The sequence below is a fragment of the Dipteris shenzhenensis genome, chromosome 31, assembly GCF_047967505.1.
Source record: "Dipteris shenzhenensis isolate YYH24624 ecotype China chromosome 31, Dip_SZ_1.0, whole genome shotgun sequence".
NCBI lineage: Eukaryota > Viridiplantae > Streptophyta > Polypodiopsida > Gleicheniales > Dipteridaceae > Dipteris > Dipteris shenzhenensis.
Window position 1 is genome coordinate 13,465,583 of NC_141626.1, and position 144,179 is coordinate 13,609,761.

The 144,179-nt window shown below is 44.0% G+C and overlaps 2 protein-coding genes across 3 annotated transcripts; one reads left to right on the forward strand and one right to left on the reverse strand.

Moving 5' to 3' along the window:
* Positions 1–16,219: 16,219 nt before the first annotated feature.
* LOC147881059 (uncharacterized) lies at positions 16,220–19,086 on the forward strand. Its single transcript, XM_087370290.1, has one exon. It carries the CDS (start codon positions 16,979–16,981, stop codon positions 18,308–18,310), a length of 1,332 nt encoding a protein of 443 aa, XP_087226416.1. The 5' UTR covers positions 16,220–16,978; the 3' UTR covers positions 18,311–19,086.
* Positions 19,087–42,950: 23,864 nt separating this feature from the next.
* Positions 42,951–118,679, reverse strand: LOC147881060 (uncharacterized). 2 transcript variants are annotated; one of them, XM_087369997.1, is made up of 7 exons: positions 117,802–118,679; positions 109,947–110,094; positions 71,952–72,041; positions 71,760–71,814; positions 43,726–43,848; positions 43,483–43,539; positions 42,951–43,382 (listed from the first exon to the last, which is right to left on the reverse strand). In XM_087369997.1, the coding sequence occupies exons 1-7, from the start codon at positions 118,584–118,586 to the stop codon at positions 43,240–43,242; spliced, it is 1,401 nt and encodes a 466-aa protein (XP_087226123.1). In that variant the 5' UTR covers positions 118,587–118,679; the 3' UTR covers positions 42,951–43,239. The 2 variants fall into 2 exon arrangements, with proteins under 2 accessions (XP_087226123.1, XP_087226125.1); XM_087369999.1 differs by lacking the exon at positions 43,726–43,848.
* Between the last annotated feature and the right edge of the window lie 25,500 nt (positions 118,680–144,179).

Here is a 144,179-nt window from a genome sequence, read left to right on the forward strand (position 1 = left end):
CAAAAGAGGGAGAGAGAGAGAGACAGAGAGCCACAAGACTTTTGGTGGGTGCAGAACACCCTAATCTTCTTTTTCATTCATTTATATATGTGTTTGAGTATTGTACATAACCGGGGTAAAGGCACAGTGACCTTTAACCCCCACAACCTCCCACTTAAAGGACAATGTGCCTTTAATGGAGAACAACTAGTGAGCATACTATCCAATGCCCATCAATACATGACAATACTCAAACCGCTGACTAGGTAGACTCTTCGTCAGCATATCTGTAGGGTTATCATCTGTATGAACCTTGACAAGCTCTGTGCGCTTGTCCTCAAGTACCTCCCTAATGAAATGGTACCTGACCTCAATGTGTTTTGTCTTTGCATGAAAGACCGGATTCCGTGCTAGCTGAATAGCACTCATGGAATCACTATGCAATGTTGGTACACTTGTATGAATCCCCAAATCTCCCACTAGCCGATCAAGCCATATAGCCTCCTTGCAACCCTCTGTGCACGAGACATCCACGACACTACACCACCTACAAAGGTGAACACATAACTAGAAGTGGATCTCCTACTGTCCACATGCCCTGCATAGTCTGAATCTATGTACCCAAGTACACGCATGTCTCCTTTACCAAAGCAGATGCACATCTCCTTGGTACCCTTCATGTACCTCATGATGCACTTAACTGCCTCCCAATGCCTCTTTCCTGGATTAGCCATATACTGGCTAACAACTCCCACTGCAAATGCAATGTCTGGTCTAGTAGCTATCATAGCATACATAAGACTCCCAACTGCTGATGCATAAGGAACCTTGGCCATCATGGCCTGTTCCTCATCTGATTTGGGACTATCTGTATGACTCATTTTCACATATGGAGGCAATGGACTACTCACTGCCTTCCCCATCTCCATATTGAAATGTTGCAATACTTTTGTAACATACTCTTTTTATGAAAGCCAAAGGAGTTTCCTACTCCAATCACGGGTGATGCGCATACCAAGAATATGACTTGAAAGTCCCAAATCCTTCATATCAAAGGCCTCATGCAACTTGGTGAGAGTGCTCAACAGAAGCAAGAATGAAAGAAGGAGAGAGAGAGAGAGAGAGAGAGAGAGCCACACAAGTTTTGGTGGGTGCAGAACACCCTAATCTTCTTTTTCATTCATTTATATATGTGTTTGAGTATTGTACATAACCAGGGTAAAGGCACAATGACTTTAACCCCCACACTTGGCCTTTAATGCATCTAGCTCATAAGTATTCTTGCTAGCCAATAGCATATCATCCACATATAGTGCCAAGATTATCAGGCTATTATCCTTAGCCCTTTTAGTGTAGAGGCAGTGATCAATTTCACTCCTGAAACCCTGGGACCGAATGAAAGCATTAAACTTATGATACCATTCTCTAGGTGCTTGCTTAAGACCATAGAGACTCTTCTTCAGCTTGCAAACTAAATGCTCTTTGCCCTTTTCTTCAAAGCCTTCCGGCTGCACCATGTAAATTTCCTCATGCAAATCCCCATGCAAGAAAGCTGTCTTGACATCCATCTGCATAAGCTCCATATCCTCTGATGCCACTAGTCCAAGCATGCATCTAAGTGTGGTCATCTTTACAACCGGAGAGAATATCTCATCAAAGTCCACACCCTTCTCTTGCTTGAACCCTTTAGCAACCAAACGGGCCTTATACCTAGGCACATCATCACCTGTGACCTTCATTTTGTAGACCCATTTACATGGCAACGCTTTCTTTCCATGTGGCAAAGAAACCAAGTCCCAAGTCTTATTCTTCATAAGTGAACTCATCTCTAATTGCATAGCATACTCCCACTTGCGTTGATCCTCGCACATCATAGCCTCTCTCTAGCAAGAAGGCTCCCTGCAATCAGTAAGCATCACATAGTCTACCCCTAGAACAAACCTCACAAGCAGTCTAGACACTCTAGATGATCTTCTCAAGGGCATTTCAGCTTGCTGTCCCACCTGCATATCAGCCACATTTGGCTCATCATTTCCACCAATAGACGATCCATCATCTACCCTTGATTGTATACCTGTGGGAGTACTTGGTGGTACCATTTCTTGCACATTTGGTGCATGGACAGCTTGCTATCTCTCAACATATGCAAGTGGATTCACATCCTGGAAAGTGATTCTCCTCATTTCCACATCCCTCATGGGTGTCTTATGCATCTTCTTCTCATTGAAGAATACATCATGGCTGCGTATGATCTTCTTTGCTTCTGGATCCCAGAGACGATAGCCCATCTCTCCACTTTCACCATAACCCAAAAAGATGCATTTCCTAGACTTACGATCTAGCTGAAGCTCTTTTGGCACATGTGCATATGCCTCACACCCAAATATATGCAAATGAGAGTAAGAGGGCTTCTTGCCACTCCATGCCTCTTCAGGAATACCACCATCCAAACTCTTACTAGGTGATCTATTGATCACATGCATTGCAGTCTTCATTACCTCAGCCCAAAAACCACCAGAAAGACTTGCATTGGAAAGCATGAATTGCAACCTTTCTTGAATGGTACGGTTCATCTTTTCTGCAACTGGATTTTGCTCTGGAGTATGAGGGGATGTGAGCTCCCTCTTAATCCCACGTATATAACAGAAATGTTGAAAGTCATGAGAGAGATACTCTCCACCATTGTCAGTCCATAGGCATTTAAGCGTTCTACCTAACTGATACTCAACCAACGCTAGCCATTTCTGAAATACTTGGAACACATCACTCTTCCGAGCTATAGCATAAGCCCACACTTTCCTAGTTGCATCATCAATGAATGTCACATAGTATTCAGCCCCGCCTAATGACCGTGTGGGCATGGGACCAGATACGTCTGAATGCACCAAATCAAGCTTTTCAAACTCTTTCTTTCCCCTTCTTTTATGGGCTGATTTAGTCTGCTTCCCATAGAGACAGTGCTCACAAAATTCAAAATCAGAGAAACTCAAATGCGGTACATAACCCAAACGGCATAAGAGTTTCATTCCATTTTGACTCATGTGCCCCAACCTGCAATGCCACAAAGAAGTGCTTGGCTGCTCGGTTATTGCAACAACATGATCAAATACCCCTGATACATGTAAGGGATATAAAGTCCCACACTTGGCACCCCTGGCCAAAAGCATAGAGCCCTTCTGAATTTTCCAACTCTGAAAGCCAAAAGTGGTGTGAAAACCAGCATCATCTAGTAGACCCACTGAAATAAGACTCTTGCTCAACTTAGGCACATGTCTCACATGTTTCAAAATAAATGCAGACCCATTTGCAAAAGAAAACTTTATGTCACCTACTCCCACTATGTCACATGCATAGTCATTTCCAAGATGCACACAACCTGTCTTTCCACTGTCATGAGTGGAGAACCATTCCCTATGGGGAGTAACATGGAATGAAGCACCAGAATCCAAAATCCAATCCTGGGAATATGCATCATCTGAAGTGGTAAGCAACTCTACAGATAAACTAGACATGAAGAGAACATCATTGTCACTATCATGTGTGACTGCATTGATCTCCTCGATCTTCACTTTTCCTTTGTCCTGTTGGGATATCTCAAGGTGTATGCCTCAAGCACACCTTATGTTTCTATGTGTGAGTGCTAGAGGCACAGTTAGGTGCCCACAAGCACAGTTAGGTGGTGGAAGAGCCACATAGGATGATTGAGAGAATCGAGGAGCAGATTGAGGAGATGATTGTGGAGCTGTAAAGTCATCAATGATGTCAGTGAGCATGTATGAGGTGCCTACTTAAGGACCTCACTCTTCTTCATTCCATAAGCAAGTATTCTGAGTTTGTGTCCACTCTTTGCTTTCCTTTCAGTATTCCAACATGGTATCAGAGCCATTTGATCCCCCTTGAGCCCATTTCTGCCACATCATCTTCTTCTTCTTCATCTTCTTCTTCTCCATTTTCCTCTTTCTTCCCAAAATCTTTGAGAGCTTGGTTCTCCACCTACAAACGACCATTGCCCAAACCCTCTGAGCTGGAAACTCCTCTAGTATGGGCAAACTTCCACCTACAAGCAATTGAAGAAAAAACGTCTGTGGTGGCTGCCATTCTACAAACAGCGAATTTCTTCTGTTGCTCAATACTCCCTGCCTGCTCTGCCATTGCCTGAGCCCTCTTAGGAGTAGATGGGCGACCTCAAGACGAAGATTTTGAGCCATTTTTCAGGTCATTTGGTTCAGTAACGAGGGAGAAATCGTCAAAAATCAGGTTCAGACTATAGCAACTCTCCCGGGCAAAAGTGCGCACCATTTCATCCAACCTCTGTGCTAGACCCTCTCTGGTATATGAGCTTTCTTTTGCTTCAGAAAGCCCTCTTTTCCTTGCTTTGAAGAGTGAACTACAAGCCCTCCAACTTCAGCCTTTTGGTTTTGACAGTTTTGGACAAGTTTTTGAAGATGATGCTACATAAAATGCTACTCTAGCATTTCTGGTTTTTTGAAACTTTCAATAACTTTAGTACAAGTGTGGCTTCAGTTTTGTTTTGAATTGCTAGACCTGGTTTTGATTGGAAAGTATTCATTTTAGCCACTTCTATGAAGCATGTAAGTGAAAGCATCATTGTTTGAAATTTGGTCACAAGACTTTGCTACATTAAATGCTTATATTTTGAAGCATTTCAGTTGTTATTCTAAGCCCTGTAAGAGAGAAGACACTACCCAATACCTGGGTTAGAGCCTCTCATGGCTTGCTTATGCAAAATATGTGAAATGCCAAAACATAAAGCAATGTCTTGTTATGCTACAAAGGATGAAAATGCCAACCTGACTTCCTTGTTGAAGATTGCGAAAACAATGGTTGCCAAAAAGGAAGCAACTACAGAGATCTACCCTCTCATGGCACTTTTATTTGACTCCAAGTACAAGAAAAATATGAAGGTCAGATACCTAAGATATGCTTCTCTACACAACTATGGAGATGACAAGATAATTGTTCTCTTGAAGGATATGACTTTCAGATCCACTTGTTCTATCATAGTACCATCTTATAAGGCACTAGACACTGCCCATGTGGTAAGACCTTGCCTTGACATGGATATTTTTCCTCCACAAGATGAGGCATCCCATGAAGATTATGCATTTTAAAACATCTCTATGTATGCTCCAAATCTCTCTTTTTATGTCAAGGTACTCAGCCTGGATAGTCCTCCAAAATGAATGAAATAAACTATTGTGTTTTGTAAACACCTCTTGTCACCTTATGATGTAGGCCATGTGTATGTTTTGCTCCATGGTACCTCCTGCAGACATTGTGTGCATGTACATGCAGGGGAGATAACCATTGGAAGGTCTTTTTGTATCCCTTTTGTTTACCTTACACCCATGGGAACCCTTGCTAGCATGAGAACCTAGCCATAGATTTATCCTTGACCACCATGAGATGGCATGAGAAACTATGAGACTAGATGTATCCTTGACATAGCCTGAGGCATTCCCTTGAGGGGGGGTTTGTTGGGATATCTCAAGGTGTATGCCTCAAGCACACCTTATGTTTCTATGTGTGAGTGCTAGAGGCACAGTTAGGTGCCCACAAGCACAGTTAGGTGGTGGAAGAGCCACATAGGATGATTGAGAGAATCGAGGAGCAGATTGAGGAGATGATTGTGGAGCTGTAAAGTCATCAATGATGTCAGTGAGCATGTATGAGGTGCCTACTTAAGGACCTCACTCTTCTTCATTCCATAAGCAAGTATTCTGAGTTTGTGTCCACTCTTTGCTTTCCTTTCAGCTTTCCAACATGTCCTCCCTTGGACTCTCTTCCTTTTGATTTGCACCCCAATTTGCATTCTTTTTCTTATCCTTTTGCTCTCTTTTCAGCTTGTAGCAATCCTTTTTCATATGGCCCTTATTGCCATAGTGGTAACACTCAATGTTCCATGCCTTGGATTTGCTACGAGACTTCCCTCTTTCTTGGGACTTCCCCCTGAACTGTGATATGCCCCTTTGCACATTTAGGGCTGCATCCTGCTTGTTGTCGTCCATAGACTTCCGTCTAATCTCCTCGGCCAACAAGCTACCCACAACATCATCAAATTTCAGTACTCCACCAGGTGCAGAGTTACTGATAGCTGTACGGAAGGTATCCCATGAGGATGGCAATGAACATAAGAGAAATATTGCCTTAGTCTCTGCATCAAAATTCATCTTCTGAGCCTGAAACTGGCTGAAAATAATATTGAATTCATTCAAGTGAGAAGCAATGGAGACCCCTTCCTTCATCTGCAGCTCAAACAACCTCTTCATGAGGTAAGCTTTATTAGAGGCGGTTTCCTTTTCATAAGTGGCACACAGTTTCTTCCACAAGTCTTTCGTAGTCTGCTCATTTACTACTGTGAAATAAACTGACTCTGCAAGATGAAGTCTAATAGTAGATTTTGCTAATGCATCCAACTCATTCCAATCATCCTTAGACATATTTGCAGGCTTAGCTTCAATGCCTACCAAGGGTTTAATCTGCTTCTTTTGAATAAGCACATCCCTTATTTGTTTTTTCCACAAAGAAAAGTTTGTCCCATCAAACTTTTTAATGCTAAAAAACTCCTTTTCAGACATGGAAGAGGATGCCATGATGCAAATGAAGCAAAAATTCCCAAATGCTAGTGCCTACAAGAGAGAATCACACCAAATACCAGGTGCACCCAAATGTGTATGCCACAATAGAGTGAAATATCACCAAAACTCATGTCTCAAAGCATCTGAATCATGTGCATATACTATGCATCCATATGAGCAAATCTGGCCCAAAAGAAAATGCCAACTGCAATGGCAATCCAAAATGCCAATAAGTACCAAATGACTCAAGGATAAACACCGTCCACTGGCATATGCATTAATAATATCTCATCCAAGAGAGCATAGCACTATCAGTGCATCACCTGCAATGTGTCAAAGCTGTCCCTCAGCATAAAATAGCATCCATGTGCAAAGCGTCCATAAAAATAGCATCCCACAAGGCAATTTGGGCCTATCAGTGCATCCAATAAGGACCGCAATGCATCCAAATGGCCTATAAATCATTCACTGCAACCCAATGCACACCACGAATGAGCGCACACTACTCAAACTACAACCAGAGTGATCTGCATAAGGTATGCTCAAGAAATCATAGTCCCATGGTAATGACCGCTACTGAAAATAGAACCTGAGATGCCTCAAAACATGGGCGCCATTGCATAATCGGACTCAGCAAGAAAATCTTCAAATATTTCTCTTCTGTCGGAACTCCAAAATCCCAACCAATGAGTGAGAAATGGGAGTCAACACTTATCCACTGCCATGTGGCATAAATCTAAGGTTTCAAAACCTTAGAATGAAAAATGCATAATAGAGAGACGAAATCGAGTACACAGAGATCTATAACTCTGAAAATCCTCCACCAAATCACGTAAGAACTAACAGGTAGAGTTTCTATGTGTGAGTGCTAGAGGCACAGTTAGGTGCCCACAAGCACAGTTAGGTGGTGTTGGCGTCCAGAATGCAATGGGATAGACTGTGGTCTCAATCACTGGGTCCAACACACGGAATGAAAAACGTTTTTGGAAACAGAGCTATCTGTAAACTCCACCGGAGTGCAAATGATGAGCAACATAGAAGTTTTTGGACCTCCTGAGTCCACCGAAAATGACAGACAGTGCAAATGGTTGCTCCAAACTTGAGTTCCAACACCCGGGCAAAAAAACGCAGAAACTAACACAGTGAGTCAAAAATCCAATGAAATGATCCCAAATTCAAGAATGAAGGTGTTTCCAAGCTCCTGAAGTGAAGTGGACACCAAAAGCAAGTAATAGTTGCCTCTACAAGTCAATACGGAGTCTCTGTCATCGAACAAAATAGGGAAAAGCTCAAAAAACGACTTTTTCTTTGAAAACACTTAATAGGTTCTCAAAACCACTTCGCAAAACCAAAGTGACTTTTCCAAAGGTTCCTCCAAGGTCTCTACACACTCGGATGTAAGTAAAGTCACCCACAAAGCTTCCCACAGAGCTTCTCCTTCCTCCCAGAGAAGAGCTACTGAGCTTCAAGCATTCACGCACGCTCAGCTAGATCACCCGGGCTCTGATACCAGTTGAGAGTGCTCACAACGGAAGCAAGAACGGAAGAGGGAGAGAGAGAGAGACAGAGAGCCACACAAGTTTTGGTGGGTGTAGAACACCCTAATCTTCTTTTTCATTCATTTATATATGTGTTTGAGTATTGTACATAACCGGGGTAAAGGCACAGTGACATTTAAACCCCACATGCACTTGGTGGAGCCCCAGCTTACAAATTGGGCAGACTATTTCTGCACCAAGATGAGGGATGACCTCAAGACACATGGGGAAGTAATCAACAACCCTATGCTATATATGCCGGTTATCTACTACTTGGTGTAGCAGCATCCACCAGTCAGCGGCTTCGGGTTGGCCAAAAAATATGCTACAGGGCCAGCAATGACAGAGCCCGAATAGACAGAGGTCAAACCTAAGCGAGTGAGGACAACTCCCAGTGCCACTCTGGTTGATCATGTGCAATGGGACCTAAGCCAACTGCTCGCACAATATGAAGACTGCTAGTCTTCAGATGTAAGAATTCATCAGCTGACAATTGCGACTCTAGCAAGTGGATTCTCAGAACAAAGGCAAATGGGTTTAGGAGGAGCCCATCCTCATCGAAGACGTCCAAGGTGACCAAACAGTCACCATTGGCCTCCATCCAGGAGCCAAAGCCACGCCAACCACTACCGCTGCACCCTATGTCTCACTCTCCACAAGCCCCTAGGAGACCACATCCTTCGCCATCGGCACCTCTTCCTCTCCATGGGTAAGCCTAGCAGAGGCCCTATAGTTTTGCAACATGCCCCAATATAGGGCACCAGGTGGCTACATCCACATGTCGGCCGACCAATTATCAAGTGCGGACGTGATGGAACAACACCTATTTGAAGCCATGGCACAGCTCCCATAGATCGCATGCACAATTTTATAGAGCAAGTAAGAATAAGCCTCATAGCTCTCAACTAGTCTCCTTCAGGCACAACTCTCTGCGCATGACAGCCAATCTGTAATGGTTGCAGCCCCAAGCCACCAGTCAAGCAGCTGAACAACGAGCAGAGGAGTACCGTGTGAAAGTTGAAGAGCTCGAGCTAGCCCTCATGAAGCTCAAAGATGACCTCACCACAAGCGAATCCCTTGTCCAAACTCTCATGGACCAGGTTGACAAGGCGGAGTCTAGCCTGCGAACAACGCTAGAGCAAAAGGCGCAGGCAAAGGCATACTACGCCAGAATATAGGAGCACTAGGAACAACAGATCCAAACTCTACAGGATCTCCTCACACAAGAAAGGGAACTTACGGTGTCCCTCCAAGTAGAGAACGAATGACAATGCACCCTCGGCCAATCAGAGGCATCAAGTTTGGAAGACCGGGAGCAACAAGGTTTTGGATGTACAGGGAGGTCTCCACACAGTTCACCACATACACACTTGCACCACGCACCATCCTCCGAATCCTCGAAATGCACTTCGACGCACTCTACACACAAAACCTCATCTTCCACTTAGACCTCACAGCTTCACTTCCTCCTAATGCCCTCCAAACCATCCTCCATCATAACCCTGACCATTGCGCTCCATCCTAGCCATGTCATACTTCTCCTTAGATCTCCAACCCAATTCTCTCTCTCTCCTCTACCCCTCTGACCTCCAAACTCTAGCCGCCCATCCCATCCTCCTCAATTTTCAGGCCTGGTGCTGCATCATCATGGAGTCCCTTAAGTATCCTATGGACGATGAAGTGATGCAAATCGCAAAGCCCGAGGAACTCACACCACGGGTTTGCACCCCTGAAAGTCTGCAAGCATACATTAATTGGATGCAGTCCTACGGCCGAGCCTTTGCAATCCAATCTTAAGGGCACCTTGCGGCATTCCAATCCAGCACCTAGAGACCACCTACAACCCCGTTGGCATAATAATCCTCTTCAACAGAGTGCTACAATATCTCCAAGACTCACTAGAGTCCTTGGTGAGTAATTTTGAAATAATTCATGTAGCATACCTCGAGGAAGTCACCAAGGAAGACGACCAAGAAGCCATCGCCCTCTTTACTGCTACCGCCCCTCCTATCGAAATTCCACCACCACCTCCTCTAGATCTCGCCCAACCCACCCAACAAGCCACCCAACCTCCCCTCCCTCGAACAACATTGCCCGAGTATTCATGTAACGCCTCTAACACCACCACAGCATAGCACGGGACCTCCCCATGCATCTCGTCTATAGCTTCAGTTGACCTTCTTGGCACAACCTTCAACACGTTGCTCAAGGCAGCCAATTTTGTACAGGCAGCCAAAGCGACAACACCAATAGGAATTGAAGAGCTGAAGCCCATGCCCATTGCAAATGATGAGGCTCTGCCAACTCCTCTTGAGCTCCTCCTGCTTCCCCCCCTTGAGGATGTCCAATGGTGCCGCCCTGACTTGCAGTCATTTCAGGAGCTGCCAGACAGTGCACTTATGCATCATTGGAAGCGCCAACTTGGGGGCTCCCACCTCCATCTATACGAAATCCTAGAGGTGCGCCCCTCACACAATTCATCATGTAGTCCTTTGATGACTGGCAATGCATGCACCCAAAGTGCACACGAGGAGGATACAACCTCGCCCCCGATGCTCCAGTCCCAATGATCGATGCAGATGCCAATCTACAGCCATGATGGCGACTCCACAATTTGAACAGCCAGATTGTCTTCAATCCCGACATCGGTCCTATGCAATTCCAGGACCTCCGTCTCTACCTCTGCGTCTACAATCTCCATGACAAAACATGCATGCCTCAAGATCTATGGAGCACTCTAAGGTGGATGGAACCTGTGTGGAAACATGATGAAGAGAGTGCTGATGACATATACCTCAAGTCAATTAGGTTCCAAGATAGATAAGCTTGGACTCATAAAGAGAATCTTGAGACAGTGCAAAGTGCTTGATTGATATTACTTCAAATGAACCTCCCTTTTATAGGTGAGGGTACTTACATCCATTTGCTTGCTCACATGTGGGATATCTCCTCCATGCCATGTGGCAGCTTTCCCTTTACTCATACCTTTGCTCTACATGTGCTCATGGCACCACAACTCTCAACACTCCATGGAGATCACATCCGCACGTACGAGGATACACACACTACCCATTTTTAGAAGTATCGCACTCGCCTCACTCCATGGTAGCTGGACCGCTATGTAGTCCTATAAACAGTCCTCACCACCCACCTCCTCTAGCATGGTTGGACCCAAGGGCGGATCAGCAACAGGAAGGAGGGCATATTAACATCCACAGAGTATAGGACTTCACTGAATGTAGGTCACTGAATGTAGGGTAATCAGTGATTAGAGGTGATTAGGCTTCATGATCTACTTCAACGAACAAGCTCAGGGAGTTTGATCCCCAAATACCCCAAGGCCAATGATTGCAGGCAACATGCACATGGAAGGAGTATAGCATAAACTTAGGGAGTTTGATCCCCAAATATCCCAAGGCCAAAGCTTCTAAGCAATGTGCATAGATTGTAGGTTCTAGCTGACACCCCAAGGCTAATGATTGCAGGCAACATGCACATTCTTACCCACTTCAATGGAAACAGCCATGGAAAGAGTACAGGACAAGCTCAGGGAGTTTGAGCCCCAAATCGCTTAAGCCTCAGAGGTGTGAGGCTAACACAAGTGCTATTTGGAAACCAGTTAGGAACACCTCCTAATTTTAGGTTTGTCCCAAGCGCTTCAATATGGTTAAGTGCTATTTCCTCTAATAGGGAGAGATAGAAAGAATAGCAATATGCCTTGGCACCCTACGGGCCCAAGAGCCTTTTTATTGTAAAGAAAGGGAGAGTTCTGAAAGGAAAAGGGTTGGCCCTCCCTTCAAAAAGTGACATGTATAAAAGGCCAAAGTGTTGACTTTGGTCTTCATTGTTGTTTGCACAAGTTAGAATACAAGCTCCCTCTTCTCTTCCAAGAGTATTTTGGGTTTTCCCTCATTTCCATTGTAGTGCCCTTGTGTTTTCCACTCCATCCCCCTTTACTCTCCTCTTCCCTTCTCCTTCTCCCTCCCTTCTCCCTTCTCTTCTCCCCTCTCCCCCTTTCCTCTTTCTCTCATGGAAACACATTGCAACAATCTGGAGGCCGCTTGAGTGACACTTGCAGATGGCTCCTACCTTGCATTGCTCTCACAAGGAGTAGCTTGGAGTGGAGGCTGCATCGGCATCTCTTCAATATCCCCATGACACGTGAGTCATCACCGAGAGAAGGGCCATATTGACATGCATTATACAATATCCAAGATGCCATTTGACAGATATGGCATGTCGATATGGCCCTTGCCCCTAGAGGGGACCCCTCAAGGGCCATATCGTCAATTGCATTGTGCTTGGTTACACAAGGAATACATTTTCCTTGGTACACAAATATATAACTCTAAGAACCAACACGGTGGCTGTCGTGAATCTCTATCTATTTGCTAGCACGCTGGTCGTCATAGACCTTCTCCTATAATACATAAAATAGGTAATGGAGCTATAACTCCAAAAACCAACACGGTGGTTGCTCCAAGATAGCCTTGAATTCTAGGCGATGACAGGTCATCAGGCCAGAGACTACGCTGAGGCGATGCTCAGAATGATAGATTGCATCTTATTATTACACCAAAAACCAGTGCGGTGGTCTCTCCAAGCCAACCTATGATTGCATGGGCAAAGTTGCGGCAAAAGGCTACGTGATGCTACGGCGGTGTTCAGAATGATAGATTGTGCCTCATTATTATGCTAAGAACCAGCGCGATGGTCTCTCTAAGCCAACCTTGAATTTTAATGATCTACATGGGTGTAGTGCCCGTTGACAGGTGGCAAAGCTGCGATAAAAAGATGTGCATTGATAAGTGGTCAAGTCAAAGACTACGCTGCGTGAAGTGGTGCAAAGATGCACGATGTAGTATAGAGCTACCATGTGTCAGGGTGTGCAGTGTTCAAATTCAAAATAAATAGATTGTGTCTCATTATTACGCCAGTGCAGCATCATCACGTCAAAAAAATTTTCGACGAGAGCACAAGTCTGCACAAAATTTAAAATTTTACCCAGGACGCATCACATCGCAGCCCCAAAATGGCCCCCGTGAAAATAGTTCCGCAATTGGCTACACTCAAGCAAACATTGACCCTACGACCTTGGGATATTATTAGGTTTATTATGTGGATGTTACACATCTAGTATTCCAAAATACCCAATTTATGAGTCTACGAAGTGATACTGAACGGAGGTGACTAGTTCGGAAAAAAAGTCCAAACGAAGCGAGAAAGTCCAAAATTTTGAATAGTGTGTTTTTAGGTCTAATAGCATAAAATATGCCATAGTGGAGTTTGATTTTTTTAGATTTTTTATTGCTTATTTGAACCTAGAATAGGGAAGAATAACTTAAGGTATTGCCTCTATACTTGGGCTTATGCTAGTCTCCTACATAGGATATTTTATCACAAGGGTTGATAGATAGTGATTGATTCCACCAAGTGTACATAACATTAAACATTGCAATATAACATAGGTTCTAAAAATCAAATTAATTGTCTAAATTGTAGCCATTTGTAAGATATTCTAATGCTTTCTAATGACACTCATTATTTTAAGTCCATTCCATGTGGAATGCTATGTTATATCCATTACTCAAGGGCATTTTGATTACATGCTTTCATTTAAGTTTAAAATTTTAGTGCATCATAGTTGACATAGGTGAGGCCCTTTCTTTTTTTGATGAGAAGCTTTTGAATGCTATTAAGAAGCACAAAATCTACAAAGCCTTGTATATGTAATGAAGAAGGTGCATTGTAGTGTAGAAACTATTGGTAATAACTATATATCTAAATGAACTAAGGGGAGAATCTCCACATGGAACCACCCTACATTAAGTCCTTGGAGACAGTAAAGAAATTTGTACACATGGATAGTCAAGTGGAGCATATTCTTATAGAGTTTTAAGACTGTAACTATTGGAACATTGCTCATTAAGATGTGATGCTAGAATAAAAATGTTATTCATGAGAAGGCAAAGTTAGTTGTTGAAAGTGATTTGGTTTTGTTCATTAAAATGTGTCACTAGTGGATCTCAAAAGCGAAAGTACATGAGAATTAGCACAAAATAATGCAACGATACTAGTGGGGTTTTTTCTCGCAATTCAAAAGGGTTAGTTTTGTTAGCACTTCTAGACGTAATGGATTGTTTCTTAAATAATTATAGCATTTAATTGACCATTGATGGCAAGAGCCAACTACATTGTTTTATAGCATCATGTTTGACGCCCATTGGAGCCAACTGGATTGTTGTGTTATATAGCATTTTGTTTGACGGGATTGTTGTATTATATAGCTTTTTGTTGCCATCGTGCTCTTCTCAGCAAGAATAATCTAGCTTTCTTGCATGCAACGTTAGCGACTTGCTTAGCCAAACTTGAGAAAGTGGCGTGCCAGTGGTTTTCGTACGATTGATATAATTTAGAGCATGTGCCCCGTCATCTGTAGACGTACAAAGGACTCACAGCTAGATGGGCATGTTCGGCTCGGCGACACTCTGCGGTTTAAGAGATGGATCATGGATGGACCTGAGCATTATTCACAGTGGCGAGCTGCTTCTCAGCTGGTGCCGCTACATATAAAAGATGATGCTGGTACGCTAAATGTAGAGGTGAAAAATGCAAGATATCTACATGGATCATCATTTCCATACATCTGGGGCGTCAGGTTATCACAATTAGTAGCCAGATAGATGTAGACGGGGAACCTGCAAGCGCCGGTCCATCCATCAGACGCTCTGTGAGGATGGGGATTCGGAACTCATTGGTTTGGCGGTTCTGACTCCAGGGATTAAACAAAGGAGATGGCGATCGTGCTGGAGGAGCAACACAGAGAGCGGACTGCAAAAAGCTTTATAGCATCGTGCGAATCCGCCAGGAACCCCACGCCGTCCTTGCCTCAACTGAACACCTTCCGACAAACGACCCGTCCTTGGGTGCAGTGGTGAGCAAAAACAGAAATTAAATCTGAGCCGCGAAAAGCCACTGCCGGACAAGTCGGGTGTTAAATTTTTGCAGATGCTAACTTCTGTCTCTTCACCGACTCGGCGAGGCAAGGTTAAAAATATTGGTTGATAAAGCTGCCACCAGGCAAAGCTGCTGGCAGCTGGCTACTGGACAAGCTGATTGCAATTTGTTTGCAATATTGGTGAACCTTTGCTTTATATTATAGTTTGTCAATGACGAATTATATTGAGAGGATCACCCAAACGTTTCATGAATGGTGAATCTTTGGTTTACGTTTTATTTATAGTTCGTCAATGACGGATTCTATTGAGACCATCACCCAAACCTTGGAATCTGATGAAGGTTGCATGAATGCAAACCAAATAGTTTGATTTTCAAGTTGACGAATACGGCTTTGCGAGAGAGAGAAGCTCGACTAGTTGGAACAGGCTTGGTTAGGGTGCAGATGCAGGAACCAGAGATGGAAGTTGCATCTGTTATAGCATGGCCAGTGATGCAGAATTAGTAGGATCTACGCAAGGCCGAATGAGATCGCAAAGATTCGTTGGAGATTGGCAATTTGGAAATGCTGTTGCATTTTACTGATTTGCAGGATTACAATCTAGGCGAGGGCTCTTCAAGAGGAGAAAAAAAAGTGGATTGAAGATATTTTGTGCGATTTTTGCAAAGCTTGCTTGAATCAGACTCAGTAGATGAGACACGCAAGCGTGATTTTAACGGATTGGAGCTGGATGGCAGATGTAAAAATTGACGTAGACGGATGACGAAAGATCTACGTGGATTGATTTGAGATCTGAAGGCTACGATTAAAAATGGGTTCGCTAAAATGAAAAATGTGTGCGATGAGATACGGATACCAAAAGGTTATGGCAAAACGCGATGAATCTAGGGAAGCCAATGAGGAGCGAGGAGGGGTGATGATGAGGGGAAGGGATTAATGAAAGCCAGGAAATCGACGAACATTCGTGTGAGAGAGAGAGATGGATCGAGGATGAGGGTGGCGTGATGTATTATCGTGTGTGGTATGAACGACGAAAGATGATCAACTGTGAGAGAAGTTCGAAGCCGCCAGTTGTTTTTGGGTGATCGTAAAGTAAAATATAAGGTCGCAAAAGGCTTCCGAGCCTCCAAAACTGCAGTGTTTTCACGTGCAAATCTCGTGTTGTGGTCGCCAGCCTATCGCCCATTTGCTCAGAACCCCATGTTCCTTCCCTTCTTTTTGCTCCCCATGATCATCTTCATCGTCTCCATCTCGTCTCTCCTTCCCCTCAACACAAGCTCACAAGCATGCTTCTTTCTTCTTCAATCGCTCGACCATATGCCACCCTCGCCACCATTCTCATCTCCTTGCAGTCTCCACCTTTCCTTCTCCCGAATCACATCCCCATCCCTACCTTTCCCTTGTACTCTTCTTCCCTCACAGCTTTTCATTCTAGCCAGCTTGCACTTCGTTTCACGCTTGCAGCCTTTACACTCCGAGTCACGCTTTTAGTGAGCATCTCTCCCTCTTTCTCTGTACATTTCTTGCGTAATCCTATCACTTTTGCCAACAGCATCTCCTCCAGATTAGTCCATCTTTGCCTTCCTGTTCGCACACCTCGATCAACTTTGCCGCTCCCTGTTTTGCACGTAACGTCACTTGTTACCCAACCCATCTAGCTCCTGCTCTCCCTTATCTCCCTGTACCCTTCTGGCCTTCTTCGTGAGTGAGCTCTTGCTGCACTTACGGTAGGCCACTTAAGGACGTTAATTTTCTTGCTCCATTTCCTCATCCGAAGCAGGAGACCGCCCAACAAGGACTGTGGACTTCAAGATTTCCAGAGGAAGACGAAAGAGAGCTTCCTTCGTCGACACCCAAACGCAAACCAAAAAAGAGAGGCGAGGTTTACTCTTAACGAAGGCAAAATGCAGGAAACGATCACGTTTCCCACATTGGGCTCGCCCCGCAGATTCGCCTTCCCTCAAGCCTACTGTGACTACAGCGAGAAGTCAAGCGCGGCCTCTACTCCATTCGTTAGCGCACCGTCTAGTCCAGGTAGAATTGGGCATGCAGGTTTCTACTTCAGTGCTCCAGCCAGCCCAAATTTCGTTGACAGGATGAAGGTGGGGGGAGTTGCATCTTACGCAAGCAGGGATTACGCATCTGCGATTCCTTTCTCCTGGGAAGAGAAACCTGGAACTCCAAGAAGCTCCGACGCCAAGGCAAGGGAAGTCGAACCGAGCAGCTCTATCCTGCTGTCCGGCAGTTCGGACTTTGAGTTCAGCGCTCGGTTTTCAGAGCTTGAAGATCTTCCCATGTCTCCCACGCCCATGTCGTCTGCACATGAGCTCTTTCACAATGGGCAGATTCGGCCTCTCAGGCCACCTCCGCGATTCGAGCAACCATTTTCTGCCAGACAGCTTATGAACGAGGAAGTGTTTACCGAAGCACGATCATTCGGACTCAGAAGCCCCGTTAGTTGGAGCAGCTCTGTTTCTGCGGCTCAGTCTCCTCGTTCTCCTCTCAAATCAGCGAGGCATCGAGGGCGATTCAGAGGGACTCTCTGCGGGATCTCCGCTCCCTGCATCGACCAAGAATTTGATCCCTTCACCGCAGCCATGAAGGACATGGCAACGCATGACAGTGGTTCGGGGCATCGACGAACCCGCTCGCTCTCTCCTCTGAGAATTTTCCACTGCGATGAGTATCTATCAAAATCTTCTTCTCATGGAGAGGTCTTGTCTCGTGATTCATCCATCAACGACAAGGAACAGCGAGAGGACTTGCAGAAGCGTTCTTCATTGAAGACCTCAAAAAAGTGGACTCTCAGGGATCTACTTCACAGGAGGAGTACAGGAGAGCGCAAATCCTGCAGCCGGGGAAGCTCAAGGCGGTCGAGTAGCTCGATCGAAGCACCATCTTCTCGCGAGAAACTTTCTTTACGAGGCAGCGGGAGGAGCGAGGCTTCACAGTCTTCGACAGATCTGTCCCCGAAGGATGACAATGGGAAAACAAAGTCCTCTGCAGGGCCATTGAACGGGACAGCCTTAAAGACGAAGGTTGCCCAGAGGCCTACGAAGAGCACATTGTCTCCACACGCGCTACATTACATGATGCAAAGGGCGCACACAGAGGAACTTAGAAAGAAAACATTTCTGCCATACAGGCAGGGTCTTCTAGGATGTCTAGGATTCTCCTGGAGAAGCTGCAGGGCTGTATCAAGCATTTCCAAGACTTTGCAACCCGTGTCTGGTTAAATTCCGCCATGGCAGCTCAATTGGTCAGCCTGAATGTCTCCTTGTTTCTCAAGCTTTGTCAGCTTCATCATCTCCCTGACATGGAAAATCTTTGATAAGCTCTGCTACCCATCCGAAACGGATCGGAGCGGCCTGTGTGAAGTAGCTCGTCTCATGGGCAAGATTTGCAGAGATATGAACTATACAAAACGTCAATGGAAAAGATTTGTGGAGGATGGGTTTGTCGAGAGCTACATCCAAGTATATAAGTCTATGCACTTGGCATCAGGAATGCTCGATTCCGTCGCTTTACAAGCTGCTGCATCGAGAAAGTGGATAACAGATCTGTTAAAGACGGTGATTTGTTGATGATGCATTTATATTTTTGCTACCTGCATCTGGAAGGGGAATGAATATCTCTGCAATCGGATGAAAACAAGGCCATGATTTGTGGTTTAATTAGCCGCATTAGGAACGCTGCTTCTTCACAACTAATGTATGATGATTGAGCAACATGAGTAATGTCCTCCTGTTAACTCTCCTGGTGTTTATAAGAAGTGTCTTACACCTTTGGCTTTACAAATGCTTTAAGAATGGCTGCACTAAAGATGCGTCTCAGCAGAACTACTGAGATAAAATTTCATGGTAGGCTTGATGTTTAATAACGCCAAGCATTTGTTTGTGTAAACAAGACACCCTTTCATGCTGCAACACTCGTTAGGATCCTTGTGATTGCATGGCTTCCAATGAAAGGATTTCTTGGGATTACCAGGCGTTCGGTGACACCCAATGCGTACTCTCTTTTTTTAAAGCCTATTGCCTCTTGTGAAAGGGAAACTATTAGGATTTGTCACTTAAAGCCTATTGCCTCTTGTGAAAGGAAAACAATTAGGAATATATATCTTGTGGGCCTTTGCTTTTGGATCATATATTTTCTTTATTTTAGAACGAGTAGCCTGACCCATCTATGATGCGTAAGAGAACCGCTCTGTTGAGTCTCAAGATGCCTAAATGTCATTAATTCCAATAAATAGAATATCAAAAAAGGCATCGTGTGGGTTGATTGCAGGATATTAAAGGTGAAGCATAGATGCAAAATCTCCACATTAAGAAGATGTGATTTCCACATATGCATGCATTTTGTGTTTTAATTAATGGTAATTTTATATGACATGAATTTTTTATCTACACATCAAGGAGAAGGTGAACACACACACACACACACACATGCACACATACACAGTGACACGGAGTGTGTGAGAGAGAGGCATGAGGGAAAGGGTTGAAATTAGGCAACTAACATCACCAAATTTATTAAGTATGTTATGGTCAAAGCTAACACTATTGGCAAGGCTTGTATGGTGATGAGTGAAAGCATGGATAGGTGGTTCAAAAAGTAGTGTCATTGACATTCCTTTGTCATGTGCTAGTAAGTAGTAATCTAACTTGCTAGTAAGAGAGAATGGAAGGTAGTAACATGCAAGTAAAAAGAATGGGTAGCCGTGAAAATAATGAGTACTGGTCAAAAAAGAGTGGGGAGCCATTATTTATATTTCCTTATTGCACGTTGTGCATTGATCATGGGTCTGTGTGTGTGTGTGCTCATACTGCACGTTGTGGTGCAAGAATAGAGAAATGAAGTAAACTAAAATGCCACATGCAAATACTGAAATATATATGTATCAATGTGTAGGGGGACATAATCTCTTTCTATTTTCACACACACACACACACACACATATGTCGTTGGTCTTGGCATTGAAGTCCCATATGAGCAAGACCTCTCCTAGATACATGCAGCTCTAGATGTCCTCGTGGAGTGCTAAGGAAGGTAAGATATGTCCCTAGAGATTGTCCTAATATAATCCAATGTTTGTGGGGATACATAACATGTTGTAATCCCCTCTCTCCCAACTCGCTTTAGGGATGCACATTGATGAATGAGCAAAGGGTGATAGTGGAAGAAAGGGAGAATCAAGAAACCCCCTCTTCTACCATGTCTATATTAGCCCACCCACGTTCCCAACCCAATCCCATACCCACATTACCCATCCAGCCCCATGTGGGCATCATTTTGTCCTATCAAGATGCGTGCTCTCACTTTTTATTAGCCTTTCCCTCTTGATCTCTATATCTGTAATCTTCATGGAAATGTCACCCTTTTAACCCTTTGGATCATCGGTCATTTCTAATGCACCAATGCACATTATTTTTGCTAATGGGCAAGGAACTATGGGAGATATGCTCATTTTAGGGAGAACTACAAGGTGCTCTAGGATTTACCCATACAAAGTAGAAGGGAGGAACTATGGGAGATATGCATTGCAGCTTTGGATGGCGGTGCATTTGGAAGCAAGTGACAAAGCATACAGACCATTACTCTCTCCAACCTGCACATCATTCATGAAGATCATAGGAGAGGCGATGGCTAAGGGTGCTTCAAGACATTTGTGCCATCCCTTGTTAGCCATTCTGAGCTGACTGTCTCATCAAACTCATGTGAAAAGATAGGTTCCGGCACATATGGATTTGTCTACAAAGTATGACTCATAGGTGCTCTAGGATTATTATAGCATATGTGCTATGCTGGAATGCGATATAAGGGTGACATAGGGGATCGTACATGAGAGGCAAGGAAGGAGGGACAAATGCAAATTTGGCATCCTATGCTTATTCATGTTATTGTAGCAACTCTAGAAGAGCCCTTGTGGACTATCACACCATATTTTAACGGCAGTAGCATGATGCACTTCATGAGAACTTTACCATATGAGCAAGGCAGGTTTAGGCACTATGTTGACATAGTCCTAAAAAGAGACAAAGAAACAAAGGCAAGGGCACAAGGAACATTGGAAGATGTATGCACAAGGTAGAAAATAGAAAAATTAACTACTTTAGTTCAAATGTACACCACATTATACATCATTGTTGGATTAGCAAGGTTACATAAGGGTCAATGGATTCATACAGACTTACATCCTGGTAGCATTCTGTTAGATTTCATAGCAAATCGTGCATGTCGAGTTGGCATAATTGATTGGGGGATGGCACTAGTCTCTTCAGAGACTAGAAAAGATTTTAAGGATATGAAGAAGACATCTCTAGAAACTCTGACCAGAAATTACACAAAGTAAGCATAAGAAAGAGCAAGAGCATGCACTAAAGAAGTGGCTTGCACCTGAGCTTCAATGTTTTTCTAGGAGAGGCTATACAGTTTTAAGAAGATGCAGTTGGGTATTTGAGCTGTCTCGCCATGATAGTGCACTATGAAAGCATATTTAAAAACATGCCTTTGGAAAGATGATGACTGAGAGTTCTACAGAGAGAATAGCACTTATGGATACCTATAGTATCCTACCAACATTTGGATGTAATGCAAGTCTAACAATGCGACCCCTTGATGAGATGAATGTTGCTTTAAAGCTAGCAACATAGAAACTATGCTCTCTTACAAAAATATCTTGTTGTTGTACTCATGTGGTGGACTTGTATTCATTTTGCATTCATAAACTTGCCCTTTTGAATTTTTATGGCATAGACTGTGTCATTGCCTCTTCGGAGTTCCATGTGCCTTTCTTCTTCTTGAAGAGCAATAATAAGACCTTCAAGAGTAGGATTAGGAAGATTTTTCAAAGTGGTAACAACATGATCATAATCTTCAGGCATACTTTTGAGCAACACTGCCATGGCATCATCTGTAGTGATTGGAGAGTTGATAGAAGCAAGTTGAGTCATGAGAGTCCACATATGATTGACATGGGCAGCCAAAGGAGTGCCACTAGCCATCTTCAATTCAAAAAAAGCAATATTAAGTGACAATTTTGAGATGTGAGAGCTAGCACCAAAAATAATGTCACGCTTCTGCCAAGCTTCAGAAGGAGACTCTAAATCAGAGATGCGATGAATATAGTCATCTCCTAAGCTAAGAGCAATGATGCCATAGGCTTTCTCCTCTCTAGCAGGATCTCTTGTCGAGCGTGTTGGAGCTGAGGATTCTCCAGCATTAGAGGTTGTTGAAGAAGAAGTTGAAGCAGGTTTGACAAGCCCCTAGAGGTTTTTCCTCATCAATGCAAACTTAATCTTCATCTACCATGTGTGAAAGCCTTTACCATTGAACTTATCCATATTCAAGAAGGTAGCCATGAGACGGTCTAACCCAAAATGGGTAGTGTCTTCTCTCTTACAAGGCTAGAAAGAGTTGAAGAGCTTCAAAGTACAAGCATTTAGAGTAGCAAAGACTTGTAACCAAATTCCATACTACAAATCATAATGGAAATGATGCTTCCACTTGCATGCTTCATAGAGGTGGCTAAATGAAAGTATTCCAAGCAAATCCAGGTATAGCAACTCAAAGGAAAGCTGTAGCCATAGTTGTACTGATGCTATTCAACACTTTAAAACATCAGAAATGCTAAAGTAGCATCTAATGTAGCATCAAACTACAACATTGTCAAAACTATCCAAAACAGAGACCTGAACTTGGAGGGTGCAATTCTCACAGATCATAGCTCTATTCAAGGGGATTTTTATGCAGGAAGAAGGGCCTTATACCAGAGAAGGGCTACCAGCAAGGAGGGGCACAATGTTGCACCAGGTTGCCATAGCAAAGATTGAGAAGAATGACTGGTTTTCTCCTCCATCTCTTGTTCAAACGAGCTCAGATTTCAACAGTAGCTTGCCTCAGTGTTGTCCAGCATGGGCTCAGAGGAATTTTCAGATAGGTAAGTACAGAGGCAGCATTGCATGAAAGTTCGTCAAGGAGTGTGAGTGTTGGTGTTGCACGTACATTCAAAATTTCTCTGAATGCTTGCAGCTAGAAGTTTGCTCTACGTGAGGAGTTTGTAGCTCAAAGGGTTTGGGCAATGGTCACTTGAATGCAGAGAACAGAGCTCTCAAAGATTTGGGGAAGAAGGAGGAAAATGGAGAAGATGAAGAAGTTTTGAGAAACTAGTAGTTTTATGCTAGAGATATCATCTAATGCTAGACTAGGCTAGATCTAGAACCTAAAGCTCTGATACCATTTGTAGAATCCCGTAGGATAGAATAGATGCATCTTGCAAGAGGTGTGAGAGCATAATGAAAGAAAGGTGATAGTTCTCTATTATGATTGTGAGAGAGAGGACTCTCTCTTATAGAAAGGGGGAGAAGGTAATACCTTCCCTACATAAGTGGCAATCAGCCCCTACATAAGTGGGAATCAATCCCTACATCAGTGGGATTGCCTTTGTCTTACATCATCACTTAGGTCACACACTAGACACATCATAGCACTTGATGTGCCTTTACAACACACACATGTGACTCCCTTAGATGCACACATGCACCATAGAGCAAGCCTTTGATCATACTTACCCCAACAGTATTATACTTCTTATCTTTATAAAATCATGTGCACTTCAAGTCCATTGCAAATCAAGTATAACACATCTTCCAAGAGAAGAAATAGTTTAATTGCTTTTCATACAAATCGGTTATGTTGGGGTAAGTATGATCAAGGGCTTGCTCTATGGTGCATGTGTGCATCTAGGGGAGTCACATGTGTGTTTGTGTGTGTTGTAAAGGCACATCAAGTGCTATGATGTGTCTAGTGTGTGACCTAAGTGATGATGTAAGACAAAGGCAATCCCACTGATGTAGGGATTGATTCCCACTTATGTAGGGGCTGATTGCCACTTATGTAGGGAAGGTATTACCTTCTCCCCCTTTCTATAAGAGAGAGTCCTCTCTCTCACAATCATAATAGAGAACTATCATCTTTCTTTCATTGTGCTCTCACACCTCTTGCAAGATGCATCTCTTCTATCCTACGGGATTCTACATATACTATTTTTTCAGCATGTATTTAGAGAAAAGAAATTATGTTCTATTTTATGCTCAACTAATAAAGACATAATTTTTGAAATAGGTACTTATCATGGGAAGAAAGAAGAAAGTTCAAGATTTTGAGAAAAATACAAAAATGACATCTTTCTTATCACCTTCTACATCATTGGGCACTAATATAAACATGTCTACAACATCACACCAAAGAATTTACTCTCAAGTTCATCATCCATGAATTATGCAGCAAATTATGGGACTCTTGAACATGCTTAGGCACAATGCATCATGCTAGAAATCAATGTTCTAGATCACTACCTAATGATGATAGTTTTAATAGGGATTTGAGTTTTTAAGTCTAGGAAGCAAGGAAGACAGGCTCACAAAATTGTAATTAAGGGAGTGCAATTGAAATCAAAAATTCATCAGCCAACAAATCATTGACAAATAATGAGGTAGTGGATTTAACTCGATTGGAAAGTGGAAAAATGTCAGTAACAATATCATCACTGTCAACACCAACTGAAGAAGCCATTGAGAATGCATCACAAAATTGCAACTCTTCAAGTAAGCAAAAGAGAAAGAGAGCTTGAGATATTCGTAGGAATTTTCAAGAAGACTAGGTAGCCAAATATCCTTGGTTAGACATAGAACAAGTGCATCGAAGGATATTTATATCAATGAATATGTCAAGGCAGTAAAACTCACTAATTTGAGTATAACGACAACATATGATAAGAAGTCAAGTGAGACCAAAGGTTATAATCTTAACATCTCAAATTATTCTGATTGGGTCAAAGGTCCCTCCATTAGCTAATTTGATTATCATACCTATAGTCTCAAATCTGGATTTACCCCACTTCTCCCAGCATCTCTTGGTAATTACACTTACGTCTACTCCCCCATCTAAGATAGCTCAAGGTAATTACAATTACGCCTACTCCCCCATCTAAAATAGCATTGGCACTCTGCCCGTTCACAAGTTATTGGAAGCATGCATCCGTGTCTTCACTCTCAAAGTATTGGCCCATTCTATTAAATGGAACTTTTGGGAAGTCCTAGCCATCGAGATGTGGTGGTTTTGGGTTTGAGGGTTCTTGGGACACTATTTTCCCATTCATCCAATCCATAAGGTCTCTCCATAGGGTTTGATTACCTCTTAGTAGAGCCGTTATGGGCATCTTCACTTTCATGGAAAGGAAAGAGGCTAGGTCAGCAATGTCTTGAGGTCCATCAGAGGTTGTCAGCCTATTGATACTAGCTCTTTAAAGCCATAGAAGGATTGGTCATCTCTTCCTTCAAGCTTGGAATTGTGGGATCCTCTTCAAACATACATTGCATTAGCATAGGTCCTTTAGAAGGAGGTTGTGTTGCTATCTCCTCCTCTACCCTCTCAGGCAATTCAAGTTCCTTCGTATTTTAGGGGAGTCCTTGAAAACTCAAATATATTGTATTTGCCCTGTTGCTTGGCTTGAGTTGTTAGTCCTTTCCCCATCAGTCTACAGATGAGTTATTACAGAAGCAGTGGGTACAAAAGGGAGAAAGATTTTGAAGAATGTGGATACAAGATGGATATCTTTGGTTTAGCCAATGAAAAGATTATGGGATGAATACAAGACTTTGGTCTATTTAATGCAAATGGAGCTAGAAGAAGAGGTTGAAAAGGAAGATATTTTGTATCATAAATTGACCAGCATAGATTCAATATTGGGATTGTGTGTAATTATTCCACTTTTAGAGAAAATGAATATGTTGAGTAAAATGGCTTTAGGAATAATTGTTCACATGTGGAAAGGGCAATTCTTGTTAAATGGGAGTTCACACCACATATGTAGAAACATTCTATGTAAAAGACTTTGGAAATGCAATCAATCCTCCAATGTGCCTTTATGAGATTTTCACTTCGGTAATATCCACTTTGGAATGAAAATTTTATCTTTGTGCATCTACTTGTGCTCTATCTTTTAGTAATGTAGATGGATGGTTGTGCCTCCTATGTGTAAAAAAGCAAATGGATGGTTTGTAAGCACTTTCTAGGGGTCCACTTGTACATATAAATGGTTATTTAGTCCTTTAGTGGTCCAAAAGTTCTATTAAGTGGTTCTATAGTACTATTTAATGGTGCTGAAGTACTAATAAGTGGTCTAGAAGTACTATAAAGTGGTACAAAAGTACTATTAAGTACTGTTAAATGGTGCTGAAGTACTAATAAGTGGTCTAGAAGTACAATTAAGTGGTACAAAAGTACTTGTAAGTGGTCCTAAAGTGCTATTTAATATTCTTTTTTTCAGTGCCAAAAAAGTACTTTTAAGTGGTCCTAAAGCACTATTCAGTGTTCCTGAACCAATATTAAGTGATTTTGCAATACTTATAAATAATTCTAAAGTACTATTAGGTGGTCGAGAAGTACTATTTAGTGCTTCTAAGTGGTCTAGAAGTACTACAAAGTGCTTCTATGTGGTCCAAACGTATTGTTAAGTGGTACTGATTCACTATTAAATGGTCATGAAGAGCTCTTAAGTATACTCCATTTTGGAATGACATTTTTTTATCTTTCTGCATATACTTGTGCTCTATCTTTTAGTAATAAAAGGGTAGTTCTTATTGTAATAAAGTGCATTATTAAGCATTTTTATGTTCTAATACATTATTCGGTTAATTTATATACGGCCATGACAATGAAATAAAGTCTAGGTGCCAGAAACTATAGCAGAGATATGAGAGATTGATAGGGTGCTGCCGGCTTTCATGGCACCTCCAAAATTTCAAGAAGATTATTGGAAGGAAAAGCCAGCGCTTATCCTAGATCTTAACAATTTTCTATTGCTCACTTTTGACCCTAGAAGGGACCATTCCCTCCCTGATTGGAGCTTAGACGTTTTATAGTGTATTAGTGATGATGGGGTGAAGCACTTTCTGCGAAAAGATGTGGAGTAGTTTTTCTTTGTGTTAAGTCCATATGTGAATGTGTTTATTTGGAGCACTGCAACGCTTTCCAATCAAGAACACAAGTTGAAAATATGCTTTGCAATGACAAAAGGGCTGTTGGTTGGGTGGATGGCACAAGAGAGTTGCTTTGTGGCAAATTTTAAATTTCCAAATGGGAAACCCGTATTTTTTAAGCATATCAGGAAATTTTGGAAGATTTATCCATAGTTCGATGGTACAAACACCTTATTGGTAGATGACTCTGGGTACAAGTGCTGCAAGAATCTCCCAGGTACATATGTGATAGTCCCAAGGATGAAGGATCAATCTCCCAAAGAGATAAGAAGTTTCTTGACATGTGACCTCAGGCCATGGATGTAGAAGTAGTTGAAAGTAGGTTATCAGGTGGAATGGGCATCGCATGTGCATATTGTCCCATGAAGTCCGAATTGTTTCTACTGCATGTAATTGAATGATTGTTTCAAAAATATCATTTGCACATGTGAAACACAACAGCAAGTGTATCGATCATTCAATTTGCGCACAAAGAAGGGCTTCAGGACCTCAAAGCATTTTTGAGAAATCTTGATCTGTGGGTAGCAAGGCTTGAATCTTTTGAAGAACTCCACCTATCACAAAATAAAAATCAATTAATAGCATCTATGGACCAATAAGAACCACTTAATAGTACCTCATAACTATGTAATAGTACTACAAACCACTTAATAGTACTTTGGAACACATAGAAGCACTTAATACTACTTTTGGCTTATTTAATAGTATTCCAGAAGCAGTTAATAGTGCTTCAGGACCACTTAATAGTACTTTTGGACTATCAAGCTTGCGTATCCAATTCAAGCCTTATAGTTTATGGTCAAATCTTAAACATCAACAATGATTTTGTGCTTTGATTTTGCATTTCTAATTTCACACAAGAAGTAGGTTCTCCTTTGCTCTCTCTTTCAAAAAGATTTGGTCCAATTTGGGAAAAGAGAATTTTGGATACTTGAACATCATTTGTAGTCTAGTTTCCATGTTGATCTCATTCAATTTCTCATGTTAAACACATCCAATGGAATGAGATCCACATGAAAAGTGGATTACAAACAATGTTACATGTCCATTCAAATGAGCAAATCCTTTTAGAGAATGATGATATCTTTGGCCTGCTGAAAATCCCATGATTGCTTCTTTCATCATCTATAAAGGACGAACAAAAGGGTTAAGAAATGACCACTAATAGTACTTCTAGACCACCTAATAGTAGTTAATAACTATTTAATTTAGTACTACAAAACCATTTAATAGTGCTTCAAGTCTACTTAAGAACTTCAAGATCACTTAATAGTGCTTCAAGACCACTTAGAAGCACTAATTTGTACCTCTGGACCACTTAATAATGGTTTAGGACAACTGAATAGTGCTTCAAAACCACTTAGTAGTAATTTTGTAGCACTTACCAGTATTGCAGTCAGGGATGTTTTTATAGAAGGTATAGAAATATAGTATTATGATATATTGGAAAATTTTTTCATAAATTATTTTTAAAAGTTTCAAAGCATTAGCGAATTATATCTCAACCTCACAGCTAGATGTACAAACTGTTCTCTTTAAAATCATCCCATCCATTTGTAACATCAATAGCTTCTTTTCATGTCATAGTTAGCTAGGGCTCACCAAGTAGATAACTCTACAATAGTCAATCCTGCAAGTTTGGTCTCTAGGGTTGGGTTAAAGATAGGGTATTTCAAGTAGGACTGTGTAATTACCTCATATACATGTACTTTTGCAATGGGTGCCACACCTCATGTACTAAGTGATCCGATAAGCATCTGGATTAATGCCCAAGACCAGAAGCATCATTGTTACATCACCTTGGAATGAGCTCAAGTATTTGCTACTATTCTGCAATCACCCCCTCCAATCCTAAGTTGGATTTCTCTCTTACAGTCTCTCCCCTCCTTTCCACTCTAGCCTGGCTTTCCTTACAAAGGATATCAGAGTTCTTTCTTGAGGCAAGTTTCCTACTCTTTTTCTATCTACAAATCTTAAAGAGAAGTAGGAGTTCTACCAACATTTGTAGCATCCTAGCTACTCTATCCCTAAATTCTTATCCATTCTACTTTACACCTTGGTTTAGTTTTAAGCTATTCATTCCCTTTAGTTTCACAACCTCTCTTCAAAGCATGTAGTGTGCATTGGAGAATCTTGTAGCTCTAAAGCTTTTTGCATGCTCTAGGCTTGCCAAATGGTATGATAGCAATACTTTTGGATAGGAAGGGACTGCCCTTTTCTCCCTTCTCTACATGTCAAAAACTCCCTACAGTTTATTATGGGTCTCATCCTTGCTTCATTGCATCTACCTTTGCTTTCTTATGTTTGTCCATTTGAATTAAAAAAAGATCATTACACCCTTTCTGGCACATGTATGTCCACAAAGTTTTAAGACAAGATAATGCGACATACCTACTTTACCATCATTTTGTTTTCCCCTTCCCGCTCTCTTCTTAGAGAACTTATCTGCCAATTTCTGAATGGTCTCCACTTCAGCATCAAGGTTGGATTTGACATCAATTTGTATTTTGAAATCAGTGTCCACACCGGCTTCTTCTATGTCATCCAAATGGGTAGTCTCCTTCTTAGCAAGCTTCCCCTCTATCTCCTTGGTAACACTCTCTGTTGCATTCTCTATGGCATGCCCACCATCTCCTGTCGCATCATCCAAAAGAGCAGTCTCCTCCTCAGAAATCTTCTCTTCTTCCTTCTTGGTAACACTCTCTATTGCATTCTCTACCGCCTGGCCACCCACTCCACTCTCTTCTTGTACATCAAATGAAAATTCATCTGCAAGCTTGTCTCCCAAATGATAGTGATAAGCAAACATTGATGGTTTGGCAGACACCTAGCTACAGGCAAGCTCTGGGATTCTTTGGCTGTAACCAAGCTTCACACATATAGATGTGGTTGTACTTGCACTAGCGATGCACAAAGGGTGGTATTGGTATCTACAAGCAAGCATGTAGACACCAATTACATCCTCACCCTCAAAAGGTAAGACACAAGCCACACATTCTCCATTGAAATTAATGTTGTTGAGTCCATCTGGATCATGGGGTGTGGGTTGTATATAGGATGTCTCACCAAGCTTGACCTATTGCAGCAATGCCTCTGTAAAATAGACATTGTCTCTTTGCATCTACAATTGTGGTCTTAGTAGCTTCATATCTTTCTACATGGGCATATTCAATGGAAGAAATGGTCAGAGAGAAGGAACATATAAATGGTTTCACTATCCACATAGTATTGAGAAAATTAATCAAAGTGTTGATGAGACCTCCATAGTTCTTTGAATTATTTTCAAAGTATTTGAAGCACTTTCAAGTACTTTGAAGAACTTACTGTACATTGAAAGAACAATGATGCAATTTCAAGTACTATTGAGTAGCCTCCAGTACTTTAAAGTACTTTTCGGTACATTAAAGTACTTTCCAATACTTTAAAGTACTTTCCAATTCGTTAAAGTACTTTCCAACTATTTAAATGACTTTCAATACTTCTAAGAAGTTTTAAGTACCTCTAAGTGCTATTAAGTATTCCCTTGGGGGATGCACTAATAAGGAATCCTAGGTATCATGTGTGTTCAACGGGTATTAAAAAAACCCCTCAACTAGAACTTTTCTCCCAATAAAACCACCCCTCTTTACTTATGAACTGACAGATTTGTTTCTAAAGTTGAATCTAAAACCCCCTCCTTTTATTGTAAACCTGTTAAATTTTTTCCAAAAGTGGAATTAAAATAGCCCTCCTTTTGAATGCATGTGGTACACTAAAATTTTGGGAGGTGAACCCCTGAGAGTATTCCTAAGAACTTTTAAGTCCTTTTAAGTTCTTTTGAGCTTGAGAATGTTTTAAAGTTCTATAAAGTACTCAAGAAAACTTTTGACTACTGTGAAGTACTTAAAAGTACTTAAAGGAGATTAAAAGTACTATAAAATACTTTAAAAGTACTTTAAGTTTTTCTAAGTGCTTCTAAGTACTTTTAACTACTTCAATGCACTTTTAAGCACTTCTAAGCACTTTTAAGTACTTTGAAAGAGTTCTAAAATACTTAAAAGTACTTTTAAGTACTTTGAAAGAGTTCTAAAATACTTAAAAGTACTTTTAAGTACTTTGAAAGAGTTTTAAAATACTTAAAAGTACCTTTAAGTATTTTAAAATTCTTTGAAGTACTTTTAAGTCCTCAAAAGTTTTTAAGTAAGCTTTTATTGGCCCATTGGCCTTCCTCCAATTGCCCAGCTTCCTATTGAGGCCACCTGCTTAGGCCATAATCATCTTCAAGACATTTTTCCCAAAAACTTCCCATGCAATTTGGTGCCCTTCTCAATCATCCTTGGTTGCTTCACGTTTTTTAAATGTGAAGCACTTTGAAAACTTAGTGGTGGTGAGCTCATTGTTGGTGGAATCCCTTGGTATACTCTCTAAAAAAGTAGTTGACAATCATCTAAGAACTCAGGGCGAAACATGCTAGGAAAATTTTGCTCTCCTTTATGTGGTTGCTAGTGAACACCATCAACCACTAACTCTCTAGGAGATCAGTGCCACTTATATGTACCGGAAGCTTACCTGACAACCTCAAACCGTACTCTGCATTCAATTCCTTGTTTGTATAGCAAAATCCACTGAGACAAGGATATTCAAATCGCTTCCCACTTCCTAAAAAACCATACAACATAACTAAAAGTCATAATTGATTGTGGACTATTTGCCTTGATTAGAATAACACATAAATAATGAAGGAATAAGACATTTAAACTAATCTTGATAAAAGCACCTTACCTTGCGAAAAAGATTTTGATGCAATGACACTCTTGTTTTGGCATCATCAGGGCATACATTCTTCTTAGCATACTTTCTTGGAGGAGTTTTCATTCTACACAAATGAGGAAGGCATGGTTAGACAAATGAGTATGTGAAGAGAGAGAGAGAGAGACAGAGAGAGAGAGAGAGAGAGAGAGAGAGAGAGAGGGAGGGACCCGAACGCAAGGAGAGATTTTCATGCGAGAAGAACAACTACGCTGAGAGAGAGAGAGAGAGAGAGAGAGAGAGAGAGAGTAGTTGTCACAGTGTGTTTGCATTGAAGTGAGAGAGTGAAGTGGCACATCTAGGATGCCCCACACTACTTGTCATCATATCTTTTTTTGAACTGAGAGGCTGAAGTGGCACGTCTAGGACCTTTCTTATCATATCTTTTTTGAAATTCTAAATATCTTCTCCCCACATTGGAAATTCTAAAAATCTTCCAGCCATGTTGGAAAATGCATCTTTTACACCCCAAAAACCACCATGTGAAAGCCTTCAAAAAAGGAGAAAAGTGGTATCACCTATCCATGCTTTCGCCCTAATGTCTTATACCAACAATATAACAAAAGAACTTTTATAAGCACAACAAACATTTAGATGCAAGAAACATACTGCAACCAAAAATTTCTCTATAGCAGAGTACTTCAAAATATTATATCCAAAAGTAGAGTCACATGTCCAATCATTGAGGATATGCAATATCTACATCAAAGGACTGAGTGATGCCCTATTTGAGGGGGGGTTCCTATCCTTTCCAGAGGTGTTACCTGAGGCCAAAGGCCATTGGTGTGAGAAGCATGGGTGTTGTAAGCTTTGATACAGTGGATCATGCAGAGTGCATATGCAGTGATGTGCAGGTATCATAGGCTGTAATGCAGTGAATCGCATCGTATGAGTGCGACTATGCCAGGTGATGGTCACATCCAAATGAGAGTCCACAATATATAAGGAGAGATAGTCATCATGCACCGGAAAGTCATGAACAATGCCCATATACCAAGGAAACAGAAAGGATGAGAGAATGACCAGGTTGATAGAAGTACACATCACTGGAATAGCAACCACAAGCCACAAGCTCATAGCTCAAGCCCACATTTTAAGACAATGGTTTATGAAGGTCATACTCAATACCTTTTGCTTGACCATCCTACGAGTGAAGGTCAACTTAGTCATAAAGCACTATCTTTGAAGGCAAATGAATGGATTTAGGCTTGGAGAGCAAATACCAAGATGCTTCCACCTAGTATGAAGAGGCCATTGATCTTTGAAGAGATTCCTTATTGGGGTCAGTTACAAATCAATCATCTCTTGGATCCCATGCATAACTTCAAGAATTTGGGGGCTTCTATTTTGGCACATTTGGTTGGTGGCAAAGACACAAGGGGAGTACGACTAGACTTGAAAGTAATGAATAGATGTTTCACTTGTGACACAAAACCCATGATGGTCAGGTTGTTCTCCCAAAAGCACCATGGATCTTTACTAAGAGAAAGGAGGCAATGGTAAAGAAGGATATTGCCTCTTTTTGGAGAATTTACAAAAGATAATAAGCTTAGTCCCATGACTAGCACAAGTCCTTACAAGTATTCTACATGTTTCAAAAATTGATAATAATGCTTGCACACCCTTAGGCATTGCTATAACTTCTTTAACTTGTTTCTTGGTGGGCTCCATTGCATCTCTGTGCTTGCTTAAGAAGCACTTTTGCTCAAACATTATGACAAGTCAAGTGCACTTGCTTGGACACATAGTAGAGGATGTTGCCATTGCAATAAATGTTCATAGTCATTGGATGTTTTTCATTGAATGGTTTCTAAAAACTTTGAGGGATTTGTAAGGAAAAAGAAAGAGCCCATGGCAGAGGGTTGGCTTATGCAAGAGTCACTAGTATATATCACGGAGAGTTTCTTACATCCATGGATCTTGATTTGCCACTCTATTGGTATAGCAATGTTAATTATCATATTGTATCGAAGGTTGCTCAAGGAAAAGGGGTTCAAAAAAATATGGGCAAATTATTGAGGGGGAACATTACGAAGTTTTGTATCTTCAATAGCAATGACATGCAAAAGTGGAATCACCATCAACACATGCAAAACAAAAACATGCAAACCACCAAGACAAGATCATGGGATCCCTAGAGCATGTACTCCTAATAAAATGGAAATCCAAAGTACCATGAACTGATCAACAATCATAAGCAATGGACGGATCAATACTCCCAACATCCACAGACCAGAAGAAGCGCCTCACCACCCTAACTATATGTGATCGATAAGAAGTAGCACTAGTACTCAAATGATGCCTGCACCACTCAACTACCTGTTGTGCATCCCTAAATCGATCAACACCATACCTGGTGGTGTCATAAAGCATGCTTCACACATGCACCTACACCATCATGTTCTCCCTTCCCATGCGTAGTCTCGAAGTAGCTCCAAATCACTTGGATGCTAATGTCATGGTGCCATCTATAGAACCAAAAAAACTATCTATAGCAGATTTGAACTCTGCACCACATCCATCAGACCAAATCCAACGCTACTGCCATGTGACTCCCTAGTCTCTCAAGAAACTGTCTCACAAAGAGTGAAAGCAATGATGTGCAAAGTGTGCATCATGCAAACGGTCATCACTAATGTAGAAGTGATACTCTCTGATAATCACTCATGAATCAGGGGTGCTATCAACCCCATCCAATTGTGCCTATGCATGACGGGAGACGAGCATTTTTCGAGCAAAATCTTCTGAGCATCCGAGCGAAGGAGAAAGAAAGCTTCCAACTATGCAAAAATATGGCAAAAATGGATCAGAAGAAAACATAGTTTCACTTAGAAATATGCAAAGTATTATAGCAATGCCTATTTTATACAAAAATCTTTACGTGAATCTTTAGGAATGGTGAGAACATAATGGGATAGCTTTTGATGAAACCCACATGTAGAGTAGGCTTCTCTATGAAAATTCCCTTATGATCCTTCTTATAACTGCTACTTAATAGGGGGTGACATTGAAAAACCTCTCTCAACCTATCTTCATGAAAGGGTTTCTTCAAAGAAAACTCATTAAAGCAAGCCATCCATATAGTTTCGCCCAGTGAAACCCCTTTGAAGTAGATCTTCCAAGGTAGTTTCGCTGGTGAAACTACCTTTGATAGCACTTTTAAAAGTGACGTAACTTTCACATCCAATGTCCAAATATAGTCATTCAACCACTCAAATTGATTGGAACACCCCATTTGAACACATTTATGGGGTTATATTTTGGAAAATCTTGCATATATAGTATTAAATATTACATATATTTTATGAGAGTGATATATAAGACCAAGTTAATACTTATTTATAGTAATTTAAACTTCTTTAGAAACATGTCCATATATATCTTGTTATTTATGCTATAAAAACACTAGAAAGATATTGCCATATGATATAAATGTGTTCATAAGTAATTAAATATGTATAGTATTATTACATCAAGAGTGATTATGAGAAATGTTTCTTAAAGGAATTATTTTCCAACACATTTTTAAGGCAATAACAGGGGTACAAAGGGATGTCTCTATAAAAATAAGAAAATCATGTTGTGTAGAAATGAATGAGTGACTAGTCTGTATATTTTTATGAGATAAAGGGATCTACTTCTAGTGAAAATAAAAGTGTAAAAACCATGTTTCCTAAAGAAATACTTTTTTTTTAAATCTCTTGAAAAACACACTCGGATAAACGTGCTCATAGGTTTTTGCTCGTAAAATTGATGCATCCTGACGGGGGGTAGCTAATGCGCACGAATATAGCAACCTACATAAAAGACAACTATTTTTTTAACATGTACAATGTTAACATGCATGTACACACTTGGTTAGCAAGTCCTTACACCTAAAACCTCACTAATTCATCTACATTACTATACACACTAACATTTAAACACCAATAGGGGAGATCACAAACAAAAAAAATGTTACCTGCTCAAAAAAATAATACTCAGACTGAAGAAAGCATGCCCCATGCTCGATGTAAACGTCACGTGAGACCCTCTTTATCAATGCCTTCTTGAAAATTGGTGATGCCCTACAATGCTCCTCCCAAAACTGCTCTATGAAATCCTTATTGCTCTCATCGAGCAAATGATCACTTTGAGGTGCATGACCACTAGAATCCCATAGAGCATCAACATCATTGTGGCATCCAAACTCTCCCTCCTGATCATGCCCACTCTCAGTGTACGTGGTGGAATGTGGAGTAAGCGAGATGTAGCATGAACATGACCTACCATGCGAGGTCAAGTAATAGCACGACGTGCTTGCAAGTTATCTACAATGTTCCTCTTCTTGATAGATGCATAAGAATGACGAACACTACTAAGGACCTCACTACATGTTGTCTTGTCTCTACATGCACCAATCCCAGCAAGCTTTCTACACTCTACCAACTTAGGATGATCAATCAAGCAAGTGAGAAGAGTAGACTGAGAAGCAGGAGTAAGATCAACAAAGAAAGACTCTACAATCCTATTGACACGATGATGAATGGTTGTCATTGGTAAGACATGTGCTCTCGATCCATCACTAATGTGAGGTGGGCGAAGGGGATCAAATAGCATGAGTGGTGGAGGAGGAGGAGATGGGGGAGGAGGGGGGCAAGACGAGGGGGTTTGGCTCATTGGTAGCATGGATTCTAGCTTTCGATGCTCTCTTTTGCTCATGAGCCTTCCTCTTTCGCTCTTCCTCTGCAACATCAACGACAAGGGATCTCCTTTTCTTATTGGCTCTATTAGCTCTACAACTTTGAGAACCCACTCTCAATGAAGCTAGGAATTGGTAGGGGAAGGCAATAAGGGCAAGGCTTCAAAGTAGAAGGAGGTGTGAAGATTATGGAGAGAAAATAAGAGCAAGGCTTCAAACTAAGAAGGTAGAAGGAGGTGTCAATCTTAGGCAATAAGGGCAAGGCTTCAAACTAAGAATGAATGAAATGACCCTAAACAATGTGCCCTCTTATAGGAAAGTTAGACACCCCTACTTAGATTTGATTGAATTACATTTGGTTTGATTAGATTTGATTTTGATTAGATCAAATTTGATTTATTCTTGTAATATCAATGAAATAAGTGGTTGTCCTAATTTGACATAATCTAGTAATTTGAATGGATTGAATGGTTCCCTTAATTTTTGATGATTTGAATCAATTGAGTACATGATAGAATAAATGCTAATTTGATTACTTCTTACAATTTGGGGTGATTTTAATCTATACATACAACTATACAATAGATGATTAAATATAAGTTTAATTATTTGATTTTAATTTAATTAAACAAGCTTACCACGAGAGGAGAGAATCTGACTATATGACTATTCTAATGTAAATTAAGTGGGCATAATATTTTAATACGTGATAACATAATACATCATTTTTCATGTTACAACATCATGCATGCATGCATACCAGGTGCATCCCGCATGCATGCATATACACTACATCATGCATTAGACCCACCTTCCATGCCTTGCATGCATGAGAGCGCATGATGACATGGCAAGACGTTTTGTACATGCATGAAGGGAGATGCTGATGTGGCAAATTGTAGATGATGTGGCATCATGCATGCTCATGACGTGGAACCTACCAAGATGATGATGTGTGATTCTTGTATGATGTGGCAAGTATGAGGTGGCATAATGAGGTGGAATGTAGGGGATGATGTGGTATGATGAGGTGGCATGTGCCCCAAGTGGTACTAGGCGACCTGCTGATGTGTCCTCAATGCGAATGTAGCATGTTGAGGTGGCAAGACCACTCTTGAGGATGATGATGTGTCAGCCTTCCACATGGACAAGATACCCCACCAAAAATGTTGTCACTAGGCTTGGTAACTCCCCAAACTTACACTTCCACGCCTAACACCAATCCTATGTAGCCTTGGTGTTTGGCTAGTGTGACCCTTCAAATACATGAAGGGGTTTTCACTTGGGGAAGGCAAAATTGACCCTTCCCTTATGCAAATTTTACCAAATTTTTTTTAATAGCTTCATCAAGTTAAAGCCTAATATATGTGTGATTTAAAAAACTTCTACAAATTACTATATTTTAATTTCCTTTACCAATCCTCTAACAAATGTAGATCCCTAAAATCTAACCCTTGGATTTTAGATTTAACACTTGCTCCACATAGCCTTATGTGTCCATTAACCCCCTATCAAATAAAATGTCAAAAATAATTCAAACTTGGCCGAAAAATCTATGGTGCACCAAAAAATACATTTTTTTCTTAATTATTAATCATAAAAAATCTATTTTAATTAGATAAAGCTTTCAAACAAATCTCAAAAAATCAAGTTAAGATCTACAATATGTGATGTGTCTTCCTATCAATTTGTAGTACCATTTCATGTAGAATGAGTAAGATATTAATGGTTTCATGTCATACTATGTATTTGCTAAAAAGTGTGACCAACTCTATGACCTACAATGACACGAGTGGAAAAGTGGAGTTATATATCTCTGATTTTCGATCAGACCATGTCATTGTGTGCACAAATACATGTGTGATGTTGTGTTAGAAGACTTGAAAGAGTGAATCCTTAGGGAACTAGATGGCGTGGAACCTACCAAGATGGCCTATTTTTCACCCCTGAAAAGTTTGGGCAGTGGCCAAAAGGTGGACACCCTTAGCTTGCAACCACCCAAATGCGCCACATCATCTAAATACCATCAAAGAGCAGTACCTAGTACAGCCAAAAGAGGAAGAATTTTGTTATCTATAGCACTTTAAAATGTGCAACATCTCCACAATGATGTAGAAAGAAACAAGGACCTATTGCAAATGCCTTACCTTGTAACAAAGCAAAATGGGAGTTTCCTTGAACTGAGATGCTGCCCCATCTAACCAAACCCAATGTCATTTCAACTTCAGACCTTTGGACACTAGCCAGTGGTAGTGGAGCATAAAGCAATGTTGCACGAATAGTGTGTCATGTTATTTGTCATCTGAGATGTAGAATATGGATTGCTTTATAATCTCTCCCATCTCCCAATAATAGCAAATATGAACCATGAGGTGCCAATGCATTGATTGGATTTCATCTTGCACTTTACAAGTATAGTACTTTGCAAAATCAACTACTAACACCACCACATCCTCTCGAAAAAAATGTATACACTCTTTAAATTGAAAGTTCTGCCAGTAACTATAGAAGTTGTGCATGATAAAGACTTTTAAGTGGTGCTCAAATTATTGGATGATGGTGGTTGGAGCTGTTTCCTTGTATACAAGTTTGATTCTTTTCTTTTGATTCTCAGTGACATACTCATATGTCTCCCACCTTATCGATGCTCCTTTTGCATCATTCAGCTCACGTGGGCAAAAGAAAGGTTTTTGGGCGTTGTTCACATTTGCGACATAAGCAATCAAGATTATGCCATTCACCATCCTCTTTCTTTGGACATACTGATGACCTCCACATTTTAGATACAGAAGAGTAGGTGCTAGTGTAGGAAACACACATTTCTTCTTGCGTTGGCCTACAAACCTTACATAAGCAATCACACATAGGCCCATGCAAAGATGTCGTATCTTGTCTTAGGGCGTTCACTACTACTCTCAACAAATCTATCCTTGTATGATAAATGTAGCAGCAAGTATTCCTTTCCTTTAGTTTTTTAACATAGTATGGCTTAAGATTCAAAAATGGGCGAAAGCCAATGTTTACTTTAGATCAATCTCTCTGAAATTCATGAAGAATTGTACTTGTGCATTCAATCATCAAACGTTTGATCATCATCAAGAAAGGGTTATGCAGTGAAGAGAATAAGTATTTATGAGTCTTAAATATTATTATTTAGTACAGATATACCCATTTAGGCGTGACACTATGCAGCTATTTACAAGCAAAATTGCTTGGATTGCATTGGCCTTTCACAAAATTACAGATATCACCCCCAATATAGTTTGGAGACAAAAATTACATTTGAAATTCCTCTTTTGATCATGATCTTGTTGCAATAGAGTGAGTGCCACGTTTTATCCCATATACACTTGGTACATGTGTGTGTCTGTGCTCAGCCTATATAAGGCTTATACTTCACTTATATGATATACTTGATGAATGGATGAAAGCCTTCTTCATGTCTTCATTTGAGCATCATTTCCTGACCCCCTAACCTTCTCTCTCTCTCACCATGTTTCTAGCATGGTATCAGAGCCACAGGCCATAGCTTCCGCGTCATCCTAGACCTAATCCTAGTTGCCACGTCATCCTAGACCTAACCCTAATTCAAAACCGTGATCCAGTTCTAGCCTTCATTTCTATAGCCGCCTCATCCTACTCTATTTTGCCTCAACCCTACTCCATTCTACCTCTTTTTGCAGTCATTAGTTTTTTATTTTTGGCCTCCTCCATAGCCAGCCACATATTTATCTCCTACTGCCTTCTTTCAAGTCATATAGGTGCCCATATCCCTCTCCTTGCTTGCTAGTCGACAGCTCCTACAAACTGTGCGTGCACGAGTGGTGGTCTAGGTAGCTTTGGCGACCTAATAGCGAGCTGGTTGGCACTTTATTCAACACAGTTCTGCACGTGAGGACCCCAAAGTTGTTTCGAGGCTATTTCAAAGTTTTTCGACGTCCAAGACAACCTCATTTTGCTGATGTTGTGTATTCAACCACCTGTGAGCATTTTGTGCAACACTTCGAGGCCTTTGGAGACATTTTCGACGTGTTTTGAGCTTGTCGTTGCATAAACGCCTTCAATAGAGGCATTTTCGAGATGCTTTGAGGCATTCCACACCTCTTCATCAACTCTCTTCTACATCAGATTCGCACCCGAGGAAATTGTTGTCTTGTTTTGAAGACCGAGACTAGAGCATTTCTTTGCAAGGTCTTCATTTCAGCTTGTTGCCCGCCTTCAAGAAAGTCTTTGCCATCAGGACTTCGTTGTCTTCTAGTTCCTTGCTCATGGAGACGTTCAAGGGGAAGGTTTTCCTATATGGCAAACCGCTAATTATGCGTGAAGGAGTTTGGAATGTTGTTGAGGATGACCACGTTGAGTTACGTGATCAACAACATCAAAGGATTTGGAAGCAACACAATGCTAAGGCCATTACCCTCATCTATCTTTGCTTAGCCGACTCTCACATCCATCATCTAGACTTTAAGTTGACAACGAAGCGGATCTAGGATCGCCTCTAGACCTTGTTTGGTAATAAAATCACCCACTTTAAAGTCTTTCTGAAGCTCAAGTTTCGTGATTTGAAAATGGAAGAGTGATGAGTTGAGTGATCATCTAAGATTGAAAAGTGTGCCCAATGATAAAAGAGAAGATGATTGTCCTTATGAAGAGTATGCATGGACTCTCTCACTTTGAACAAACTCTTAAAGTTTCTCGCTTTGCCACTACAACGTTTGATGATATGGTGGTACTACTCATTGAGAAGGACAATCGCAATAAGAAAGCCTCTCTTGCATCTACTAGTGATCAAGCATTTGCTTCCACAAGCAAATGGAAGACCAACAAGAATATTATATGTAGGTTTTGCAAGAGAAAAGGACACATTGAAGCCCACTACTTCAAGAAGAAGGAACAAGAGCAAGAGAAGCACCATGCCAATCTCCTTGCTGAAGAACAAGCTGAACCTGAAGAGCCTCCAAAGGAGATACGTGCAACTACAATAAAGGTTCACAACCTCTCTCTTGAGAACGAGGGCCCCTATGACACGAATCGAGCTTTTTGGACCCCCGTATGCTCTATGTTTGTGTAGAGTCAATAAAGGTTCTCAACCTTGTGTTGTCCCTCTAAATTGAATGTTTTTGGAGTCAATAAGAGATACTCTGTCCTAGGTAGTCCCCCAAAAACGAATGTATTGTCTTTTACTTAAGGGAGTGACAAGTGATGGTATGCTCTTGCTGATCACAAGCTGACTGAGAAGTCACTAACACACCGAAGGTGTTGGATAGTTAGACTTGCTCTTCGAAGTAGGGAGGATCGGTCTACTCTTTGCGTGTTTGGCCTCACACTCTTTGCTCTAAAGGGGAGTGTTGGCTATATCATAGCCAACAAGTGGTGATGTGATGTGATGTGTTGGTGTATAATACTAGGTGGTGATCTATGGGAGTTATCCCATATACACTTCGTACATTTGTGTGCGTGCTTAGCCTATATAAGGCTTATACTTCACTTATCATGATATGCTTAATGAATGAATTAAGGCCTTCTTCATGTCTTTATTTGAGCATCTCTCTCTCTCTCTCTCTCTCCACACCATGTTTCTAACATTTTCCACTATTTGTCAAGCTTATGCATGTAGAGTCGTAGCTCCAAGATAGAGCACTAGATCCCTATCAACCCCAGAAGGATCTGGTATAGATAGAGAGCAATTAGAGAGGACAAAATGCATCTCGTGTGCACCTTAAGATTTCAAAAATCAAGTATCTTCAAAGCTCACGCTATGCACCAAATACTTGCACAACCCTAATGTAACCTTTTCACATTACCTGACATTAAGAAACGTCACAACCCTAATGTAACCTTTTCGCATAACCTGACATTAACAAACGTCACGCTAGGCACCAAATACTTGCACAACCCTAATGTAACCTTTTCACATAACCTGACATCAAGAAACGTCACATCCAAATGTGGTGCATTGTAAAAGTAACATTGCATGAACTACTTTCAATTGACGTTTGTGATGAAAAACACATCGATCGGAGCAATACTTGAAAAAGGATTGGAATTGCACTCGAGTAATAGAATTGCCATCCACAAAAATCGAATAGATGGCAAAAATCGAATAGAGTACATTATCAAACACCTACAAAATCAGGTCTTACAGGACAAACATCCGCTCCAAATAAAGTGCCATGAACCATCCTTTTACAATTTGCAGCAACTTCATAGAAACTCATACATGATGGCATTTTGTCATACATTCAAACAATGAAAATTTGCTGGACAACTAACAGATTCTCTGTTTTTCCATGGAGTGTTACATAGACTGCAGGTGATCTCTGATCAATTGCATAATAATGCAGGAGGGTCATGAAAAGAAACATCAATTGTATAATAATGCAGGAGGGTCATGAAAAGAAACATTGACCTCGGTTCAGCAGAAACACTAAAATACAACAGACCACAGCTTTACAAAGACTTTCAATTAACTCATATAATAGTGTATACACAAGACCCTTCAAAAGCTGTGCGTAGACCTGAAAGTGCATTGACGGCAAGCCTTGACCTCCATATCATGAAGACATGAAACACATGCCCTCTTCTTGAGAGAGCCTCAAACCACGAATTTTGTCATGCATATTGCAGCCCACCTAGAATAGAAACTAAAATTCAGAAACTAAGTTTCAGAATTCAACATTAGAGGGATGACCTGTCCTCTTTTCCATTTGGCAATTTGTTTAAAATACTTCCTTGGCACAATTCCATCAAACCCCTCTGTCAAGATCACTCCGTTGTCAGAAATATACAGCTTCATTCCATCTGCATCCATGTAAACCTCAAACTTCAGACTCATATGATAACTGAAAAGTTTAGCAGATTATCCACTGTCCAGAAGCATGATTGAATTTCTACGTCTTACCCTGCAAAGCCTTCTCCACATCCAGGTATATCAAAACCTCACAATGAGACTTCATCCCTGCAAAAAAGGACTTTCTTACGTTCTCATCCCAAATAGGTTACTTTTTATAGAGACCCTTAAGCCTACATTACTGATACAAAAGCAGCTAGATGTACTTTTTTAACCAAAATGTACAAGGCCACTATTCTGACGATTGATAGACATATTCCAAATGTATGGCTTCACGAAACAAATTCCACATACCACTAATGACACCATCCTCTCGTGGCAATCCAGAAGCAAAATGAATATGGTTTCGTGCCATTTTGCACAATCCTTTCTTTAGTATGGAATCAAGATTTTCCATAAGCGTGCCATGCACACAAACTGCAGTAATGGAACAGAAAATCAGCATTAATGGACCTCAACTCCGAGTTTCATGTCATACTGTTGACGTTAGGTGAGCTTCAGAAAAAAAGTGAAATCTGCTTGGGCTTACATTAAGGAAACCGCTAATTAGTAACAAGGCATAATCAGTAAGTCAAGCAGAATTACAAGAATTGTGCAGGGAGCTACTGGTGTTAGTTAGTCATCTCCTGTCTGCCAATTAGGGAGAGAGGGCTCCTATGTGGATGTGCCCACCCAGAGAGAGTAGTGTTAGTGTCCTTTATCAGTGTATTTCTGCAGGTTGGGAGGGAATTTAGTCAGGACACAATGCCCAGGATTAGAGGCTCAGTTAGAAGGCCTGGTTGAGGCTGATTTGCGGCCTGGTATAGGCCACAGTTTGGGCCTGGTTTGAGGCTAGTTTGAGACCAGTTTGGCACCCTAACCGGGGTCAGGTCCACCGACCTGACCAGGTCTGGTTAACCAGACCAGCCTGGCCTGGTCAGCAGGTCTGGTCAACCACTTGTCCCACCGCACGTTCTCCTAGCTGAGCACGCCTATGGCGCGGGTGTTCTCCAGCTAGACCTGGCAGGTTTCAGCCAGGTACTTGGTCCCTCATATTCGCACCTGGTCAACCGTTTGTTCAAAGCTTGCAGAGCTCCTTGGTGGTGCACGTTTTGGCAGCAGCAGGGCAGCTCCGGCTTCTTTGAAGTTTGCAGCAGCTGTGCTGGTGGTTGGTCCCAATCGCAACCAGCCTAAGAAGAGCTGGTTTGCCCCCATTTGTTCGTGGAGTTTTTCCCCATGGGCTAGAGCTCAGTTACGGTTTTCTCATGTCGCCTTTTTGATGCCCCTCTACTTGGAGAGCAGCCTTAGCTGCCTAGTGCTCCCCAGAGCCTAGTTGCAGATCCCTTTTCAGCCTAAGGATGAAGGCGTATGCCCTCTTCTCCTCTGTTTTTTTAATTTTTAATTTTTCTTTCTTTCTTTCGTTTTTTTCCCCTATGCCTTCTTCTCATTACCTGTGAGCCCCTTCCTTTTCCTTTTCTCCTTTTCTTTTTCAGCCCTCCCCTCTTTTCGTGGCGCACCAATTTGCTTGTACGTTCTTGAAGAAAGAATCATGGTGGTGACCCTTGGTCTGGTAAGGGTAGCTCAAACAGCAGCACCCTTGACTCCACAAGCCGTTGAGGTTCTCCTTTCTACAAAAGACAACCAACATGTGAAGAATGCAGTTCAAGCACTCCAGGACAGAGCCTTGCTGGGTAGGAGTGTGGGACTCAGTCCCACAAGAAGCTAGATATGAGATTGGATTCATGTAAATTTAGCACTAGAGGGTGACCACATCCACGAGTTTACCACCTGTGGGAGAGGAGTCTTTCTTCTTCAGCTGAGTTCTCCTGAGACCACCTTAGCCCTAGAGGAGAAGAGCCTCGTGTATAGACCACCACCCTGGCTGTTAGCCTCTGTACCAGAGATTACCTAGGCACTGAGCTGGGTTCTCTGGCAACAAGCTAGTTTCTTTTCTGACAGCCAAATTCTCTTCGTATTTCCCATGATCAGTGCCTTTTCCAAATTGGTGATTTGTATGGTCCCTTTTTCAAGCATTAATAGAAAGCCCTTTTCTCTTGAAAGAAAAAGGCACAAAGTTTAGTAACTTTCCTAACCCCAAAGCATAAAGGCTTAACATTTTTAGGCAGCACAGCACGCTTGAGATTCTGAAGCCCTCTAAATCTTTCTTAGCCTATATTTTCATTATCTTGGCATGCTTGGTAAAAGTGAAGGCTAATTTGCGACGTATGGTGGTGAGTGACAATTGGATAGGATGAGATCATTGTTAGAAACATGGTCGAGAGAGAGGGAGACAAGGTTAGGGTGTAAGGAAATGATACATGAATGAACATAACGAAAGGTTATCTTATTCATAATCATGAGAAGTACAAGCCTTTAAAGGCTTAGCATACGTGCACACATGTACCAAGTGTATATGGGATAACTCCCAAGGTGACACGTGGCACTCACATGACTCACACAAATGAACTAGTACTAGAACTCCTAGTACTACACACCAACACATCACATCACCACACACTCTTTGGCTATGATATCTCCAACACCCCCTTCAGAGCAAAGAGTGTGAGACCTAACACGCAAAGAGTAGACCGATCCCCCTTCCATCACAACATTGCAAAGAGCGAGTCCAACTATCCAACACCTCCTGTGTGATAGTGACTTCTCAGTCAACTTACAACTTGCAAGGGCAAACCATCACTCGTCACCCCCCCTTACTCTAAGTTGGGTGGTCAATACCATCAAACCAAAGTAAAAGACAATACAGTCTTTTTTGGGGACAAGCCAAGGCAAAGTCCAAGGCAAAGTACCTCTTATTAACTCCAAATACACTCAGCTTAGAGGGACACCTCAAGGCTGAGAAGCTTTCTTGACTCAACACACACATAGCATAGGAGGCCTAGAAAGCCCAATCCGTGTCGTAGGGGTTCTCGTCCTCAAGAGAACCGCTGTGAACCTTTGTTGTAGCTACCATCTTTGGTTGGTATTCGCACACAATTTACCATGCCAAGATCAATCCACATTAGCATATTCATAAGATGATGACATTTATATACCATATCCTCCTAGAAACGTGACCTGCATTGGCTAGACTATACCCAAAGTATGATGAATCACCTTATGAATGGTGCATGCTTTTATGTGGCAACTAAGAACTCATGTCATATATTATCTCCAAGGGTAGTCTTCACATACATGTGACAAATGCATCATCATTATAGCCTTGCAATTGGTTTGTAACATCCCATTGCAAGATTCTTTGTTAGAAATTTACTAAGGAAGCAAGTTGTATGAAAAGATCCCTCATGCATTGATTGGAATCTGCATGGATCTCCTCAAGGGGCTCTTCAGGTTCAGCTTGTTCTTCAACAAGGAGACTAGCATGGTGCTTCTCTTGTTAATGTTCCTTCTTCAAGCAATGAGCTTCAATATGTCCTTTCCTCTTGCAAAACCTGCGAATAATGTTCTTGTTGGTCTTCCATTTGCTTGTGGAAGCAAAGGCTTGATCACCAAGAGAGACAAGAAGAGAGGCTTCTTTATTGCAACAGTCCTTCTCAATGAGTAGTGCCACCATATCATCAAACATGGTAGTGGCAAGACGAAGGACTTCAAGAGTTTGCTCAAAGCGAGAAATTCCATGCATACTCTTCATAAGGATAGCCATCTTATCTTCATCATTTGGCATGCTTTTCAAACGTGAGAGTTGTTCAACAAGAGATTGAAACCGTGCTAGATGATCACTCAACTCATCACTCTCTTCCATTTTCAAATCATAAAACTTGAGCTTCTCTCTCTCTCTCTCTCTCTCTCTCTCTCTCTCTCTCTCTCTCTCTAATTGCTATCCCTCTCTCTCACACAAACAATGTCTCGACGAGGCGATCCCAAATCTCCTTAGCTGTTGACTTGAATTCCACGTGAGGGATAAGAGTGTTGACCAAGCAAAGACCAATGAGGGCAATGGCCTTAGCATTCTGCTGCCTCCAAATCCTTTGGTGTTGCTAGTCAAGTAATTCAACCCGATCATCCTCAACAACATCCCAAACACCTTCGTGGAAAAGAAGCAATTGCATCTTGGTTTGCCATGTGAGAAAGCCTTCCCCTTTGAACTTCTCCACGAGCAAAGAGTTAGAAGACAATGAAGTCATGATGCAAAGACCTTGATGAAGGCGGAAAGCAAGTCCTAGATGCAAGAAGAAAGCACAAGAAAGCCAAAGCAACGCTCCAAAATGCACAGCAGCTGCCTAGGGAAGGCCCGGGATGAATGAGAGGCAAGGAGCAGCCCTGAAAATGAGTGTCAAGGAGGCGGCTCTGCAACAGCAACTCCAAAACAGCTCGCAAATACAAGCAGCTTCTCCAAAAAAGGTCGAAGAGGCCTACAAATGACTCGTGAATCTGCAACCAATGTGTGTAAATGGACAGTTCTGCTGCAGCGCCCTGGAAACCCTAAAAACGGGAATGTAAATGCTCGGAAATGGATCGAATCTCCACACGTGCAAGGGGCTCTTGGAAGGCGGTTGAAGAAATGTTGCTGCAGCAGAGATTCAATGCTAGGCCTAGTATGCTCCGAAATGCACACATCCCTTGGAGAATGCTCCAAAATGCAGAGGGTGGCCTCTACACAGCACTTGCAGGGGCTGGTAATACTCGGACGTGAAGGTTAAGGCAATGCAGCTGCTTGGGTGTGGCCGACATTCCTGCAGAGACCCAAACAGAGGCAAAAAATAGCTCCTGAATAGTCCGGTTGGAAGCGGCTATAAAGAGGCAAGCTATGGTGAAGCTAAGTGGGCACAAAGGAGGGCAAATGGGCTGCAGGAAATGAAGCTGGGCTGAAGCAAAAATAAGCAGGGCCGAGGCGGCTGTAGAAAGAAAGGCTAGAGCAAAATTAGGGTTTCGGGTTAGGGTTATTGTAGGCCATCATCTCCCGGTCGTATTGATGCCCTCTAAGCCCTAGTATGTGCCATGTAGCTTTAGTTATTGGCACTTAGGTCACCTAGTACTTTTAGTGTCTTATGGCACCTACTACTAGTGGTACCACTAGGACACTGTCCTAGGGTTCCCCTTTATTTTGTACTTTGTACTTTCATTTGTTAGTTGTTGATGTGACGGCTTTCAACGTTCTGCTCCACGTTTGTATCTCCTTCTGCTTCCTTCAGCCTACAATGGTTCTTGCTCTTGTGCTTCTTCCCCTCCTCTGCTTGCCCACCCTTGCACAGCTCCATGGAGGCATCATATGTCTTCTACGTTTTGCATCGCCAACTGTGAGAACGTTTGTACGATTCCTGCAGATCTTCTATACAGCCCAACACCAATCTTCCGTACAGCCCTACGCTAATCTTCCTTACAAGCCTGCGCAAATTTTCATTCAACTTGCGTCAGATTTGAGCGTTCATCCACACAGCTTGTGTGGCACCATACAACTTGCAAAATTCTTCGTACACCTTTGCACCTCATTGGCTTATATTTGCAGTATTTGCCATTTGTCCGCTCAATTTCATCCCCAAAATTGGGGCTTTTGAGTGCTTTGACGTCAGATTGCCAATTTGCAGCAATTTTTGGGGCCTTTTCCTTAATTTGGCTTATTTTGCTGCAATTTGCCCTTCAGAAAATGGGGCTTTTTACATTGAGCTTCAATTTTGCAAAGGACAAGGCCTTTGGCAGATTTGCAGATATTTTTATCCTCAATTTGAATGAGAGAATCTGAAATTTGCTATCTCTAGCAGTCAGATTGGTCTATTTTGGCATTTTTGCAAGACATTGCAGTCAAATTGCAGGATATTCTCAGATTTGCAGGTTGTTTTGCCACATGTGCTCAAATAGCAATGATATTTACCTGCTTTGATCTGAAATTGGCAGTTTTCAGTGAAATTGACAAGTAATTGCAGGACATTTGGTCACATTTGCAAAGTTGCAGCTTAATTTGGGGCTTTTCCACATTTGCCCTTTTTTTTTGTCATTTTGCCCTTTCAGATTGTGGGGCTTTTGCCTTAGCTTCTATTTGCACTGATCATCCTTTGATTCAGCTCTCATCTGGTCACATTTGTAGTTGAAAGCCTTGAGGCTATTTTCGCAACACTTGGTCGATGCACTTTTACCTGTACTATTTACAATGGCTGGCAACAACAATGATTTGTTTGGCGTTCTCCGTAAAGATGATAAGTTGGATGGCACCAATGATCCTATGTGGTCCTACCTTATGAAGCATATTCTAGTTGCAAGAGACTTCTGGAATATTGTTTCAGGTATTGATTTGAGGCCAGCCAATGCTCAAGTGGCTGCCCCTGCTACTAGCACCCCTCCAGGGGGGAATCTTCCCGACTCTTCTTCCTCTAGTATTCCTGTCACTACTACTCCTACTCAAGATCAGATCACATGGGGCTCTAGAGATGCAAATGCACACTCATGTATTGCTTTATCATGCAAAAGAATCATTATTCCACACATCCGGTCATGCAGTACAGCAAAGGATGCTTCAGATAAGCTAGCTTCTCTTTATCAAGTTCGCAATGAGGCACGGATTGCATATTTGAGAAGACAATTGCAGGAACTCAGCATGCAGAAAAGTGACTCAATGGATACATATTTAACAAAGGTCAAGGACCTCATGGAGCAATATCGATGAAGTGATGCCTAATTCTCAGCTTGTTAGCACAACATTGAATTGACTGCCAGACACGTATCAAGGGTTTGCTACAACCCTTAAACTTGTGGCCAATGGAAATCTTAATCACTACTTGTTACGCTCAAGTTGAGGTAACATGACCTCGGAAGGGTCAGTCGACATTTTCCTTTAAAGGATCAATGTCTGTATTATATTTCTTTGGGCTTCATGTAAATGATCAAAAAAGGAATCAAGGTCAAGGTCCTAGGTGAGGGTGATATGGCACTAGACTAGGTGGATCCAAGGCTAAAGGGACCTAAATGCATTAAATATGCCTAGGCGCAAGTGGTTTCAATGATATCCCAAGAGAGGGGTAAATGATGCATTAAGGAGGGACCCTAGAATGAAGACATGTGGCATACTAGATCCATCTAGGGAATTTTGGGGCTTGGTGGAATTTTGTAAGCAAGAGCTTCACGTAACAGTTGATTTTTTTGGAGAGCTTAAAACCACCGAGATTGGCAGGGGGGACAATCAATGTGCCTATGCCCGTGATTGGAGAAAGAACAGAGGCGCAACATATTTGCGTGTATCATTTTGGTATCAGAGCCAGGCAGGCGATTGGGAAAAGGGAGAGGTGGACAACGTTGTGTTATATGTCCATGATATCTGGATTGTGTACAGTCGCAGGTTAATAATTTGGTTAGTACTGAACGCTGTGGGGGGGCGTTCGAATCGTGGGTCAATTGCTGTGGGAAGTCCGTGAGTTACAAAAGTTACGTAGATCAGTCTTCTTCGTCATCAGATTGACCACACTGGTATTACTTTTAATTACGTTTATCGCGGAGCAATTTTGGAGAGTAGTTAAGCCCAGGTCTTGTGCCTTCATCGTGAACGTGAGCGTTGAAACGGTGACTTGAAGCGAGATAAAGCATAGCAATCGTCATAATTTAGAAGGCGAACAGATCTTCTCTATCAGTTTATGATCAGTAATTAAAGAACGACGTCTTGTCTATTTAAAAGACCATCGTTGATTGCGTTGAGTATACTGTCGAAAGGGAGTCACAGTTCAGATTCGACGATTTTCAAGCCTACTAGTAACTGGTTGGCAAAGTTTTGATTTTTTTTTTTTTTTAATGGAGCGTAACGGTTGCTTTGCAAAACTTGGGCTTGCGACAGTATATATGGTTTGTTTAGTCGTGGACTCAACTATTGAACTTTGTAGCCCGCAGAGCTAGGCTTTCGTTGGTTGCGCTTGATCGTGAGCTCGTGTGAAGGGGTAGATACTACAGTATGTTTGTGGTCACAAGGCAGGTCATAAATGCAAATTTGGAGTGGACTACACGGACTAGTTGATCTCTTCATGCAGCAAGAATTATAACCAGGGAGCTCTCTATGCATTCTAAGCTTTGTTGGAGCATATGCTTGTTTATTTGCCTCCATGTTTGAGTCAATTTGGATTGCAGGAGCTTTCCCTAGTACAGGGAAAAGTGGTTTTGGTTACATTGTGATATATGCTTGGTTAGCTGTAAATTTGGAAGTTGGACTTTCGAATTGTAATTACAGTTTCAAGCGGTCTTTTATTTTTTTTTTTAACACCCAGACCTAAATGGAAGTAGAAGAAGAAGCTTCTAGGATGGATCCCGTAGAGTCGGGAGTCCGACCAACCCCGCAGGTGTCGCGCCTAGCAGGTCATACACTATCTGGCAAAATTGCAATGTTAGAGGATGCCTTGCAACAAATTTTAGCACAACAGTTACAAGCAAAAAAAGAGCAATATGAGCTCAGGAAAATGGTGCATAGTATCTCTGCTAGACCATCTCGTGAGCAGAAAGATAAATCTCCAATGGAACTGGAGTCCAGTGTTCGTACGGTCGAGCCTAGGAGGGCTAAGGTGCCTAATATTGCCAATTATAGGCTAGAAAAGTATTCTGGTCGGATGTCTGACCGTAGTTCCGATATCATTGAAACCTAGTTACACAAATGGGATGAGGCCTTCGCCATTTGTGAAATCAGGAATGATATGAAGAAAATCCACGAGGCTACCCATATGTTTAATGAGGCAGCGGATAGGTGGTGGATAAAACAGCAGAAAGATGAAGTAGCATCCACTACTTGGGAGGGGTTTAGAAAGGAATTTAGAAAACACTTTCTACCTCCTAACGAAGAATCCGTTTATTAGACATATATTTCGTTTGCATGGATTACCCAAATCCATAGTGTCAGACAGAGATGTCAAATTTACCGATCATTTTTGGACAGCGGTGTTTAAGACACTAAGGACTGAGTTGGAAATTAGTGGGGATCATCCAGAAACGGATGGTCAGACGGAAAGAATCAACCAAATTTTACAGGATATGCTTAGAGCATATGTGTCATTGAGGCAACATACATGGGACAAGTGGTTGCCGCTGTTAGAATTTGCCTACAATGATAGAAAACATTCCTCTACAGGGTTCAGTCCTTTTGAGCTGAACTATGGTTATAGACCTCCGAATCCAACTATAGTTGCAATACCTCAGAAAGTGCCTAGTGCCGCGGGAGATGCTAGCACTTGCGAGAGCTAACATCCGCCAAGCTATGGATAGAACTAAGGCGTACGCGGATGAAAACCGATCCGCTAGAGAATTTAAGGAAGGAGAAAAAGTTTTTCTCAGAGTTCCTTCGCACTCTAAGTCTTTGACTGCTAGAGTGTGCGCTAAGTTATCACCTCGATATTGTGGGCCATGGTTAATTCTAAAAAGAATAGGCAAGGTAGCCTATAAATCAGAATTGCCACAGGGTTGTAAGGTACACCCAGTGTTTCATGTTTCTCGTTTAAAGAAATTTTTGCATACAGGTGACTCACTTATCGAGGGTGTTGTTTTGTTTTAGGAGATAGAGGATAATGCAAGACGCAAACCAACAGGAATCCTGGACCGAGGAACAATGCAAGTACGCAATCGGAAGATACCCACGATGTTGGTTGCATGGCATGGTCTACCTCTATCAGAAGCTACCTGGGACTTCGTATACCAGTTACAGAGAGTGTTCCCAGACTTTATCATCGAGGATGCTGATGCTTGAAGTGGGAAGGAATGTTACGCTCAAGTTGAGGTAACATGACCTCGGAAAGGTCCCAGTCGACATTTTCCTTTAAAGGATCAATGTTTGTGTTATATTTCTTTGGGCTTCATGTAAATGATCAAAAAAGAAATCAAGGTCAAGGTCCTGGGTGAGGGTGATATGGCACTAGACTAGATGAATCTAAGGCTAAAGAGACCTAAATGCATTAAATGTACCTAGGGGCAAATGGTTTCAATGATATCCCAAGAGAGGGGTAAATGATGCATTAAGGAGGAACCCTAGAATAAAGACATGTGGCATACTAGATCCATCTAGGGAATTTTGGGGCTTGGTGGAATTTTGTAAGCAGGAGCTTCATGTAACAGTTGATTTTTTTGGAGAGCTTGCAACCAGCGAGGTTGGCTGGGAGGACAATCAATGTGCCTATGCCCGTGATTGGAGAAAGAACAGAGGCACAATAGATTTACGCGTATCACTACTCATTTGATCAGCTAGTCACTTTGCTTTTGCAGAAAGAGCAAAGTCGTGCTAATAGGCAAGCTACTATTCCTAATCATGCATTTGCTTCACAGCAGAAAGGAAAGGCAAGGCTTCCAAGCCTATGGGCAAGCCTAAGTATGTACCTAACAGTGGCAATTCCTCCAATGTATCTCAAAATACACCAGATAAGTCCATGAAGAAAAGATGCAACTATTGTCGCAAGCCAGGGCATGAAATTTCTGAATGCAGGAAGCGCATTGCTTCGGAGAAAAAGAAAGCAAGATTGACAGTCCATTGCTCTTTTGATCCCTCCAAAGTTGATGCATTCTTTTCTGCTAATGTGCTCAATCTTGGTATTTTGATAGTGGTGCTTCCAAGCACATAACCTCTTGCAGACAATTGTTTCATTCCTTGGCTAATGCACCTCGAGGTGGGACTATCACATGTGCTAATAATGCTTCCTATGCTGTAAAAGGAATTGGAGACGTGCAGCTCACATCCATTTCAAGCCATCCTGTCACTTTCACAAATGTTCTTTTTGTGTCTGTCAACTTGATTTCAATTTCAACAATTGCCACTTCAGGTTTCAGAGTGATATTTGATGGATATAGATGCCTAGTATATGATCTTCGTGATGACAAAGACATAGTTCTCACTGGCACTTTGAAAAAGGGGATTTATCACCTTGATTATCACTCCGCTGCACTTTCTATTGAAGCATTTGCTATTTCAAATTCATAGCTTGCTGAAACTCATCTTTGGCATGAGAGAATGGGTCGTCTAAATTATAGAGCTCTTGCCAAGTTACATTCACAAGGCATGGCAAAAGATGTACCTCAAACTCACACAGTTTCCAAACATGCGTGCGAGGGTTGTCTTTTGGGTAAGATGCATCAGTTTCCTTTTCAAAAAGATTGTCCAAAATTCTCACAAAGGAAATTGCAGCTAGTGCATAGTGATGTCTGTGGCCCGATGAGGACAAATGCCATTGGAGGGTACAAATATTTCATTACTATAATTGATGACTTCACAAGATATTGCTAGGTATATGCTTTAAAGCCAAATCTGAAGTGTTCTCATGCTTTCAGAGATGGCTGAATATGGTTGAGAATGAATCAGGATGCAAGCTTGTCACCCTCAACACAGATAGGGGAGGAGAGTACATGTCAAAGGAGTTTGATGCATTTTTGTCTTCACGGGGCATTGTTCACTCATGCACTACTCCTTACACTCCTCAGCATAATCATGCTCCTGAAAGAAAGAACAGGTCCCCTATGGAGATGGCCAGATGAAAGCTTAAGGCCAAGTCCTCGCCCAATAAATTTTGGCTTGATGCAGTGAAGTGTGCCAACTATGTGCTGAACATGTCACCTACAAGGGCATTGAGGACTGTTACACCTTATGAAGCATGGAAAGGCAGGAAGCCTTCACTTTCACACAAGAGAGTTTTTGGGTCACTTGTATATGTACATGTACCATCTCAGCTGAGACATAAGCTTGATGATAAGGCAATCAAATGCATATTTATTGGTTACATCCAAGAGAGCAGAGGGTATCAGTCGTACCAACCAAATACTGGGAAGATTATTGTCAGCAGAGATGTAATCTTTGCTGAACATTCAGCTTCTCCTCTTGTGGACTATAAAGCTAAGCTAGAAGTTGACATGTTTGATGCCTTTGACTTTTGGTTACCTCTTCTTCGCTTAGGAGGGGACTTTGACTAGCAACATGAGCCTCCTGTAGGCCCTCCAACAAGCAATGATCAGGCAGTAACCCATGCTGATTTGCAGGTTCCTCTTCTAGCACAAATGATCCCAATATTCATGACGCAGTGATTGAAGAAAGAGTTGTCAATAGACAGCAAAGCCAAGTTCCCAGAGGCTTCTTGACACATTGAGGGACAGCAAACAAGATAAACCTCTTGTTGCCCAGACAAGATCAGGGAATAGACAGATGCATGGTCACTTTCTTGATTTTGCACTCCTTGCTACAGCTTGCAATGAAGAGCCTTTGTGCCATAAAGATGCTTTTGACAGCAAAGAGTGGATGGATGCAATGAGAGCTGAGCTAAAATCTATTGCCAAACATGACACATGGGAATTAGTAGATCTACCACCTGGCAAGCATGCCATTGGTACCCGGTGGGTCTACAAATTAAAAAGCAAATCTGATGGCATCATAGATCGAGCATAAAGCCCGTCTTGTTGCAAAAGGTTATGCCCAACAACAAGGCATTGACTTTGAGCAGACCTTTGCTCCCACTTCCAGGATTACTACTAATGTGTCATTGCCATTACAGCCCATCACCATTGGCAAGTGCACCAACTTGACATCAAGACTGCCTTTCTTCATGGGGATCTGCAGGAAGAAGTTTATGTGACACAACCTCCTGGCTTTGAGGTTGTTGGCTCTGAAAACAAGGTATGCCGCTGAGAAAAGCCCTCTATGGTTTGAAGCAGGCCCCCAGGGCATGGTATGCTAAAATTCATGCACACTTACTATCCCTTGGTTTTCAGAATAGCCCAACAGAGCCCGCTCTTTATGTCCATGGGAGTGGATCTAATTTTTTAGTGCTGATTTTATATGTGGATGGCATGCTAATCACTCACTGATACTCAGCATATTGCAGCTTTCAAGGCTGATTTGCAGCAAGCTTTTGAAATGTCAAACATGGGACAGCTGTACTATTATTGGCATTCAATTTGCTCATGTTGAGGGGAGTATTATGATGTCACACACTCACACATGAACCAATACTAGAACTCCTAGTACTACACACCAACACATCACATCACCACACACTCTTTGGATATGATATCTCCAACAATAAGTCCATGAAACCAAATGTAAGGGCCTTTGAGGACATCATCTTAGATGGAGAATTTTGGAGTACAGCACAGCATGTCATTACAACCCCTCGTTATTACCCTTTGCCTCACCAACAAGGAGGGTTGCACTACAAGATTGGTATATGAGTTCATGGAGCAGGTTGAAGAGGCAATGAAAGGCTACACTTGGCCTCTTTGAGACAGATAATTTCAAATTTTAAATTTCGAATGCTCAAATGCCTTTTTCATTTCCGATTCAATTTTGAAATTGATAAGGCTAGTTTTAATTTAGTATTTGTTGTGACAGGCAACAAATGTTATAGCATAGAGAGCTAGATGGAATAAGTTTCATGGGCCAATCCATGTAGTGGCCCATATCCATGAGACAAGTTGGGGCCTGTTTCTTGGGGGGACAAGTATGGCAGAAGCAAGCCGGCCCTAAGGCAGCTTGTTCTTAAAAGTCCTCTCACAAGACAGCATGCGAGAAAAAAGACAGTATATTATACACACCAAGAAATAGAATAGATTATCCATTGCTCAGCTCAAAGACATAGAAATTTCCAACAATAATATTGAAATTTAAGTTGAATCTTAAGTCAAAAAATCTATGGGGTATTTTAAATTTGATTGTTTTAAATTTTGGTGGTACACTTATGTATGTCTATGCAAACTTGCACCTCCTTCGGCAAATGAACAAGACACAAGGTCTGCAGCAAACCCAATACATAAGGACAATGATGTGTATGCCTTCCTTGCTAAGGAGTGAGAATTGTTATGGCATGCCACGCGATCACAGATCCACAAGCGACGAGGAGCTACAAGAGGACAAGGGGATTGCATCTGCATCAGCTGCACCTACACGTACCTCTTATGCTTCTTCAGATTGCTCTCGCAATCAAAGAGAGATATGTACAAGAGTGTGTAAAAGAGACACACCAGACAAGTTTATCTCTATGTACTTCATTTTTAGGATTCGTAGGACTCCCGACAACGTGGTACTGCCATGTGGCATGCCAAAAAAAATTATTGACCCATTGTATCCACAAGCTGCTTCCTAGTTGAGCTTCACTGATATCTGATTTTTTAAGACCACCACTCACTCGTCTAACAGCATACCAAGTACAGAAACTTAAGCATTAATTTCTAACTCTCTCCCTTAATGCTTATACTATATCCTGCAGGCTGCAGCCCAAGCATAGTCTTGCACCACTCAACTTCTTGCCTCCTAATGGCTTTGTGAAGATATCAGCTACCTGCTGATCTGTAGTGCAAAAAATGAGACAGTGGTGCATCATTGGCAAGATTATCTGGCTGATTTTCAGCCTGTATACCCTCTTGAACAGGGTTATCTGCAGCAGCCTGCTGCTGCATATAAAAGGGCATTCTTTGCTGTCCGACATCATCATAAATAACCCTCCTATAATCCACAGGTTGCACGGGTTCTTTGTGTACACTATCCTCTTTAAAGATGACATCATTGCTGCGTATAATCTTCCGTTTAACGGGATCCCATAACCTGTACCCCATTTCACCTTCATCACCATACCCCATAAAGATGCATCTGGAAGACTTTGGCTCCAGTTTGGTGCGCAGTTCTTTGCGTATATGAGCAAAGCACTCGCAGCCAAACACACGTAAGTGCTTATATGAAGGTGGCTTGCCAGACCACACCTCTTCTGGCACTTTCAACTCCAAAGCCTTGTTAGGCAACCTGTTGATTATGTGAACTGCTGTGTTTGCACGGCTTCTGCCCAAAAGCCTTGGGGCAATGCAGCATAAGACAACATACATCGAACCTTCTCCTGAATAGTTCGATTCATCCGCTCACTTACACCATTTTGAGATGCATTATGAGGGGCTGTGAGTTCCTGTTTAATGCCCTTAGCTTCGCAAAACTACACAAAAGCATGAGACACATACTCACCCCCATTATCGGATCTGAGGCATTTCAGCCTGCGACTTGTCCGATTCTCAACCAGAGCGACAAACTTCTTGAAAGCATCTAAGGCATCGCTCTTATGCTTCAAGAAATAGACCCACACTTTGCGTGTGGCATCATCAATAAAAGTAATGAAATACTTTGCACCCCCTAGTGATAACTGTGGCATCTCACACAAATCAGTGTGCACTAGATCAAGCGGTGCTCTATTTTGGGGAGTTCTCCTCTTATGAGGAGTCATAGAATGCTTGCCAAATATGCAATGATCACAAGTAGGCAAATCTGAAAATGAAAAAGACGGCAGATAACCCAAACGTGACAGTTCTTGCATTCCTTTAACGGACATGTGTCCCAACCGGCTATGCCACAATGAAACCTTTGGCAGCTCGGTTATGGCAACAACATGATTACCTACACTGGAAACATAAAGAGGGTACAAGGTATCACTCTTAAAACCCTCAGCCACTACAACCTGGCCATCAGTAATCACCCATTTGGAATCCCCAAATGTGGTGTGGTAACCACTGTCATCCAACAAGCCAGTGCTAATCAGATTTTTCTTGATTTGCGGCACATGGCGAACACCATCAAGCATAAATATGCGTCCATCAGGGAATACTATCTGTATACTGCCAATCCCTGCAATCTGACATGCATAGTTGTTCCCAAGGTGAACAACTCCATGAGTACCTGTGTAGGAAGTAAACCACTCCCTATGAGGAGTAACATGAAAAGAAGCACCTGAATCCAAGAGCCAGGTGTGCATGTCATGGCCATCAATAACCAAAGTATGTGCAATTACAGCAGAAGAGCATAGAACATCATGTCTGTCACTGTCACTGTCCTCTGCTGCAACATTCACTGCATCCAAGTCATCTACCTTGGCCTTGCCTTTGCCTTTGCTTCCACTGCCTGCATCCTTTGCCTCAGCCTTCTTGGCTTTCTGATCCCGTATAAACTTGAAGCACTTAGACTTCACATGTCCCTTCTTGCCACAATAAAAGCATTCAATATCCTTTTTGCCACGGGACTGACTGCGGGATTTGGACTTACTAGCAGATCTCCCCTTCTGCTGAGTCCTGCCTCTTTCCTGTACCTGCAAAGCATTTGAAGACTTGCTGCCCGCATTATTCTTCCTGCTCATCTCCTCCATGAGGAGAGAGCTCTCTACATCAGCATATATAAGAGTGACATTTCAATTAGACAGGGTGGTCTTGAAAGTGTCCCAACTCTCAAGGAGGGTACACAACAAGAAAGTAGCCTTGAACTCCTCATCAAGGTTCAACCCCTGTGCAATCAGCTGTGTAAAGATGGCATTGAACTCACTCAAGTGTGAGGTCATAGCTGTACCTTCCTTCATGCGAAGATCAACCAGCTTCTTCAACCAATACACCTTACTGGCTGAACTCTTTTGGGCATACAACTCTGCTAGCCTCTGCCATACGCCATAAGAGGTCTTTTCAGCCTGAACATTATACACAAGAGAATCACTGAGAGTAAGCATGATAGCAGCCCTCGCGGACAAATCTAGCTCCTCCCACTCATCATCTGACATCCCATATGGCTTGACACCCTTCACCCTTATGGGCTTAGAAATCTTCTTAAGCAGAAGTACATTCAAACACTGTTCTGCCCATAATGCATAATTGTGTGCCCCTTCCAATTTCTTTATGTTCAGAATTGATGATTCACTTCCCCCTGATGCCATATCAGATAAGGAAAGTACCTGACTCCCTGTAAGTCAAAAAAGACTGAATAAAATTCTGATTTCTCAGAAAAAAAACTGCTCTATCAAGAGCCAGGAGCACTCACAATAGTGCTGTTTTTACTGTCAAAAAATCTGCAGCAAAACAGAAAAAAATTTCCCTCCAATTACTGTACCTTCTGACACACTGTACCGTGCTCAAATAGGCATAAAACAGTAATTTCAGAATGCTGCAGCTGTTCCACAAGTGCTTTAACAGTGCATCATCAGCTGACGAAGCACCAAACACTGCTGTCCTGATCACTTCTCCCACCTCAGATGAGGTATTGCACTGATTTTATATGCATAAACCACTTGTCATACACTGTTTTGTTCACTGAAAAAGAGGCTCCAGACACTTCAGCCTGTCACAAATCTGCAACAGAAAATGGGACAAATCCCAAGCAATCACCCTTCTGCCAAGGGGATAAAAGGCATCTAAAGGTCTCAAACAGTAACCCAAGTGCTCTCAAGCAAAATCTGGGCAAAAGCCCCTTGATTTGACACCTGTACCAAGTGAAAAACACCTCAACACTGAGGTAGCATACAAAATGCAGCGCTTTCCTGGCACTTTCACCTGACAATGCAATGCATAAACAGCCCTGTGTACACAATAACAACACAGATCCCAACGTACAAACACTGAAGAGAAAATCTTTTGAGCACTGTCAACGATGGACAGTTAGGGACCAAGTAAACTCGATGCGCCCTGGCCAAGCGTGGCTCAACTGAGATTTTCCAAGGTGTCGTACACAAAATGTGACCTGCAGAAATGTCACTGAATACACTGCGGAAACAAGACCAATGTGGGCTCCCTGGCTCCACACTGCCTCAAGGCATACACTGCATAAGCTTCCAGGCAAAAGCCCTTTGAAAATGTCACCCAAAAGCTGAGATTTGCACTCAGCAAAAGCATAAAAGTCCTCTGCAAAATCAAGGCATTACCTTCCCGAAACAAGATAACTGTGCAACCACCACACACTGTGGTACTAGTCACCTCAAGCACGAGGGACAAGAGTGTACTTGCTGTACCTCAAAAAACACAGTTTGAAGAACTGAACAGCCGGGAATGCTCTCTCTTTTCCTTCTTTCCCTAAAGAAAAAGTGTTGTACTTGCTGTACCTGTGTACTTGTGCAGGGTACCACTGTACCTGCTCTACCTGTGTACTTGTGCAGGGTACGAAATCCCAGAACAGAGAGAAAAAAAAATTTTCGAAATGCTCTTCCCTGACGCAGCTCCCTGACAAAAAAGTTTCTGACGCAACTCCCTGTACGTACGGCGGCGTTTGTACAGTACGGACGCCTGTACGGTGTCCGTACGACGGTAGGACGGCCGTACGTCCGTACACGCGCGCCTGCGCGCCGCCCTGTTCGAGGCCCCGAGACTGCGTAGGTGCGCGCCGGTGCTGCGCACAGCTAGTAGCTGCAACAGCAGCTGCTGGCGCTGTTCCGCGCCGCCCTGCCCTGCTCGCACACACGCTGCCCCGCGTTGCTGTCCCGCGCTGCCCCGCTGCAGCCCGCACTGCTGCCCTCGCTATCCCGCTGTAGCCCGAGCTGCCTGCGCAATGCTGAGGGCACAAGTCCCGAGGGGGTAGAGGGAGAGGTAGGCAGGGGTAGGAAGGGAGTGATGAAGGCTCTGATACCAGTTGAGAGGGAAGGAAAGGGGGAGAAGTACAATGGGGAGAGAGTGAGAGAGAGGAGTGACACAATAGATGCGGGTGTGAAGTGATGAGCCACACCACAAAACTCATAGGTTTTATTAGGATTAGGTTTTTCACCCTATGACTGTCTTAAGACAGTCATAGGTGTCATATCTTTAATAAAGGGGTGGCAATGTGCCTTTACCCCAACAACAGGCAGCCGCCCCAGGGTCCTGGGAGAGCTTCTTCTTCGATGGTAGCCCGCCCTCCACAGCCTCAGGTCCCCCTCTCTTCCGCTCCCCAGCCCCTTTCCACTCAGTCCCAGCCCCTTCCCCAGTCGCACCCCCCTCTTCCCGACCCGCAGCTTCAGCCCCCGCCTCTTCCTCTTCAGTCTCCTCCTCCTCCTTCTCAGCCCCAGTCCCAGGTGCAGCCCCATCCCCCCCCCCGCCTCTCTCAGCTCTCCTGCAGTGTCAGCTGTACCGATGGTTCCTCAGCCGAGGGCAGCCCCCACTCCCCCTCCTCCACCCCCCCCGCTAGTCGCCTCCGTGGAGTCTGAGTTGCCTACCCCCCAGCCACCTCCCCCTTCCCCTCCACAGGCAAGACACCCTGAGTCTACACCACCACTGGAGCAGGCTTCCCTGTCCGCTAGCCCCTCAGTTGCTGACTCTGGTGGGCCTCAGCTTCAGGAGAGAGAGCTTCCTCGCGACTTTTACAGATCTGGCCCCTGGGACTACTTGGATGTGGCCGACCTTGGGACCTTCCCTGCTTGTCTCGACATCAGTATCTTCCTGCTCCGCAAAGGGGCGGATGGGAAGATCGCAACCTTGGCCCCGAGGGATGGCCCTAGCTTTGCTTTCACGTTCCTCAGCGACGGCACCGAGACTTGGACAGACGACTCGGTCTGGGAGGCTCTCAGAGAGCAAACGCACGCTCAGGTTTGCTCCTGGATAGGCCTGTCCGGTGGGCAGCTTCTCGAGACTCTGTGGTCCGAGGGTGACGTGCCCCTGCGGTGGCGTTGCGCCGCCAAACGCTTCAGATTGATTGTGATCCTCAGGCCCCCTCTGTCATGGCCCCTCCCCCAGGATGTCAGAGCCTAGACCCCTCAGAAACTCCGAGCATTCTACGGGATGACTACTTCAGAGATCTCGAGCTGGCTCGAGAAAGCATTTGCTCATGGCACCAAAGGCCTCTCGCCTTTGCTAAAGGTGTTGAAGAACGGGCAGGACGACCCCGCCTCCCCCTCCAAACCTTCTCATAAGCGTCAGCGCCTCCACTCCGAAATGTCAGCTTCTTCATCGACATCTGCCACGAGCAGACAGTTGTTCGCAGCCTCCCAGTCCTCACCATGAGCCTACACCTTGTCTCCTCGAATGTGAACGGGTTTCATTCTTCTGGCACCCGTGGTCCTAGGAAGCTCATTTTGAGACAGGAACTTCAGCCAGCAGTGATTGGTCGTTTGGATATACTTCTGCTCCAGGAGCACAAGCTTTCTGTGGCTCATTCCCGTAGCTGCGGGAAGATTCTCCCTGGACGTTCTCACACTTATTGGGAGCCCTCGATCGGCGCACAGGGGAGGAGTGGAGGTGTCTGTACTTCCGTGTGCGAGCAGTTAGCCCAGGGAGTTTTTGGTCATGGCACGTTGATCCCAGGCCGTGCCCTTTGGGTAGGCCTGGAGTTGGAGGGTTCCAGAATAGGAATCCTCAACATTTATGCTCCCACAGACCTCCGGTGCAGAGCCACCTTCTGGAGGACACTCACAGGGATTCTCCCAGACATGGATTCTTGGATTGTTGGAGGTGACTTCAACAATCAGGAGACCTTGGAGGACCAGCAGGGCAGAGGACCAGAGTTTACAGGCATGTCTCAGGCAGAGCAGTCCGCTTGGGACTCATTTATCTTCGCGACAGGAGGTAGGGACAGCTGGAGAGACCCGTCCTTCCGTCGTCGGCGCGGGAGCCTGGCCTTCTCGTGGGGCTTCCGCAGGGAAGGAGGCAGACTCCTGGAGAGGCTGGATAGATTTTATGTAAGTGATTGGGCCATCAGCAGATGCGGTCAGGCGAGAATAGTTCCAGGGACGACACTTTCCGACCATGCGCCTGTGCTCTTATCATTAGACTCGACAGTTCAGGCCCTTCCCCCCCGTTCGTGCCGGATTCCCGACTCCATCTTCTCGAGGGAGGACGTGCGCAGCAGTATCGGTAGCCTATGGGACAGAGATTGGGGCCAGTGCGCGGATCTGGTTGATTCGGTGGCGCAGGCTTTGCAGGAGTCCAGCCAGATTTGCCAGCTCGCAGCCCTACAGGTTCGACAGGAGTGGTGGGGCAGAGAGAGAGCTCTTCGGAGGGACCTCGCTTCCATTCAACAACTCCAGCAGGCAGCCCCGGGCTCGGAGGAGCTTCGGATCCAAGCCCTTCGAGCCAGAGCCCTTCTTGAGGAGACTCTCCAGCACCGTTCAGAGTTTTCCTATCACGCCTCTCTCTTTCTGGGCTCGGAAGGGCGACCGGATGTGCAGGGAGTTCTTCAGGACGCATGGCCAGAGAGCGGCAGGTGATCAGCTACGGAGTCTTAGGACAGCGGAGGGGCACATCGTTACTGATCCGGGTGAGGTCTTGGGGTTGGCTACCGACTTCTACAGGACTCTTTTCCAGCAGGAGCAGCTTGCCCCTCGCACTCGACACTCCCGTGAGGAGGTGTGGAGGCACATTCCATCCCTGGTCCAGCCCAGCATGCAGGCGACGTTGTTGACACCGTTCACTACGGACGAGATGTTGGAGGCCTTGATGGCCATCGACGGGCAGAAATGCCCTGGTGAGGATGGGCTATCCCGAGCTTTCTTCACCTCCTTCTGGGATCAGATCCACCAGCCCCTCCCAGCAGCTCTTCAGAGGATTTTCAGCAGCGGATATATGCCAGAGAGCCTCTCCTCGGGACTGATTTGCCTCATCCCGAAGGGAGGAGATCGACAGGAGATCCGTCAGTGGCGCCCGATCACCCTCCTCACCACTGCCTACAAAATCCTTGCCAAGATGATCAGCGCCAGAGTTCGGCCTCTACTTCCAGACCTCATTCATGACACTCAGACAGGCTTTGTCCAGGATCGCAGTATCCTGGATAATGTCTTCACCTTCTCAGAGGCGGCGGAGTGGGCTCAGCACAGTGGATCACATTTAGCCATCCTACTTCTCGACTTTGAGAAGGCCTATGATCGAGTGGACTGGTCCTTCCTGGAGGGGACTCTGAAGCGACTAGGTTTCCCAGCAGGATGGATTCAGGGTATTTCAGCGTTATACAGGACAGCTTCTAGCAGGGTCATCATTGGCGGCAGGATGGGAAAGCGTTTTCGTTTGGAGAGATCAGTGCGTCAGGGCTGCCCCCTTGCTCCCTACCTGTTTCTCTTCTTCGCCGAGGCTATGACATACTACCTTCGGGCGAGGTCTACCGGGATCCGGGGTGTTCGCCTTCCCCTCAAGGAGGACACGGAGCTCCTGGACTCGGAGTATGCAGATGACACAGCACTGTATGTCCAGGATGATGAGATGATGCTGGAGAGGGTGAGGATGGCCCTACAGGTCTTCTGTTCAGCAGCCGGTGCGAAAATCAACTGGAACAAATCAGTTGGTTTTCTCACAAACCCCGGGGCGTGCTCTCAGTGGGGGAGGTTTTTGGGTTTCAGGTGGATCCCGCGGGGACAGACAGCTAGATATCTCAGCTTTCAGGTCGGCCTGGATATCACGCCAGCTCAGCAGTTTCTCCCGGTGCTAGATTCCATTCGACGAAAGCTGGCTTTCTGGAGCACTACTAAGCTCTCCCTTGCAGGTCGTGCTCTGGTAGTCAACCAAGTCCTCCTAGCCACGGCTTGGTATGTGGCTTCCTGTTGGTGTTTCTCGAGATCCAGCGTGGCACAGCTTAGGAGGTTGGTTCGAAACTTCCTGTGGTCCGAGGGGGATGGTCTCAGAGATACCAGAGCTAGGGTTGCTTGGCAAACAGTCATTCTTCCGCAGGCTGAGGGTGGCCTGGGGGTCATCGATCCAGAGCTTCAGAGTCAGGCCCTGCTGGGCAAGCTAGTTATCTGCAGTTTGACCCCGGGGGGGCAAACGTGGAAGATGTTACTTCAGCAGGGGGTCGGTGCTTGTGTCCCGCGCCGAGGTGGAGAGTGGCTACCGTCCCTCAGGTGGATCTTCACTTCCGCCCCGCTCCCCACTCGTTCGTAGCCTCCTCATGGTTTGGAGGCGGCTCCGCCTCAGTCTCATACAGTCCCCTCCTAGCTGTCAGGAGGAGATCGATCGCCAGCCGCTTATCTGGAACGATCAGGTCAGAGATGCCGAGGGCCTTCAGCTGGGGGAGAGATCACACATCAGGTGGGACGGCTGGATGCGGGGGCCAGCCCGGTCCCTTCGAGTTTGGAGGGACACGTACAGACATTTGGAGACCGCTGATCCTGCAGACGCAGCTGGAGGTGCCCGTGGAGCTCAGGCGAGGCGCACGGAGATAGACGGAGCGATTCCAGCTGATTGATTGGTCCCACCCGAGTTTCAGATCCTCATGCCTGGTGATGACCGTTGGCTGGGACAGTTCACCCCCCGTGGCATCCCACTGGTGGTTGCAGGTCGGATGGACAACTCCTCTGTTTCCTTCTTCGCGGTGATGGGGGACGGCCGACTCAGGAGAGAGGATGTGCTCATCGACCCCATACTCCAATGGCAGAGGGTTCGGGTCGTAGGCCTCGTGGGGAAGGTTTGGCGGACCAATCCTAGCATAGAGCAGGATCAGCTGCAGCTTTGGCGACTCTGGCTCTGGGAGGGGCACGCCTTGTCAGAGATTGATTGGGACCCAGGAGAGTGGAGATGGCCAGAGATTGTGACAGGTCAGGGGCCGACCTCTTTCTTTGCCTACAGCACGACATTGGGCAGGCGAGTTCTCGGGAGGATGCAGAGCCGCCCTCCCACCCAGCGGCCCAGTTGGTATGCTCAGGGTATTTCCAGGTTATTTTTGCAGGCCTTCTGGAAGGCCTTGTGGGAGAGCTGGCGGCTGCGGAAGATCTCCTACTTCCTGTGGCTTCTCGCCCACAAAGGTCTTCCAGTGGGGAGCTGGTTGCGGCAGATAGGTCAGGACGGACGTTGTCAAATCTGTCATGAGGACGAGGAGTCACCAAAACACTGCCTATGGAGCTGCACTCGCGCCCAGGAAGTGTGGAGGTGGACCTTCGGGATCCTTACGCGCGCAGCACCGGAGCTAGGTTTGATCACTTGGGGCGCGTTCTGCTGGTGCAGCACCGCACCTAGTTTTCATCACTTGTTTGAGGCATGTCAGCAGGACCCCACATTCCTTATCACACAGGCATTCCGCCGCACCTGGCAGAGGCTGGCACAGGATCTCAGGAGAGGCAGCCAGTCTGGGAGATTATTAGCAGCATCGCAGGATGGCACATTTGGACCTCGCGCTGCGCGCAGATCCTCGGTGGCACCTCCTTATCGACTGCCCAGATCATGACTGACATCTGTAGTGAGATTATACACACCCTCAGAGGCTAGTGGGACCAGATACAGGGAGACTCCCGGGCCGGCCGGGAGAAGCGGAGACGTTTCCTCCGGGTTTGGGACACACAAGGCCTCTTCTTCGAGCATACTTCGCAGGGCCTTCAGTGGCGCTACTCACCACCTCTCTGGCTGTTCATTCACACTCGCCTGATCCCTCCGTGAGAGAGAGCTTTACTTTTTGTTACCTTTTGGGCTACGTCCGATTTGTGAACGCAGCCCGCCAGTTGCAATGTTGACCTCTTGTATCTTGTTTTCGAAGTCATATAATTAGCACTGTTTTTTCGGCAAAAAAAAAAAGGTGGACAGGAGCAAGAAGCTAAGAAAGATGACACAGATAAGAAAACTCGGTTCCGATTTTCCAAAATAGAGAAGGCCAATCGTCAAAAGGTTGCATTTGTTGCAGGGAGGCGACAAAGTAATAAAAAGGCATCCGAGTATTTGAGTAAAGAGGAGCGGAGAACTCTCTTTGAGGAAAATAAGTGTTTCAAATGCAAAGAACCTAGTCATATATCTTGGGATTGCCCATAGTGGAAAGAGGAGAAGGCTGAGGCAAGCAAAGGTGATCAGAAGGGGAAGAAACAGAAGACCATGGCTGGGTTGATGCCTGATGTGATTAGTGAGCAGCCCCAGGGTGAGGAAACTGAATTATGTACAGCTTGGGATAAGGTTTGGAATCAAACAGCCCTTATTTTCTTTAATCCACGTGCAAAGGCCAATTTTATTTATCCCAAGATGGCAGCGAGATTGGGCATTCAAGCTGAAAAGATGGGGCCGAGTTGTGAAGCTGGCATGGCTAACCCAGAGTTCACTACTCATGTCACACCTATTATAGGAAAGTTGCGCGTACATATCCAGTCTTTTGTGGACAGCAAAGATTTTTACATTATGCCACTTGCAGGTTGTGACATTTTGTTGGGTATGCTGTTGATGCATCATTGGGATGCGATGATCGAAGCCAAGAAGAGAAAAATTACAATTTTGCATAAGGGGAAGACCCATGTAATTGACGCGAAATTAAAAGGAGGGTCTGTCCCAGTTGTAACGGCTTCTGTCATTAATTCTGTAATGAAAAATCATATTTCTGCGTACATGGTTTTTGCTCGAGAGATACCCCCTGTAAATGAAGAGCATACTGTTTCCCGTTTAAAAAAGCAAAGGGCTGTTTTTCTAACTGAATTTTCAGATTGCTTTTCTAATGAGTTGCCTAGTGAGCTTCCACTAGAAAGGCCAGAGGACCATGGGATTGACATCATACCTGGCAGTAGTCCACCCAATAGACCACCTTACAAAGTTAGTGTGGCGCAGCAAGAGGAGATTATGAGTCATGTAAATGAACTTTTAGAGAAGGGGTTGATTCAGCCAAGTTCATCGTCTTATTGCTCTCCAATTCTGTTGGTTCAAAAGGATGGTTCTTGGCGTATGTGTATTGATTACTGCGCCCTGAATAAAATCACCATTAAGAATCGCTTCTCTATACCCAAGATCGATGATATTCTAGATAGGTTGAAGGGGGGAGCTGTTTTCAGCCGCATTGATTTGAAGAGTGGGTACCATCAGGTTCGCATACGTCCCGAGGATGTCCATAAGACGGCGTTCAAGACTTCTTTTGGGCTGTATGAGTTTTTGGTTATGCCTTTCGGACTCACTAATGCTCCTGCCACAATCGTATGGTGGACAGGATCTTTCGAGACCACAAAGCCTTTGTGGGTACTTTCTTTGACATGATTGTATTTTCAAAAGATGAGGACGAGCATCGAGAGCATCTCGCAATTGTGTTCGTTGAGCTCAGGAAGCAGAGGTTGCTCATAAACCCCAAGAAGAGTGAGTTTTTCATGGCTGAGATTTATTTTCTGGGGCATATTGTTTCTAAGGATGGGTTTCGTACGGATCCAGCTATAGTGGAAGCAATACGGAGTTGGCCACAACCAAAGAATTTGCACGAGGTTCGTAGTTTCTTGGGTTTGTGTTCCTTTCTACCGTCATTTTATCCGTCACTTTGCAGAAATTGCAGCCCCTATGCATGCGCTTTCCAAGAAGGAGAGACTTTTCCACTGGGCACAAGTGGAGAATGACTCGAGAAAGTACCTAGCAGAGAAGCCACCATGAAGGGCAGATCTGAGGCAAAGATGTCCAAAGGCTGTCCATCCTTGGAAGGGACAGATCTGTGCAGGATTTCCAGCAAGCAAGGGTTGCGTGGACAAGGCAATGATGTCAGCCAGGGAACGGGATCAGTACACACAGTAATAGAGACTGTTTGGAGCAGTTCCGGAGGTATGCAAAAGCCCGGCAGGAGGCGGGACAGTAGCAGGAAGAGGCACAGCAGGATTCGCGGATGTTTTGGGTCCATATGGGCCTGGTTTGGGGCAGAGAAGAGGACTGGATCACCCTAGGCCAGAGGCTTGGATGCCATGTGGCCAGGCAGGCCAGCAAAGGCCTCCAAATGGAACTGGTTTATAAAGCTTCCCCCCAGTCGGCTGGTAGGGGAGGATCCTAGGAAAACTTTTGGTAAGACCGAAGGACCACCGTTTGGTGGGAATCCACATCTCTTTTTTATTGTGTCCGGTTTTTGGACGAACAGAAAGTGCACACACGTTAAGAAGTTTGTTTCCGTTGTGAAACACTTCTGCGTGTAATTCCTGCGTCCATCTATCAGTCTTCCGCTGTGGGATACCTCTGGTGGTATTAAATTTTTAACGTAGAAGAACTTTTGGTAAGATCGGAGGACCACAATTTGGTGGGACACCGCATCCCTTTTGTATTGTGTCCGGTTTCTGGGCGGGCAGAAATATATCATTGTGGCTTCTATATTTGTCTTGGAGGCACTGCCTATTTTCTGGCTTGCACACACATCTATGGTTGTGAAGTACATACAAGTTAAGAAGTGTGAAACACTTCCACTTGGACTCATCTATCAGTCCTCCACTACGGGATACCCTCTGGTGGGATTCATTCCTAACATGGTATTAGAGCCACGACGGAAGTTCACGGGAAGTGGAGCTTGAAAGCAAGGATCTTGCTCAAGGACGACCTTGATTCATAGCTCGGGGGAATTAACTTTTACGTCCGAAGGATTGTAACCGGGCCACAAGTGTCTGAAGGATTGTACCCAGCAGGAGGCCTAGGTTCAGGTAAGTGTATGCCACTCTAAACTCTATTCCTTTCAAATCATTGTCATGGCCAACAGATATCGGATCCCTTATTTTGGTGAGCTGGGCAAGCTCGATGGGATCAATTACCCATTATGGAAAATGAACGTTCGGAGCTACTTAGTGTTAACGGAGCGGTGGGATTTTGCGAACGAGAGAGAGCTAATGCCTCAACCCACCATGACTACTCCAGCCACATTCACGAGAGCAGCGGTGCTAACACCAGCAAAACCTATTTTAGTGAGAGCATATAATGTGGAGGCATTGGCTATCAATGTGGGTACCACGGCAGATGCGGTGCTTTCTCATATGCATATGGCGAACACCTCTTTCGAGGCTTTGGACAACATTGAGGGACATGTATGAGCAAAATAACAAGGCGAGAATCTTGGACCTCGAGACTGAGTTGTATGGCATGAGCATGGATGAAGGGGCATCAGTACAAGAGTACATCACCAAGATTAAGGTGGCGTGGGATCAGCTGGCAGCAGTTGGTCAAAGGATGAGCTCGACCAAGATGGCAAGGTTGTTGCTGGGAATGCTCCTCTGGAGCTATAGTAGTTTTTTTACTACGATCATTGTAGAGCAAAGAGCGGTGCCAGTGACGTTTGAGGACCTGGTTCCATTGCTGTTGCAACAAGAAGCTTGAAAATGCCTTCTGCAAAATATTTGAGTGGTGGACAAACAAGGTCATTAACTGATTTTCTCCTAGTCATGGTAGACCTTACTAGTCCAACTGTTGTAGACTTTGGTAATGGGAAGAGAAACCATTGACATGGGTGCAGTGCGAGATCCTAGAACTTGCACCTCCACACAATCCCACTTTTTACTCCATGAGATTTTTGCTTTACGCAACTACTATCAAGCTCAATCATAGGCCTAGTAACCATAGCATTTCTCTCACTGGCTGCTTGTGGTATCATTGCTCACTTTGCTACCTCTTCCAATGAAAGTTGTAAGACAATAGACGGCCACATCACATGTCTTTATTTTCAAGTTTCATCCCAACAGCATGCTCTTGTTGGTTGTTTGCTGTGATTTGGGCAGCCAAGTATAATATTCCTTTTCTTCCACTTTATTGATTTTGAGTGCTTTGCCTTTCTTTCAAAGACGTGTGTAGCCAAGGCAGACACTTTTCTTGTGTTGTTTTATTTTCAACAAAAGCAAAGGATTTCTTCTTCATAAAACAAAGTTAGCTTATGAGAATGAGATAAGAACACGCACAATTCTTCCTAGAGTCGGATACAATCCACATGCCTTTTCTTGTCACAGTTTGTCAAAATGTGAAAATAAGTAAGTATTCTTGGGCTAAGAATGTGCTCTTCTTTTTGTTGGGGAGGGTTTAACATTCTAAAAACAGTAGAATTCACATACCAGGAACTTCATCCGTAGAAGAGAGAGGTTTCAGCAGCTTATCAGATTCAATAACCTAAAGATGATGAAAATAATCATTAACACAAGACATCTAGCACTTGTAGGAAAGATGAAACATTGAATATAATAGCATGGCAAGGTCGACAGCATTTCAACAACAATATCAATCAAACCTTCCAAATTGAGCTTCACCTTGATACTATGGCCTTGATTCGCCCTTATAAGATGAACACCATTTTCAGTTAGGAATCCAAATCGTTGCTTGTTGTCTCGCTCTACAGCCTAACACACAAGCATTGGCTTTAGTATTTGACACAAAATTACAATATACCTAAGTTTAGTTCATCCGAAATACCATTTCATGTTATCAAGCCTTTAAACATTCAAATCAATGTTCATGAATTTGAGTATCCAAAGAATTGTGTATTACGTGAGGACTTCGTAGTAAAAAGACTAGGAGAACATACTAAAAAACACCTACGAGTCAAAAAATCTATTGTTTGGCTTGATCAAACAATATATGGTTTTATATTTCTAAGATCTTTGGCATTTACTTGGAAAGAAGAATTCATTAAAAGGATAAGAAGCAAAAGGCCATTGCAAACAAAAAGAGCCATCTCAGCAGTATTAAGGCTTTTCTAAGGGGACTAGGGGGCTAGTTATGCGAGGTTTTGCTCATAAATCACAGCCCTTTGGCTGTAGGTAGGTCAGCCCCCTAGATGCCTACCCTTTTGTGACAGCTCTTCTAGTCCATGTCCATGATTTTTTAAGCATGGTAATGAAAACATTTTGCTACCTAGGATCCATCTTGGGGTATTTCCGAGCTTGTGGTGTGAACATGGTTTTAGATTGTGTGATACATAGTTGTGGTTCTATGTCTTGTGTGAACTTTAAGGGTCAAGTGACCTTCTAAGATCATATTTGATTTTTGTGGCATCATCTATGATGTCAGTGAGATTCTCCTCATTGACATCATCAGTTATGTGTGTGTGGGAAGATAAGGCATTCTCTTGCCTATAAAATGAGACTTGTATCTCTCAACCATATGAATCAAACTCAATAGTCTTGCCTCCATCTTGTCTACATCATGTAGTCACGTCCCACTATCTCCAATATGGTATCAGAGCTCCCAGGTTCAATGCCAACAAATCTCATCCTTGAAGCATTCACTGGTCGATGTCTCTACTGAGAGGAGCTTGCCATCATTCAGATATGCCACGAATCTGCTGGTCGCTTTTTTCTTAAGTGGGAGCTAAAAATTCAAATCTGCCACCTCCGTCTCCTACTGAACACATGTGCTAGAAGTGCCGTTGTTTTTGTTTTGAAATCTGAAATGAGAGATGTTTGATCAATTGCCAATGCATGTTTTTGAGTGGAATGAGTAAGCATTACGAATTGCAATACACACTCAAACCGATCCCAAAACCATAAGGCATTCTCTTGCCTATAAAATGAGACTTGTATCTCTCAACCATATGAATCAAACTCATTAGTCTTGCCTCCATCTTGTCTACATCATGTAGTCACGTCCCACTATCTCCAATATGGTATCAGAGCTCCCAGGTTCAATGCCAACAAATCTCATCCTTGAAGTATTCACTAGTCGATGTCTCTGCTGAGAGGAGCTTGCCATCATTCAGAGATGCCACGAATCTGCTGGTTGCTTTTTTCTTAAGTGGGAGCTCAAAATTCGAATCTACCACCTCCATCTCCTACTGAACACATGTGCTAGAAGTGCTGCTGTTTTTTCTTTTGAAATCTGAAATGAGAGATGTTTGATCATTTACCAATGCACGTTTTTGAGTGGAATGAGTACGCATTACGAATTGCAATGTCACACACTCAAACCGATCCCAAAACCATGGAGTTTAATTCAAAGGCTATGGCACTATGTAGTCAATTTGATTTTTGCGAGTTTGCTCAAAGGGAAAATGAGTTAGCTACTCTAGCCATTGCAACACGAGGTAAGATAGCAAAATTGGAAGATGCTCAGCAATACATGGAAGAATGCACATTTCCTCAAGGGTTAATCTACAACAGAAGCAAGTAGTTTTACCGCCTCAATCAATTTTGGATCATGCTTTGCCAAGTCTTATCTTCGCACTTGAATTGCTTCAAGCTATTTGATGGGGAAAATAATGAGAATTAAAAATTATCGCCATAATTCATGGCAGTGACCAATGTATGACTAATAAGTGGGTTAGGGGCACTTTTGCCTCACTAGAGGTTTTTTCCCCTAACCGTACTTAGGATACCCAACTACAGTTAGTAGTTAGTGGTTGGGTTAGTTAGGGTTTTTCCACTATGACAAAACCCCTAGTTTTGTGTATTGTTGACATCTCTTGCAATACAACTTACGTTGCTCTCCTTCCTGTTCTCATCTTTTTTGCTCACATTTGGTATCAGAGCAAGGACTAGTTCCCGGACCAACTCCTCCTCCTCCTGCCTAGCTCTTGCCTCAGCCTGGTATCCGTACACGCAGCCCACAGGTCACCTGCAGACGCTGCTCCCTCCGTACAGCTCCAACCTGCACGTCAGTTGTCCGTACAACTGTACTGTGCTGCTACGCAACACCTTGTCATACACCTATGTCCAACCTACACGTGACAACACCGTACATACACCGTCGTACATTGTACATTGCAGGTCCAATCCGTACGTGACAGCACCATACAGCCGTATGGCTCTGCAATCCTATCAGTGTTAACGCCGTAAAATCATATGGTCCTACAGCTCTTTTCTTACAGGTCATATAAGCCCGTACCTGATTTTCGTACAGGTCCACGTGTGACATGCATTCATTGTTCCATACAGCTGCATCATTCCGTACTGCACCAACAGTACAGCCTCTACAGTCTGTACTGTACGGACTCTTTCATTTCACTCTGTCTCATCATTTGCTTCGTCAAGGTCTCCTTGCAGAATTCCTTTTCAGGTGCATTTTGCATAGTGAGCCATTGTTTGGCCAATCTGTTGGAGCAAAAATTTGGGGCATTTTGTGTAAATGACAGATATTGCAATCAGTTGGAAGAATATGCTCCAAAATTTGGGGCTTTTGGAAAATTTGCCCTCTTTTGATTGCAATTTCCTTGTAGAAATTGAGGCTTCTGTAATTGGGTTGCAATTTCTCAATGTACGAGGCGTTTGGACACTTTGCAAGCAGTTTTGGACTCAGATTGAGTGACATTGCAAACATATGCCATTGTTTACAGTGTCATTTTGAGAATTTTTGACATTTGCGAGACATTTGGGTGCATTTTGAGCCTTTGATAGGCCGAGACAACAAGCTGTCCCTTGGTTTTGGACACCCATTTTCCTATATTTGGAGCTTTTGGATTTTTTTGCAGGTGTTTTGCAAAGAGATCTAGCAGAGATTCAAGTGAATTTATGCTTGTGGGCTGTTGCATTTTGAGCCATTGGTTGGCTGTTTTTTTTCATAAGTGGGTAGTTTGCATCAATATCCCAACAAGGATTTGTGTTGTGCACCTTCATTCCTGGAAGGTAATTTTTTGCTTGGTATTTGTGGCAATTGCTTTGGCAGTTATGGCCCAAAAAAATCCCAATGAATTGTTTGGAGTCCTCACACAGGAGGATAAGTTGGATGGTACCAACTACTCCCTATGGAGTTCTATGGTTCGCAATATCCTAGTTGGCAAACACTTATGGGACTATGTCAATGGGAATGAGCCTCGACCAAAGAAAGGGTGTTTGTCATTATTACAAGAAGCCGAGTCACTACATCGGGGAATGCAAGAAAAGAATTGCCAAGTAAAAGAAAAAGGATTCTGGTATGGTTGTCACAGATTCAGCTCCTCATGCACATGATGGTGGTAATGCTTCGACCAACTTAGTGGAAGAAGAGTATGCCTTTCTAACTTGCAGTCCTGATTTTCAAGTGGTTGCTCCTAATATTACAGCCACCTCTGAGGATGACTCTTGTGCTTTTCTGACTTGTAGTTATGATCCTTCTAAGGATTCGTGTGCTTTCAATGCCAATGAGACATTGAATAATTGGTACTTTGATAGTGGTGCCACCAAACATCACTTCCAAGTAGAATTTGTTTGATTCTTTGCATCCATCACCCACTAGAAAAAGAATGTCTTGTCCCAATAATTCTTCTTGTTCCGTTCGTGGCATTGGTGAGATTGTACTTACAGCCACAGATGGCACAAATTTCAAAATTCATGATGTGCTTTATGTACCTGGAATCAAGAATAATTTGCTTTCAATGTCCTCTCTCAATAGAAGAGGATTTCAGGTTGTCTTTAAAGATGAGAAGTGTGTAGTCCAAGATAGGGAAGATGACTATGCCTTGAGACTATTTGGCACGCTGTTTCATAGTTTCTTCTCTCACTGATGCTATGCAGAATGCAAAGTTATAGCATGCTAGATATGGGCAAACCAATGCTTACTAAATACGTCAAAATAAACAAAGAGAAAGGGGGAGAGGAGAGAAGATTTTTTAAAAAGAAATTTAAAAAGATAGGAGGAGAGGGAAGGGGTGCGTGACATAGGGGAGGGGAGAGAGAGGAGTAGGAAAGGGTAGGGAAGAAAGGTAGGGAGAGAGGACAGGAGAGAGAGAGAGAGAGAGAGAGAGAGAGAGAATGGAATTTGTATTGAGACTGCTCCTTATATCCCAAACAACCACCGTGCTGGTTTTACGGTAAAACCCATGCTTGTTTTTAGTATATCCCAACTACCACGGTGCTGGTTTCCCATAACGAATCCACACATCCTACAAATCCATTCATCTTGTAATAATAGAAGCAAACTACCGCGCTGGTGGCTATTCATATCCTAGTGCAAACCAACCACCACGGTGGCGATAACTTGTCATGCACTACTACCATGGTATCCCAAAATTTGTTGCATAGTGCTATACTAAAACAGTGCCATTTAGACTGTTTATCATTTCGTTAACCCTCAGATTTCATCCCATGCTTGCTTTTAGTATATTCCAACAACCACCGCATTGGTTTCCCATAACGAATCCATTCATCTTGTAATAATAGAAGCAAACCACCGCGTTGGTGGCTGTTCATATTCTACACTACTTGTAATAATAGAAGCAAACCACCGCGCTGGTGGCGATAACTTGTCCTGCACTGTATTGTAAGTAGCTAATAATAGGCCAGTTGATCTAACGGCTTAGAATGTGCCACAGGGCTTCGTAGGATTTTAGAGTTTCATAAAACGCTCTAGTGCTAGCCAAGTAAAGAAGAAAGGAAGAAAGTGACTAACCAAAAATAAGCAAGCAAAACAAAAAACAAAATCTTTCAAAAAATCTCTCTCTCTACCCCTTACACTAATGTACCACTTCCTACAAAGATGCAAAACTGCAATCCTAGCTTAGAAAGCATATGCACTACTGTAATATTGAAATAAGCTTTAATATCCAATCATTGTAGACATTGTTGAGCTCTCATGTTTTCCTCTTATGAATCAGTAGAGTGCTAATTCGATGGGGACCCTTGATAACTCAAAACCTGTTCTCCTACCTCGTCGTGACACCTCCAAAACACTTGGCTTGTGTTGCTCCCTTGGAGCTCATACGTGTGCCCTGCAATCACAAACTCAATTATATATCTGATTCCTCTATAAGTGGTGCTATTGTAAAAGTTTTCCTATAACTCATAAGAATTTGAAGGCAGCCCCTTGATGAAGACCTCCGATTGCTGCAAACAGCACCTCCCTTGCTGCACCAGATGGTCCCTTTTGGCTCCCTAAGGCAGGCTGCTCTGCCCAAAATCTGACTTCAAAATGAGCTAAACAATGAGCCTTGGAGGGGCTTCTTTTATAGACTGGAGGCTGGCCAAAAATACCTGACTGAACTGTCCCTACCAGCCGACCCAGTCTGTGAGCCCTACATACTGGCCGATCTGGTAGATGCCTACAAATAGGCTCTTGGACTGGTCCATTTCCTGTGCCCTCCTGCCACATGTCCCACATGGCACCTAACCTATGCTTTGGTGCACCTATTGGAATAGTGTTGGTCACCTCCTATCTGTGAGCCCCCAAATGAGGAGTGCATCAGGGGGTTTGCGGAGCAGTTTGCAAGGGCTCCAGGCCTGGACGAGGTCTGGACAAGTGCGGATCTGCAGCAGCATGTAGGAGCGGGAATCATGGCAGTTTTGGACAACCAGAGAACCCTGAAAGGGCTCGGGTTTGGGCCAGTAGAGCTGGCAGCCCACCACGTGGCCAAGCTGGGCCAGGCAACCCTCTATTCCTGTGCCCCCACCAGAGAGTTATAAAGACCAGAAAAGTCGGGGGGTGGTGGTGTGGACACGTGGGAGGGGGGGGGGGAGTGCTGGGTCGGCCAAATCCACCCTATTCAGTCGGCCAGTTCAAGGGGCTTCCAGTGCTATATAAGAGAGGCATGTGGGCCTCACTTAGCATCCAGCAAAGCAACCATTCCGGAGCAGAAAGGAGCAGCAGAACACCCTGCCTTGGGCCTACATCCAGGAGGTGGAGGAGGGATAGAGGAGCTGCACACTTAGCTCAGCAAAGGGCTGTACCCTAGGCTGTGTTCCAGGGTAGTAAGGTGCAGGGGTCACAGACGAAGAATCTACATAAGCTTAGAGAGGAGCACGCAGCCTCAGGGATCTAAAGGTGCCAAGGAGATAGTATGAGACTTTTGGTAAGGTCACAGGACCACGGTTGGGTGGGACTCTAAGCCTCTCTTTTGTATTGTGTCCTGCTATTGGACGGAAATATCCTTTTGTGGATTCTATATCTCTCTTGCGATTCACAGTCTATATACTCGCTTGCACACACTCATGGTTGTGAAGTACACATTAGTAAAGAAGTATTGATTCCGTAGTTAAATACTTCCGCGTGTAATTCTTGGGACGCAAAATATTCCAATGTAGGATACTCTCTGTAGGGATTCATTTCTAACATAGTATCAGAGCCCTGACAGAAGTTCACGGAGCTTGAAGGCAAGGACTTTGCTCAAGGACGACCTTGATTCATCTAGGGGGGGAATCTACATTGACGTCGGAAGGATTGTAGTATTATACCCAAGCGGGAGGCTCTAGTTCAAACAGGTATCTGAAGGATTGTATCCAAGTAGGAGGCTCAGGTTCAAGCAGGTGTACGACACTCTAACTTTATCCTTTTCAGTTCATTGTCATGGCCAATGGATATCAGATCCCTATATTAGTGACACAGGCAAGCTTGATGGGACCAATAACTCATTGTGGAAGATGAAGGTTCGAAGCCACTTAGTGTTGAGGGAGTCGTGGGAGATTGCAAACGGGAGAGAATTGATGCCTCAACCCACCGAGACTACTTTAGCCACAGCAACTCCAACAGCCGTGATAACACCACCGAACCCGGTGTTAGTGAGAGCACGGCAAATCCATGATGCACCTTTGTTAGAATTATTATTATAATTCAGCAGTGACCAATGTAATGTAATAAGTAGGTTAGGGACACTTTTCTCTCATTTAGAGGTTTTTCCCCTTAACCACAATTAGTGCACTAACTACCGTTAGTGAAGGATAAGGTTTTGTCACTTACACAAAACCCATCCCACTTCTTGTATTAGTCACTTCTTCTATTGCAAGTACTACGTTCAGCTCGCTTGCTCCTTCTGCAGACGTACATCTGTCTCCCTCGCTGCCCCCGACGACGCCCTCGCTGCCCCTCGACGCTGCCCTCACGATGCCCTCGCTGCCCCTCCCGCACGCCCTCGCTGCCCTCGCTGCCCCTCCCGCACGCCCTCGCTGCACGCCCTCGCTGCCCCTCGACGCCCCTTCCGCTGCCCCTCTGCTGCCCTCGACGGCCCCCCCGCTGCCCCTCGCCCCCCCCGCTGCCCTCGACGCCCCCCCCGCTGCCCCCTCTCGCTGCCCCTCGACGCCCTCCCCGCTGCCCTCGACACCCTCCCCGCATGCCCTCACTGCCCCTCGATGCCCCCCCGCCGCTGCCCCTCTCGCTGCCCTCGGTGCCCCCCGCTGCCCCTCTCGCCCCCCCGCTGCCCTCGACGCCCCCCCGCTGCCCCTCTCGCTGCCCTCGACGCCCCCCCCGCTGCCCTCGACGCCCCCCCGCTGCCCCTCTCGCTGCCCTCGACGCCCCCCCCGCTGCCCCTCTCGCCGCCCTCGACACCCCCCCCGCTGCCCCTCTCGCCCCCCTGCCCTCGACGCCCCCCCCCTTGCCCCTCTCGCTGCCCCTCGACACCCCCTCTGCCCCTCTCGCTGCCCCTCGACGCCCCCCCGCTGCCCCTCTCGCTGCCCCCTCGTCGCTCCGCCTCCCCCTCCCTCGTCGCTCGCCCCCTCCCTCGTCGCTCAGTCCCCCCCTCTCGTGTAGCTCTACTCTGCTCCCCTCCCGTAGCTCCACTCTGCCTCCCTCCTCCCGTAGCTCCACTCTACTCCCCCCCCCCCTCCCACAGCCTCTGCACCACCCCCCCTCCCGTAGCCTCTGCCCCACACCCTCCCGCAGCCTTCCCGTGGTTTGAGGGCCCTTGTCTGCTGCAAGCCTTGGCTTGCCACTGGCCTTGCGCAGGCCTGCGCACCCCTACAGCAATGCTGCACAAGATCTGCCTCCCCTGGAAATCGTGCACTTGAACAAGTCCTACAATGGCCCACAAACCCAAACAGTCTCCGAAGCCAATCGTGGGAGAGATCACAAAGCGCATCTCCAAGAGTGGATTAGCAATTGACAGCCAACCAGCCCTGAAAACATCGGGTGCAATGGACACCAATGCAGTTCTTTCTCCCATAGCCATCATCTCTACTCCAATCACTGCCCCCCCCACCACTGTACCACTCAGCCTGCCCCCCACAGGAGAGGGTCACAGTCCCTCACCCCCCACACAGCTTCCTTCTGTCTCCACCACTCTTATGTCCCCCCTTCCCCTCACCCAGCAGCCTTTCTCCACTCCTCTGCCATATACAGCTAGCCTATCGCCCACGCCTCCACAGCCATACACCATGTCCCAGTTCGCACCCCCCCGGTCCCACCTGAGACGATAGATTACATCTTTGCGGAGCTACATCGACTACCGGATCACACCGTAGCACAAGACCAACTTATTCACAGCATGCGCCAGGAGATCACTCACCTCCGTCAGGAGGTTGTCTCTCTCACTGCTACAGTCACAGCGGCTCCGCGCACTACACCAGAGGTAGAGGAGCGGATCGCTACTATCCAGACTGCTATTGCGGAGACTACCAGGTGGGTGGACGTTGCGAGACGGGCACCCAAAGCAGCAGTCTCAGCCACCATCGCCGAGCAAGAACAGAGGGCCAGTAAGGCTCTCAACATCCGAGTACGAGGTATCCCCCGCGCAGATTCACTCACCCCCTCAGCGGACGCGACTGCTTTTGTGACCTCTACCCTCGGCCTCGTCGAGCATGGGATCGAGCATGCATGGCGCACAGGACGGGATCCCACGCGCCCACAGCCACTCATCATCCGATTCAAGGATACTCAGGCTCGACTTGCAGCACTCAAGCAGCGTGCTACACTACGGGACCACCCTACTATCTTCATGGATGAGGATCTCACACCTATGCCGGTGGAAGAGCGGCGCACCCTGCTTCAGCAGTGAGATGTAGCCCGTCAGGAGGGGAAGTGGGCTGTCGTCCGAGATGGCCGCCTGTTAGTTGGCCCCCGCCGCCGAGCCCCACCAGGTACTCCAGACATGGTAGCAGACTCCCCCCCCAAATAGGGAGACATGGTCTATGAGACTCAGACTCAGCACACAGTACCCTTGGCATGCACTGTATGGAACTGTAATGGTACCCTCTGGTCTGACCCTGGGAACTTCTCAGAGTCATACACTGGACACGACATCGCTTTCTATACAGAGACACATGAGAGCCCCGAGCGCCCTCTCCCCTTGGTCAATGGCTATACCTGGGAGTCAGTATTCCGTGAGGAGACCAGATATACTGGGGGGGTCCGAGGGTCAGGCGGAGTTGCAGTACTCCTTCGCTCAGCGCTCACGAGCTTGACATCCGTGGTTAGACGGGATGCCCATGCCCGTTACCTATGGCTCCGATTCCGACGCCCCTCCACACGCGACCTCTTTATTGCAGTCTGCTATTTTCCTCCAGAGACGTCACATTTCGCACGGATGCTTAGCGAGGACACTTAGATCTCTACTCAGACATTGTGGAGTTCTCCAGACGTGGAGAGGTCCTCCTAGTTGGGGATTTCAACGCAAGGACAGGTGCACGTCAGACATCACTCCTGGATTTCCACTCAGATCCGGTCCTATTTCCTGAGATGGACACAGAGGACTCGACCTTCCCTCGCTCCTCGGCCAACAGTCGCGCTCCCGTTACTGGGTATGGGCAGGCTCTTTTGGACCTTGGACGTATACATGATCTGGTCATCTACAATGGACTAGATCGGTGGCATGCCTCCTCTGGTTTCACATGTTTCCCACATGGCGGAGGAGCCAGTGTCGTCGACTATATTCTGGGATCTCTTGCTTTAGCCCCACAGATCACTGACTTCCGAACTGCACCCTTACCCCCAGGAGCCGATCACACTTACCTTTTCTTTCGTATACTTGCGTCCCGAGCCCCTCCCAGCCACACCCCGCACTATACTACCTATCATGATATACACTTCGATCATAACCTCTCACCTGATTACTCAGCCCACCTAGCCTCCCTCCTCAGACACATAGGCACCATACCCTCTCTAGATCACCGAGCCACCCTTATCACCCACTCCCTTCACAATGCTGCCCGCCACATCTTTCCTTCCACTGCCCGATCCACCCGCCCTCCACCCGCTGGCTCTACCCCTTGCAACAGATGGTATGATGACGAGTGCAAAGCATTACGCCGCACACTCCGACTCACAACCCAGCGAAACGCTAGGGCCAACCCACGTCTCACCAGGGATTATCGTCGACTAGTCCGTCGCAAGAAGCTAGCCTTCCTGCGCCAAAATGAGGATACGCTACTGAACATTCTGTTTAGTAGCAACTCCAAGGATTTCTGGAGGAAATTCCTAGAACGTCGATCCCCTTCCCCCCTCACGGACACTTCCCTCTGGCACACCTACGCATGCACACTCTATGATATCCCTGATCAGCCCCCCCGGACCTCTCAGCCACCCCCCGCCCCGCTTCTTGTATCCTCTTCACAACCCAGGGAGTCACCCACGCAGCACATAAGCTTCATAACGGTCGAGCTAAGGATCATGAGGACCTATGCACAGAGTTTGTTGCCTACGGCATCAAAACTCAAGCCCCCATCCTGGCAACGATGTTCAATGAAGCTGTCTGTCACGGGTTCCCCAGAGCCTGGACCCTGAACACTATCACACCCATCCACAAAGCAGGAGATCCCATGGATCCAGGGAATTACAGGACCATCATGGTTGGACATGTTATGTCCAAGATCTATGCATCAGTGTTAGATGGCGAGGTCAGTGCTCGCGCAGAGATACAAGGGCTCAGGGCATCCGGACAGGCCGGCTTCAGGATGGATCACTCGACTTACGATCACATTTTTACACTTAGAGGGATCATTGAGGAGGCCAGACACAGGAGACAGAGAGTATATTGTTGCTTTGTGGATTTCCGCAAGGCATTCGACACCGTTCCCCGCGCCCAACTCATCAGACGTCTGCAAGAGTTAGGCTATGACTCGGTGATTATCTGAGCAGAAGTAGCTCTCTATGAGTGGGTGACAGGGCAAGTCAGGATTGGCACCAGCTGGACCCCAAAGATCATGAGCACTATCGGAGTCAAACAAGGATGTCCCTTGTCACCGACTCTATTTGGCCTCTACATCGACGAGCTCGAGACCACCATCAAGACACTCGGAGGTGCAGGCTGCTCTCTTGCGGGGACTGCCATCCAGATTCTCCTATACGCAGACGATGTAGTACTACTATCCTCTTCTGCTACTGGTCTTCAGCGACACTTGGATGGACTTCAGGCCTTATGTGATACACATGACTTGAAGGTCAACCTTGGGAAAACCAAGGTGATGATCTTCAACACTTCCAGACTCGCTATGCATCGAGAGCAGTTCCTCTTCGCCGGCGACCCTGTTGAGATAGTTGACTCCTACACATACTTGGGCGTTGTCTTCTCAGGCCCAATCTTCGCGATGCGCCCGGCCATGCAGGCCAGGGTCAGCCGGGGATACGCCGCTCTTGCCAGGCTGGAGCGACAGTGCTACCACTCCCACTTCCAGGACCCGCGGACCAAGTCTCTCCTTTTTGATTCTTTGGTCCGCCCAGCAGGCATGTATGGTAGCCCTTGGTGGGGAGTCGACCTTTCAGACACAGAGTGGGCTCGAGTTGAGTGCCTGCAGATACTGATGTTTGCTCGGATGATCCGTAGCAAACCATCGGTACCACACCAGATCATTCTAGCAGAGTTTGACGCCTCACCCCTACAGCTTGATGCGGCTTTTCAGGATATCACCTACCTCCACAGAGTCAGGGATTTTGGCTCCTCCGCTGATGGTCGCCTCCGCCTACCTTGGTTAGCCCTATCCTCCTCTATGGCCTTATCCGTTGATGGGGACCAGCGATGCTGGTATAGTCGTCTTTCCAGTTGGTTCACCCGACTGGGCCTCGACTTAGACCGGTTGCCTCCTTTTCAGTACAGCCTCGACGCTCCACCATCTCCCCTCTCCCCCACTGACCAAGAGGTCAACCGGCTCATTCGGGCGGATCTGCTCCAGCTCCACACCTGGCGGACATGGTTTCTTCACTCCGAGCTTCCTGTGAAGCTCGACTTCTACCGCCGACACTGCCTCCAGATCTCACAGGAGAGCTTCATCACAGGAGAGCTTCGTCACACCTCCGGGTTACACAAAACTTCATCTACCACATGCGCTCCGGATCTCCCTCGGTCAGTTTAGGGTCTCGTCACACCAATTACGGATCGAGAGTGGACGCGCAGAGGGTATCCCACGAGAGGACCGCCTTTGCCTACTTTGCGACTTACAAGAGATCGAGTCGGAGGAGCATTTTGCTTTCAGATGTCCTATCTATTATACCATTCGAGGCCGATACCACTGCCTCTTCCGCAATGGATTCAGCTCCCTCTCACACATACTACAATTCCCGGATCAGCGATGCCTTGCCGCTTTCTTACATGAGATGACCCGCCACCGAGATACTTCTCTCCGAGCACGGAGACACGAGCAGCACACACAGCGTGAGGATATCCAGCGGCCTATCACTGACTTCTTTCAACCACACGATACCTCTTCTCAGTCTAGCCGACGACGCGGACGTGAGCGAGAGCCAGAGTCACGACAGATGCGTCAGCAGACAGATTCACACATCCAGGTCCATGACATCTCGTCTCTGCTCTCTGCCCGCCCCACTGGGGTTACCGTTGCCCTCATCCACAGGGCCACCCGCCGCCCCCGACGACCGAGCTCGACTAGGCCGCGTGACGTCAGAGGCCAATCATCTATCGCAGGGTTTTTTCCGACTTTCCATTTGATGGCCCCTCTATGATTGGTCTCTGACGATCACCACCTGCACATGTATACTGTATCTCCCCCCTCTGTCGCACTTTTTTGTGCCCCCCCCTTCTTCTTCTTTGTATCATCTGGAGGTAGACACATTTTTTGTATCAGGACTAGACACATAGTCCTTCATAACCTCTTTTTTTGTAGAAACGGTTGGTCGGCCCGTTTTGAGACCACCACCGTTATGCTCATTGTATCAGTTATCTTTAGTCTCATAGACCTTCACGGTCTCCCGAAGACTTTAATAAACTTTCTTTCTTTCTTTCTTTCTCACACTCTCTCGTTTCTAACATTTGGTATCAGAGTAGCAAGACCCTGCTCCTAGCTTCCTTGCCCACAAGCTTCAACTCCCCAAAGCTTCCTGCCCAGCTACCCTGCTCCCTGCACTTCCTGCTCATCGTCCGTACAGCTTGTAGTCAACAACTCAACTTCCGTACTGTAGGCGTCACTTCGTCCATACTGCTCCCGTACCAACCTACGCTAACATCCCGTACAAGTACCTGCTGACATTCCGTCCGTACACCTTCGGTACAATATTCATACGACATACGAACTAGCAATCTGTAGTTGCCTCACAGGTTTTGGCTGGAAGGCCTCATGTGTGCAAACTATATTTTAAATCGGGCTCCTACAAAGGCTTTGAAGACAATCACTCCCTGTGAGGCTTTGAAGGCAATCACTCCCTATGAGGCATGGCATGGGAAAAAGCCTTGAGTGGACCACTTCAGAGTTTTTGGTTGTGTTGCATATGCCCACGTGCCTGTGGAGTTCAGACACAAGTTGTCAAATAAGGCACTAAAATGCATTTTTGTGGGATATAGTTCACAAAGCAAAGGCTATCATCTCTACAATCCTGCTACACGCAAGATTTTTGTCAGTAGAGATGTCATATTCTCTGAAAATTCTGCACATACAAATGCTGAATTTCAGATTCTGGCCTCTTCAGATGATGTGTTTGAGGGGATGCTTCCTATAGCATTTGGTTCCCCCGCTGAAAATCAGAATTTACAGCAACCTCCGCCAGCTCCACAAGTACAGATTCAGCCCCCAGCTGAATTGGTACAACCTCAGGGTATGGATGAAGTTGTCAGTCATCTTTCATTGGAGGGTCCTTCTCCGATTCTCACTGATAGTCAGAGTGCTATAGCAGTGGCAAAGAATCCTGTGTTTCATGCTCGCACGAAGCACATTGAGGTTCACTATCACTATGTCAGGGAGAAGTTGCATGCAGGAGAGATCAATAAGATCTATGTGTCAACACATGACAATGTTGCAGACATCTTTACCAAAGCACTTCCACGTGAAAAGTTTGAGGCATTTCGCAGTGCCCTGAACTTATCTCCTTTTGGTGATTGATCATTTCCTTGTACATGACATTGGCACTGCAGGGGGGTGTTAGAATTATTATTATAATTCAGCAGTGACCAATGTAATGTAATAAGTAGGTTAGGGGCACTTTTCCCTGATTTAGAGGTTTTTCCCCCTAACCACAATTAGTTCACTAACTACGGTTAGTAAAAGATAAGGTTTTGTCACTTAGACAAAACCCATCCCACTTCTTGTATTAGTCACTTCTTCTATTGCAAGTACTACGTTCAGGTCGCTTGCTCTCACACTCTCTCGTTTCTAACAGCCTTGCCTATCATTGTGGGCACCACCATAGATGTTCCTCACATACGTACAACGAACAAAGTTAAGGGGCATGTATGAGCTCAACAACAAAGCGAGGATCTTGGACCTCGAAACGAAGCTGTATGGCATGAGCATGGATGAGGGGGATTCAGTATAAGATCACATCACCAAGATGCAGGTGATGTGAGATTAGTTGGTAGCAAAGGATGAGCTCGACCAAGATGGCAAGGCTATTGCCGGGAATGTTCCGTCTGAGGCACAGTAGTTTTGTGACTATGATGATTGCAAGGCAGAGGGCAGCGCCAGCAAGGTTCAAGGAGCTAATTCCATGGCTAAGGAAAAGAAATATGATATGACAAATGATAACACCCTTGCTGCTCAGGATGGCAACAAAGGCAAGGGTAAGGGTAAGCCTAGCAAAGGCAAGTCCAAGAAGGACAAATCTAATGACAAAAACGACTCTTTAGATAAAGGAAACAAGAAGAAGAGGAAGAAAGAGAAGTAATGTCAAAGTCCTGCTTTCTCAGGATCGTGATTTACAGTCCAATAACTTAATAAACTTTAGATTTTTAATACCTCCTTAATACCACAACTTAAACTGCATTCACAATATGTTCATCCACATATCAAAAGAAAACAAGAGATGGAGACAAGTGCACCGACACCTGACTGAGTGAGAATCAGGCTTCTCCCCCCAACTGGGTAAACCCAATTGTATTTTATATTTCAATGATGCTTAGCCTCACTACAATGGTGATACCAATCTTTAGGCAAAACCCACTCTAGTAGAGAGGTCTAAAGGGCTAGGGAGGTACTATATAAGTACCATCCTCTCATGTACAAGGGGACTTTTTGATGTGACATCTAATCCTATGTTATGCTCTAGCCGAGATAGCATGACCTCGGATAGATCGGTGGGCATTTTCTCTTAGATGACCAACTTTTGTAATAGTTAATGTGCGTAATTGAAATGGTCAAGAGAAGTAACTGCCAAGGTCCTAGGTGAGGGTGGAATGGCATTGACTAGGTAGTTCTGAGTGCTAAGGCCTAGGTGCACCTAAATGTGCAATAATGCCAAGGGGCAAGTGGTTTTTAATGTGCCCCAAGAGAGGGGTAAAAAGGTGCATCAAGTGGAGAGGCTAAAATGATGACATTTGGCAAGGAGAACTATCTAGGGAAATGAGGGTCTCATGGATAAGCATGAAAATAACGAAGGAACGAATTAATCTGATGATCTGCGATCCACGAGAGTAGGCTGGGTGGAACAAAAGAAAAGCCATCGCCCGTGAGCAGGAATACAGATTCAGGCTAGAGATAGAAGGGTCTGACAGTTGGTATCAAAGCCTTGTGGAGAGGTAAAGGACCAGAGAGGGGTAAACGTGACTAGACTATGTGACGAAACGAGGTGGTCACGGAGATGCTGGCGACGCCTGATCGACGGCGTTCTCGACGGTCAATGTAAAAGTCTAGCGGGGTGACCTGGGGGTCCCGTAACGCGCTGATGCGCAAGTGGCCTATTAAGCGTGGGCAGTGGACTACTGCGATGGAGGTCGTCAAGGTTGACGATGTTTTCCCAAGCGGAGCTTGAGCGCAGAGGACGCAAAGGTTGGAATGGTAGAGTGGGAATTCGTCACGGGGTCAGACAGGACGTAGCGCAGGTTGGCTACCGTGGCCTGCGAAGGATTTAAATTAACGAACGGCTGAGCTTGGGATAGCGTGGTGGTTCAGCAGTTGACGGGAAAGAAAACCAGATGGGTTTTCTAAATTGAGACTGGAGCGCAGTTGGACGAGGATCGATGGAGAAGGGAGGCACGTGAAAATCTTGTTACGGTCTACGAGTAATCTAACCAATACGGTTTGCGAGCCCACCTACAACTACCATGCGCTGAGCTCGTTGTTGGAGCCTAGCTGCACCTAAGAGCCGAGTTGAGCCGCACCTACGAATAGCTGGAGCATGAACGCTTGCTGGAGCATGTAGCCGAGCTTAGGGGATCGACGAATTAGTCAACAGGCCTGTTAGCACAAATTGAGTAAGTTGTGATCGATCAAAGCTGAGCAGCCGGGATCGTTGCGAACATCCTTCAAAGACAACCAGGGAGCATCTTTTCTATTATATATACATATGTTTCAGGTTTTCAGTTTGCAGTAGTTGTTCCTGTACAAAAAGGGGTTTGGAAGTGCTGTACTTTTGGAGTTTTCCCGTGAGAAAAGAAGAAAGAAAAAATATAAAGACTGGAAAAAAAAAAAACCATCTTCCATTGTGAAACTATGGAGGCAGAAGGGCAGAATTCTAGGGTGAATCCTAGTGAGTCTAGAGTGCAGTCTACACAACAGATGTCACATCATGCAGCACCTACTTTGATCGGTAGGATTTCGATATTAGAAGATGCTTTACAACAGATTATGAACCAGCAGCTTCAAGTGAATGCTGGTCAAAATGAGATCAGGGAGATGGAGCCAGAGCCCAGTATACATTCCTTAGAGCGCGCAAGGGTCAAAGTGCCTAATATCACTAATTATAGACCGGAGAAGTACGCTGGTCGGATGACCGAGCGCAGCTCTGATGTGATCGAGGTTTGGTTACACAAGTGGGAAGAAGCCTTTGCCATTTGTGAAATTAGATCCGATCTAAAGAAAATCCGCGAGGCCACACACCTGTTTATTGAGGCAGCGGATAGATGGTGGATAAAGCAACAAAAGGATCAAGTTGCTCCAACCACCTGGGAAGGGTTAAGAAACACTTTCTCCCACCTGATGAAGAGTCCCGAGCTTGGGACGCTTATAGAAATCTTCGTCAGAGAAGTCTGTCAGTGGCAGAGTACACTGACAAATTTAGGGAATGTGTCATAAAAATAACAGACCCTCTCCCTATGTCGGTTCAGTTAAAAGACTATATCTATGGACTGAACGACAAGATCGGGCTAAGTATGTGACTACATTAGATGAATCTATTGCAGTAGCCCTGAACTATGAGGATGCCAGAGGCAGATCTGGTGGATTTATGCAGGCAGGGACTCAGTATGAGCACCCGAGAAAAGGGGGATTTCAGAGGAAATGGATTTCAAAGACAAGTGTCTCGCAGCCAAGTGGCCAAACCAAGCAGGTGAAGCCGGTTGAGGGACCAGTAAAAACAAGTACCACCGTTGGGGTGAAAAGGAAAATAACTCCAATGGCAGCCCGGGCTTGGTCAAAGTCCTCGTTGACCCCTGAACAAAAAGAGAAAGCTAGAAAAGAAGGATTGTGCTTCGGCTGCCTTCAGCGACATCAGTGGAAGGATTGTCCACTGAATAAAGACCGTCGCACGGCTAATATGATAATATCTGAATGCGACGTGGAAATGCAGGAGAGTCCCAATGCGGAACATATGCAGATGCAACTGGCGGGACCTTCTCAGAGGTTAGTACCTTGTTTGTTATGTGTGTCTGTTGCTAAGCTAGTGACGAGTGCACCTGATAACATCCTATCTAAGCCCGCAGCAACGGGGTATACGGCCTTTAATGATACGGAGTTAATTAAAATGAAAGGGCAAGTGGCCAGTCATGATGTCATTGTGTTGTTTGACTCGGCGTCAACTCACAATGTGATTAACTCCAAGCTCGTGAAGAGGCTGAAATTAAAGACAAGTCCATCTGACTATGCGTATACAATCAGGATGGTAGATGGAAGTTCAACTGAAGTATGGGACCAAAGGATTACCCAGTTGGAGCTTCGGATTCAGGACTATGCTGAGAAGCTTGATTTTGAAATGACCAAGCTTGCTCATGCAGATATAGCCCTGGGTATGGCGTGGCATTCTAGGAAGAATCCAGCCATTGATTGGAAAAAGCACGTATATCAATTCAAGATGAATGATGTGCTTTATGTCTTGCGAGGTGAAAAAGATATACCTCAGGGACCATTGGTTTCCCTGATGGAAATCAGAAAGGCTCAAGTAGAGTTTTTATTCCTTTGCACAGCATCGGTAGAGCCGGTTGATGATTCTTCAGCTAGCACTGATGTTACGCAAAGTGGTGAGATGGCCAAGTTGGCTAATCTTATAACAGAGGAGTTCTCTGAATGTTTTAGGGATGAACTACCTTATGGGTTACCTCCAGAGCGGAAAGTTCAACATAAGATTGAACTGATCCCGGAGGCAGAACCTGTAAATAGACCTCCCTATAGAATGAGTTTTGCTGAGGAGGCGGAGGTGCGTAGACAACTGGAAGAATACCTCAAGTTGGGGCAGATTGAACCAAGTTTCTCACCTTTTGCTTCGCCAGTGATATTAAAGAAGAAAAAGGATGATACGTTTCGCCTCTGTATAGATTACAGAGCATTGAATAATATCACGGTTAAGCACAGGTATCCGATGGCTCGGATTGATGATTTGCTAGATGCATTACATGGAGCCGTGATTTTCAGCAAGATAGATCTTAAGTGCGGCTACCATCAAATCCGGATTAGAGCCGAGGATGTGCATAAAACCGCTTCAGAAGCAGGTTTGGTCATTATGAGTTTTTGGTAATGCCCTTTGGACTTACCAATGCTCCAGCGACCTTCGTCATGCTTATGAACGATTTACTACGTCCGTATATCGGAAAGTTCGTAGTACATTTTATTGACGATATCTTGATATTCAGTAAAAGTGTTACTGAGCATCGTGAACACTTAAGAATAGTGTTCAGTACTTTGAGGAAAGCCAGTCTTTATGTGAATAAGAAGAAAACTATACTATGTATGGTTAGGCTTGAATATTTAGGGTTCATAATTACTCCACAGAGGGTAGAAATGGATCCGAAGAAAGTGGCTGCGATACTAACTTGGCCAATCCCTCAGAGTCTGACCGCGTTGCGATCATTCTTGGGATTTGTCCAGTTTTATAGAAGGCATATCAAAGGATATTCCGGAATAGTATCGCCATTGACTGATCTGATCTCAGATAAAGTACCTTTTATTTGGGGACAGAATCAACAAGAGAGTTTTAACACCATAAAACAAGCTGTGGTCTCAGGACCGGTGTTAAAAATAGTTGATCCCCAGAAACCGTTGTTCCTAGAAACCGATGCAAGTGGCGTTGCGGTAGGGGCAGTTCTCCTTCAAGAGGGAAGGCCAGTAGCCTTTGAAAGCAAGAAGCTTTCTCCCTCTCAAAGGAATTGGCCAACTCATGAATTAGAGTTGTATGCTGTCATCCATGCTTTGAAAACATGGAGGCATTATCTGTATGGTTCAGAGTTTTATGTGGATGTAGATCATGATACTCTGAAACATTTTTTGTAAACAGCCTGACTTGAGGAGCCGCCAAGCTAGGTGGGCAGAGCTCATGCAGGAGTTTAATCTAACGATTCGGTACCGAAGAGGAAAAGATAATAAGGTGGCTGATGCGTTGTCTCGCATTATGCACAACCTGAGTTTCACGGTATTTGAGAGTGCTCTAATGACCGAGATAAGAGAAACTCAAAGAGTGGACGAGTTTGTCCAGAGCTTGTGGCCTAAAGCTCATGTGTTAAAACCCGGGGAAAGTGAAAAGGATGACCTGGCATCCAGAAAAGGCCAAACTTATGCAAGATATACCATAAGGGATGGTATGCTAGTTAGGAATGGCAAGGTTGTAGTACCTGGTCAGAATGATCTCAGGCAGAGAGTCATTCGACAGTGCCATGATAGCCCGTGTGCGGGACATCCAGGAGTCGAGAAGACATATGATCTCGTGAAGCGAGATTTCTTTTGGCCAAAGATGAAAAAGCATATTCATGAATATGTGACACGGTGTTTCTCGTGTCAGGTAAGCAAGGCCGATCGGGTGAAGCCACCCAGACTTTTACAGCCCTTGGAGATACCACTAAGTGGGAGAGCATTTCCATGGACTTTATTGTAGGGCTGCCTACGACACAAGGAGGATATAATTCTATCCTTGTGGTGGTTGAACATCTAACCAAGATGGCTCACTTCATTCCGACTAGAGAGTCTGTTAGTGCCCCGCAAGTGGCGGATTTGTTCATTAGACATATATTTCGTCTGCATGGATTGCCTAGATCCATAGTGTCAGACAGAGATGTCAGATTTACCGGTCATTTTTGGACAGCGGTATTTGAGACACTAAGGACTGAGTTGGGAATGAGTAGTGGGGATCATCCTGAGACGGATGGTCAGACGGAGAGAGTCAACCAGACTTTAGAGGATATGCTGAGGGCATATGTGTCATTGAGGCAACATACGTGGGACAAGTGGTTGCCATTGTTGGAGTTTGCCTACAATGATAGGAAACATTCATCTACCGGGTTCAGTCCGTTTGAACTGAACTATGGTTATAGACCAGCCAATCCGACTATAGTTGGAGTACCTCAGAAAGTGCCTAGTGCCGCGAACTTTGTAGCTCAGATGCGGGAGATGCTAGCACTTGCGAGAGCTAATATCCGCCAGGCTATGGATAGAGCCAAGGTGTATGCGGATGAAAACCGGTCTATAAGAGTATTTAAGGAAGGAGAAAAAGTTTTTCTCAGAGTTCCTTCGCACTCGAAGTCGTTGACTTCAGGAGAGTGTGCTAAGTTATCACCTCGATACTGTGGGCCGTGGTTAATTCTAAAGAGAATAGGCAGTGTAGCCTATAAATTAGAATTGCCACAGGGGTGTAAGGTGCACCCGGTTTTTCATGTTTCGCGCTTAAAGAAATTTTTGCATACAGGTGACTCACTAATCGAAGGTGTGGTTTTGTTTCAGGAGATGGAGGATATTGCAAGGCGCAAACCAACAAGAATCCTGGACCGAGGAACAATGCAAATACGAAATCGGAAGATACCCACAGTGTTGGTTGCATGGCATGGTCAGCCTCTATCAGAAGCTACCTGGGAATCCGTATACCAGTTACGGAGAGTGTTCCCAGATTTCATCATCGAGGACGCTGATGCTTGAAGAGAGAAGGAATGTTATGCTCTAGCCGAGATAGCATGACCTCGGATAGATCGGTGGGCATTTTCTCTTAGATGACCAACTTTTGTAATAGTTAATGTGCGTAATTGAAATGGTCAAGAGAAGTAACTGCCAAGGTCCTAGGTGAGGGTGGAATGGCATTGACTAGGTAGTTCTGAGTGCTAAGGCCTAGGTGCACCTAAATGTGCAATAATGCCAAGGGGCAAGTGGTTTTTAATGTGCCCCAAGAGAGGGGTAAAAAGGTGCATCAAGTGGAGAGGCTAAAATGATGACATTTGGCAAGGAGAACTATCTAGGGAAATGAGGGTCTCATGGATAAGCATGAAAATAACGAAGGAACGAATTAATCTGATGATCTGCGATCCACAAGAGTAGGCTGGGTGGAACAAAAGAAAAGCCATCGCCCGTGATTGTATTAACGCAAGAATAGAGATTCAGGCTAGAGATAGAAGGGTCTGACATCCTATCTACTCTCCCACCTCCTCCCTCCTACGTGCTGCCTAAACTCACTCTCCCAACCTCTCTCTATCTCTCTTTCCCTCACTCCCTTTCTCTCTCTCCCTCCTACGTGTTGCCTAAACTCACTCTCCCAACCTCTCTCTCTCTCTCTCTTTCCCTCACTTCCTTTCTCTCTCTTCCTCTCCCTCTACCCCTTTCCCTCTTATCTCTCTCTCTCTCTCTCCTCTTTCCTCTCCTCTTCCCCCTTTCCTACCTTCTCTGGCCTTCTCCAATTAAGCCCTTGCTCCCTTTCATTGCATTGGTATCAGAGCTCCGACCCTGACACCGTTGCTTCCCCTCTTTCATCTTCATTCCCAACTCCAACTGCAGACCAACGTCAACACCAAAGCCTAGCTCACCACTACTCACCACTAGCAACTCAACTAGCAAACATCAATCGTGAATTACAGCACACGTCGTGGCACAGCCAATCAATCGTGAACTATGTAAGCTTGTACCGCAGTGTGAGCAAAAGCAAGTACATTGCAACTGACGCCTGACTACTTGAGCTTATATCATAGTGCGAGCAAAAGCAAGCAAGCACAATACTACAGTGCGACTGACGGCTAACTAGGAAGCATGCACTAGATCCACGACCCTTACGAGGGACTTTGTGATACCAAACGAAATCACCGACAATTGGATAGGCAGCAACCATGCATAAAAAAATCCAATCCTCACGGAGGCCCTTGCTCAGGAGAGGCTCTTGAGCTGCATGAAGGCGGAATTGCGGGAGAAGAACAAGTCGCTCCAAGCAAGCTGGTCTTCAATCAGACAAACGGATCGTCCGTCAGGCCGACGCTTACCTATGCCGTTTCCAATTATCGCCTGGCTCAACCCGGGCCCAACATGAGCAGTACACCTGCTGCTCCGCCCACGCCCGCGCCGCACCGCCTCCGGCTCCACCCACGCCACCGTCGTGACGTAGCCATCCGTCCCTTTTCCCACGCCTTCGAAACCTTAATCTAAGTTCTAAGGTTAGTGTGACTGGGTTAGTCACCTTAGTTAGGTTAGTAGGTTAGATTTAGTTTTGGGAAGAAGTTAGATTAGACTAACTAGGGTTAAAGGGTGGGTTAAGTTTGACTAAGTCAGTGTCCTAACTGATGTACCTGTCCTAGGTTAGCGTACTAACAATCCTAGGTGACTTAGGGAACCCCCCCCCCCCCCCCCAAAAAAAAAAGGGAGACTTTTTTTTCCAGCCGCTTTCTCAAAGCTGTTTCAAGGCCTTTCTAGTCCATTCGGGCTTATTAAGACCACATCTAGTAGCTTCTTCATCGACCACATCTAGTAGCTTCTTCATCGACCTTTCTCTCGAGCTTCTCCATTGACATTTTCGTGGTTCTACACACTATATCAATTTGGGAACTTATTTGCAGGGAAAGCCATACATTCAAGCTTCCTCTCTCCCATGGGAGTTCACCATGGCACCCCAACGTCCCCCTTCACTTGATGATAGTGATGAGGCTGCTCAGCATGAGCACTTGCCTTCCATAGTGGGTGCATCCACTAGTGGTACAAATGTTCCTACTACCACTCAGGCCCTCTCTCCTACATCTCGGGTTGTTCAAGCTCAATTCCTTACAACATGCTCCAGCAGGATACATCTTTACAGTTGGGACAGCAGATGATTAGTCAGCAATCTCAGCAGATTGGCCAGGTTGTCACACATGCATTACCGGACAAAGGCAAGCAGCCTATACCTCACCTATACCTCAGCATGGGTTCCAATCAGACAGCCAGAATGCATTCTCTACACCACACCGAGGTTTTATGGCAGATGTTGCACACACAGCAGGATTTCAGCCCAAGGGAACTCTTTCGATTACCATCTACAACCTCTTGTACCCTATTACATTGGATGTGTTACATCAAGTATTTTCCCCTTTGATTGTTATGCATCAAGTTTCAGGTGGACTGCAAGCTGATATGTATTTTGCCTCACAGGATAGTGCACTGCAAGCACGAAACACCTTGCAAGGTCTGGATATATATTATGGTGGTTGTACCTTACATATTCAGCTGTTAGATTTGACAGCGACGTCCTATGCTAAATGTCGAGATACAAATGCAATAGAGCAACCAGCTGTTGGACCTACGATGCCGAGGGGAGTGATGCCAAAGGCTATGCAAGCCTACGACAATAGACACCCAACATCTAGGGAGAATGTAATCGGGCCAATGCTTGTAATGCAGTCTAGCCATGTTATGGCACTCCCTGGCATGCAGCCAAATCATGCTTTAGAGCCATGGATGCTGCCTTTGGATGCAGGACAAAACTATGGTCGTTGTCAAGTGATTCCATCTGCAAATACTAAAGGATGTTGTGGGGAGAAGTGTTCTAATGAAAAGAGCAACTTTAAATTGCTATGAGCAGCAACAACCAAAAGCTGTCATTTCAGGAGCACCCAAGGGTATACCTCCTAGCTTTGCAATGCACACGCTTGATGGCACAAGGGCTAAGGTCATGGATGCTTCATCAGTGATGCTTCAGAGCACGACCCAAGCCGAGGCGGAGAAGAAGATGGGTCAGCAAATCAGCAAACAAATTTGTGAGAAGGTCGGAGAGGTTGTACACATTGCAATGCAGTCGATGGGGAAGCAGCCCATGCTTCCTCCTATGCACCAAAACGATGGGGATGGGAAGGATTTTGATCCACGCAAAGAGTCTCCTAGAGCTATGATGCCTAGAGGAGCTATGCAGCCCAGCCATGCTATTCCTCTACCTAGTACGCAGCTAAATCATGCTTCAAAGCCGTGGAAGATGCCTCAATATGCAGGACAAATATCTGGTTGTTTCCAGGCTATTACAGCTGCAATTACAAAAGGGTTATGTTGGGATAGCTGCTCAAATAAAAGCAGCGGCCCACATGATGGAAACAAATATGGCCAGCAAGGGGGCTGTTATATCAGTTTGCAGACCCGATAAATTGCTTTAGATGATGCCCTGGCAGTTCAGCACACTAATGGAAGAAATGCCTATATTCAGAGTAGCTTACATAACAGTGACAATAAAGCAGGCTTGAGGGGTGAAAAGATAGATGAGGCGCCAAGCAATGATGAGCAAATCTATGATATTGATCAAGATGTAGATGTTGACCAGCAAGATAAGCACTTACACTCAATCCTTCTAGGCATGCAAACTTTGAGGACAAAGTTTTTGAGGAGGACGTGAGTATCCAGCAGTGTATGGTCTCCATAAAGGACGAAAATATAGAAGACCACACAGATGATAGCAAGCGATGCCAAAGTAAAATTACCCCCAGTGACAGGGAGCAGCTTGTGCAGCATGAAAAAGATATGCAAGATAGTTTTACTCCTGAAGCTGTGTCACAACACATTCAACATAACGGATGCCCTTCACTGCTGCTCACTAGGTGAGTATACTTGGGAGTTTTGCCGGCTACACTCAGCAGACATTATGAGAACAATGGCATTTCATAGGATTGCACTAAATGCAAGGGCAGAACTTCGTAAGGATGTCCTCGTGCTTCGTGCAAGATGTGATAAATGCTGTCATGTATTGGCTCTTGCAAAAGCAAATCCCTATGCAAATGATGAGTCTGAACAGACCCATGAGGCTTATGTCAAGACTAGTACTTATAGTTCATCGAAGCTGCCTACCAATAACTCGCAGATATCACTGCCTATCAGCTAGAATTTCAGAAATATGTAAAATGGTTCTTTGTCCAGCAAGTTGCAAACATAAGCCGGCAAGACAAGCCCCGAGATACAGCTGTTATGATTGCAGTCCTACTGCAGTGTGATGGTGATGGTGATCACTGATGGTGATGTTTTTGGGCCACAAATTTTGGCATATTTATCATCAGGGCATTATGCTTCTTTATGCTGCATGCAGTTATTACAGCTTACCAACAATGAAGGTCCATGGGTGTTGATATTACAGGAAGATCACCCATGTGTTTGCCAATTCCTTCATTGCCACATGCAAAATGTAATCATAGGAGGGAATCAAGCTGTTGAAATGAATGGCTGCTTGATAGACATGCTTTCAAGCCTGGATGGAAATGAAGCCACTGCACTTCCAGATTTGAGCATGGTGGCTATGGATCTGAAAATTTTTATGCAATTATTTTCAAGGGGTGATGCATTACACAGCCTTACATGCATGCCACTATTTTAGTCCATTCACAATGAGGATTTATAGAACCTCATTTATCAGCTGATTGGAAACCTTACAATGATATCAATCTTGGGAATTGTCCCGTGTATGGAGAGCTTAAGCAGAGGCGGCTTTGCAAAAGAGCTAGCCGAGTTTGAAGGAGCCACTTGGAACAAAATGATTGCACGAGAATGTATGGCTAGGCCTTGTCAGTCAAAATTTAATGTTCATGTTACATGCAACCTGCTGGTGTTGTTTGGGAAAAGAGCCAAAAGCATGCAACCAGGGCATGGTAATTCTGTTACAGATTTGGTTGCAGCACATCTACATATGCAATTTCATGCCTCACCTTCAAGAAAGAAGGGCTACTCATTAGAGTGCTTGACTGGAGCTTGATTAGTAGATTATGGCAGAGATGACTTGCTCAATGGTGCTCAGATGCAGTCAATATGGCATGCACACTCAAGACTGTGGGTCACCACATGCTATTCGGGTTGCACATGGCTGATAGCTTTTGAGAGATGGGTATGTTTATGCTTTCTTCGAACTACAACAGTACCATGGACAGCTGACCCTTTTCAGCCCGAAGCAAACAGAGGTCACACAGGATCTAGCATTTGCTTGTCTTATCCAATGCCCCCTCCTTGTTCTACCACATTAGGTTCAAAAAAAAAAAGTTTGAATATTTTGTTGTCATGGGGTTGGACTTTGGTGTATCCAGTGACAAGGAAAAAAAGTGGGACCGTGCCAACATGACTCCTGGCGGGCCTAATTCATCTCTCTTAGATTATTTGGCTGTTCGCAGGCTAGATGAACCTGGAAGCCGTCTGAAAGACATGTATGCTACTAGCATCCAAATATTGGAGCCTTGTGTTGTCTCATATGGGAGAATTCTAGATCCATGGCATGTTGGGGTATTGAAGAAGCTTATGGAGCTGTTTTAGTCCAAATACAATAGCTATAATGAAGATGATTTTCAGTTCTTGACATTTGGCAAGAATAGCATAACCAGAGATGCAATGCAAAGACAGCTCATTGAAGCGCTCAACCATTGAGGGTATATGGCAAAGGAAGCAATGCTTTACGAGAGAAGTGGAGTGCAAAGCACAATGTGGTGTGCAGAACAAAAACCATGGGGACAGCCAGAACTTATGTGATTATGAAGTTTCATGATGGTGATCATGGCAGGAGGGATTACTACCCACATGACCCTAGAGGTGCCAAAACACCCAAGGCACAAGAATATATTACATTTCCTTTTGACCCTGGTGGTATGCATGACAACATATGCCCTCTTTACAGCAAGGGACCCATCACCTACAATTTTGAAGGAGGGATGGTTGTAATGAAGGCCAAAGGTGGGTCAAGTTAGTGGGGGTTAGGATAATTAGTATTTGGGGTGTCTGCAAGATAGAGGGGTCTAAAGGGCTAGGGAGGTACTATATAAGTACCATCCTCTCATGTACAAAGGGACTTTTTTATGTGACATCTAATCCTATCTACTCTCCCACCTCCTCCCTCCTACATGCTGCCTACACTCACTCTCCCAACCTCTCTCTCTCTCTCTTCCCCTCACTCCATTTCTCTCTTTTCCTCTCCCTCTACCCCTTTCCCTCCTATCTCTCTCTCTCTCTCTCCTCTTTCCTCTCCCCTCTCCTCTTCCCCCTTTCCAGCCATCTCTGGCCTTCACCAATTCAGCCCCTACCCCCTTGCATTGCAAGACCCCAATCTTCCCCTCACTCCATTTCTCTCTTTTCCTCTCCCTCTACCCCTTTCCCTCCTATCTCTCTCTCTCCTCTTTCCTCTCCCCTCTCCTCTTCCCCCTTACCTGCCATCTTTGGCCTTCACCAATTCAGCCCCTACCCCCCTTCAGTGCAAGACTCAAGTATAAGACTGCTACAAAGATACTTCTGCCAAAGATGGAGCCCAAATACACATATGATTGAGACTAATCCAAGAAAGCAACCACTATCAGTCCCTGAAATGTTCAAGTGAAGATAGCCACATGATCAGCTTCAGCCTTCTCCTTTATCCTTGAGACACAAGCAAAATAGATATTACCCATTAGTGTTAGCATGAATAAGTCAAAACCCTAAATAAGGTAAGCTGACTTAACTGGCAGCCCTCTAAAACAGCTAGGTGGTCAGAAAACGAGATTCATACAGCAAGCTGATTGTACAAACAATCAAGACGATGAGATAGAAAAACTCGTCAATCTCTCACCCTTGGCTTGGCAGATGAAAGTAGCAACGAGATCGCCCAGAACGGATGTAGAGCAGCAAGAAGATAGGCTAGAGCCGTACCAGGCTAGGTGGATGAAGAGTAGAAAGGCTAGGAGCTAGGCATGCGAGAGAGCAATCAATAGGAAAACCAGAAGGGTGGACAGGGCAGCAAAGGTAGAGTGCTAGGGCAGCACTTTCAGCAGCGTAGCAACATGGAAGAGCCCTGGTGGCAGGCTGGGGTAAGGTGTCAAGCAAGAGAGAGAGGAGATGGCAGAGAACATGAGCAGTAGTAGCAGCAGCTTGGAAGGCTATGGCAGCAAGGTGGAAGCTGTTGCGCAGCAAGAGGAAGAGGAGATGGCCTAGCTATGGAGGATTCACTGAATGAATCTGTGTGAGTAGGCTAGGCCACTATTTTTGAGGAGAGCTAGGGCTAAAAATAGAGTAGCTCTTCTAAAAATAAGAAGGCTAAAAGCAAAAAAGTTAAAAGTAGAAAAACTAACCAGCTTTTTAAAAAAGCAAAAGCCAAAGTAGCTTTTTGGAAAAGCAACAAGCAGAAAAACTAAAGTGATTTTTTAGAAAAGCAAAAAGCAAAAAAGCTAAACTATCTTTTTAGAAAAACAAAAAGCAAAAAAGCTAAACTAGCTTTTCAGAAAAGCATCAACTTTTAATAATTTAATACTCCAATAACTTTATGGATATGGTTTTTTTTAAATTATTTTAATGGATATGGTTATTATTATTATTATTTTATCCTTCACCAAGGTTAATGAATTTAAAGGCCTAGGACTCAATCAACCCTAGAACCTAGACAACTTGTCTCTAACTCTAGACAACTCAAAATAACTGAGATCAACTTTTAGCTCTAGAAAGGCTCTCGAAACTAGATACTCAAGGACTGGGTTTTGAGATCGCCCCCAACTCACTATGCTATGCGATCTAGATCCGTCCTCATTGACTAAGCATCATAGCCCAACACACCAAGGCTCACCCCCAAGGCCATTGAAGGTGTTAGGGGGAAATGGTCAGGTATGGAGAAACCTTGTGGATGTGCGAAGCGTCATCCGTCTCGTACGGCATGTTGGTAATTTAATACCAGGTTGAGGGTGATCCGGTAAGGTAGTCAATCGACTCGTAACTTCACTGGTGTGAAGTCCACCCCATGCACTAGCTTCCGACTTCCTATCACTGAATGTGATTGCTGGATACTGAAGATCCATGGCCATGTTGAAGATGGCAGAGAACCATACTAAAGATGGTGCATCACACTAGTGATGGGATCACACTGAAGGTGATTAGTCTTGCTGGAGGCTAATACGGTTGACGGTGATCCGGAAAGGTAGTCAATCGACTCGTAACTTTACTGGTGTGAAGTCCACATCATGCACTAACTTCCGACTTCCTATCACTAAATGTGACTGATGGATACTGAAGACCCATGGCCATGCTGAAGATGGCAGAGAACCATGCTAAAGATGGTGCATCACACTAGTGATGGAATCACACTGAAGGTGATTGGTCGCACTGAAGGCGACGAACTCTAAAGTCCAGAAAAAGGTCACACTGAAGGTGACAAGTGCTATATAGAAGATAGCATGCATGGTGATCAGCCATGAAAAGAGAGTACTCTAAGCTGCAGGGGCGTATGTGCACATGGTAAGCAAAAGATGCTCGGCCAGGATGTGAATCTTGCAATCAGAACTCACATAGAAGAATACACACATGTGATTAGTAATAACGAATCTCAATAATGGAAAATAAAAAGTGTCGCCAGAAGAAAGAACCATGGTTACATTCTCTTTATCGCTAAAACAGTAGTCCTCAACTGACAACCACCTAGGTGGGGGTACTCAATTGCAAAGTTTCCTCATATAGCTGAATGAGATGAGGATAATCAACAAGATAATGACACTCCACCCATTTGGTATCTGTGGTGGGATGAAATTGAGAAGATATTTGTGTTCAATGCGGCCTCCACGAATGCACTTGTCCTGATGATAAAGAATTTGTTCACGAACCACAATTTCATCTTCATCCTCAACTCGGGTCGAGGCTCATCTATAGGAGTAGATAGAGTAGGTCCCTAATAATGCTCAAGTAAGCTGACATGGAAAGCATTATGGATCTTCCAATGTGATGGAAGATGCAACCTGAATTATACATCATTTATCTCCTTTAAGATTTGAAAAGGACCATAGCATTACAGCACTAGCTTAACATAAACAACTCTATTCCCAACTTTGGATTTGAGTCTTGCTTTGTTGAATCTTAATAAAACCTCTTCACCTTCTTTGAACTCAGCGGCCCTCCATCGCCCATTTGCTGAGTTCCTTTGACGCTCCTGAGCTTGTAGTATGTGTGCGGACATAATCATAAGCTGATTTTTTGTCCTCAATAAACTGATCTGCTGCAATGACTTCATCTTTGGTGCGCAACACAAGTAATGGTGATGGCCTTCCACAAACAATCTCAGCAGGAGCTTTACCTGTAGATGAACGAACAGTATTGTTGTATGCAAATTCCACCATAGGAAGGTACTTATCCCATAGTTGTGGGTGATCATTGGCATAGCATCTCAACAATTTCAGCAACACTTTCTTTGCTGCCTTGCTTTGTCCATCAGACTTTGGATGGTAAGATGATGAGAATTCTAGCTTTGTTCCCAAATTATCAAACAAGGCCTTCCAAAAATTACTTGTAAACTTGCTGTCCCAGTCTGAAATAATTGACTGAGGAATCCCGTGATGGACAAAAATATGTTTGATAAAAAGTGCAGCTGCTATGCTTTAAGAGTCTTCTTGCAAGGAATGAAATAAGCTTGCTTGCTAAATCGATCAACTATTGTCCATATCATATCGTGTCCCTGTGATGACCTAGGGAATCCAGTAATGAAATCCATTTCTGGAACAAGTAAAGGGGTGAAGCAAGCTTGGGGCTTTGCCGATCATACTTAGCTTCTTGACAAATTAGACAAGATGTAACATACTGAAAGACATCTTCAAACCTTTCTCATTTGAGGCCAATAGAAATACCTTTCAAGTTGTCCGAGGGTCAGAGACAGTCCTCTTTGGCCAGCAAAGGGAGGACTATGGCATTCTTCAATCACTTTGGGTCTGAGGCCCCTTATTACACAGATCCGGTTCTGGTTCTATATATATCCATCCCTAATATAACAATCCTTCTGGCCGCTGCCTTGGCTGAGCTGCGTCCATATATTGGAGAAATCTGAGTAATCCTTGTACCGATCCTTCATAACTGCAAGTTCTTCATGATAGGCTGTTGTAATTGAATTCACATCATGTGGCCTTCGTGATAATGCATCGGCAACCACGTGTCTTTCCCTGAAGTATGCTCAATCTGAAAATTAAATGCAGCCAGGAAGTTGGCCCATCTCATGTGCTTCTCACGTACTAGGGGTTGAGTAAGAAAATACCGGACACTCTGGTGGTCGGTCTAGATCAAGAAATCAACGCCCAAGAGATAATGCTTCCAAACTTTTAGAGCATAGATGACTGCAAGCAGCTCTTTCTCGTAAATATCATAATTCAGCTCAGCATCCCTAAGTCTCATGCTCTCATAGGCAACTGCATGTCCTTCTTGTAAAAGATTTGCTCCAATGCAACCACCACTGGCATCATCTTGGACTACAAACGGAATCTGCAAATCTGGCTCACCAAAACTGGAGCTGAAGTTAGAGCATCTTTAAAACTGGAGCTGAAGTTAGAGCATCTTTAAGCAATTGAAAAGCTGATTTATCTTTGTCTCCCCATGTGAAAGCTGTATTCTTTCTTGTCAGATCATGTATCGGGGAAGCCTTATGAGCAAAATGATGGATGAGCCTCCTGTAGTAGGAGCATAACCCAAGGAAAGACCGCACTTCATACACTGTTTTTAGATCAGGCCATTCTTGAATCACTTTCAATTTGTCAGGATCCATCTTTGTTTCACCATCGGTTACGATATGCCCCAAGAACCTTATTTCATAAAGGAAGAATTCACTCTTCTTTGCATTTATATATAACTGGTGTTCCCGTAAGAGTTCACACAAATTTTTTAAATGCTCCCTGTGCTCTTCTTCATCTTTGCTGAATACTATAATATCATCGAAAAATGTACCAACAAAAGACTTGTACTTCTGAAAAATTCAATTCATCGTTAGATTGAAAATGACTTGAGCGTTACTTAATCCAAAGGGAACTACCAAATACTCGTACAAGCCTTGTGCTGTCAAGAAGGCAGTTTTATAAACATCCTGTGGGGCAATTTGTACCTGGTGATGCCCACTTTTGAGATCGATCCTGCTGAACATCCTTGCTCCACTAAGGCCATCCAAGATGTCATCAATCCTTGAATTGGGAAAGCGATTTTTGATTGTAATCTTGTTTAAGGCCCTATAATCAACACACATCCTCCAAGTGCCGTCCTTTTTGAGGACAGAAGGACTGGGGAACAAAAAGGAGAATCACTAGGCCTGATTAGACCATGTTCAAGTAGTCCTTGAACCTGTCTTTGAATCTCTTCTTGTTGTGTCTTGCTGACCCTATAGGGGGGCTTGTTAGGTGAAGAACTTCCCCCAACTCTATAGTGAGGTCCTCTGGCCTTTCCGGATGTAAAGACTTGGTAAATCCTAAAGAAAATTGTCCTTAAACTCCTCTAAGAAAGCTCTCCTTTCAACCGTAAGCTTATCTTCGTTTCCACTTTATCCGATTCACAAACAAAAATCAAATAAGAGAAAACAGATTTCTTAAATACCTTCTTTGCTTGGATATGATTGACCATGGGAATGAGGCTGCCAGAGACTCCTGCAGGAATAGCGATTTCACATCCCCCTTGCACCACTGTCACTGTCATCTTCCAAAAATCGAGGATGGGCTGCATGTTGTAGTCCCAAGGTTGACCTAGAATCACGTCAACGTCTGCTATGTTTCCCACTTGGAAATCCAAGTGGTCAAGATAACCCTATAGATGAACACGCAAAAGACTAGCCACTAGTGTGAGTACGTTTATAAGGTTGCCTCAGAAAGCCGTTGAAGCTCTCTTCCCTTGCGTAGTAGTCGGAACTATTCCCAGGGAAGAAGCTAACTCTAAAGAGATGATGTTATGAGTGGAACCTGGATCAAAAAGAAATAGGGCAGGTTTGTCACCAACCCGACCCCACGCCTTCAGGAGCTGATTTTGGGGTCCCTCATCATCTTCAATCTCTTCCAAAACAGCCTTTACTTTTGCTGGCCCTTTACCTCCTGTAGGCTGTCCCGGTTTCTAGTCTTTTCCCTTTCATAAGGGGCATTCTAAAAATTTATGAGCCCCATCACATCTGATATACAAGCCCTCTTTCTTGTACTTGTCAATAGTCTCTTGATCTAGCTGCTTCTTGCTAGACTGATTTGATCCAAACTTCTTCCTGCTAGAATAGAATCCTGGTCGGTTTTAATGGTCTCTTTTCCTCCTAGACTCGGGTCTATCTCTTCTTGTACCAAATCTTCCTCCATTCTTCCTCTTTTCCTCAATCCTCTTTGCTAAGGGAATTATTTATTTTAAAGTCTTCGAATCAAAACACTTAACTTCGTCGCGGAGTGTTCCATTTAGGCCACTGAGATACTTCCATGCTTGTTCCTCTAGCATCTTCTTCTCGTTCGTTTGCACTTTTAGTAACAATGTCCAAAACCTATCAATGTAGTCTTGAATAGACTCTCCTCCCTTTTGTCTAAAGCCATCCCATTCAAGAAGGATCTCTGTCTCAAAATCTGGAGATAGGAACTACTCCTTTATTTTCTTTTTCAACTCTCCCCATGTCTTGGCCATTGTCCCTTGCACTTCCTGAGTCTAGTGCCATAGGGCAGCTGACCCACTAAGAAGCAATGTAGCAATATTTAACTTGGCATGTTCCGTGGTCTTCTCTTGCGCAAAGTACGTGTCCAAGCTCCTAATCCATCCAAGTAGTATCTCAGCTTTTGATTCTCCTTCATACTTCATCATCTGTACATGTTTCTCGCCAAGCTCGATCTTCTTTTTAAGTTGATGATGTCACCCCTCTAACTCCGAATCGAATGCCTTGGGTGACTCCCGAGCATGATGCTTCTTTGAAGTTCTCTGGGGTGACTCCTCTCGTACCTCACCCACAGGCTCTTCTAGACCCTCATCATCATAATCTTCGAGCATATTCTCAATTCCTTTAAAGGCAAAAGGTTCTGGTCTTCATACTTCCCTCTTTGATTGATTCCTAGAGTTGTAGTTCACGTCCCGTTCTTGTGCCTCATGCTTGCCTTGGCTTGAGCCACCCTTGAAATTTTGCAAGGCTGCAAATCTTGGCTGAAAATCTGCTTCCATATCCGCTTTAAGAGAGATAAACATCTATTGAATCTTCCAATTTCTTATCTCTTCCCTCATCTCCGTTAGATGGAAAAACAAAAGGAAGACATACTTAGCAAGCAAAGCAACACTTATGTCGTCATCAATGCCCAAGCATAAGCAGCTATACTCCGGTTTCTAAAGACCCACTGAGTCTCTTGGGCAAACCCAGTGCTTACTAAAATACGTCAAATAAACAAAAGAGAAAGAAAAGTAAAGAAGAAAGGAAGAAGGTGACAAGCAAATCAAGAAACAAAATCTTCCAAAAAACAGGAATAAAATCTCTCTCTCTCTCTCTCTCTCTCTCTCTCTCTCTCTCTGTGTCAATCCTACCTACATGGATTCTCAACCCTACTTGCATGGATTCTCCAAGAAAGATGGCATGTTCTTGAAGAATATGGCTACTTAGGTGCAACATTTGGGAGATGCTTTTAAGCATTAGTAGAGGGTTGATTCCTACTAGACCCTAGCAAGAGCATGGAGCATATAGGCCCTTGCAAGAGCACTAATCAACCAAACAAAGGCTATATAGTCATTCTTCGAGCCCCAGAGCCACACAAAGGGGAGATCTCAATGCTTCAATGTAGCAAATAGTGCAACATCCCATAGCAACTAATCAATATGGTCGTTGGAACGCTCAGACAATATCATCAAGGGAGAAGAAGACATGCCGTGTGCTATACAAACGTACTCTTCACATTACAAAGAGAAAACATTGAATATATGCAAATCCCTGATAGATGTTGCCCTAAGTTGTTTCAGACTTATAGAACCTTACGAGTACAACCCCAGAACTCAAAATCATTTAGCTTTAGTTAAACCGAATTGCTAGAAAAGAAACGGTGTACGTTGCACCATGTAGGCCATCATCTCCTGATCGTATTGATGCCCTCTGGGCCCTGGTATGTGCCATGTAGCTTTTAGTTATTGGCACTTAGGTCACCTAGTACTTTTAGTCTCTCTTGACACCTAGTACTAGTGGTACCACTAGGACACTGTCCTAGGGTTCCCCTTTATTTTGTACTTTCTACTTTCATTTCCTAGTTGTTGATGTGACGGCTTTCCCCGTTCTACTCCACATTTGTATCTCCTTCTGCTTCCTTGAGCCTACAGTGGTATCGGAGCAGCTTCTTGCTCCTGGTGCTTCTTCCCCTCCTCTGCTTGCCCACCCTTGCACAACTCTATGTCATCTACATTTTGCATCGCCAACTGTGAGAACGTTAGTACGATTCCTGCAGATCTTCTCTACAGCCCTGCGCTAATCTTCCGTACAGTCCTACGCTAATCTTCCTTACAAGCCTACATCAAATTTGTTTCAACTTGCGTCAGATTTGGGCGTTCATCTGCACAGCTTGTGTGGCACCGTACAACTTGCAAAATTCTTCGTTCACCTTTGCACTTCATTGGCTCAGATCTGTTTCAACTTGCCTCAGATTTTGGGCATTCATCCGCACAACTTGCGCGGCGCCGTACAACTTGCAAAATTCTTCATTCGCCTTTGCACCCCATTGGCTCAAATTGGCAGGTTTGTAGTTATATTGTCAAGGACAGTTGAAATTTGGGGCTCTTGTGTCACATTTGCAGGTTTTGCAATGACATTTGCTCCTTCACTCACATTTTTTGGACTTCTGCGGTATTTGCCATTTGTTGGCTCAATTTCATCGACAAAATTGGGGCTTTTGAGTGCTTTGACGTCAAATTGCCAATTTGCAGCAATTTTTGGGGCCTTTTCCTTAATTTGGCTTCTTTTGCTGCAATTTGCCCTTTAGAAATTGGGGTTTTTTACATTAAGCTTCAATTTTGCAAAGGACAAGGCCTTTGGCAGATTTGCAGGTACTTTTTCTCTCAATTTGAGTGAGAGAATCTGACATTTGCTATCTCTAACAGTCAGATTGGTCTAATTTGGCATTTTTGCAAGACATTGCAGTCAGATTGCAGGATATTCTCAGATTTGCAGGTTATTTTGCCACATTTGCTCAAATAGCAGTGACATTTACCTGCTTTGATTTGAAATTGGCGGTTTTCAGTGAAATTGACAAGAAATTGTAGGACAATGCAGGACATTTGGTCACATTTGCAAAGTTGCAGCTTAATCCTAGTTACGGCAGGCCCTAATTAGCCATTAGTTTGCAAAATCTGTTCGTCCTATCCTCCTACCTGTTAAAAATTTTGCTCATTTTCTTCTCAACTCTAGCCTCTTACCTCATCCATCTGGACCATTTCATATCCTCTATCAAAGAGGCCTTCCACATTTAGCATATTCATGATCTTAGGGGGCGATGACATCTCAAGTGCACAGATAGAGGATCCTTCTACACAAACATGGAATCATTGTACACATTGATCTCATTCTTCCAAACAAGTACAAACTACCAATCAAGAAAAAGAGATAGCTTTGTCAGAGAATACGGATCATCTTCCCACGTGTGAGAACCATGACATCAGGATGAGATACCTACAATATGGATGGCATCATGAGGACTGCCATATAAATAGACTATGTGGCTGCCGGCCGTGTGGGGGTATCTAAAGATGGCATGAGATGCCGCATGGGCCCCTTCACGTTGCATGTTGGCATCACAATAGGCTGCCGCATAGGCAGCAAAGATGACCAATGTGAGCGAGATAGTCAAGGAAAGACCCTGACCAAGGCACGGTATGGAGGCTTTACAGCTCCATAAGAGGCCCTAGATCAAGCTAACTAGGGGCTGCATATAGCCACCTAGGATAGGGTTAGGGAAAGGCCAGGTTGGCTTGGAAGAGGTCGGTCCAAGGCCGGAAGCAGCAGGTCCAAGGGGTAGGTCCTAAGGTCATCCCTAGTCTGCATAACCATTACAACCTACTACTGGGTAAAATTCAACCAAAGCACAACACTACCATGTCATCCATAAGTCATGATTCCGTAAAGAAAACCTGCCGCTATTTATGCATTTGTGCTTTGTATCACATGCAAAAAATATATTTAACAAATACAAATTACATAGAAACAAAGCTTTCACTCACTTTGCGGATATCATCAACAGTGAAGACACTCAAAGGTAAACCTGTCCGAGTTTTTATCCCCAGTTTCAACAAATCCTCTACCACAACATAGCCATCCTCTCGCACTGGGAGATTCAATTCTATTGCACGATGCCGCAAAATGCTTGTCCTGCACTCCAACACATTTAAGTCACTACACATTTATGTAAGTGCTAGACTCTTAAAGAAAATGCCTCTAATGAGTAACAACAAAGAACCCAAACGAGTTACTATGACTCAATAAACCTTATTCATGTTTGAACTAGACTCATGTGTACATACTAAATACCATGAGCTTAAATCACATGAAATCAAACAAAAACAAAGGTTACAAACAAGCAAATAGTGTCCAAGGGGAGCTACACTTAGCCTGGTTTCCATCAGTGTGGGGGTGTGGGCTATGGTAACGCAAATAGGGTTCAGGAAAATACTAAATATATTTGTATTTTATATCACGTGGAGTAATACTGGGCTGCTACACAAGGGGCTACATCTCATGTATAAATCATGTTCTCTTGCGTTACAAATCACGTCTACATTTGCTCTTAATTCTCTACCCTTGCTTACCCACATGCACTACCTCTACCACTCTCTTCTCACTTTCATCACTCCCCCTTCACTTTGCATTTGCTCTACTACTAAATCAGCCCATAACAAGCAAAGAGGTCACCAAAAACATTTCTAGCAATGTGTTTTGCAGGTTTCGTTTAGAAACATTTCGAGATTCTCCTTGGGGTTTCGCCTAGACACGCATAAAACTTATGTATATGCAGCCCTCTACCTAGACATCGCGAATTTTTTGAGCCGGCGGGGAGTCCTCCTTGTTGGAGACTCCAACACGAGGACAAGTAAAAGCCAGGTAACACTTCTAGATTTCCATGATGACTCTATCTTGTTACCAGATATTGAAAACATGAGGCCGGGATGTCTCGAGTCTCCGTCACAGATAGACGGGCCGCAGTCACAGCTTATGGACATGCACTACTAGACATGGGCAAGATACATGATCTTATCATTATAACAGCTTGAGTCGTCGGCCCTCCTCAGACAGGTTCATTTTGTTTTCCCCACGAAAGGGGTTCCCACGTAGTTGACTACCTCATGGGATCTCTTGCCTTCACTTCATACATTACTGATTTCTCTGTCTCACCAGTGCCTCCAAGAGCACATCACACTTATCTCTTTTTTAGTATTTCCAACCACTGCCCACATCACACACTATGCCATCATTTACACACATAAAACTTATGTATACGCAGCCCTCTACCCAGACATCACGAATTTTTTGAGCCAACGGGAAGTCCTCCTTGTTGGAGACTCCAACACGAGGACAAGTTAAAGCCAAGTAACACTTCTCGATTTCCATGATGATTCTATCATGTTACCAAATATTGAATACATGAGGCCGAGATGTCTCGAGTCTCCGCAGACAAACGGGCCCCAGTCACAGCTTATGGACATGCACTACTAGACATGGGCAGGATACATGATCTTATCCTTATAATGGCTTGAGTCGTTGGCCCTCCTCGGACGCGTTCATTTTATTTTCCTCACATAAGGGGGTCCCACGTAGTTGACTACCTCATGGGATCTCTTGCCTTCACTTCATACATTACTGATTTCTCCATCTCACCACTGCCTCCAAGAGCACATCACACTTATCTCTTTTTTAGTATTTCCACACCACTACCCATATCACACACTACGCCATCATTTACACACATACACTTTGACCACACACTCAAGCCCACGTGTCACTCGCCTCTCAAACCTACTCAAAGACATAGACCACATCCATGAGACTGCCCTACACTTTAGCATGCCCTGACTATAGCTCCTGTACTTATCATTCCTGACTTAAGAAAACCATTCCTAGTAGCAGCTGATGCCAGTGGTGATTGCCTTGGGGCTTCTCTTACCCAAGATGGTCATGCTGTGGCCTTTGAAAGACGACGGCTAAGAGATGCTGAACTTCATTATGATATCTATGAAAAAGAACTCTTAGCTGTAATTCATGCTCTCAAACTTTGGAAACATTATCTTTTAGGGATAGATTTTCTTGTAAAAACTGATCATGAAAGTCTAAAATATTTTCTAACTCAACCTCTGATCAGAGAGAGACATATGAAATGGTCTACCTTTCTGCAATCATTTCATTGTCATATACAATATACTCCTAGAAAAGAGAATGTAGTGGCTGATGCCCTTTCTCGTAGACCACGGCTTCACCATATTTTAGTTCCCTGTCATGATGAGCTAACAGCCCTCAAAGAATTCTATGAGGGAGATGCTGATTTTGCTCAGCCATGGGCACATTTGAAAGATGGAGGCACCCATCATGCCTACCACATTAGGGATGGCTATTTATTCATGGAGAACAAACTATGTATCACAAAGCAGCTTAGATCTTAAGTGATGGAGGAAAGTCGTAACCCACCCTATGCTGGTCATAGGGGTATTGTGGCCACTTTTTCAGCCATGGATAAATTTTTCTACTCGCTTAACATGAAAAAGGACACTGCTGCCTACATTTCAGCTTGTCTCGCATGTCAAAAAGCTAAGTATGAGAGAGGAAAACCCAAGGGTTTACTTCAGCCCCTACCCATTCCTGAGAGACCATGGGAAAACATCACTATGGACTTCATTACAAGAATTCCCAGGACCAATCAAAATCATGACATGATTTGAGTGATAGTAGATCAATTCAGCAAGCAAGCCCACTTCATTCCTTGCAGAAAGAATCTCAAGGCACATGAAGCTGCCCATTTATTTATTAGACACATCTTTAGACACCACGGCATGCCCAAGTCTATAGTATCAGATAGAGACTCAAAGTTCACTAGTAACTTCTGGTAGGCTTTGTTTGAGAACCTTGGAACTCTTCTAAGTTTCTCCTAAGCTTTTCATCCTCAAACGGATGGCCAAACTGAAGTTACGAATAGTACACTCTTGGATTTTCTGAAATTTTATGTGCATGACCAGCAAACCTTTTGGGAGAAATTCCTTCCTCTTGTGGAGTTTGCTTATAACAACACAATTCATCCCTCCACTGGAAAAGCTCCTTTTGAAATTGTATATGGTAGATCTTTACTAACTCCACTCATGCAAACAAAAGAGAAAATCTTTGCCGCTGATCAATTCGTGGAGGATTATGACTCTGCTTATGCCACGGTTCGAGCAGCCATTCAAAAGGCACAGGAGAAACAAAGAGCAGCTGCAAATAAAAGACGAAGGGCGTTTGCAGTGAAAGAAGGCCAATGGATCTTATTGAAATTTAAGGAAGTCCAGTTAAAAACCAAAGTAGGCAAAAAGCGCATCTACTTCAAGCTATCCTTTCGATATTATGGTCCTTTTCAGGTGTTGCAGGTAATAAATGATGTCTCAGTCCGATTGAGACTTCAGATAGTCCAAGCTGTTAGGAACCCATGGGTGCGATCAGAATTGAATTCTAACAACTTTGAAATTTTAGGGTTTTTGGGAGTGACACATGGCAGCTGACACGTGGTAGACTGCCACATGGAATCTGAGCTGGCAGGTCAGTCCACCTGTCCCACACATGTGGCAGCATGCATGGCAAGTGGCAGGGCATGCAGACCAAGTGTCTGGCCCCAAATCTGGTAGATTAGAGGCAGGTTGTGGGCTGTCCTCTTTGGGACTGCAGCCCACCAAAAATCTGGGACAAGTGTCCACCTTCCACTCTAAGCCTGGGGGGGGGGGGGGCTGAGCCTATAAAAGAAGGCCTCTCCCCTTCATTCCCTACATAAAAAATTCATCACTTTTCTTCTCTCTCCTTTTGGTTGATGCAACAGAACCTCTCCAGCTCCTTGGGTGTAGCCAGCTTCTCCCCAGGCCATTCTCTCACCTCAGCAACACTTTCTCTCTCTACAGCAGCACATTCTCTCTCTACAGTTCCAGCCCCTCCTCTCCAAAAATCTGCCCCCTCTCAGCTCTTCTAAAACAGCAGCAGCATCCTCTCTCCTTCTCCTAGCCTGGAGCAGCCACAGCCCCTTTCTCTCTCCTGCTGCAGTCTTTCTCTCTCTACTGCAAAATTTCTCTCTCTACTGTTCCAACCCATTCCCCTTGCAAAACTCTCCCTTTCTGTGCACCTCTGGAACAGCAGCAGCTCCTCTCTTACATCCCCTCCCTTGGGATCAGCATTAGCACTCTCTCTCTACAGCTATCACTCCATAAAAGCTTTCTCTCTCTAGCCTACAGGCTGTTTTTCTAAGCTGTTCTCATTCCAGCCCCATTTCCACACTCTCCTCACCCAAGGTAGCTTCAGAGGCATCAAGGACTTCATCTACAAAAGGATGAAGTCACGAAGGGAGCCTATATTGTCAAGTTTATCTCATTTACAGCACTATTTCATGTCGTTTCTACTATCTTTCTAGAAACTAGTGCTTGCCTCTAATGTTGGATGTAAGTGGTGGTTGTTGCAGGCTTCTTCCTTGTGGATTGGGCAAGCCAAGAGTTGAAACCTGAGCTTAGAGTCCTCCTTTTTGTTGTCTACCTTGCACATATGCTCTTGAGTCTTGTATCTAGGTCCTAGGTTTTCACTGAGTTCATCAGTTTGAAAGGTGCATTGCACCTTGGTCTTGTATCTCCATTTTCAAGAATAAAGTGAGCCTGGATAAGGGAGAGGGGCCGTCTTGGCCCCTCAATCATATTGCGATTTCCAATGATGTCACTTTGTGTTTAAGCTGTATAAGTGTTAATTCCAGCTTAATTGCAAACTCTTAAGTTCAAGTATATGTGTTTGGCAACTCGCAATCATTTCATTCAAACGCCTCTGCAAAATCCGTTGTCTGAATTGATAGAAAGCATTGATTAGTTTACAGATAACATTCGAAACAATGGGAATAGGGAAGCACTGGAGAAAGGTGATAAGCAATGGAGAAATAGAGTCTTGTATGGAGACATATGGGAGTAATGGAGAAATAGGTGATGAGCAGTGGAGAAATGGATTTATTTAAGGCAAATAGGAGAGAAAATAGGGAAGCCAATGAAAAGTGAGAAAGAACCGATGGGGTAATGGAGAAATGGCATTTTGTATGGAGAGAAGGGTGCTCTTTTATGCTTGCATCTAAGTGTTACCCGATAATTCCTAGTCAAACATGTGACATTTGATCAAACGGCATGTCCAAATAATCATGAGTGGCCTTCAATGAATCAAAGTCAATATGGCCCTTGAGGGTCTTGGCCCTCACTCAGCCTAGCCTAGCCTCTCAAGAGATGGGCACACCCACAAGCAAGGCCCTGACTCTCTTCCTAACCTACCCATGTGACATCAGCAAATGTTGACCTCCAGCCGGGGGGGGGGGGGGGGGCAGCAATGGGAGCAGGAGGAGCAGCTCAATTTCTTGGCCTGTATCATCTCATCTGACCCTCTCCATCTCTAGATCATGCGAATTGGTTCTGATTTTGCAGACTAGCTGATATGTCTTCCCCGAGGTATTTTTGCATTCCGTAGCTGCTCAATGAGTTAATTTCTTGTTTGTAGAACTGCATTTTTGTCCCCAAGTTTCACCATAGTTTCTTAAGCACTTCTGCGTCACTATCTCCCTAATTTCACATGCATCTTTGGTATATCAGCAGCTGTTATACTCCATGATTCCATCCACTTCATTCCTTCTCTATGTCATCCTGTGATTTGGGTAGCTTCCATTGCCTTGTGTGGAATCCTCCTGGCGCCCATCTTTTCAACTTTGCTGAGGTAAGCATGAATTGACATAATGCCTCCCCTTCTAGGGGTATCATACTTGTCTCACCCATAGGATAGGGTAAGGTGTCTATGCCTTAATCCCTACCTCCCCTCTTAGAAAACGTTTATGTAAAGTTTCTATTCTTTCCCGGTAGATCCTACAGAGTCCGGGTGGCCAAGCTGGGCACCCATAAAGGATTATTGTCTGCACAACAATAGTGTATAGAAACATTCTCATTTTCCAATTCCACAGATGTGCCTTCCTGCATATATTTGGGAAGCTGTATAAAGCTTTCAAGCCTCCTAGAATCCTCCTCACCACACATGCATTCCATTAGTACTTATTTTGCAAAATCCAGTCATATATATTTATATGTGTTGACTGTTTCCAAAGGTTCCTCACCACACATGCATTCCATTAGTACTTATTTTGCAAAATCCAGTCATATATATTTATATGTGTTGACTGTTTCCAAAGGTTCTCCTTCAAAGGTGACATCGATGTGTAGGCACCCCCTCCCACACTTGTTGACATCCCCCCCCCGACACCTCTCCGCTCACCTCTGCTCCTGCTCCCCCCCCCCCCCCTTTTTCTGCAGCGGAGAGATGTAGTGAAATGTGTTGCTGAATATTTGCCATGTCAAGAAAAACAAGGTGGGGATCCCACTAAGGCCCTGCCTTTTGGAGTGACATTATAAGTCTAAGAGTAAAGTAGCTCCATAAATATTTCCCATAACTTGTAAAAGGGAAACGATGGGTGTAGATTGGAAGGAAAGGAAAAGAGACAAAGCAAGTGAAGGTGAAGGAATATGGGGAAAGGTCAGAGACAAGCAAGTGAAGGTGAAGGAATATGGGGAAAGGTCGATGAGTGAAAGAGGAGAGAAAAGAGGTGAAAGAGGTGTGTAGTGGATGGACCATTAAATAAAAGCAAGAGTAATATTAAGGTGGTGTCATACAAGAGACAAAGAGAGACTCTATCTTTAGAGAGAAATACCTAAACCATTTAGGATCTCCACACCAAAAGACAGGAACATTTAGGACCGCCACAACCTTAAACGCTAAACACATTAGAAGCTCTTAAACTACTACTAACACACACTTCGAGCTCATACTAACCACAATTTGCATAGTCAAATTGGCCAAATCAACTACTTCAAAACTATGGACCTAAGAACCAAGACATCCCTTAGGACCCTTGTAGGGCCCAAACATTGGACAGCAAACTCCCAAATGGTTTGTTGCAGCCATTACCCATTCCAGAGGGCAAATGGACACACATAGATATGGATTTCATCTCCAGGCTGCCTTCTACAGATGAGGATGGGAAAGCATCTATGTACTAGTGGACAGGCTGACAGAACAAGCCCATTTCACTACCTACCAAGACCCAGTAGTCAGCATCACAGGTTGCTAGTGATTGAGCTCTACAATTTATCGTTCATTTGTGGCAGGAATTATTTACAGCAGAGGGTAAATTTACTCACCCCTAGTACTGCATACCATCCTAAGATTAATGGCCAGTCTCAAAGGGTGAACAAATGGGTACAGAAATACCTAAGCCATTTTTGCCATGACACACAGATGTCGTGGGATAAGATTGATTTTGCCACAACAGCACTAAACATCTCTCTATTGGAATAAGCCCAATCGAGGTAGAAGCAGCATAGAGAGACCACTCGTGGACACTTTTGATGTGACCTCTACCGTTATCCCCTCCCCTACTCTCCACGTTCGTACCTCCCCCTTCTCTCTCTCTCTCTCTCTCTCTCTCTCTCTCTCTCCCCCCCTTCCCCCCCCACATCTCTTCACACCTCTCTCCAACCCCATTCCTTCATCTCCCATTCCCTTTGCACCTTCCTCTCTCTCCCTTCTGCTAGTTCTATCCCTTTCTCTAAATCTTCCCTGTCCCCTTTTCTACAGTGCACAAGCTGCTGATGTAATCCTTACCATCCACATTCCACTGCGGGGACTGCCATTCAGTTGCTGTCCTATTTTCTGATACCTTTGTTATCTTACCAAGACCCCCAGAAAGATGCCCTCCAGATCCGAAGAGATTTTAGTAGTTCCAATGCTTACAAAAAGGGGAGAGAGGGAGAGAGAGGGCAAAAGAGAAAATATGAGGCCAAGATGTAATACATAAGTCTACCAAGATGATAAATGCGATCCTCTTTTGCACGATCCCCTCTGTTGTTTAAACTCTGCGCGTCCCGTGATTTGGAACTGTCTCGAAATCCTTGTCTGGATTCAACCACTTCCCTCTTTCTTTGGTTGTCATAGGCGTTACCCTTTGAGGCTCTTCGTGGTTGTGAAGCCAAGTCATCGTCTTCATCTGCTAGATGATAAATCGTACGCGAGCTCTCCGCATTAACTGGCGAATGTATTCTGCGGTGGTTGAAAGGCACTCTACTTCGGCCAGAAAAGCGGGCTACCTCTTCTGTTTGAACGATGGGAATGGAACCGCTACCAGATTCTTGAACGAGTCCCTGTTGGGCTTTTGGATGAGCATTGGGCGCGGTCAGCTTAGTTCTCCTAATGCTGGCTGCACCCAACTCTGGAAAATCCTCTTGCTGGAAAAGACGATTTGCATTTCCAGTTGTAGGGTCAGTCCCGATTCGTGCAGGATAGGTGCAAGATGAGGGAGTGATTCGGACACCACCCTCTGCATCGTTAGCCAAAGGGCGTGGGCGAGTGGATTGCAGAGCTTGACCACCGAAGGCATTAGCCTCGAATGCGGACTTAGACTGATTATTCCCACCAAAAGACCCTCTGCCGCGGCCAGGACGGGAGGTGGAGGACTGACTCAAGCGGGACGATTGTGTGGAGGGTGCAATCCCGGTGCTTGAGCCAACAGGCTTAGGATTGGAAGCCATTTTGCAAGAGAGAAGGTAAGAACGATGAAAATGAATTGTTCTAGCCGACATAGTTTCAAATGGGAGCACATTGAGCTTGAGTTCCACGAAATCGTATCAATCATGGCTATACAGCCTACAAGACATAGCTTTTGTTTTGGTTTCTCTTAGCTTTTGTTTGGTTTTTCTTATTATGAGAATTGTTCAAGGGCCTTACATGAATGCTATCATAGAAGAATAACTAGTTCTGGCTGGTAGCTAGATTGAGCTAGAATATACTTTAGATGAATTACTTTCCATTCCCCAAAAATTTAGTATTTATCTTTGCTATTGAGAAAACTTTGACACTGGTTCAAGAAGAGCTCAAATTGTCATTTTATGGCACAATTCTTTTGCCCAAAAAGATGATTGAATTTGTAAAATGAATTAAGAAGGTAGGTTTGTGTAGAGTTTAAAAAAATAAAAGATAACTAAGTACTTCATTGAGTAATAGGATAGCATTGTGTAAATTTTGTAAAATTCGTATTTTGCAAATACACAATTTGCATTTTACACATAATCACACATTAGTGTGGAAGAAGAGTTCGCACCCTTCGTCTCAAAAATTTATAAGATCACATAGTATCTTGCATTTAGCACATAACCACACATTTTTGTGGGAATAGTGTTTGCATAGTTTCTTTCCAAAAGTTATAAGACAAAGGAAGGTGCGCTTTCTAAGGCTCATTCAAATTGCATTCAAGACATATAAATTTAAATTTAGTACATAGGAATTTAAATTTAGCACATAAGACTTTCCATGTGCCACATATAAATTTTCATTTCACATACAGCACACTTCCTCTCTTAAATTATAAGACCAAGGAACATCCCTTTCTTTGGGTTCATATAAGTTTGCATTTAGCACATATCATATAGCATGTACTAAAATGTATTTAACGCTTTATATTTCACACATAGAGTTTATAACACCTCTACTTTATGTTGATACCAATTTGAATATAGCATATAGCAATTTGAATGTGGCATATTGTTCGAATATAGCACATAGTAATTAGCTCTTTGTATTTTGCACATAGCACTTTGCAATTTGCACATAATACTTTCATGACCACACATATGTGTGGGGGGAGAGTTGGCATGCTTCCTCTCCAAAAATTATAAGACCAAGAAACGTGCCCTTTCTTGGGTTCATATTAGTTTGTGTTTAGCAGATAGCATTTTGCATATATTTGGTAGCAATTTGAATTTGGGATATAGCACTTTTCATTTAGCAGATAGTAGTTTCAACTTGCACTTAGCACAAAGCAGTTTCAATTTAGCAATTAGCAATTCGAATTTTGCACGTAGCATTTTGTATTTTGCACATAGTACTTTGCATTTATCACATAACCACACGTATAGTGTGGGGGGAGAGTTGGCACACTTTCTCTCCAAAAATTATAAGACCAAGGAACGTGCCCTTCCTTGGGTTCATATCATTTTGCATTTGGCACATAGTTTTTTGGCATATAGGACTTTTCATTTAGCACATAGTACTTTCAACTTGCACTTAGTACAAAGCAGTTTCAATTTAGCACTTAGCAATTTGAATTTTACGCATAGCACTTTGTATTTTGCACATGGTACTTTGCATTTAGCACATAGCCACATGTATAGTGTGGGGGGAGAGTTGGCACACTTTCTCTCCAAAACTTATAAGACCAAGGAACGTGCCCTTCCTTGGGTTCATATCATTTTGCATTTTGCACATAGTATTTTGCATATAGCATGTAGCAATTTGAATTTGGCATATAAAACTTTGCTTTTAGTACATAACACTTTTCATTTAGGTGATAATCTTAAAATATATTATAATAACAAAGACACAAAATAGGATCTTCATAATGAATTAAGGGATTTTATATCGTTCAAGAAATTTCTTGATTAATTACCATGAGGGATTTGTGTTATTTGAATGCTAATATAAGAAGCTGCTTTTTCTTTTCTACTAACTAATGTTTTCATGTTTGTGAAATTAGTTAAATGCTACCATAGAAGTACCTACTGTATTTCTGTTGTTCTAGATCATAGTCCAATGAACACCTTGCAAATTACCAGTTGAATATAGCTATAAAATATATTTGAAGACATTTTACAAAGATAAGAATTCAAAAATGTGATCCTCAGTTTAAATTTTAGAAATAAGATAACGAATTATTGTATTATATAAGTAGATAGCACTATGCATTTTATAAATAGCAATATCCTAAAGTTGAAGACATTTTATAAACATTGGAATGGGAAAAATATAATCTTAATTTTGAATTTTAGAAATGAGACAATTGATTATTGTATTATGTAATTAAATAGCACTTTGCATTTTTTAAATAACCACATGTTTTGTTTTCAAAAAATTAGATTTAGCAGATTGCAAAAGAAAAATGCAATTACAACTAACAATGATAGCACAATGACACAAAAAAACATGAGATAGAAGCATCACAGATAGCCTTAAGTAGACATACATCATCACGACAACTACCCAAGGCTAAGGCAAATTATCATCTCCTATCAACAATCAAACCTTTATGACTCTAAATAGTGATAACAGAGATGAAGGTCATATTTTTTGGCTTGAAGCCTTTTACCTCAACTGACCAAATAGTTGCAAAGCTGTTTATAGTTGGGACAGTGAGTTACCTATCCTGCATTGCTTATAGAAAGCCGGTATGTAAGCTTCTCTCTGCAAGGCTAGGTCACTGTAAAAGCTATACAAGTACTCCTATAGGTTGTAATGTTGGCACTGAAGTAATTGACACTACCCTAAAGCCTAGAAAACTACCCTATACTACCATGTAACTGGAGTAGCTGGTTCACCACAAGAAGAGATCCTTCCTTGCAACGAATGAAGTGAGATTGGTTCAATAATGTCACTAAAGAACTATGACAAGAATGACCATTTCTTGCATTAGCATGATGCCCTCCAGTGTTGAACATTCGTGATACAGAGTAGTATTGCATCTGTGTGACCCGCTTCATTATTGCATTATCATCTTCTGTAACCTATTGTGTATACGAAAAGTAGCTCCAATACTTACATTTGATACATTCAACTCTGTGATCTTGTACTACAGTTCTCCTCTGCCTCTTGGATCCACCCTTAAAACTACCCTTCACTCAATCTCCAACAACAATGCAACACTTCCTCCATCTACATGCAGCCTGTCAACATGCATTAGATCTGGTCATTTCCAGCACAGTTCTAGCCAAATTTGGAGGAGATGTAGGAGTAGAAGCATTATTGGAGGCTGCCACACTTTTCATACATAATCATAAGAGCTACTCCCACATCAACATATTGAGCCAGTTCAAGATCCAAAATGCAGGCATTGGCACTCGTTGACCTTCAACTAATGCTCCACAACCCATGCATGCATTGATAACACAAACAAAGGTCACATTGTTTAGCTTTATTCCTTCCTGATGCATTCGGCCAAATAATTGAAAAGCTTTCTCTCCTAGCCAACGCTGACCATAGGCTGCTATCAGAGTAGTCCATGTAACTACATCTTGCTTGGGTATTTTGTCAAAAACCTCCCTTGCATGGTCTAAACATCAACATTTTCCATACATACCGACAAGAGCGTTTCCCATGAGAATATCTAGCTTGATGCCTTTCTTTGAGATCTACAAATGCAACCACTTGCCTTGAGGTAACAAAGCCTCACTTGCACATGCCTCCAGAACTGCAATGAGAGTCACCTTATCTAAATATTTGCATATTAAAATACAGCTAGATAGCCTCTCAGACCTTGTCATGGAAGGCATAATCTAAAATCATAGCAGTCCAAGCTACCACATCCCATTTTTTCATTCTCTCAAAAGTCCTTTGTGCATCCTCAAGGACTCCACATTTCCCATACATATGGATCAAAGCATTTCCCACCACAATATCTAGGTCAAATCCGCTCTTAAGAATGAATTCATGGACCCACCTACCTTACTCTTGGCATACATACTGAGAAGGGAAATACCCGCAAAAACATCTACCTTGAACCTAGCCTTGTGGATGTGAGCATGCAACCATTTGCCATGTTCTAAAGCTACTTGACTGGCAAATGCAGTAAGAGTATAAGCGAATGTAACTTGTTTGGCATCGTTCCTTGTACTTTCATTCTTTGAGAAGTCGATTCTCTTTTTGGGCATGCACTCTAATGACGAAGCTCCACAAAGAAACACGATGCTCATCCAAAGTGATAAACACCACCAAGGCCCCACATTTGCCCCACATTCGTACGAATAGGGATTCCAAAATAGTATTTTGCTTGAGGCCACTATCAATAATTTGTCTATGGACACGCTTACCTTCTGACAAGGCCTTTTCATCCTTACATGAGCACAATAAGAAGCACACAAGCCAGGATCCATTTCCATGCATGGATGTTGCTCTCTCCTTCTTGGTGTTGACTTCTTCACTTTCAAATCGAATTTATGTGATCTGGACATGTAGCGGCCTGCCTTCTTGAATGGATCCTATGTACAAGGAGAGAGAAATCTTGCATGTGGGCATCTGCATAGATGTTAGACATCAAGACATAAGCTACAACATCCTTTTGATCCAATTGCATTGCATGTTCAAAGGCTTGTCTTTAAAGTTCCACATGACCCATTTTTTACAAGCCCCCAGCACATTATGTTACACCACAAGATTAGGAGGGAAAGGCTTCTTCTTAACCATAGCTACCACATCATATGGAGACACACTCTCAAGTTGCATCTATTTGATCAAGCTTCCTCGCGGAGCCCCTCATCAACATATCCTACAATTAATGCAAGCCATGAGATCTATGGCTTTCCAAACCCTCTCTGACAATGCATGTATTTCTCGGTTGTTGTCTATAGCTCCTATGCTGCCACAAGCTTTCAAGCTACAAAGAAATGCGATCATAGTTGAAGACACACCACCAAGCTGCATCTATTTGAAACACTCCAGTGCTTCCTCATCACCAAGACCATGCTTGGTATAACCAGCCATTGGTGCAGTCCACAAGACATCTAAAACTAAAAGCCTATCAAACAGGTCCATGCTTTTGCAAGAAACCACAATTGTCATACATATGTACCAAGGCACTGCCAACAAAAAGATCTGTTTTACTGACTCCTTTTTGGTAATCTCAACGTGTATTCTTGGCCTTTGTCTATTGCTCCTATGCTACCATAAGCTTTCAAGCTACAAACAAATGTGACAGCAGTTGGAGACACATCCTCCTATTGCATATGTTGTATGCAAAAAGGCATTTGCATTCACCCCATCTAGAACAATTCTATTCTCTGCCTTCCACTTTAGATAGTCCTGTCACGAGAATATGGTAAAGCCCCAGCCATTTTGTCCAATAGTGCATCATTAGCAGTCTCTATCAGCATAATCAAAGCTGCAATGCTTGCATAAAGAATATGGCACTCTACAGCATTGTCTTGGAATTACCCACCATTTTTTGCTAATGATGATCTTTTGACGACCTGAAAACTTTAACTTATCCCTCCGCATGGCCTCTTTTGCCTGAGCTGCATGACCATCTCTGCAAGAGCCTGAAAACAAAACTTGAAGTGGTTGGCTCTTGGAAAAACTCATCCAACTCTCGATCATTGTATGTTTTATCTCCATTTATGGGAGACCAACTACTATCTATGACAATGATGTTTTTAAGCCACATAACCGGTGTATTGATGCAAGCTGTGGATTTGAGTCCTCCGTCACCAATATCTCTCATTGAAAAAGTAGGTGGGGAGCAGTGGCTCCAAAAAACGGAGCATGGCTGAGTTAGTTCTAGGATTTGAGGTGGAAATGTTGCATGATTTTTTGAGAAGTAGATGATTTCCACAGAAACTAACACCAAACTGATTGATTGATCTTTGGCAAATTATTGTAGATCTCCTTTGACAGACCATATCTCAGCATCATCTAGACCCCAGGTGGTGAAATGGATACCCTTCTCCTCCCATAAAACTTCACAAGCCTGCAAGAAGATGATGCCTTCCAATTAATGTTCAACGATGAGGGCAAGGAGGAATAGCCATGGAATGGCACTGAAATTGGTGAAGTTGAGAGAGGAGAGGGGTTCCCATGGAGACAAAGTGAGTGGAGCGGGAAAGAATTGAGAGCAAGCAACAAAAGATGTGGGGATGTGAGCTGAGAGAGATGGTAGAGATCGATGGTTGAAGAGAGAAAGACGAAGATGAGGATGAAACAAAATCTACAAAACTTTAACAAATCCTCTACCAAAGTTTGCAATCTATACAATAATGAATGGGCTTACCAAATACATGATCGTTTAGAACTTGTCGGTCAATCTTTAGTGTGCTTTCGCTTCTTATTTTCTGGCAGCCGAATGAAATTGTAGGACCATGCTCCTGCAAGAGCACCCAGAATCGGGGCGACTACGTACAACCATAGACCTTATTGGATTCATAGATGCTCCAGAGATTGGCCTGAATCCGTGGCAGAACGCATTAGGTTATATCTTCGAGCTGGGATCTAAGAGCTAGTGATTCTGAGTATGAATCCATAGAGTTCAAAGACACGAAGAGAGATTGGGACTTACCCAGCAAAGATTGCATTAAGCTAGACTGTGGCACCGATTGCCAAACCAAAAAATTCTCCAATTTACATATCGCAATGCCTCTTCCATCGCTCTTCTCTATCTCCTTGGAGTCCTTTTCTTTCCGTTTCATATGTTTCTTTAAAAAGGCGTCTGCTGCCTTTTCAAGCTCTCTTTCCTTCGCCTCTGCATTCCATTCCTTCAACTTCTTTTCTGTATTCACCTAGCAGAGTTTGCATACGGAAGTCTGATGGAGCATGGCTAGCATTGAAGGATGAAGTGCTGTTGGGCTACCTATTTGGCACTATAGGTCATGGCTCTCTACTAATAGTAACTCTCGGCTCTCCATAGTGCACTTCATCTTGTTCCACAAACCAACCAATTAGCATCTGAGTGGCTCCTACGGCTTTAACTATACTATTCCAATGGACTGCGCCCCTTCAACGGATAACAACGATCAAACTTCAGGTGGCCACGGTGCCTCTACAGACCATCTACCTTCTAGAATGCTAGATGAGCCAGCCCATGATGATGTGTTGCTAGCGTGGATTAGTTGAAGCTTCTGGTTGACAAAGAGACCCAGCTCACCTATCCCCACCGCATCACCGTTGTTTGCAAGCTTCAAAGCTTCCATTTCTTTTTTTCTACTAAGTTCCAGCCTTAGGCCACATGGTAGATAGCATCTAACTAGGGTTAGGTGAAGTTAACTCGTGGTTCAGAGGCTTGGTCAGTTTCTTGCCATGTGGTAGATAGATTCTAACCTTGGTTAGCATAGTGGTTAAGTTTAGCTAACCTTGAGTTCAAAGAGTTTGGTTAGGTTACACAAGGTTTGGTTCAGTTATAGGTTGGTTGAGTTTCAGTTTGGCCAAAGTTGTGCCACATCACCAAGTGCCACCTAAGCACATAGCTTCTTGCTAAGCGCAGTGTGAGTGCAGAGCATGTGAATCCCTCTGCCACATCATCAAGGCCCCCTCTTCTTCACAGAAACTTTGACAAGCTATAACTTCCAATCCAGGAAGAATTTATATGCGCTCCAAAAAGAAAAAGTGCCCTACGCACCTGTCAAGTCAAAATTATTGTTAGCAATTAGACACTGCCATTGAAGCAAAATGAAGCTCATGGTAAGACCTTTGCAGCAAATGCTAAAGCAACACATGAACGCAAAAATCATGCCAAAAGCACAAGTGTGTGAGATGACCATAATACAAAACCTGGCATCCACACATAAAGCATTAAGACACATGGAAGAACAAAGCATCATGCATCAAGCTACATCAAGAAAAGAAGACAATGACATCGACAACATGTATTGAGAAGCAACAACCTTGCCACCTTTAGCCCACACATTTGTAAATCAAGCCTGACCACCTGAGAGTAGCTATGAAAGCACCCAGGGGAGGTATTGACATGTAAAAGCCACGCTTGACCACCTTATGTAGCAAGGTATGCACTAAGGGGAGGTGATGGAATGTAAACTCACATCCGACCACCTTGCGGTAGCCAATGGATCATGGCACCAAGGGGAGGTGTTGAGATATGGTGCCATGAGCACATATTAGAGGCTAAGGTATGGTATAGAAAAGAATTAAAGTAGCCACCCTAGGATGTGGACTACATGATGTGGAGATGTGGATCAAGGATATTCACAAGAAGAGATGTGGATCAAAAAATCCCACAAGTGTTGACTATTCCAAGGGCACTCTCTATATAAGAGGCCTATCATGTATTGTTGAGTACAAGAGAGAAATGCAAATACACTCAAGATTCTGTTTATGAGTCCAAGCTAATCTATCTTGGAACCTAATTGACTTGAGGTACATGTCATGAGCACTCTCTTCATCATGTTTCCACATAGGTTCCATCCACCTTAGAGCGCACCATAGATCCTGAGGCATGCATGTTTTATTAGGCATTGTAGGAGGACACTTCCAAGGGGAAGACACAGCAAGAAAAGTCCTCCTCGTAGGCTACTAGTGGCCAACACTTTGGGCAGATGCCTATAAATATGTCAAAGGTTGTGATGTATGCCAATGGACCACTAAATGCCAGCACAAAGACTTCAATCCCCTAACAACAATTGTTGCACAAAAACCATTTGAAAAATGGGGGATTGACTATGTGGGTCCCATCCATCCAGCAACAAAGGGAACATAGGCATGCTACATCATTATGGCCATTGATTACTTTACCAAATGGACTGAAGCTAAAGCAGTAAGAAAGGCAGATGCCAGAAGCATAACAAGATTCTTATACGAGAATGTGATCGTTCGATTCAAATGCCCCATTGAAATTGTGTCGAATAGATGCACACATTTTGTCAATGAGGTAATCCAAGAACTCTTGTCTGGCTTATGGTAATCCATAAAAAGGCACTACCCCCAAGGGAATGGCCAGGCCGAATCCACCAAAAAAATATTATGCATTATCCTCACCGAGGTAGTTTTACACCAAGTTGTTTTTTTTGCCAAAATATTAAAAGGACACTTTTATGTCCTGTTATGCTACCAAACTAGTGATAAAGTCCCTTTATTAGGATGTTCTTAGAAAGCTTGATGTCGATGCAAATGAAGAGAGCATTATAAGGAGGTTAACCAAGCACAAGAGGTATTTGGAAACTCAAGTCAAACCCATAGAGTAATAAGCAATACCTCAATATGGGAAAGAGGGAGTACAAATAAGCACCCCTCTACCCCCCTCTTCCCCTTGCCCCACCGCCCCCGGCGCTGGCTTTGTCAAATCCTACACACCCACATTTTGTAAACCAAACAACAATTGAAAGGAAAACATGAGTACACGACCCTAAACATGCGTTCTGATTGGTCACAAAAACTAAATGCAACCTTATGGGCATAGCGAACCACACTCAAGGTCAGTACATGGAATACACCTTTTCAATTGGTGTATGGCCTTGAAGCTGTGGTCCCACTAGAATCTGTAATACCAAGCCTATGCATAGTAGTACAAGAACGCATGGGAGATCATGCATCCTTGAAAGAAAGACTCTATCGATTGGAGAAGCATACAGAGACAAGACTAGTCGCCTACCATGCCATGACAACAGAAAAATGCAGAAGAAAGGCATGGTTTGATAGAAATATTAAAGCCAAAGACATCAAGGAAGGTGACCTAGTCTTGTTATATAATGTCAAAGTACACAAGGGAAAACTCAAGTATCTAGGTCAAGGACCCTAGTGACTCAAGAAAGATGAATCCCATTGGAGTTGTACTGCTAGAAACATTGGATGGAGTCCAATTCAAAACAACCATAAATGGGAGCCGACTGAAGCACTACTACTTCAACACGCAAGCCATCCCCGACAAAAATGAAGATTTGGGAAACCAAAGTCTTTCTTAGTTAGGATAAGATTGTATCACGAGCACTCACTTGCATATGTACATCTTCGCACATATAGGTAGCATCAACCGATTTCAACATAGGGCTCAGAAGTGATGCTTGAGTCCTAGCTGCCCTATGAAATCTCAGCAACAAAAAAAAAGAGCATATAGTTAGTCCCTACCTAGCTACTAGGTCACGTGCACTCACACACTTTTTCTTAGACAGATAGTCGATTGCATGAATAATTGTGCCACACACTTTTATTCCACACTCTCAAAGCATGTATAAAAATAAGATCTCTCACAAACATACACAAATGTCATACATGCACACCAATTAGTCTATTGATCAATGGTACACCATATAAACATGGATGCAAGTTCAGAAACAATGCCATCACTAAAGAGGATGTGCTGAAAGAGCCCACCGCCTCAACCACGAGATCCCTCCAGAGTTTGCAACCATCTACCTCCTCTCAACCACATGACCATAGGCATTTGTGGTTCAAAGTGATAGCTCTAAAGAGGATTTTGTGCATGACATGGAAACCCAAGAAGAACAAATGCCACCCCAGTCACCACCAGCCTACATAACCATTGACGGGGCCTAATCATTGGAGCTTGTGTGGCCACCTACATCGACTTATGCTCTTTCCAATGCAACAACATCTTTCTTAGAGAAAAGGTGTCTGGGTAGTTTATATGAGAGCCTAAAATCCTTGGAGGACAGTCCTACAATGACAACGTACATCAGGGACTTTCTCCATTCTTACCACTCTAGCAATGCACAAGTTGGAAAGTACGGCACCATCATTATACATCAGAGCCCACTCAACATTATCCTCGATAGTACAATCATTCAAAGGGCCTTCTCACTCCCAATACAAGGTGCCAAATATCCTACAAGGCCTGCCGATGCTGAATTTCTCAAAGTATAGCCTCTCCTTGCTAAGGGCACAATGTTCCATAGGGGCGGCATATTACTTCGCACCATCATTAACCCTCGCCTCAAGGAAGCAGCACACTTCCTATCCACAATCTTGGGGGTTAAGTATGGCAAGAATCGATCCCTTCCACTCCGCACATTTTTTTTGCTGAGTAGGAAGCTAAAGCAAGAGTGGATCCAACACTTAGTCATCTTCTTCACAAAAAAACTAAATGGTTCATCGGGCCAAAAATGTAAAATTCCACACTTATTGGCTGTAATCATCAGTAAAGAGCTACAAAAGTGAGAAATGACTCTACCCTAGTCACCGAAGCCCACTGAGGAGTTGGACATTCCCTTCTCACCAACATGGGAGCCGTCACCAACTTCTCCTACTATCACATTGGCAAATGCAGATACCTAAGAAGAAAAGCCTATTCTAGAAATCGGAATTGCCCCATGAGATGCTAGAGCTCAGTGCACAACTACAACCAATATATCTCCAATAACAGCAACAGCTAGAGCTTGAGGCAAGATCAAGGCCAAATCCTATCACCCATCGACGCCATGCCAGTCCATGAGCCACAAGGGGAGCTAATGCTAGATCAACAATATGACTACTACACCCAAGTGATTGAAATACCATTGGAACAACCCCCAACAAGTACTACAAAAACATCAAGATGGCTACATGGGCACCAATTGTATCAGAAGTATCGCCAGTCCTCATCATTGTTTGTCATTCTCCATCATCAAGCTAGCCACATGCTCCAAATGTCAGAACTATTCACTAGCTTGGCCAAGGAGGAACATGCACGAGAATTCGAAAGATAGACTGCAGATAGCAAGCGAAGTCCAATTGCAGGAAATTGCCATAGAGGTCTGAGCACTTTGGGTGCAAATAGATGAGAAGGAGGTTGAAGAAGTGTGCATGAATCAAGCTCTCCAAGCTCAAGAGAAGGCAGTGAGGGATGTGACCTCCAACCTCCACTAAAGCCAAATACAGTTGACAGTAGTAGTACAAGCTATGGGAATCCTACAAACCTACTATAACTCCTTGACCTCCACACATGCTCACAGGAGTAGACAAAGGCATTGGCACAAGCTCGACTCACTCTAATCCACAAAGAAGAAGAGCTCCAGGATTGCCAAGACAAGCTTGAAGACATGCAACAATCTTTAGCAATACACACATTCAGCATTGAAGAGCTTACAAGGGACTGCAGAATCTTAAAAGGCCAACTTGCTACCACCAAAGAGGCCAGCACTTCACAAGCGCAAGTCTTGGACAATTGGTCCAATACCATTGAAGTAATTCCTCAACAAGCGCAGGTCACCTTGCAAATGAGAAAGCTTAAGGAGGCATATACATCCATCTACCATAAATATAAAGAGAAAATGGATGAGATGCAATCCCAAAAGATAATCATCTCCAAGCTTGAACTCCAATTGCTAGTGCACAACAATGAGGCAATGGAAGACAACACCAATGAAGTCCCTCTCCAATGCACAACGGTGGTATACCAAGAACTTGTGGCCTCTCTACAAGTGGAAGATCACCTCAACGCACGAGTGCTTATCCAATGGAATCAACTCCCAATCAGGATCATATCCGCTCATCCAACAATCAAATGGGAACATTCCATAGGGACCAAAACTTTGTGCATAATTTGCCAAGACTTGTCCGAAGATGAGAAAATATCTTCTACCTATCTACACATGCCAGGTCTATAGCACTCAAGATGGATGCTTTCATCACATATGTATGCCTCATGGGTTGTCCTTCCCTCAAGGTTATTGCTGGTTTGTTGCTATTGCTATAAAGGCCATCACTATTATTTGTAAGGCATGACATAACCAACATCCCACCCTTGCAGCTGATGATCCCATCGCACCAGCAAAAAGAAGTGTTGGAAGATGACAGGGCCTATCTCACATCCAACTTCCCATATCTAACCACTCTCTCTGCCAACCTCATAATCTCACTTACCCTTGCTGCTACCACCCTCTTAACCTTCCTTGAGCTCCATCCTAACATTTTTTCCCTTCATCGTCTCTTTGCTCATGCCTCTCACCATTTTCAACTAACCCAACAATCACAAACTTACGAGCCCCTCACACCTAGCTTCTTCCCTTCCCTTGCTAATCCTACCCTTGCGGATTACCAAGTTGCTCAAACCATTTGCCAAGTTCTTCTCCCCCTCCCCTCTGCTCCCCCTTCCACAACTAACACTCTTCCATATTTCTTCCCCATGTCCCTAGATTCTCTCCCTACCTCGTCATCACCTTCGACACTACTTGTGCTGCCACCATCAACAGAAAATAACACAGTATTTGATTTTGAACATCAAGATCTGGATAATCCAATTTGCACTCCCATGCCAAATTCCAATGATGGGTATGATTTTGATGTGATACCACTTCCCAGTAACTGCATCAAGGAATTCTAGAGCAAATATTGTGATATGAAAACTCGAGGTGGATGGCAACTTCCCTACCAATCTTTGTCAGCATCAAATTAGTGAAGATTGGATAGGCAAGTTGGATCCCCAACCTGATTGGTGCCGTCCCAAGTCCTTTGATGTAATCTTCTTGAAAGAGTACCTGCATGCACCTTCATACCTAAGAACCCATCCCAAGTTCTATGCAGTTCCACGATGTCACGGATGGGAAGCCAACCTACACACTTTGGGTGAGGATCGCACCATTAATTGGCCAATGATCGAACCATACTCTAGTGTAGAATGGAATATCCAAGGCACATTGATTCAAGCGCTTTAGCAGCATGCAAAAATAATGTGCGGCAATATTGACCACTTCCTTCGCCAAAGTGCTATCTTCTGCAAAACATTGGAACACATTCTGGAGGTCCCCAGCCACATCGACCGCCATTTGCCTCCACTCAGTTTCAATCCCAATGAACATATCAATGCTTAGATTACAAGCTGACTCTAGCAAAGAGTCATCTTTCTAGAAGCATGCCACATATCTCTATTTGAACAAATGGTGGATACAGGCTACCTAGAAATAGAGCAAAAATTGTATGGTACCAAGGCTTTACAGCAGGATCGACTAGCAAGACACAGGTTCCACAGCCACTGGATTGGCATCCCAACTCTGTGATCACAATAAGCCATAACCCGAGGACGGGTAATAAAATGGATCCAAGAGTATGTTGTCTCTGTGCCAACATGGACTTAGGTAGTACAAGATGTGTGTGTAGAGTAGCCATCGCAAAGCTCCCCTTGTACTTGCATAAGGCTAGGAATAATCTCTCTTAGGAATCCTCAACATGCAAGTTCTACTTGCAACTTCTACATGCGATTCCTACATGCAAGTTCTACTTGCAACTCCTACTTGCATGTTCTACATGCAAGTCCTACATACGATTCCTACATGCGAGTTCAACATGCAACTCCTACATGCAACATGCAACATGCAACCTCCTACATGCAACATGCAACTCTTACATGCAACTTGTAACTTGCGACTCCTACATGCAACTTCCATATGCAAGTTCTACATGTAGAGAGAGAATGTCTTACGATTCCTACATGCAGAGAGAGAAGCTCTCCAACTTGTATAAATACCCCATAATGGAATGAAGCCCACACTCTTTGGGGCATTGTGTTGAGTTCTACTATGGTATTCCAAGGAATTGTCTCAAGTGTCCATGCTTCCTTGCACTCCGTGTCCAAGGACCAAAAGCATGTCCTAACCTTGCAATTCCTCCTCCCCTCTCCTCCAACCTTGCAACCCACCCTCTCCCTCTCCTCCTCCTCCCTCCTCCTCCTCCTTCCTCCTCCTCCCGCCTCCCCCCTTCTTCTCTCTCTCCTTTCCCACCATGCTCTTACATCTTCTTTCTCTCCCACTCCTATGCTCCCCCTAAACCCTTAGTTCCTCAACCCTTAACCTCCATGATCTACGAGGGAGACGAGTTCTCCACCATGTACTCTACCCTGAACCTTGGATCCTCCTTCTAACCCTTGAACCTCTTCTAAACTCTGGAACCTCTCTCTGAATCTTGGAACCTCCTTCTAAATCCTGAACCTCCCTCTAACCCTTAAACTCCTCCTAAACCCTTCAACCCCTAATGAAGGCGGAGCCTTCATTACCCCAACCATAATGATGCACATTCCTTTCACACATGTATGCACTATGTTTGCTTACCAGACTTAAGCCTACGTCTCTCACCAGAATATGACTCGAGGTCCTAAGCTACACTTATACTACAAATGACGACATCGATATATCTGTAGATGACAAAAAGCCTTGTAACCATGCATACTAAGAAAACTTTGTTCTTCCTACAGGAAGCCATGGGAAAGAGCCAATAGAGACCAAGGTGTGGGTAGTGGCACCATAGACTTCTTATACTTTCCTAGAATAGGAGACTTGAAAATTTGAAAACAGATGTGTAAGCTTCATGACTTACACCAACAGTATCACAAGCTACAAGCATCTCCTTTGCATCCACAATGTCCTTGAAGTCCTTCATTACCTCCTCAGCAACTTGCACATGTAGGTGCTTGTGTCTTGGGTCCCTTAGTATCCCAACAATGACATCGCTTGACTTCAATAAACTGGCTAGAAATCCAACTTGCAAGTTCTACATGCAACTCCTACATGCGAGTTCTACATGCAACTCCTAGATGTAACTCCTACATGCGAGTTCTATATGCGAGTTCTAGATGCAACTCCTACATGCAACTCCTACATGCGAGTTCTACATGCAAGTTCTACATATGCCTCCTACATGCGAGTTCTACATGCAACTCCTACATGCGAGTTCTACATCCAACTCCTACACGCAACTTCTACATGCGAGTTCTACATGTAACTCCTACATGCAACTTCTATATGCAAGTTCTACATGTAGAGAGAGAATGTCTTATAATTCCTACATGCAAAGAGAGAAGCTCTCCAACTTGTATAAATACCTCATAATGGAATGAAGCCCACACTCTTTGGGGCATTGTGTTGAGTTCTATTTTGGTTTTCCAAGCAGTTGTCTCAAGTGTCCATGCTTCCTTGCACTCGACATCCAAAAGCATGTCCTAACCTTACAACTCCTCCTCCCCTCTCCTCCAACCTTGCAACCCATCCTCTCCCCCTCTCCCTCCCTCCTCCTCCTCCGTCCTCCTCCCCCTCCTCCTCCCTCCTCCTCCTCCTCCTCTTCCTCCTTCTCCCTCCTCCTCCTCCTCCTTCCTCCTTCTCCTCCCTCCTCCTTCTCCTTCCTCCTTCTCCCTCCTCCTCCTCCTCCTCTCTCCTCTCTTTTCTTTCCCCCATGCCCTTACACCTTCTTCCTCTCCCACTCCTATGCTCCCCCTAAACCCTTAGTTCCTCAACCCTTAACCTCCATGATCTACAAGGGAGACGAGTTCTCCACCATGTACTCTACCCTAAACCTTGGACCTAACCTTGGACCTCCTTCTAGCCTTGGAACCTCTTCTAAACCTTGGAGCCTCCTTCTAAACCCTGGAACCTCCTTCTAACCCTTAAACTTCTCCTAAACCCTACAACCCCCAATGAAGGCAAAAGCCTTCATTACCTCAACCATGATGATACACGTTCCTTTTACACATGCATGCACTATGTTTGCTTACCACACTTAAGCCTACGTCTCTCACCGGAACATGACTCAAGATCCTAAGCTACACATATACTACAAATGACAACCCCAATATATCTGTAGGTGACAAAAAACCTTGGAACCCTACATACTAAGGATACCTTGCTCTTCCCGCGGAAGCCATGGGAAAGAGCCAACATTCACCCTGACGGCAGTGTCACAATTTTGGATTGTCAGTCTATCAGTTCCCCAATCATGGAGGAATGATGCTTCCCGCAACCAAGGATGTCCCAGTAAAATTTGATAGGATTTCTTGGGGAGCTCCAAGATTGTGAATTGAAGGGAAAAGCGAACTCCTGTGACTTTCATTGACACGCCATTCACTATTCCCAAGGGTTTAGCTCGTGAATCATCGGCAAGGCGTATGTTGAAATTAGCCTTTTGCATTGATGGGATGCCCCATTCATCGTAGAGCTCCTTGGATAGGACATTTACACCTGCTCCACCATCCACTATGGCTTGGACTTCATTATATGCCTTGTGGATCAAAGGCACAGTGAGGTTGCAGATGTCATCTCTCTCACCCAGCCACACAGGGGATATCTTCTATGTCTTCTAGAGGCGGAGGGGGATTTGCGAGTTCAATCAAGCCTTTGAAACTCTCCCAGAGATCGGGACAATTCTGTAGTAGGATTTTGATGGGAATTTACACAAGACAACTTAGAATGCTAGAAAGCACGGGTCCTTCAAGTTGGTGGGACGGTACATTATGTTGCGGATTCTATTGTTGGAAGAGAGGCTCGAGTACAGTATCAATACTCGGTGGGACCAAGTCAGGGATTGGATCTTGTGCTTGTTTCTTAGCCTCAAATTGAGCTTGTTCCTTTTGTACCCATTATTGAAGTGCCTAAAATCGAGCCTTCTCCACTTCTACATTCAGCTATGGAGTTTCTTTTATTTGAGGCTTAGGAGCTGATGTGGATGAGCTTAGTTGCTCAATGCTTGGCGGAGGTAGAGGCACTTGTGCTTTCTTGTGAAGAAGTCATCTTGTTTGGATTGGAATATTAGGGTCCTTGGTGGCCTCTTTTTGCTAGCATGTTGAATTACATTTACAAGTTGTGATATTACGCTTACCGCAGCCCTAGACTTTGATGGTCCACCCCAATAATTTTGATTAGGATGTCAGGCTTAGCCTCTATTCGTTGTGGGACCTTATTTTTCATGGGACAATCCATACAGGCATGGCCTATGCCACAATCTCTGCAGAGTGGTTAGAAAGTAGCGGGACTACCACGATGAGGGCACTGTGTGATCCGGTGATTTTCTCCACAATCGTAGCACTTGATTGGTGCTCAATATGTGTTGGGTCGAACTTGATTTGCATAGACTGGTATTAGACCTTCTGCACCTTCTACATAGTCCACTAGGTACTCAGCTTCATACTCAAATGGTGAATCCACTTCCTCATTGTATTGGAACTGCCTGAGGAGTTGGATTTGGTGCTCTTGGATATGGTCATAGATTTGGATTCCTGAGTAATTGCGAGACTTGTGTCTGCACGATAGACCTTAGATAAGAATGAAGAAGGAACTCTAAAGAAAAATATGAAGACTCTCTAAGAACCTCACTCATGAATTTCTCACACAAAGAACACTCAAGAACAACACTCTCAATCTAAAACTAAAACTAACCTAGGAGAACTCATGAGCTCCTAAGGCATGCCTATAACTGATCTAGGAAACTAGACCAAAGCTCCGATACCGTGATAAAGCATGTGTGCCTTAGGATCTATGGAGCGCTCTAAGGTGGATGGAACCTATGTGGAAACATGATGAAGAGAGTGCTCATGACATGTACATCAAGGCAATTAGGTTCCAAGATAGATTAGCTTGTACTCATAAACAGAATCTTGAGTGTATGTGCTTTTCTCTCTTCTACTCAACAATACATGATAGGCCTCTTATATAGAGAGTGCCCTTGGAATAGTCAACACTTGTGGGATCCTCTGATCCACATCTCTCCTTGTGGATATCCTTGATCCACATCTCCACATCATGTAGTCCACATCCTAGGGTGGCTACTTTAATTCTTTCCTATACCATACCTTAGCCTCTAATATGTGCTCATGGCACCATATCTCAACAATGCCTTCATGGACTTCACTCAGGATTGGCATCTCATGAGGCACTATACATCTTCTAGCATCAACTGCTTTCATTTTAGGGGGTGGTCTTCCTACCATTAAGCACCCAATGATATCTCCACACCAATCTAGAACAATCTATCTGAAATAGTGTGGCATCTGGCAAGTCATCTTCTACTCTAGTGGCTTCTTCTCCCAACTTGACACGAGACATGTGATCGGCAATGTAGTGTTGGGCACCTTTGCGAACCACTATTTTGAAGTTGAATTCTTGAAGAAAGAGGAGCCATCTAGTTATTCTTCCTGTTGTATACGGACGGTTCACAAGATAAAGCAGTGTAGAAGACAAAATCCTGCATGACCCTAGCATCGATCTGCGAGAAGATGGGGTCTAATGAATGGTAGTTGTCAATGGTTGCCAATGTTTGTATCCAATTATTGAAATTGCTTTGCATATCACCCGCTATGGCATGCTGTTAGGGAGCTGATTTGCTTGAGATCGTCGTTGAAGAGGTTTCATCTAATGCTCTAGGCACAATTGGTTTTATTGCTCCTGTCCCCACATTCACTGTTGTCTCTGTGCCAACATGGACTTAGGTAGAATATAATGTGTGTGTAGAGAGTAGCGGCAAAGCTCCGCTTATACTTGCATAAAGCTAGAAATAATCCCTCTTAGAAATCCAACTTGCAAGTTCTACATGCAACTCCTACATGTGAGTTCTACATGTAACTCCTACATGCGAGTTCTACATGCAAGTTCTACATGTAGAGAGAGAACGTCTTACAATTTCTACATGCAGAGAGAGAAGCTCTCCAACTTGTATAAATACCCCATAATGGAATGAAGCCCACACTCTTTAGGGCATTGTCTTGAGTTCTACTTTGGTATTCCAAGCAATTGTCTCAAGTGTCCATGCTTCCTTGCACTCCACGTCCAAAAGCATGTCCTAACCTTGCAACTCCTCCTCCCCTCTCCTCCAACCTTGCAATCCATCCTCTCCCCCACCTCCTCCCTCCTCCTCCTCCTCCCTCCTCCTCCCTTTCCTCCTCCCTCCTCCTTCTCCTTCCCCCTTCTCCTCCTCCCTTCTCTCTCTTCTTTCCCCCATGCTCTTACACCTTCTTTCTCTCCCACTCCTATGCTCCCCCTAAACCCTTAGTTCCTCAACCCTTAACCTCCATGATATACAAGGGAGATGAGTTCTCCACCATGTACTATACCCTAAACCTTGGACCTCCTTCTAACCCTGGAACCTCTTCTAGACCTTGGAACCTCCTTCTAAACCCTGGAACCTCCTTCTAACCCTTAAACTTCTCCTAAACCCTGCAACCCCCAATGAAGACGAAAGCCTTCATTACCTCAACCAGATGATACACGTTCCTTTTACACATGCATGCACTATGTTTGCTTACCACACTTAAGCCTACATCTCTCACCGGAACATGACTCGAGGTCCTAAGCTACATGTATACTACAAATGACAACCCCGATATATCTATAGGTGACAAAAAGCCTCGGAACCCTGCATACTAAGAATACCCTGCTCTTCCACAGAACCCGTGGGAAAGAGCCAACATTTGGCACCACTATCGGGGAGACTAGCATCTCAAGTAACGTAAACATATGCAGGTATGTGTAAAAAACAAACTACTTCAAACTTTCATGAACATATCACTCAAGAGCTAGGAGAGCTAAAATTTTTCCAACTCAAGTAAAAAAAAAAAATAAAATTTCCTAGCTGAAACTCTTCGTTATCGGTTTAGGGGAATGCATGTTTTCTGGAAAAACAGCACCTTAAGTAATAAATCAGAACATGTGATGGTTGTCAAAGTGTAGAGCTTGAAATTCTGAATATTTCTCCTTTTTATAGAAGCACATTCTGACACAACCACCAAAAGTTATGGGTAATCGATGATTAAAGGTTCTAAATGCCATAGCCCAAAAGAAAAATTAAAACAACCTCCTTAGTCAAACTTGGACAAATTCAAAGGTGCACGTGTGTTTGACTAAATCCACAGCGCCCTCTCCTTTCCTATAAAAGAGCACCCGTCCCTCTCATACTTTTTCTTTCACATCTTGCATCCATTCTCTTCCCCATTCCGAGCCCTATGCAAGACACTTTTCCCTCTCCACCGACCACCACCCTACTCCCATCCTCACATGGTAAGTTACTTCGAGCCCATCTCACAGTAGCGATAACCTAGCCATCCACCCACCATCCATTGGTCCTCAACAATCCCATTACATCGAGAAAGACTTGGAGAGCGTTCAGGTGACCATCTCTTCCTCCCTTTGGATTTCCGTCAAAGTTTTCCATCTTTCGTCAAAGTTTCTGTCTGTCAAGTTTTTTTTTCTTTTTGTTTTTTTCCCCCTCCCCCTCCCCCTCCTCCATCTCCATCTCCCCCTCCACCCTCCACCCCTTCCATCTCCACCGCCCCCCCTTTTTTTCCCCCCTCCCCCTCCACCATTCCCCCCTCCACCACCACCACCCCCTCCACTTTTCCCTCCCCTTTTTTTCCCCCCCCTCCCTCCATTCCCCTCCATCTCCCCCTCCACCACCACCCCTTCCCCCCCCCACCTCCATCTCCACCTCCCCCCCTCACCACCACCCTTTTCCCCCCCCCTCCTCCATTTCTACCACCCCCCCTCCCATCTCCACCCCCACCCTTCCCCCCCCCCCCTCTCCACCACCCCCTCCACCACTCCCTCATCCCCTTCACCACCCCCATTCCCCCCTCCCCTTTACCCCCCATTCCCCCCCCCCTCTCTCCCCCCCCCCCCCCCCTCTCTCTCTCTCTCTCTCTCTCTCTCTCTCTCTCTCTCTCTCTCTCTCCCCCCCTCTCTCTCTCTCTCCCTCTCTCTCTCTCTCTCTCTCTCTCTCTCGCTCTCTCCCCCGTTCTCTCTCTCTCTCTCTCTCTCTCTTATTGTGCAAAAGCATTATAGTAGGAACGACTCGCACGCCACAAGCTCAATAGCCCACTGGGTTATGCACATGGCATCCCAACTCTAAAATCAAAATAGGCCATAGCCCGAGGACAGGTAATAAAATGGATCCGAGAGTATGTTGTCTCTATGCCAACATGGACTTAGGTAGAATAGAATGTGTGTGTAGAGTAGCGGCAAAGCTCTGCTTGTACTTGCATAAAGCTAGAAATGATCCCTCTATGAACAGTCAATATTATCCCCATCCCTTCTTCCCATCACATCTTCCATGAAGTTCCTAAAAAAGAACAAAAGAAAAACTTACAAACATTGTAGCACAAAAGAGTGTAATTTCATTAGAACATTTGATATCGAACCTTGTAGCCTGGATTCTCCTCTTTCTAGCACCACCAGTGGGTGTAAGTATGTTCTTTTCCTATCCTTCAATCCCAAAGATGTTTCTTTCATCGTTTGCACTCATTCTTCTACCTTCTCTCGTTCCTTCTCTATAGCTTGTTAAACTTGGTTATATATAGATCTTTCCAAGCCTTTTTTAGTTTCAACTAGCTTACAAGTCCAACTTGGTTATATATAGACCCTTGCAATTTTCTTCGCTCCAAGTCCAATGCTTTGGCTTTATCACGAAGATCCTTGTTCTTCCTTTGAAGCTCCTACATAGAGTTAAGCATTGAAATAATGGTGCTATTTCCTAAATGTACTAGTTGCTCTACTTGGGCTCTATGCATCTCGCTTGCTTGCATAGCCACTATCTGAGCATTGTTTAATAGATTGTAACAACCAAGCAACCCTACATGTCCATTTCCAACAAACCAAACTAGGTCATGCTTGGTATGAAAAGGAGGGCTCTTTTGGTTGGCAAGATCTAAAGGATACAAGGATCCTTCTACCCAAATGTCAAGATGCTTATTTCCTTGTAAATGAAGATTGTGGATGTTGGAAGCTCCCCTCAATCCTAGACTACGTGTGTCTATATATTCAGCCTCCAACTCTAAGTGAACCTGGTACTTGTTGGAGATGTCATTGAATGGTGCCATGAGTAAAGGAGTCTAGAGGAGGCATAGAGAAGGAGAAGGTGTGAAGAAGCAGACTTAAAGAGGAAGCACACAGGAAGGGGGACGGGGAGGAGGAGGAGGGAGGACCAGCAATAGTGAAGAGGAGGCATGGAGGCGGAGGACTAGCAAGCATGTAGGAGGAGGGAAGGGGGGAGGACCAGTAGGTGTGGAGGTAGAGGAGGAGCAGGCATGGAGAAGAAGGGAGGGAGGAGCAGGAGGGAGGGGGGAAGAGGAGCAAGCATGGAGGAGGAGGGAGGGGGAGGGAGGGGGAGGAGGAGGGAGGGAGGGAGGGGGGAGAAGAAGGGGGTGTAAGAGGTGGGGTCACTTGTGGGCTTAACCCACCTAGGTAAGGGGGGGTTAGGACTTTTTGGGCCTTACCATGGCCCTTTCATTAGGACTACTCCATTTCTTAATCTATTCCTTATGAGGCCCTCTTGAGACCCCATCTCTCCCCTTATGAAAGTGACTTTGCCTGTTGACCAGGCCTCCAAAAGCCCAAATCACATTCTCTAGATTGTTTGGTAGTTACATACCTCTTGGGTGCTGCTCCATTTCTAGTGCAGCCAATGTTGTTGTTGCATCAGCCTCAAAGTGAAGGTGGAAGAGCGTATGTCATCTTGGAGAATAAGGAGAGTATGACGGTGCTGTAGGAGGCTGGAATGGAGAATATAAGTGGGGAAGCAAGACACGAAGAGTAGGAGGCCAGAAGTAAGTCGTGGCAGCCTTGTATACTCTTGGGCACGACTACTAAGGTCCATACCATACTTGTACATGGGCCACAGGTCTCAAGGTTTGACGTCATTATTGTGACATGCTTCTATTTATGGAAGGTATGGTACTCATACCTAGGGTCTAAATGTGGCATCCTTCTATTTATGGCACACACATGGGCATGAGTTTCAAGGTGACTTGACCATTTTTGGAGGTAGCTGGATATAGCTCTCCCAGTACCTCATTCATCCGGCTTGCTCAAGATCTCTTCCATTTGATTCCGTCACCCGCACTCCACATCCATCATCTAGCTCCAAGATCTATCACCACACTTTAGAAATGAACCTGTAGGTAGCCTCTACCACATAGAGAAGTTGGTATGATGGAATCTAATCCTTTTCTGCATCTACTTTGTTTCTGCATCCCTCAGATAGTCAGATGTGCTTAAGAAAACGATTTGGGTAGTTCAGCCAAACTCTAACATTGCAAATTGCTTTCTTAAGTTCATTTCTTAAGTTGTTCTAGAAAGAGAACAAAATGCACTCATTTCTTAAGTTGCTCTTGAAAGAGCACAAAATGCATTCATCTTTGAAATTTGGGTAATTAGTAACTCTAGAAAGAACACAAAATGCACTCATGTTTGAAATCTAGTACGCACATTGGAAAGGTGCTCAAGAAAGCAATTTGGTCTGTTGGACATGTCACCACCTCTGCAAATCGCTTTCTTAGGCATACTTCTACAATTGATTTTTTAAAAGGGTTTTTTGGTGTTGCTCTCCTCTTCAGGCTTCTTAAGGTAGTTAGTAACTACAAAAATATGTGAAAATTTTGAAGATAGGTGAAATGTGCTCAAGAGAGCAATTTGGGATGTTGGGCCTCCCCCCAAACCTCAAAATTTCTTTCTTAGGCACATGCATGAAGTTTGTTTTGAAGTAGGGGCATCATTTTCTTTTAGTTTGGTATTTGGATAAAGACTTATATACATTGGAAGCATATACTCTTGTGTTTACTAGTGTTTTGGAAATATGTTTTGAAAGAAACATTGGGCCTATTCCATGTCTTAAAATCTCTTTCTTAAGCACAATTCCATATTTTGGATGTTATTCATTTTCTACATTGTTGGGTGTGTCATTTTTGAGCTGTTTTGGACTTCTGATCAATTTTATAAAATTTGGGAGACAAATGGATTGTGTGGGATAGTTTTAATGTGTTTAAGAAAGCAATTTGGCCTATTGGGAAATTCCGAACCCTAAAAATCACTTTCTTATGCACACTTTTACATATGTCTTTGTTGCTGTTTTTGCTTGCTCTTCTTCCTCTACAAGGTCAATTGGGACTACTTCTCTAATTAAGCTCTTGCTTGTAGGCTGGATGACTATCAGAGCTCATTTTTGCAAGGACAAAGCAAACAACTAGGGTGGTTGGTAAGGGGCCTCCCATTGCTCAAGCTGCCACTGCTACCAATGCCAGTGTCAGAGGTTCTCATAAGAGGAAGGGGAAGTCAATTCATATCCTCAAACATGAAAAGCAGAAGATGTTTTCCTAAAAGGTGTTAGTGCTTATGGAGATAAGGAGGCACAAAAGGCCATGGGATATGCAATTCCAAAGGTCCCTTTCAAAGGCTTGTGAGGGAGGTCTGTGATGATAATCAGCTAGGATATAGATGGCATAGGTCTGCAATGTTTTCCCTCCAAGGGTCAATGGAAGATTGGATGATAGAATTCTTCCAAGACAGCATGATTGTTGTTGCTCATAATCATAGAGCCACCTTCATGGTGAAGGATTTTGAGACACTCAAGCGAGTTTATTCTCTAGCTGACAGGATAGGGCAGTCTCCAAGGGGAGGGCTACATGGGATAGCAGGCTCTAGGGGTAGGGTAGGTCTAGGCGAGGCAAGATAGGGTGGTGGGGTGAGGCGGGAAAGAGGCCACCACATGTGACGCATGCCACATGTTGGCCACATGTGGCATGCGCCATATGTGGTGGGTTAGCTAAGGGTTAGGTTAGTTAGGTAGGTTAGCTAGTTAGCTATGTGTTAGGTTAGTTATAGAATCTAAAATATAGGATTAAAATATTTTAAGTTAGGATTAAAATATATTTAGTTAGGACTAAAATATGTTTGGTTAGGATTAAAATAAGTACATAAATTAGGATTCTAATATATTAGAATATAGTAGGATTTAGAATATGCCCATGGTGGTGCAAATGTCTTAGACAACCACGATCCAACCCTTCTTACACTTTTTTATGGACATGATCTATAGAAAATAAAACTTGTCCCAACCCCTAGGAACAAAGGCTTTCCTAGTACTTTTAGGTTCCCGGGAATGCCGCTGGTCGATAAAATGTTTTGGAAAACTACAATTTAATCCTTCTTAGACTTTTAGATGGACACGATCTATCA

Coding starts and splice junctions, on each gene's coding strand:
- LOC147881060 (XM_087369997.1), bottom strand. CDS start 118,586: ATGTCGGCTAGAACAATTCATTTTCATCGTTCTTACCTTCTCTCTTGC. Junction 110,095..117,801: donor TATCATCTTGGTAGACTTAT/GTATTACATCTT, acceptor GTTGGAGTGCAG/GACAAGCATTTTGCGGCATC. Junction 43,540..43,725: donor AGAGGATGGTGTCATTAGTG/GTATGTGGAATT, acceptor CCTTTTTTGCAG/GGATGAAGTCTCATTGTGAG.
- LOC147881059 (XM_087370290.1), top strand. CDS start 16,979: ATGCAGGAAACGATCACGTTTCCCACATTGGGCTCGCCCCGCAGATTC.